General features: G+C 34.0%; 11 protein-coding genes across 18 annotated transcripts; 5 read left to right on the top strand and 6 right to left on the bottom strand.

Moving 5' to 3' along the window:
- Positions 1 to 1,137: 1,137 nt before the first annotated feature.
- Positions 1,138 to 4,760, bottom strand: FP3 (farnesylated protein 3). The gene is made up of 5 exons (XM_078300306.1): positions 4,613 to 4,760; positions 4,277 to 4,505; positions 3,132 to 3,355; positions 2,596 to 2,683; positions 1,138 to 1,897 (listed from the first exon to the last, which is right to left on the bottom strand). Exons 1-5 carry the CDS (start codon positions 4,619 to 4,621, stop codon positions 1,416 to 1,418), a joined length of 1,032 nt encoding a protein of 343 aa, XP_078156432.1. The 5' UTR covers positions 4,622 to 4,760; the 3' UTR covers positions 1,138 to 1,415.
- Positions 4,761 to 27,558: 22,798 nt separating this feature from the next.
- AS1 (myb-like HTH transcriptional regulator family protein) lies at positions 27,559 to 30,765 on the bottom strand. Its single transcript, XM_078300305.1, has 3 exons — positions 30,426 to 30,765; positions 28,379 to 29,061; positions 27,559 to 28,270 (listed from the first exon to the last, which is right to left on the bottom strand). The coding sequence occupies exons 2-3, from the start codon at positions 29,000 to 29,002 to the stop codon at positions 27,821 to 27,823; spliced, it is 1,074 nt and encodes a 357-aa protein (XP_078156431.1). The 5' UTR covers positions 29,003 to 29,061; positions 30,426 to 30,765; the 3' UTR covers positions 27,559 to 27,820.
- A 31,409-nt stretch (positions 30,766 to 62,174) lies between these two features.
- Positions 62,175 to 65,768, top strand: CSR1 (chlorsulfuron/imidazolinone resistant 1). Its single transcript, XM_078300301.1, has 2 exons — positions 62,175 to 62,745; positions 64,127 to 65,768. Exons 1-2 carry the CDS (start codon positions 62,239 to 62,241, stop codon positions 65,552 to 65,554), a joined length of 1,935 nt encoding a protein of 644 aa, XP_078156427.1. The 5' UTR covers positions 62,175 to 62,238; the 3' UTR covers positions 65,555 to 65,768.
- Positions 65,769 to 67,329: 1,561 nt separating this feature from the next.
- LOC144552175 (uncharacterized) lies at positions 67,330 to 69,546 on the top strand. Its single transcript, XM_078300304.1, has 3 exons — positions 67,330 to 67,548; positions 68,421 to 68,534; positions 69,284 to 69,546. Exons 1-3 carry the CDS (start codon positions 67,395 to 67,397, stop codon positions 69,328 to 69,330), a joined length of 315 nt encoding a protein of 104 aa, XP_078156430.1. The 5' UTR covers positions 67,330 to 67,394; the 3' UTR covers positions 69,331 to 69,546.
- A 396-nt stretch (positions 69,547 to 69,942) lies between these two features.
- LOC144552171 (uncharacterized) lies at positions 69,943 to 73,613 on the bottom strand. 2 transcript variants are annotated; one of them, XM_078300298.1, is made up of 2 exons: positions 73,410 to 73,613; positions 69,943 to 72,439 (listed from the first exon to the last, which is right to left on the bottom strand). In XM_078300298.1, exon 2 carries the CDS (start codon positions 72,377 to 72,379, stop codon positions 70,280 to 70,282), a length of 2,100 nt encoding a protein of 699 aa, XP_078156424.1. In that variant the 5' UTR covers positions 72,380 to 72,439; positions 73,410 to 73,613; the 3' UTR covers positions 69,943 to 70,279. The 2 variants fall into 2 exon arrangements, with proteins under 2 accessions (XP_078156424.1, XP_078156425.1); XM_078300299.1 differs by having other exon boundaries at positions 73,417 to 73,613.
- A 5,866-nt stretch (positions 73,614 to 79,479) lies between these two features.
- LOC144552168 (mediator of RNA polymerase II transcription subunit) lies at positions 79,480 to 82,437 on the top strand. 4 transcript variants are annotated; one of them, XM_078300292.1, is made up of 4 exons: positions 79,480 to 80,058; positions 80,517 to 80,591; positions 80,854 to 80,959; positions 82,179 to 82,437. In XM_078300292.1, exons 1-3 carry the CDS (start codon positions 79,690 to 79,692, stop codon positions 80,950 to 80,952), a joined length of 543 nt encoding a protein of 180 aa, XP_078156418.1. In that variant the 5' UTR covers positions 79,480 to 79,689; the 3' UTR covers positions 80,953 to 80,959; positions 82,179 to 82,437. The 4 variants fall into 4 exon arrangements, with proteins under 4 accessions (XP_078156418.1, XP_078156417.1, XP_078156415.1 ...); XM_078300291.1 differs by lacking the exon at positions 82,179 to 82,437 and adding an exon at positions 81,079 to 81,486; XM_078300290.1 differs by lacking the exon at positions 82,179 to 82,437 and adding an exon at positions 81,074 to 81,486 and having other exon boundaries at positions 79,484 to 80,058.
- A 1,602-nt stretch (positions 82,438 to 84,039) lies between these two features.
- On the top strand, positions 84,040 to 86,114 carry LOC144552174 (nuclear transport factor 2B-like). Its single transcript, XM_078300303.1, has 2 exons — positions 84,040 to 84,336; positions 85,746 to 86,114. The coding sequence occupies exons 1-2, from the start codon at positions 84,040 to 84,042 to the stop codon at positions 85,818 to 85,820; spliced, it is 372 nt and encodes a 123-aa protein (XP_078156429.1). The 3' UTR covers positions 85,821 to 86,114.
- A 1,301-nt stretch (positions 86,115 to 87,415) lies between these two features.
- LOC144552173 (uncharacterized) lies at positions 87,416 to 88,710 on the bottom strand. The gene is made up of 2 exons (XM_078300302.1): positions 88,408 to 88,710; positions 87,416 to 88,085 (listed from the first exon to the last, which is right to left on the bottom strand). Exons 1-2 carry the CDS (start codon positions 88,561 to 88,563, stop codon positions 87,678 to 87,680), a joined length of 564 nt encoding a protein of 187 aa, XP_078156428.1. The 5' UTR covers positions 88,564 to 88,710; the 3' UTR covers positions 87,416 to 87,677.
- Positions 88,711 to 89,808: 1,098 nt separating this feature from the next.
- On the bottom strand, positions 89,809 to 100,182 carry LOC144552169 (calmodulin-binding transcription activator 4-like). Of its 4 annotated transcripts, none has more exons than XM_078300293.1 (13): positions 100,041 to 100,182; positions 98,985 to 99,110; positions 98,517 to 98,632; positions 98,109 to 98,197; positions 97,957 to 98,002; positions 97,351 to 97,672; positions 96,693 to 96,871; positions 95,036 to 95,428; positions 93,951 to 94,543; positions 92,367 to 92,741; positions 91,185 to 91,398; positions 90,458 to 90,787; positions 89,809 to 90,162 (listed from the first exon to the last, which is right to left on the bottom strand). In XM_078300293.1, the coding sequence occupies exons 1-13, from the start codon at positions 100,048 to 100,050 to the stop codon at positions 90,076 to 90,078; spliced, it is 2,880 nt and encodes a 959-aa protein (XP_078156419.1). In that variant the 5' UTR covers positions 100,051 to 100,182; the 3' UTR covers positions 89,809 to 90,075. The 4 variants fall into 4 exon arrangements, with proteins under 4 accessions (XP_078156419.1, XP_078156420.1, XP_078156422.1 ...); XM_078300294.1 differs by having other exon boundaries at positions 95,036 to 95,416; XM_078300296.1 differs by having other exon boundaries at positions 96,720 to 96,871.
- Positions 100,183 to 110,720: 10,538 nt separating this feature from the next.
- On the bottom strand, positions 110,721 to 124,604 carry LOC144551654 (serine/threonine-protein phosphatase 7 long form homolog). Its single transcript, XM_078299716.1, has 5 exons — positions 124,530 to 124,604; positions 124,366 to 124,447; positions 123,890 to 124,145; positions 123,323 to 123,812; positions 110,721 to 110,726 (listed from the first exon to the last, which is right to left on the bottom strand). Exons 1-5 carry the CDS (start codon positions 124,602 to 124,604, stop codon positions 110,721 to 110,723), a joined length of 909 nt encoding a protein of 302 aa, XP_078155842.1.
- A 7,639-nt stretch (positions 124,605 to 132,243) lies between these two features.
- Positions 132,244 to 132,686, top strand: LOC144552166 (uncharacterized). Its single transcript, XM_078300287.1, has one exon. It carries the CDS (start codon positions 132,370 to 132,372, stop codon positions 132,580 to 132,582), a length of 213 nt encoding a protein of 70 aa, XP_078156413.1. The 5' UTR covers positions 132,244 to 132,369; the 3' UTR covers positions 132,583 to 132,686.
- The last annotated feature ends 11,493 nt before the right edge of the window (positions 132,687 to 144,179 follow it).

The raw sequence follows: 144,179 nt of genomic DNA, 5'->3' as shown, positions 1-144,179 counted from the left end.
CTGTAAACCAATCAAACCGAATCAAATTTACTTCAGTTTGAGTTTGAATAAGATTCAAATCAAACTAGTTTTTTGGCAGCCCTAGTTATACCGGTAGTTTATGCATTGGTTTTCTTCTTGCGGAATAAAATTCACACGTTTTTTTTACCTTTCATGAATTCACATTAATGGATTATGAGCTAGTTCAAGATTTACTTACCTTTTACGCTGTTGGATTGATTAAAATCACGACATGGACCTAGTCAAATGTAACTTATTATATTCGTAATTTGATACGATGTTGAAACAATAGTTATCATTATATTAACAATTTTGAGTTGTGATATAAGTTTAGTTTTTGCATTATTAAAAATTAATTGTTGAATCCATTAGTTGCGTCGGCTATTGGACGAAAGCGGATCCGATCATAGATAGAGATGAAGAAAGAGGTAATAGGGTGTTTTTTAGAGTAGATAAATATGATTAGTTGATTAGAGTAGTTTACGTGATTTCATGATAATAAATGAGTTTGGATCTAGGAAGGAAGGTCATTTGACCAGTTGTAAGTCTGTTTTTTATCAATGAAATTGTTAGTGTGCATTTAAAGTCACTAACCTTTAAAAAAAAAAGAGATTCAAACCTAAATAGTTTGCGAATCAATTTCGAACGAATTATATCCAGTTTGAGTTTGATTTGAATAAAATTTGAATCAAATTGATTTGATTCGTTTCAGAACGAACTAATTTCAAATTGAATCAAACTCAAATCAAATCACGAACTAGGAATTTTTTTGCCAATCCTACTTGGATTAACTCTAAAATAGGGTTACCTAAGCTAATTATCTCTTTTCAGTTAACTAAGCCAACAGAGACTTCCCTCTGCATTTCTTCATCCTTCATCCTTTTCCAGTCCCAGAGAGAGGTGAAAGGTTATGAACAGCTCGTAAAAGGGAAGAATGAAGAGAAAAAGACCACCCCATCATCATTTACCTAACAAATCGTTTGATAGATGGATAGACAGCTTTATAGAAAGCTGTTCAACTTAAAATTTTGAAATAGAGGTGTTTTGCTGCTCACCTGAGTCAGCTAACCGAGTTGTTTTAGTCAATAGAACCAGTCTTGCAAAAAGTATATAAATACTGTATAGTCAAGGGCAATAAGAGTAAAAGCTCACTAAAAAAACTAAAAATTTACATTTTACACAGAGCTACAAATAGCCGGTATGTCAAAATCTTTGTAAGTTGGGCTACATAGACCTCCTCCTACTGCAAGTGACAATGGGAAAGCATAGCCTATTACTCCTCAGCACAATTCTAGCAAAATCATATAAAAAAAGGGAGAAAAAGAAAATGTCATACCTTACAGCTATCACATAAGCAGTTCAGGCAAAAACGCCCATAACTGATAACTTATTCTACTTATGTTTTTCTCTTTATATTACATGACAGAACATGCATTAGGGTTTTCATCGCTGAAAATCTGCGGCGGCGGGTACTGATTATATGCGTAACCTGCTGTATACCCAGTGGCCGGTTTTGGGTAATACTGGTACAATTCATTTAGCATCCGCTCCATTTTGGCAGTCATCAGCACACTACCAGCGGGACCCTCTTCTACCAAAGCCTCGCCATCCTTTTTCTCTCCATCTTCATTTTTTTCCTCTTTCGTTTTTTCGTCCTTTTTGTCGTCATTGTCCTTCTTCTCGTCTGACGATTTGTCATCTTTCTTATCGTCTTTCGGTTTGTCGGCATCTGCAGTTGAATCTGCTGGTGGGTCCCCCGTCGGTGGGTCTATTTTCACAATGGTTGCATGTTTACCAGTACGCTTGTACACATATTCTACAAGCTTGGTAGGTGGGTCGAAAATCCCCTTCACAGCTACTTCCGATGCCTTGAGATTGGGCTCAGCTGATTGTATACCTGGTTGGATGAAGAGTTACATTACTGAATTTAGATGTATCAAAGTGTAAAAAATGTTCAAGTAGAAGAATTTCATGGGTATGGAGACAAATCTAGAAATTACAAGGGTAGGGTAGGTAGTCCTAACAATTGGAACCAATTATAAGGGTCAAACAAGAAGTTGAACTGGACTGAGACTTGAATAACAAAAAGAAATATGACACTTCAAATAGAAACATCCAGCATTTAATAAGAAAGTACTGGCAGTAAAAAGAAAATAGTACATTTTCTTGATTCAATTAATAAAGAGGTTGGAATCTGGCAGGGTACAATTAACAACACTATCTACCCATCATAAGAAGGTCACATGTGAATCATAAACAGAGATGCTCCCAGCAGGTCGGGGAATGTATTAACACACAAGAAAAATAAAAAAAAGCAAAATTAAAAACACCAAGGACATGAATTGTAAGAGAGCAGGGATTTGGATCCTCTCAATTGCAAGGCAGGAGTTTGGACAGTGTAAGGGTGTACATGTGCCATTAATTTCTGATGTTTAATCTGGAGTTCAACTAACTTGGTTAATAGTCCAAACTACTCACTATTAAATGCGCGGTAATTAGCATGATCCTAATTATCCGATCTGAATTAATCACAACAAATTGAACCCAATTATTTCTTTGTCCAATTTGAAAGAGCAAAACAGAATAAAAATTTACCTTTCATTTTTAAGATCCTCTTCTTGATCTCTTGAGCACAGGCTTCGCAATGCATGTGTACTTTCAACACCACTGTTATCACTTGGGGCTTCTCGGTATTTTTACATACAAATGAAAATATAGATAGTCAGTAAAGTGCCTAGAGTAATTACATGAATTGTTTTCACTTGCTTTGATGTACTTTCTTTTCAGCCAATAAGTTGGGTGTTTGTTCTTCCTGGGAAATATCCCTTTCAACAAAAATGTTGAGTCGGATACTAGCCCAAAAAGAGCTCACAGAATAAATGAATTTCTAAAGTTACAATAAATATATCTCCAAACTTCCAATTACATTCCCAGCAGCTTTCTAATTGTCAAATTATCTCCCTAATGTTAGTATGAATCTGTAAATAACAGTGTTATGATGTTATCTACAATTTATTATAAAAATATGAGGTCCAAAGTTTTGAGCATCATCAAATCGTGTAGTCTTAATTTAGAATGATGAAATATTTTTGAAAACAAAATATATCAAGTTCTAACTGCAATAAACCAACCTCCTTTTTCTCTTCTTGTTTTGGAGCATCATCTGCCTTCTTCTCCTCTTCTTCTTTTTTCTCTTCAGGTTTGGGCGGAGGCGGTAGTATCGGACTTAAGAGCTCCACTTTTCGACCTGTTTTCTTTTGAACCCGGTCCACTACCTTCATGGGATCTTCGGCAGCTTTCTTCCCCTTAACCACCACCTTATGTGCCTTCGAATCGGTTGTTACAGCCTCCACCCCTGTCATCGCCACCATTTCAATGTTAAAATGGAGATCTTTATTTAATTTTTTTGAGTGCAAAGTTAAAAGTTCACAGACTGCTGAGCAATAATATGTAGAAAGATCAGATCATCAGAGTATGAGGTTTATATATATCAACCATATTAGAACCCAGAAAATATGAATAGCATATTCAAGAAAAAATTTCTTTAAAAATAAAATAATAAGAGGTCAAAGTGCAAGAGATTTTAAAGAGGATTTGAATCTAAAGCGAATCCTTTGGTCAAAGCACAATATTTTTAAGAGATCCCCCGTTTTTCCCCCATCCCCCACCCAAATAAAATAATAAAAAGAAAAGGAAAAAGTGGGAAAACAGCTTTAGCATTAACCCTTATCTGGACATGAAAAGAAATGAAGATAAAAAATATTAATTAATGTAAAACAACACAAAAAAGGATCAGCTTTTGAGCTATTTATAAAATATTAGAAAACAGGGCTTTTGTGATGAAACCATGTACTTGAAAAAAGTTACCCTTTTCCCACTTTTTTCGGAGTGGATTATTATTATCAAATAACGAGAGAATCATTATAACGATATCAGAGAAAAATATCAAAAATGTGTAACTTCGCATATCCGACCCTCTTTATTTGCTAGTATCCCAACAAATAGTTTTATCCGTAAACGATAACACACACATTTCTTGCCAAAATATTTTCTGGCAATAACGTGTACAGATTCACCTGAAAAACAAAACAAATTTGAACATGACACGTCATAGGCACCACATTTTCCCTTGAGACCTTAGAAGCTAGAAGTAATATTTTGGGCAGATACCCGTACTCCGCACAAGCACCATCGCCGCCAATTGACCGGTTCTTCGGGCAGAAATGCATGCAAAAAGATACAATTTTTTTTATTAATGTTAAAATATATAGTCTACCTTCGAATCCTTTCAAGCATCGCTTGACCTTTTTAGCACATCCCTCACAATGCATGTATACTCGCATCACCACCTCCTCTGGCGGTGGAGGTGGCGCCTCCACCTTTTCCTCCGTTGCTCCGCCTTCTACATTTTTCTTCTCCGTCTCTCCTCCGCCATCCTCCTTCTTCTTTTCTTCCGGTGGCTTCTCCTCCTTGCACTTCGTGTTCTCCTCGCTCTTCTTCTCCTCCTGAGGTGAAATACGAAGAAGATTCGTAAAAAAATCTTACATTGAAATGCATTATCGAGAACGATCCTGATTGCATCAAGGTGGATTTCCTTTTATGAAGCATTTACCTCCCCCATTTCTTCTACTTCTCTCTAGCTGCGTCGTAGTTTCTCTCTCTCTCCTCTCTCTCTGTATCTCTCTCCCACAGGGTGAGTGGTGTGAGCGAAGAGACACTGGCAGAGTTGCCTGTTATGTAGCACTTTGCAACGTGTGCAAAGTCATTAGAAAATGTGCAAAGGCCTGGTTCATACTTATATACGTGGTCTAAAGAGTATTTTCCGATTTCGTACCATAATGTGTGCATTTCTCTAACTTAATCAGATATACGCAATCTTATTTTACTAAATTAGTGATAATCAGGAACGATTACATTAAATTTAATAGTGTTATTCAACATAAAATTAAATTAGGATAGTCTTAAAAATTCATTGAGTTTGCTTGATGGTGAATTACAATATTTGTAAATATTAAAAAAAAAACAGAGAGTATTTATAATCAATGAACAAATCAAGCTAGTCTTTGATAAATTTTTGCGCAGGATAATTTATAAATGGTATCGGGAATTAATGATAGACCCGAAATTTTTTTTCTTACCACTCTAATAAATTAGAATTAAATGAATATTATCCATTAATTTCAAATTCAGATTCCACCACGAATTCGGACTCAGTCCGCGCACAGATCCCAATCGGTGCGCGGATTGGATAAGCGTACCAAATTGATTTTTTTAATATATTTTTTTTGAATTTTTTACTAATCTGTCTGCATACCCAGTATGCGGACGGATTTTTTTTTTTAATTCTATTATGAATTGTTTGAAAAAAAAACATGCAATTGTTCAGGAAGTTAACAAAAAGGCCAAAGTGTAATTACGTACGGTCAAAAAGAGAAGTATGAGGAATAGCTGGAAAAGGAGCAATTGAATCATTATAACAAAATGAATCATAGACACCTGAGAAAATCAAACAGAAGTTGAGTTAAATCAGTTTTGTTTCATATAATTTGCTTGAGAAGCAAAACAAGTCATATACAGATGGTGTGTTAAGTATTCTAGACTTCTAGGCAAAACAAATACTGAGTTATACAAGCTTTCCTTGTTGATTTTAGAACTACAAAAATTTAGTAAAAAAATTTCAAATAATTCATAACAAAACTTAAAAAAAAAAAAAAAAAAATCCACCCGCATACTGGGTATGCGGACAAATTAGTAAAAAATTCAAAAAAGTATATTAAAAAAATCAATTTCGGTACACATGCCCCGAGCACCGATTGGGATCCGTGCGTGGACTGAGTCCGAGTTCGTGGTAGAATCTGAATTCGGAATTAATGAGTGGTATTCATTTAATTCTAATTTATTAGAGTGGTAAGAAAAAAAACAGACGATAGACCATGTCCACCGCGATATTTTATTTTTCTTTTTAATGGCCCCCTCGGTTTTAGCATGTACTGATTAACGTAGATGTACTAGGGATTCAGCCTACGGGGTTTTCTCAAATAAAAAAGAAAGAAATAAAAGGATTTACTAGGGATTTTACTAGTGGATTACAGTGGATCAGCAATGTAAAATTACTGTCAGAAATTTACCTACGGTAAATCCTGGCTGTACACATTATTATGGTAGTAAGTTACGAGCTGGTTTTTGCCATTTGTGGTTTGTGGGATAGAAGTATAAACGGATTCCACACTTGGATCTGACTGGACTGGACCTAATGGTCTATATATACCGCTTTGGTCGGATCGAAGGTTCTAGATAAAGATCCGGGTCTAATAGCCTGGAATCCGTTTAAAACATGCTGTTCTCTGATTGCTTGTACTACATCTTGAAATTAATGGTTAGTATTTTGCGGTGAGACAAGTGTGACAAGTTGATTCATTTATGTTTAAAAATCTCTAGCTCGCATTAAAATAAATATTTTAATTTCAAAGTGTGCAGCATTAAGAGTGCAGTACTAAGTGCTAAACTATATACTAAACATGAATGAAAATAGAAGGTAGAAAGGGTCAATCAAATAAGCCGTTTAAAACGTGACTTTTGAAATCCGAATCTCTAATACAAATTGAGTGTTCTGAATTGTTTAACCATACTACAATGATTATTTTCTCATATCATAATTTTATTCTTCTTTTTCATTTATTTAAATAGGATGGCTCATGTCTCATCAAGGTTTTAAATAGCGATTATCATATTATAGCGGAAAAGGCTAAAAAAAAAAGCTATAGCGAATAGCGTAGCTATAGCGAAAGCTATCGTACATAGTGTTTTTTGTTTAAAAAATTATATTTTATATTTCTACTAATTATCAAAATTATATAAAATCTCATAGAGCAATAAGTACCACAAAATTAATTAAGAAATTAAAATATTCATATTAAACCAATACAAAGTTCAAATTGTTATTCATAATATTACTAATAATATCATAAACTATCTATCATTTTTCATTCAAAATAATCTAAGCATCATGATATAAACTATATATTTTTCCATTCAAATAGTCTTAAGGCCCTGTTCGGCAGCCCAATAAGAAATAGGAATGAGAATGAGAATCAAAAGTTTTAACTAAAAGTTACTGTTCATGTGGGAAAAAAAAATTCAGTCCGAGTGAATTTTTTTTTCCCACGTGAACAGTAAATTTCTTTTTACTGTCAAACGGGACCTAAGACTTTATTTGGAATGGAATAGAATGAAAAGGAAGCGAACATATTTAATATCTTCGTATTTGAATAATTTATGAACAAAAGTAAATTTAATTTTCCTTTCAGTTTTATTTCTTGTTTGGTTAATTAAAATTTAGAAGGTAAATGAGAAATTTGATGGTTGTTATTTGTATGTGACAAAATAACTTTGATGAAATTATATAGGCAAGACATAAGGTTAGACATTTGTGTCATCCGTTTTGAAAATATTTGCAATAATTTTTTTTTCATCCATTATACTTCAAATTGAGAAGAAAATCGATTATATTGATTATCTTTTTGCTCCTGTAATCTTCAACTCCGATATAATTTTGTCAATTAAATAAAATTCGAGAAAAAAATATTATTTTCTTTCCATTCCATCCCTTCCTCTGCTCTCAATCCAAACAAGGTGTAAATGTACGCCTTTAAACGGTCTTAAACAATTTATCCATTCTATTAGCAATCAATGGAGAGAAACCAAAACCCCCTTCATGCTCGGAATGCTCCCAGTTAGTGTAGTGTAGATTGTACACAATTTCTGTGCCAAGCCATGAAATCTACCGATCGACGTCAACATGGTAATAATTTACTTCTACTCATTGATTCACTGTTATACTTACTCAGCAATAAATAGGAGGTTCGCCTTCGAGTCAACAACTGTCGGTCTCGTCTTAACCAGACGCAGCCCGTGCCTCTGCCTCAACTAGTTGAGACGCTGCGTCCCCGTCTCACACTCGCAGTGGCAGAACGAGATCGTGGTCCTCATAAGAGGAGCTAGATTTTCACATGTTTCACTGTGAAGAAACGGCAGATTTTTTTTTTTTAACATATATAAACTGATTTTTTTTAGGCCCTTTTGGATTTTAGGGTCCGGAGCCATCGTCCTGAGTAGGGGCCGGACCTATTTGTATGACGGTACTAATTAACATGAAGTCCAGTACTCCAATGCACTCTAACAAAGTTTTTGAATAGAGAAAACTTTCAAATATTTCCGAATTTAAGAATTGTGAAAAACAAAATAATATATATTTATGTTATTCATATTTATAGAAATTTTATTTATGTTGCGAAAATATCAATACTTTAATATAATTGTCATATTATAAATAAATTATTCCCAAATTATATCAAAATCACAAAACTTAATTAAACTATAGCAAATTATTTTTGAATCACTAACTAGTTACTTCAACTCAACGAGCAAGAGCAGTAAGATTTCCTACACGCGGTAAGAAGAAAAGGATAAAAAAAATATACTGAATGCTATTCACGCATTACCGTATAAATTAACGGAGTCCGTATTTGTTATTTTTCATCTCACAATTCCAAATTGGATCCTCTGATGATCAGTTCATTGTCAAACTTACGGCCTGATATAAAAGAGCACGACTTGTAATTTTATTAACTCCAAGTACATCACAGGGCATTCAGAAATTGGAATAACAGATTATTTCCCTGGCATTCAGGCTGAAACATGCATAAGTGGATAAGTCCTTCAAAATATACAGGATGCCGTACACAATGTTTTAAAATTGTTGCAAAAAGTTGCATACGCCGCGGTTCAGAATTCAGATCAATCAAGTGTTATACAAATACACCACACAATTCTGAACTTGACCTAAAAGTTCGAAAGCAGCTAGCGTTAAATATACACAAATAGAATAGTACATGGAGGCGGAACGGCAGATAACTGCGTCAATTATATATTTTACTCTCATTATATCTTGTTCCCCGAGCAAATTGCTAATTTGAGTATTGATTTGTGCAATAATGCTCCAGGTACCTAAGCGCTGCTGCTCTCTTGCGCTAAATTAATTAGGCTTCTCTGATACAGTAAATTATATATTAGCTAGTATAGAGTCCGTCATGAATATTTTTCTCCGGTGCGGTGCCGTGCCGACTTCAATTCTTTTTGTCAATATTAGTCAAACTTTAGGTCAACAAAGGTCGTTTTTAGAAACCGAGATTGCAATTTCACGATAGTGACAACGTTTAATAAATGCAGTTGATGAATAAAAACTACATGTTTCATTTAAGGGCTTAAATAAAACCAGGCATAGTTATTTTTGCTTCGTTCCAAGCTGGCTATATATATATATATCATCCTAGTTTGACAGAGCAAGGGGGAGGAAGAACCAATTAATATACCCCTACTTTTTTTAATAAAATTGAAGTTCTAATTAGAGAAAATGAGAGTTATGAATGGGTATGTGTCAACATACTGTTTTAAGTTTTTGTAAATAAAAGTAATTTAATGAACATCAATTTTTATACTCAAGTATTTTCAAGAGTACTTGTGACAATAAATTTCAGATATAAAATCAAACATGTATGTTTTATTTTATTTTTTTTAGTAAAATTGGAGATCAAGCCATCCAATTTTTTTTAAAATCTATAAGGGATCTCTCAATCGGGTCTGGAACTTGCGACCTTACATATAAAGAGTATCATCTTTGCCACTAAAACAAAGGCTGATTATGCATGTTTAATTTGTTGTAAATAAAAATATGTTTCATGATTTATCAAACGATATACAAGTTATAATATAGTTTTTATAAAAATGAATGAACAAGTTTAGTTTGAGCAACGCTAATAGAGCACAAGTAAATAAAAAAAAAATGATAGTCACAATTAAAATTTCTTATATCAATAGTATTTTATCGCACTTTTTTTACAAGCATTATTATCGTCAACCAAAATTAAAATTGATGTACTATAAAAATGAACATATGTCAAAACCTTGCTAATTTGACCCTTCAATTAAAAAAATGATCAAGAGGCAAAAGCTAGGGCTGCACAAAAAGTTGATAGTTCTTGATTCAATTTGAGTTCAATTTGAAAAATATTTGCAATTAATTCGATTCAAAATTAGTTCGTTTTGAAACAAATCAAACTAGTTTGGTTCAAATCTTATTCAAATCAAACTCAAACTAAGTATAATTCGTTCAAAATTGATTCGCAAACTATTTAGGTTTGAATCTCAAATAATGCAACTAATGGATTCAACCATCAATCTTTAATAATGCCGGAACCAAACTTATATCAGAGCTCAAAATTGTTAATATAATGATAACTTATAATACAAAAATGTTTCAGCAACGTAATAAATTAACATTGGAATAAGTTCCATTTGACTAGGTCCATGTCGTGGTTTTAATCAATCCAACAGCGTAAAAGGTAAGAGAATCTTGAACTGGCTCATAATCCATCAATGTGAATTCGTGAAAGGTAACAGGAAACAGTGTGAATTTTGTTCTGTGCGAAGAAAACTTATGCATAAACTACCGGTATAACTAGGGTTGTCAAAAAAATTTGTAGTTTGTAATTCAATTGACTTCTATTCGAAAAGTTTTAGTTCGCAACTAATTCGATTCAAAATTAGTTTGTTCTGAAACAAATCAAACCAATTCAATTTGAATTTATTTCAAACTCAGCTCAAACTAGAGTAAGTTTGATTCGGTTGGATTCGTTTGCAGCCCTAGCAAGAGCTATTTTATTTTAATATCTTGGAAAATTAATCCATAAAAAGGTGGTCAATATATTGCCAAAATAGCACGGGTGATTTGTCTGATACCTGCCATATTAAAATTTCTTCCACTTAAACGACAAATGTGTTCATTTGTAAAATAATCTGTTTAATTTGTATTTTTCTTTCTCTATCTTACTGCAAAATTCCAGACCCCTATGATTATTAAATTGGCTCTAGCTTGAAGGAGAACAACTTTTAAAATGCTTACATTATTATTTTATTTTTTATTTTTATTCATAGAAAGATCCAGTCCTTAGTTCCTACCGGAATGTGCGCTAATTCAATAGTAGAAATTAAAACTTCTATTTAGATTACCAAATGAATTAAACAATTTCTCGATGCATATATATTTGATTTGTTGCTTGCTTAAAAACCATATGCACATGAATATGTCAGATCAAATTTGATCTGATGGGCGATATTACCCGTCCGATCGATTTGCATTGTGATTTAGACGGTCAGGTTTAAATCCAAAAAAATCTAAATCATTTCATGAATCCAAAGTCCAAACCATCTGTACAAATCTCAACGCAACCATCAACCTCCTCCCCCCATTTTCATGACAAAATGAATATTTCTCTGATAATTCATTTCATTAAGGTACCTATACCTATACCTATGGGAGAGGGGGGCGTCCGACGTCCATCGGACCACTTTTGTATTCAATGGGTTCGCTCACCGTCAGATCTGCTTTAGGATTCGTGTGAAAGGATTTTAAAGCAGCGTGCGAAATTGCGGGCACGAATCCTAAAGCAAATCTGACGGTGAGCGAACTCATCAAACACAAAAGTGGTCCGATGGGCGTCGGACGCCCCCTCTCCCCTATACCTATACCTATACCACGGATGGAAACAAAATATTTAAGTTTGGATCAACGACCTAAAATTCGACAAAACCAATAGATTAGCACGGGTTACGAGGTAAATATGGCTCTCTAACCAAGGTTATGTTGGGGTTAAATTGCCTAATATTTGACCCATGACTTATCAGGACTACATCATATTCCTATGGGCATCCACAGGCAAGTCACATGACATTGCACGTGAACGGAGAATGTTATTTGTGCAATGCACCTGCTCTGCTAACCTTGTCTCTGCTCTGATTGTGCTTTTTATAACCAATTTGAATTCCAAATTATAACAATGTTTGATTTTATGTCCCATCTCAGAAAATACAGTTATGTTATATTAATTACAAGAGTTGTGGATAGTTTTTATAATCGGAACTAGTCATATATTGTGATCTAAACCCCAAAATGACCAACAGGTATTTTTAAATGTTTTTTTTTATTATTGTTATATATTTTTTATGCAAAAGAAAATATTATAAAACCTTTTTTTTTTAAAATATCCTATCCTTTACCAATATATCTTTTAATAAATATGCTACATGCTTTGCATGTTAGTCCCGAAATTTTTATTAATACCCTTCTAAAAAAAATCTCTAATTCTGGAAAATTCGAAAAATACTCAGGCCGCAATAACAATTGGCGGCCTCGAGAATGAAGTTGTCATTTATCGTTGTGGCCCCTATGCTATATATAGGGGCAGCTGGGGTGAGAAATTCATTATTTCTGTTCACTTTCAAATCCCTTCGAGCTCGGGTAAATTTTTTTTTCTTGTTTTCTCGGGTTATCTATTTACTTTGTTGATTATATCATTATTTCTTCGTATACAAACCACATTTCAAACAAACTATATTTTACAAACAATCGACGGACTCAGAATTTTAATCCGACAAACAAACAATATTTTAAAAATAAATGACATATTCAATAAACAATATTTAAAACAAAATAACAATTAAACATAATAACTAAACTATATAAAAATCAAACAAACAAACAAATAATACAATTTTGTTAAAAGAAAAAAAGGAGGGTCCACACTCCGCAATGACAAAATGGCAGCCCTCAAGAATAGGATCACCAATTGTCATTGCGGCCTAGGTATTTTTCGAATTCTCCATAATTAGATTTTTTTTCTAAAAGAATATTAATAAAAATTTCAGATTTTGGTCACCCATATATATTTTTATATTTTTTTATTAAAAGACTGCTATCAACATTTTTAAATGTAATTTTTAAAAATCAAACTTGAAATCCCTCTGTAAATAAACGAAGCTCGTGCCATTATATTAAGTTCGTGTATATATGTATTATTTTACATTAGAATACGGATCTGTGCTTCTATGCACTTTTTTTTTTTTTTTTGAAAAATTGGCAAAAAGCCCGTTCATTTTAATAAAAAGTCAGTTAGTAACACATTGTTGAGTAAAAACAGAAAGAAAATACAAAACTACCCCTAAAAACCCAAAGCAACAGTAGCACTAAACCTTGTGCCAAAACAGAAAAAAAAAAAAAAAAAACAATCAGTGTGCCAACAAACAAATGTACCAGCAACAATGGAATCAAGAGAACGCCCCATGTTATTACAACATAACAGTTCAAACAGACTAACAAGAGGAACAAAATAGTTTTTTAAAAGCAAGCCATGATGAATGGGCAAAAGCTGAACCCTAATTAGCAAGCAGCATTGGTACCAGTTGCATACTGGTACCACCATCAATCTCAATAGCATCAATAGGCAGGGGATTGTCTCGATTGGCACCGTATCCATATCTTCAGGGATCCAAGGACGAGTAAAACTTCCCACATGTCTCTTTTTGTTACCTAGCCAATAATCCAACAAAGAGCAAATTAGTAAAATCATTTGTCTTATGGAGGGAATGCATTTATTATCAAAGCAAATTGAATTTCTAGTGGTCCATATGCTCCATCAATGGCACTAACCATTTCCTAAAAAAAACAGATGGCGCTAACCATTTCCTAAAAAAAACAGATGGCACTAACCACCATGAGCATATCTTGTCTTTGATGGAGAGATAAAGTCATGACAAAATGTTGTATTTCTTCTAAGATTGCCACTCACAATAATTTTTTTTTTAAATTACCCACTTCTATGCACTTTGTCTTTTACATATTGATATATCATAAGAAGACCCGAGCCACCTGATTGTGTTTTTAATTTTAAACGATGTCGAATTCAAGCAAATAATGGATAGTTAATTAATTGAAGAGGAGGGTTCAAATGCACCATCATTTTAGTGCACCAATATGCTCCACGTCATTTATCTCTATTTTCAATGTCCGAACAGTCGATCCGAATCGCTCAACATGATCTTCATAATAAAATATGTTTGAAGACCAAATTTTATATTTTTTTTTAGAATTATTTTACTATTTTTTTAGATAGGTACAATATGACTTTATCGGATATTCAAAATCTCCTTAAAAAAAGTGATTTTGTATCTATTAAAAAAATAGTAAAAAAATTCTAAAAAATATAAAATTTGATCTCCAAGTATATTTTATTATGAATTGATTGTTCGAACTTTGAAAATAGAGATAAATGACATGGAACATATTAGAGCACCAAAATGATAATGCATTTGAACTCTGCTCTTAATTGAAAAGGTAACATCACTTTCATATTTGCAATTAATGGGCTGGCTCATGTATGTTGGTACTCTAATTCTATTTATGAGTTTGGGTAGTATAACATTAGTGTTATTTTAGCCTATATAACACCAACTCCAAAATCTATCGAATCGACTTTAAACGATGAAGCCAAATTGTTCAAACCGATCTACTTCATTAGTTGTGCGTTTATATGCAAAGTTTATAACTTTTCGAACTTATTTAGTATCAAGTCAAGCGGTCAAATGCGTGAGTTTTTAAGTTACTTTTAATACATTCATTTTTCAACATTTTTACCGCTTGATTTGATACTAAAATAACTCGAAAATATAAAAAAATTACGTGTAAACGCATCACTCATAAAGTAAATCGGTTTGAACGGTTTGAATTAGTCGTTTGAAGTCTATTTAATCAATTTTCAAGTTAGTGTCATATGACACCGATGTTATACTAGCCGGACTCTTTATTAATAATTGAAGCTTTCTTTTAGCCTGTTATTTATAATTTATGATAAAGCCCACTTAACACTCAAATTAGTAGATTTAAGTTCAATTAAATAAATAAATGAGAGTTCATAAGCAGTGAGCTTTAGTATTTCGTACAGAAAGTTGCTTAAATGGTAGACATAACTAACCAATTTTCCAACTAATATGTTGGAATGTAACCAAACAATTATGAGCCAGAGTGGCCGAGCGGAAGAACCAAAATAGCAACCTAATGTGTTCTATTCTCAGGTGATAATATCATTGCTAGGAGGTGACAGGTTGAGATAAAGTTGTTTACCTATAAGATGAATAATGAATGGGGCACTTAAATCTGGATAACTTTTTTTAAAGGGGGGATTTCACGTATACCCCTCAAAAACTTTAAAATTACGTATTTCCCTCTCTAAAAGTTAAAATTACATATTTCTCCCTCTAAACTTAAAAAACTTACAAATTTATCTATTTTATTGTCTTTTACATTAAAACTAATTTTACCCTTTACTGAAAGCATAAAACGTTAATCAGACAAATTTGAATCTGAAAGGTTCCTCTACTGTTCGCATTAAGATCTGTGCGTGTCCCTTCAATATTCATGTGTGTTTGCTTCAAGATTTGTGATGATGAAGCGTGCACGGATCTTAAAGCAATTCCGATCCATGCATGTCGCTTCAAGATTCGTACTGATCTTGTGCGCACTAATCTTAAAGTAGTTCGGATGAGGAACCTTTAAGTTCAAATTTGAGTATGATGGACTTTTTATGTTTTTATAAGGGGGAATTTCACGTATACCCCTCAAAAACTTCAAAATTACATATTTTCTCATCTAAATTTTAAAATTACGTATCCCCCCCTCTAAACTCCAAAAACTCACATATTTACCCATTTTATTGTCTTTTATATTACAACTCATTCTAATTTATAAAATACCTATTTTACCCTTCATTAAAACTTAAAAGTATAAAACTCCCTATTGAACTCAAATTTGAATTTGAAGGATTCCTCTATCGTTCGATCAATGCGCATCACAGTAAGATTATTGCGTGTTCGCTTTAAGAGTTGTGCTAATCTAGCAAGCACAGATCTCAAAGCAATTTTGATATGTGTGCATCGCATTAAGATCTGTGCACATTGCTTCAATATTCGTGTGTTTGCTTTAAGATTCATGTTGATCTAACGTGCACGGATCTTAAAGCAATTCAGACGGTGGGGGAACCTTCAAATTCAAATTGGAGTCAGATGGGCGTTTTATGCTTTTTAATAAAAATGTAAAATAGATATTTTATAAATTTAGAATGTATTTTAATGTAAAAGACAATAAAATGGGTAAAGACGCGAGTTTTTGAAGTTTAGAGGGGAAATATGTAATTTCAAAATTTAGAGGGGGAAATACGTAATTTTAAAGTTTTTGAGGGGCAGTATACGTGAAATTCCCTCTTTTAAAGGTTAAAATGGGTATTTTATAAATTTAGAATGAGTTCTAATATAAAAGACAATAAAATGGGTAAAATTGTGAATTGTTGAAGTTTAGAGGAAAAAATACGTCATTTAAAAGTTTAGACGAGAAAATACGTAATTTTAAAATTTTTGAACGGTATACGTGAAATTCCCTCTTTTTCAAATATATTATAGGCTCCACATGAATCACCTGAACTTTTAGAATTCAAACGTTAGTCCTTGATGCTATATATTTGTTTTTTTTTGCAAAGATAAGTACAAATTTAAAAAAAAAAAAAAAAAAAAACTTAGGTTTGGTCCATAACTTTCTCATAAATATCAATTCTTCCCTGAGATTTTTATTTACATCGACTTGAACCTTGAAATAAAATAAAATAACGAGGGGGTTCACAAGATTTCATCTTATATCAGGTCAGTTTTTTAACTTTTCAAAAAAAAGTAATCTAGTCCTTATACATCTTTAAGAGAAAAAAGAAGAAGTACTTATTCTTTGCACTCAGAAGGACCATTTTGATAATTTTAGAAGAACTTCAACAACTAACAGTCGACACTCGACAGGGACGGCTGGGAACAATCTTTTCTCCCGTGGATGTGTGAAGAGAGATGAGATAATAGGAATATATCGGAATAAAAGACGAGGGAATAACAGTAGATATAAGCGAATAGGGTGAGTTTAGATCAAGAATATAAAAGATAGATGTTTATTATATGGAATAAAGTTGAAACATATTTGAAAAATAGATCTAGATATAGAGTTTTATTCAGGAATAAAGAAGAACGAGTAGAATAGAGAAATATTATATATCTTTATGGAATAAGAGTTTTCTTTGAGTAGCTGAATAAAATGATATAAGAGGCATAATTGATGAAATAGGCGTTAGTCTTATTTCAGCATTATATTATTCCAACCCCACATAAGAAAACAAAAAAAAAAATCTATAGTAGCCAACCCCACATATTCAAAAGCAATTCAGGTAGGGATGAAAACAGTATGAATAATATCTGATCAGTATTTAAAAAAATTAGATAGGAATCTTTAATATCTGAATATCCGTTTGAATATAGATACATATATGGTTTTATGTTTCAATTATCAATATTTGAATATTAAATATAGGCTATACAGTTTAATATATATTAAGACTAAATTATATCATTCACCATTATAATATTAGATAAATATTACGAACTTTAATATTTTTTTAATAAATTTCCTATTCAATCCGTATATGTATCCGTATGTATTCGTTTAATATCCAATATGTATTCATATCTAAACAATTAAAAACAAATATAAATATAGTTTTACCACTATCCGCTCCGTATCCACTCCGTTTTTATCCCTTTATTTAGGTCTCAACATAACATGAGTATTTTTTTACCATTTACTTGAGAATCATATATATATATATGAAACGATATGTCACCGTGTTTTTTTACGGAAGAGATGAATTCGAAACTCATGTAAGACTGAAGTCCTAAATATGTGTTTTCAATGAAGTATTTTAGAAAGATCATTTTTCATTTCAGATCTAACAGTATCAATTTTTAATATATCTAGCTATATTAATAAATCAATTTGACAAATAAAGAACGGTCATACAATCATAATTAATATGAATTATACAATAAGGACTCAATTTGTTTGTCTTAAACTCTTCAATAAAATTTATAGTATTTAATTAGTATTGAAGAGAAACTATTTCCAGAGACATTCCTAAGAAACGAATTTAAACTGTAGCTATTCTATTAAATATTATATAATACTATAATTCATTACTCAATATTCATCTACTCTAAAAAACACTAAATTACCTTTTTCTCCATCTCTATCTACGACCGCATCCGCCTTCAACCAATGGCCGCTGTGCTCCGATCAAAATTGGGAGTAAAGACTCTACACTTCAAGCTCTGATGATACTGCGCTATCGACTCCGCTTGAGGAGATAGATACGAAAGAGAAGGATATTGTTATGCCGAAGAATAAATTAAGAGTGTGACAAGTGAAATGGAGAAAAGTGGAGGAAAAAGAAAACGACAACGGCTATGATTTCTTCTCTTTTTCTTCTTGGGCGAAAAGAGCGAATCCCTTTTATATATGGTGGGAGTATTTCGAAAAGAGCGAAAGGTGAAAATGGTTTGATCTTTCCATTACTCAATATTTCTAATTGCACATTGTTAGAGATACTACTTTGATCGATGTCAATAACAGTTAAGGAGTTTGCTAGAGGAAGATTTGACTATGATCAAAGGTAGTTAGCAAGATTGTTAGGTTGTTATCAAATGTATTTAGAGAATTTATTAGCCTGATTGCCTTGCCTATATTTATATAAGATCATTACTGTATATGTATTCAATATAGAAATAAGAGTGAGTCTATGGTAATATGCATATCACGGGTTGTTACCGTGCTACGACTCTATATTTAAGTTTTTAAATCCTAACGGTCGATCCGAACCGTTCATCTTGTTATCCATATTAATATGTGTTTGGAGACAAAATTTTACATTTTTTGAAATTTTTTTTTTACTATTTTTTTAGATATTTAGAAAATCACTTGATCTGAAAATTCTGGACCATCCAAAAACAGTGATTTTCAATAAATCTAAAAAAATAGTAAAAAAATTTCAAAAAATGTAAAATTTGGTCTCCAAACACATATTAATATGGAAAACAAGATGAACGGTTCGGATCGACCGTTAGGATTTGAAAACTCGAATATAGAGCCGTAGCACGGTGCCAAATCGTGATATGCATATTACCATAGACTCACTCTAGAAATAATGCAATCAATCCCTGTTTTCTCTTTGTTTTCAAATTTGCTTAAAAGAAAATAGTTGCTTAATGCCAGCATTCGTTTGATTGGTTGGGTGCGTAATCCTGTTGGCCAATGATGGTCTTTTGAAATCCTGAGTTATTATCAACAGTGTTACCTCAGATACTACTCATGAGTCATGATACTACACTCAATTGAGGCAGCAAGGGTTTTGTGCTTTTGTTTTGTTTAGGTTGCTACACTAGTACACTATGATCCTTGAATCACTTTTTAATCCTGTGTCTGTTGTTTATGAAAACCGAAAAGCAAAAGCGGTAGATTTAGTTCTTTCACATGTGATCAAACTTTTCGCATAAAGCATGCAGAGGCATTGGCGCTGTTACAAACACTCAAAATGCACCAGGAATTGCACAATCAACAAGTCAAGGACATTCATGTCTTTTCAGATTGTAAACAACTGGTACAGGTGGTTAATAACAATACAGTGGCCGATTTATTACCTTCTTGGAAAGTGCAAAGTATGAAGGACACGGATACGGTAAGACATTTTACTATCCGTATCCGACCGTTTATACTTTAAACCACAATAAATGTTATATGTGTTTTTAAATTGATTTATTAAATTGCATATTGTACGAATAATTTATTAAATTGCATATAGATATATATTTTGATGAACAATATAATACTATGACATAATTAGTGACTAATATTTTAATAATATAATAGATGCTTGTTAACTAACAAGCTAATTATGAAAAATATCCGTATCCGTAACATTTAATATCCGATCCGTATCCGTATCCGTATCCGTATTCGAAAAATTATAACGGATACGGATACAGTAAGACCACTATCCGATCCGTATCCGACCGTTTACACCCCTAGATGAAGGGGCCGCGCCAGCTAGCTAATTGGACAAGGAGAAGCCATCAAAGCAAAGCAGTGATACCACAGGTTATACAAGAAGAGATAGCAAAGCAAAGCAGTGATACCACAGGTTATACAAGAAGAGATAGCAAAGAAAAGCAGTGATAAACATCAGTACAGAACACTTCCACTTTGATAATGGGTAAGTTGAATTCTGGCAGGGCACAGGGACTGTAGATGCCTTACTGAGTCAGTGTTGCTTTTAGATAAATCTTACTTGTAATTCTTTTTTTTGAAGGTTAGCGGCATAAACCATCTTACTTGTAATTCTGCATTTGCTTGATTTATTTGGTTCAGTATTGTTATTGTAACAGACTTTTATTATTCTGGTAATGATAGACGCCCAACCCAAGGCTACAAAATCCGAATAAGAGGCAACAAAATCGAAATCCAGTGTTGGTACTGGAGATAACTTTTAGTACTCTGACCCCTATTTCCAACTAAAATGAACTTAAAAATTACAGTAAGGTAATTATTTCGTTGCACGTGTAACGTGTTTGTACCTTTTACAGTAAATTAATTCTAAGGCAGTGTACCATATATCAAATACTGAAGTTCTTTTGAAACGTATTTCCGGAGGAAACATTAACTTATTTAGAAGCTGTTCACTGTTGATCAGTATTACCTTTTGGAATTTTTTTAAAAACCATAAATAAGAAAAAAGAATTCATTAAACCAACTTGATATAAGATATTTTTTCAAAAACCATAAAAAATAATTTTTTTTCAAATCTGTTTTTCGGTAATATAAGATATTTTTTTATAGTCTGGATTTAAATTAAAAAAAATGATGGATTCGGACTGTTCCAAAAGTTGAATCGGAATAATTGATCCCAATATTTCTAAAATTATTGCAATCGTAGTACTCTTTTTATTTCTGTACAAGTTATTTTATTGATTTTTATGAATAAAAAATTCTCCATCTCTTGTGTTTTTTTTTTCAAAATATGAAATCAGTGTTTTTTCTGTTTTTCAATTTTGTTAGTAATAAAGCTAAAAAAATGAAAAATTATGTGTTATGAAAGTGTTTTAAGAACAACAAAATTAGATGTTTCAATCGAATCCTTTTAACCATTTATCTAGTTCTAATTGTATTCCATAAAACGGGTATATGTAAGATTTTTTTCGTTAACTTAATAGATATGAGTAAGGATAAGGAAAAAATCATTAGCTTATCGGATTAGAGTATGGATAAGAGCTATTTCGTATTTGTTACCTTACAGAGTAATTAATAAATATTAAATTATGAATGAATATTTTTATATTTACGCATATAACTATATAATTTTTATGTATTATTTTGAATTGATTTGTAAATTTTTTTATTGAAGAATTTAAGATAAAATTATTTATTCAATATTTTATATTGCTTCTAATACTTCTAACTCTAAAAATGATTTGAGTGGCATTTTATATGATAATGTTTGAACAATAATTAGTGATGTACTTATTAAAGATGATATGATAAAAAAAGTGCATGCCTTTTGTTACAAACATAATATTGAATATATTATTTTTATTTGTATGTCTTGTTTTTAGTTAGAGAACTTAATGAACAACTTACAAGAGAGATATTTTGTTTTGAATTTTCTTTGTTCGATAAAAAAACAATTTTAGTTGGAATTGATTGTTCGTTTATAATTATATGTTAGTAATGTAATTGCATGTGTATAAAACAAATGAGTTTTGATGGTTTATTTGTTAGTTTTATTCGTTATTTACTATCTACCATTTAATTACCCGATAATCTAAACTGTTAAAGATATAGCAAAATACAATCAATTCTTAATAAGTAAGAATAAATTATGGACAAAATAAATTCTCAACGAGTATGGATACAAAAATACTTCTATACGTACTGTATCGTACGCGTTGACACCCCTAAACAAAATGGAAACCTAATAAAGGCAGAAAATTCACAAAGTTGTATAAAATGGGGTCTTTACTATTTGCAACTTTTTGGGTGTTTAGGTGATCTTTGACAACAATAATATATTATTGAAAAAGGAACGGAGACATGGCCCACTATGGCCCAATAAAAGATTCAGTTGGGCCAGAAAATCCCAGACCACCGACCTCGGTTTTGCTATCGCACCTATTACTGATGGCACCGCCTCTCAATGCATTTCACCTCAATCTCAAATCAACGTCTCTTCAAGTCAAAATTATTGCAATAATGAAAGTCAGTACAAATTTCTTTCCCACTGGTACGGAGATTGAATGTAAAAAAGTAAAAACGGAAATTTCGGCCATTTTTTCACCGACATTTTTATTTGTATCCATTATTTAATACATTTTACTATAAATAACCAAAATTTTGAACTTTTAAAAAAATATAATCAAACTGCAAGAATTTCTTGCGATGTGGGACTTAATTTTTTTTTTTGCACTATAAAAATCCCGTTGCACTCTCTTTGAATTTTGAAAAATAATAATAATTATCATGTAAAAGACATATATTGAACAATCATAGATAATTTTAATGATCTTTGAATAATAAATGAAAACGTAATCCATTAAAAAAATAAGCAAACACACACAATAAATAGTAAATGCATTTTAAAATAACTATGTAGATAATTCTTGAATAATCTCTTAGTCTTTTGAAAAACACTAATACCAGTTCTAACCAATTTGTATGGGTGCGTCATCGATATTTTGACAGTAATAAAGTTATGGCCATTTAGAGAGCATGGGCGTGTCATCGATATTTTGGCAGTAATAAAGTTATAGCCATTGAGAGAGCATGAGTGCGTCATCGATGTTTTGGCAGTAATAAAGTTATGGCAATGAAACATCGATGCACTTCTGCTGTTATCGGTGTTTTTGCACGAAAGCATTGTTTTTTTTTTTAACTTTAAACAACCATAACTTTGGTTAGAAAAGTCGGATTTGCGCGTATGACCCCAATTCAAAAGGAGGATGAGACGGATCCGAATTTTGCTCCGGGGATCATCCCTGGGCATCTGACGGAATCAAAATTGTAAAAGAACATCGTTTAGTGTTTCAAAAATTCAGTTTAAGTTTTCTATCAATAGTAGACATACAACGACCGAGTTTAGTTTTTTTTTTCAAAATCCTAAGAGATTATTTAAGAATTATCTATATAATTATTTTAAAATGCATTTACTATTTATTGTGTGTGTTTGTTTATTTTTCAATAAATTACGGTTTCATTTATTATTCAAAGATCATTAAAAATATTTATGATTGTTCAATATATGTCATTTACACGATAATTATTATTTTTTCAAAATTTAAAGAGATATAGTGCAACGGGATTTTTATAGTGCAAAAAAAAAAAATCCCAAACCGCAAGAATTTCTTTTGGTTTGGGTATTTTTTAAAAAATTCAAAACGTTAGCTATTTGTGGAAAAATATATTAAATAATGGATATAAAAAAAAATGTCGGATTTTTTTCATCTGATAATGTAAAAAAAGAAAAAGAATTAAAATTAAATTAAAAGTTTTACATCTATGAAGTTCGCTAACAAAAAAAAATGTAAATTTCATCTTTTAGTGCTGGTGCATTTGTGTAACATTCTTTCACATTATTAGATATAAAAAGGTGAATTTTGATGAGGATCGCAAGGGAGGGGAAAATTTGGCATGAAATTTATTGCACCGCTTATTATTATTATTATTATTATTATTCCTTCAACTACAGAAATGTTCGTGCGTTACAACGGAAAGAACAAAACTAAATTCATCGAAAATGGAGATATCTTAGATAAAAAAGCATCTGAAATGATAAAGTAGTGGAATTCTAAATACGAATATCTTAAGTACTTTCATTGACACATCAGTTCTAGGTTGAGATAAAGCAAGAACAAAGAAATTGGAATTCTTTATATGATAAAGAAGTGGAGGATGGGACCAAAAAAACCCCATCAAATCTCTCTTACAAGTTATATGATACAGACGGAAAAATGGCTCTGTTGCTGTTCTTGCGATAGGTTGGAAAAATGAAAGCCTTTCCATTCGCACTCTGTATTGCTATTTAGTTTTTTCTATTATATTTTATCCTATGGTTTTTAAGTTAACTTTTAACATTCCTTATTGGTCCCAAACACCTAGGGATAGAGGATAGGGGTGAGTAAATTGTTCATAACTTGCTCATTAAAAATTCGCTTAAACTCGCTCATTTACTTAATAAGCGAGCTAAGCATGTTCCAACTCGCTCATTAAGAATTTGCCACATCTAATTCCAGTCACATTTAATCCCAAATAAATTTCTACATTACTAAATTTCTATAGTATTAAATCAATGAACTAAATTTATGCAACATTAAATCATTCTTGGGGCCTTGCCTCATTAAATCCCTATGTCATATTCATACATTCATATTTTTTGTAAAGTCGGCAGAACAAGTCAAATGCAGTTGACCCAAAACCTAAACCTAAATTTATGCAACATTCTATTTTTGTTAATTTTTGTTGGATTTTTATTCTATTTTATTTAAATTAATTATGACATTTTTGTTAAATTTGGTACTCATAACTCGTAAGCCGCTCATAACTCGCTCATTTAGTAACTCGCTTAAACTCGCTCATTTACTTAATGAGCCGAGCATGGATATACCCTAACTCGCTCATGCTCGCTCATTAATCAAGGTAGGGTGTCAATGACAGATCTGTATCCTCCCAGGTACCTGACTCAACACAATTGAAACGGACGGCTCAGATTTACTCTCATTCGGTCGAAATTCGGGATGACAGAGGGGGCAGGATTATTTGTGCTTTGAGATACATGCCAATCCATTTTTGGACCCGATTCAATTCTTCCCAGTCAGGTAACCTGAGGGGATACGGATCCATCAATGACACCCGTTTATCTGTTTACCCTACCTGTACCGTATTCGATAAGACGGATATGAGTAAGATTTTTTTTTTCGTTAGGTTATTGGATATGGGTATGGATAAGAATTTTTTCTGTTAGATAAACGGGTATGGGTATAAAACAAGATAAATTCAAATAATGAATACAAATTTCTTTTTCTAAAAATAAGGAGGAAAAAATAATTCGTTCAGCTATTATGTTCGTAAAGGTTATTTCGTACCCATTGGGTAAGGTAATTATATAAAAACTATTAGTTAGAATTAATTAGTTATAAAAAAAACTATTAATTAGAATTAATTGCAAATTATATTTTAATTTTATATTAGGAATTGTGATTGCATATATATGACATAATAAGTTTTGATAATTTATTTGTAAAAATAATAAAACTATTATATTTATATTATTTGTTATTCGTCCGCTACCGTTTCGTTATCCATTAATCTTAACAGGTATAGATAGAGTAGAGTAAGATAAATTTTTAACAGGTATGAGTAGGATATGAATATGTATATGAAAATAGTTCCACTCTATCTGTATCGTACCCATTCACTGCCACACAAACAACAATTTCATCTAAAATTCCTTCATATTTGATTTTCAATGTTTTTCTGTTAGCGCTAGTCAATTTTTGGGTCCTTGCTCTTTCTTGTCAAAACTTTCTCAAACTACAATACTGTTGTATATAGCGTGTTTCGTGTCAATATCTTTTTTGGAATGACATTGACAATCAGATTCAAACCGAGACGAAATAAATTTAGATTACGGACTGAGAAGTACAATACACAACGTGGGGTAGCTAGAAATTGAACTCAAGTTTTTTCAACCGCAAAATAAAATTTTAACCACTAAAATACAAAAACACATTGTGAACTATTAAAACAAAATCAATTAAAATTTAATATATATAATTAAAAACTTAAAAATCAAGAGATGACTGTACATTTCTAATTTGATTGTACATTCACTCCTGAAGACTCGAAGGCTAGGGACTCAGTCTTGCGAGTTTCATTTCATGTTAGTTGTTTTCAACTTTTATTTGATTTTATTTGTCTTTTTTGTTCTGGTTGTAGGTCAAATGTCGATTTTTTTTGTTATCATCAGCTAAAAAGATGAAAAAACGAAGTTTACATGATTTAAAAAAAAAAATTGAAATATACTAGGAACGTAGATTAATTTGCGTTCCTTAAAACAGCAAAGAAATGGTGGTTCCTGGTGGTTTTTTCTTAAATGGTAGCACTGATTAAATCTGTCGGCCATGGTATGTTTCATTTTTTTTTTAAACTATGTTAACATTATATATTCATTTTCATAATATGATAACAACAACAAAAATCGAGGTCAATTGAGTTTCTGCACTACTCGGGTTTCGGTTAGTAATGTTTTTATTTCTGTTGCAAGTTTACAGTATGTGTCCCTTCATATACCTGAGGTGCAATTTAAATGAATGAACAGCTCAGATTAATTCCTGTCTATTGAAACTATAGGAAGACAACTTTGAAATTTGTGTCAATTAAAAAATAAAACAGTCCGAATTTATCCCTGGCATCTCCAATGAAATCAAATCGTCTGCCCCCAGAGTCTCTGCGCGGTGGAACCGGTTACTGTTTAAGGGTTTAATTATTGTTACTGTTTTTTAATGGGGTCCCACCCGCAGAGACTCTGGAGGCAGACGATTCGGTCTCATCTCCAATACCTTAGGTGATACGGATTGGGGAAAAAAAAAACTCATATGTTTTTATCGGTAAAAAAAAAAAAAAAAAAAAAAGCTCTTGCTATTTTGTCAGACTAAAATGAGGGAAGGACACCAGCAGAAGTGCAGAACAGAGACGAAAGCTGTTGTGTTGTAAGTAGCTCTGCAGCCTGCAGGACCTTTCTGATAGTGATAGATACCGATCCGGCCCCCATTTGCGGGCACAATTAAGATTTTTGTACTGCTATTTCTTTACGATCATCTGTTTGTGTATTGGGCCTAAATCTCTATAAACGGAAGACAATTGGGCTTTAGCAATTTTCATTTCAGGTACCAATTTCAAATGGAAATTCGAATTGGGCTTTTTAGTAACTAAACTTTTTGCTCGTCTGCCATTCTTTGAAAACACATACAGCTTTAAGCAATTAAATTTCTGATGACTAAATAAGTGAAATTTGCATTTTAAACAGATAATGGCATGCTGATCGTACCGAGAAGCTCCCATTAGTAACTAAGGTCCAAATAATTTCATCCGAGGAGAGACAGAGTGTAGACCTTTTAGCCGTGTCCGCAGCTATAACTGTTATTGTTTCTGCTATAAAGAAAAATCGCAGGTATCAATTGGCAAATAAAGAAGGCCATAAACCTTAAGCATTGGCAGACCCAAAAAAATTGAAACGGACGGCCCAAATTTAATATCAGCCGGTGCATGTTCGGGATGATGGAGGTGACGGTATTATTTGTGCTTTGAGATTCGTGCCAAGCTAAAAATGCCAATCTTGGATCGTCCGATTTAATTGTACTCAGTCAGGTAACCTGAGCCCTGAGGGGATGTGAATTCGCATTGGCATGACAACTTATTGCACGGCGTGCAGAGTCCGAATCCCCTGAAGTAACTCAAATATTTAGTTTCGATCCGGACTGTTCGATCAGAATCCGGCCTAAGGTGGTTAACACCGAGATCCTTTATATTCGTGTCAAAGTAGATAAACGGTTCAACTCAAAAGGAAATCAAACAAATTTATCATAATGCATCGTATCTCATCAGAAAAGTTCAATATATATAAAAAAGAAACAGTCAATTTTTGCCACACAATACAGAAGCATCAGTGATTCAAGGGTAAAAACATATAGCGAAGCAATAGGGGCTTCTGAGTGTGAACTAACATGTAAAACAAACAATCTTAATGTTTACAAATATCATAGAAGACAGCTAAAATTCTAAGAGGCCCAGATTGGTTGCTTCCAATTCATCAAAGAAACAATTTCCAATTTTATGCTCATGGAAAGACTACCTCATCTTACGATACTAACAAAAAATACAAACATTCATTGGATCATGTAGCCGAAAAGTAAAAAATAAAAAAGAGCAGAAAAAATTGCAAACTGAGCTTCCACTAACCAAAACACATCACCGACCATTCATCTCACCATTTGGGGGGACCCACGCACGACCACCACCAGAAGCAATCTGTTCAAGAAAGCGTGCTAAGCGGGCATGTTTTGCTGCCCATTGCTCAGCCATCTTTTGTTCCTTCGACTCAGCATCCCTTCTGAGACCAAGTATCTGATCTCTGTATTCAGCATCAATCCTTTCCAGTGCGAGGCTCTGCTCCTCCCTGAGGGCCCGCATCTTGGCCTCAAACTCCTCCATTTTCTCTCTCCTCTTGCATGCCTTCTCTGACTCTAATTGGAGTTCCACCCGCTTCAGCCGCCACGATGCCTCCTTTCGGTGCGACATCCATGCATGGTGACCTTCTTCGAGTTCACGGCTGCACTCAGCCAGCTCAGCAATCACCATGTTGTCACCACGCGGGCCTGCTAACCCGAAGCTTGTCTCAGAACCTCCTGCTCTCTCACCCTGCAAAAAATTATACCAAGATGATCCATGACAAAACGTGAAACTCGATCCAAAGTTCAAATAACCTCAGAAGTGGTGCATTCATGAAAAGCAAGACACAATGCGTACCGGTAACCATGGCATAGGTGGCATACAAGAAACAGGTGGCCCAGCAGGCACGGCTGCTGATGCAAGACATAGAGTGACTGAAGGGGAAGGAGGCCTGTGCATACTAGGTGTACCAGTTGTGGTGGTAGTAGCGGTGTTGGAATTAGATAACCAAGGGGGGAGAAGAGGAGTAGCCATGAGCAGTGGGCTGACCTGCCTCTCTTTGACCAATTTCTCAGCAAAACTCTGAAGGATAATGTCGTATTTACCCTGCTCTGACGGGGTTAGAACCGACGGCTTTTGAGCCTCTTGGAGTTCTCTCTGCTGCTTATCCTTGAAGACCTCCCACCACTTGCCGAGGCGTTTTGCAGTTCGGCCGGGGACCTCAGCAGCTATGCGCTTCCACTTGTTGCCGTGCTTGGCCTGGAGGCGAATTACGAGGCGCTGCTCTTCTTCGGTGAGGGACCCTTTCTTGATGCCGGGCTTGAGGTAGTTCTTCCAACGCTCTAGACACGACTTGGCGTCACGGTTCAGACCAACATTCATGCGCTGAGACACCAGGTTCCACTCGCGGGGTCCGTACTGACGAACGTAGGCCCGTAGAATTGCGTCTTCCTCAGGCCGCCACCTCTGCCTCTCCTTCATTTGCTCTTCCTGCCGCCCTTTCCATTTCCCATCTCATGCACCTCATAATTCTCTAGAGGCTGTATATATCGAATTGAACAAACAAAAAATATATATATATTTAGGAACTTGATTACCGATTTCCCAGAAATTAACGAGTATCATGCATTGCTTTTCAATGAATCAGGTGCTTCATTTGCTGAAATTTTCACAAAACAAAACTAAAGTAACTCACCCATGCTATTACTTATTTATCTTACTTCTTAATTAAAAAACAGATTCAACAAAGGTACTGCAAGTAATAGTATAGAACAATAATCTGACACAGCACCAATAAGCCGATGCATTGTATATATCAAAATATCACTATCCAATCATGGGGCCATTAAGAATTGATTAGTTTTCTACTGTGGAGAATCATTCCGAAATAATAAGCTTATAGAAACAAATATCTTCTATGTCAGAATATAATTACATAAACCAATGCATTACTTATCTTCTATGCTATTTATTGTTTTGTACAAGTACTTTGCATAAAACCCACATGAATAAAACCAAATTTTAAATTATATACTCTATAAATAAATTCAAAATGAATGCAATTTGGTACCCTACAGTGTTTATGAGATATGGTACAAAATCGACAAGCATTAATTTGGTGCATTCATTATTTCAACAACCTCCAAATGGAGAAACGATTCATGATAGTCCTAGTTTCTATAGGGAACGACCTCTTTGCAAATATTACTTTTTTCTTAAAAGGGAAATCACAGAGAGCTATATGAACCTAAATTTAAATCCATCTTGCATAATGACGCGAAAGGGGCAGCTTCTTGTTTGAGCTACATCCCCACTTTGTCACAATTCCCCACAAAAACAAGTTTCCTTTGATCTTAGCTATTTTTCTTGATTACCGTGTGCTAGATGGTTTGTGACTTGTGTGTTTTGTCAAATCAAAACAACTTGTAATGCAGCATCCCAATTTTTCATGAAACTTCAAGAAATCGAAATAATAAATGAGAGATGGGTGATTTTTCTTTCCTTCTTCGTTCATTCACTGCGAGTGATAGATAAAAGTTGAAGGGAAGAAGAAGAGAAGAAAAAAAAAAGGCCCAGCAAAAGAGTAGTCCTTTTCGGGAGATTGTTAGTTTTCTCTGCCCGATTGAAAAAGAAAAGACGAAAAGGTACAACAACTTTCGCATTCGGATAGAAAATAAAAAACGAGGTCAAAGAAAAATAATAAAAAAAGAGGTCGTCTATAACTTACTCCATGATGGGAAATGAACTAAGAACAAGGGACTTAGTAAAATATGACCATGAACCTCGCACTTCAACTTGTATATAAATATTCAACCAAGTTACGATCTTTTGTTTACTCCAACATACAAAAAATGAAAGAAAAACGAAAGAATAAATAACAAAAGGCAGGGCAAAAGATTCTTACCACGCCCTTTTAGATCATTTTGACCCGCTGCGTCTCGTCCAGCGCAATCAGGAGAAAACAGAGCACTAAGCCACTAACACTAGTGAGATAAAGAGGGCCAGAGAGAGAAGGTAAGTCGTGTGTGTGATGAGTGGTGACTGGTGAGTAGTGAGTGGTGAGTTGCAAAAGAGAGGAATCGAGAGGAGAGAAATGAGGAGGTACTGACAATCAGCGAGAAAGAAGGGCACGTGAAAGGAAAAGACGGAGCAATGGTGGCAGTGCCATCTGTCAGGCATGGTCGGTGAGAAAAAGCACTCTAGTGTGGGTAAAAAAAGGTAAATTCCGTCATGCAAGTAAAGACGAGTTTAACGAGTAAATTCTGATTCAAGTGTGAGACTCTGAGTGTAGCGTAATGTAGAGGGTCCCTGTCATGTGGGCTCCTTCCCTCTACCAACTTTCTTATGTGGGGTCCTTCTACCAGGCGGCGATATTGTTCCTCACGCACAGACCAGTTCGCACTATAGGGACTATGGATATGATATTGAACGCCTCTTAACTTAGACTTAACTGCTTATTTTTTACGGGACAGAATTTCTGAGCACGTCCCGACTTTTACCGCGTCAACTAGTATAAGCAAAATGTTAGGTCGTTAGATCAACGTATAAACAGTTCGACTCGAGTTTTAAAAGAAGTATCTTCAAAGTTCGATATATACCATTGGATTTTGATTCGACTGATGCCATCGCCTTTTATGGCGATGAATGCGGAATGTGAGTAATGTGGCAATTATTAAGCAGGAGAACTCCCCCCACCACAAGAATAAAGAGACGAGCACAACACGGTTCACTGGAAAAATAAACCAAGAATATCAAAACCTCGCTATATTCAAATGAAAGCTGAATTCAAAAATATATGTTTTTTTTTGTCAGATTTAAAACATTATATAATCAAATGTAATATAAATTTCTAGCAGAAATTAACCTAATCATCCACCGTTTTTTTCAAGTAAAATCATTTTTTTGGCTATAATTAATTGATGCTTCGATGTGGTCCTGATAAGATGTATGCTGAAGCCCACGCCAATTGGTTCATTTCCTTCTTTTAACATTGTAAGAACTGAATCACAGAAAAAGGTGGTGATAGAACGGTCATGTCCATCATTAAATATAATTTTAAACGATAGTGCCCCATTTTATTTAAATTAAAGCTTGTATTAACTCCGACATTTATTTTATTTTAGGTCATATTTGACTGTCGAGTAAAATTAATGATGATTAATTGATCCTTATCCGATTCGTTTTCAGTTTTCACCAGGCTTCTAAATAGCTAGCTATAGCGGCGCTATAGCTTTTCCGGACCATAAACGCTAAGCTATGAGATAAAATTGCGCTAACTCAGCTACGACTGCTATAGCTATAATAGCTGACCGCTATTACCGCTATATGAGACCCGCTATAGCTACCGCTATGCTACATGATTTTTTTTTGCAATTTATATGGACTTCTGTACTTCTATTCTTATTTCTAATGCTACATGGTCTTCTACGATAAGTATACTAAACCAAACTATATGCTTCTATTTTTATTTGTGATTTATTCTATCATTCTATATCGAGAAATATTCAAATACTAATTATTTATTTTGATTACTCTTTTTATAGTATTCATTTGTAAAATTATTATCGTTCGTTTCAATTGAAAGCTGATTTTGATTATTATTATAATTATAAAATATTTAAATATGTATATTAACTTCATTTACCTTATAAAATTAATTGCTCTTTGTCTATTATAATATGTAATACTATGAAGTATAAACTATTAAATAATGTTACTTTTTAGATTTTTTTTCATTCTTATTTGCGTAATTGATAAAAAGTATAGACTTAGATTAGTTGTCATTTAGTTGTTACATCAATTCTCTAATATTGATTATGTTGATAATTAGTAGAAATATAGAATATAAAGTTTGAAAAGGAAAAATATCTATGTGTGATAGCTTCCGCTATAGCTACGCTATTCGCAATAGCTTTTTTTTTTGGTCTCCCCGCTATGCCGCTATAATCGCTATTTAGAACCTTGGTTTTCACTCATGGCCTGAGGTAGGGGTGTAAACGGATCGCATATTATCCGCATTCATCCGGATCCGAATCCGAAAAATTCTGGATTTGGATATTCGGAAACGGATCCGAATTCGGATAATTTTTTATCGGATGCGGATGCGGATACAGTTCTGGATATTGAATCGGATACGGATGTGGATACGGATAATTTTTTACCGGATGCGGATGCGGATACGGTTCTGGATATTGAATCGGATACGGATGTGGATACAGATAATTTTTTACTGGATACGGATGCGGATATGGATAATTTTTTACTGGATACGGATGCGGATATGGTTCTGGATATTGAATCGGATATGGATCCGGATACGAATAATTATCCGTACTCGACAATTTATTTAATTCGGATATCTGAATTCTCCTGTCACTAAAGTTGTTTCGTCTCTGTATACCACTCTTTCTCCATTTTGCAATGTACTGGGTATATGTATTTGTATACTGTTGTTTATAAATCAAGGACCTATGGACAATTTCAACCAAATATATATAGAGGAGGGTTCCAATGCCTCATTTTTTTTATACCTCATCATACCTCATATTTTATATCTTCATTTTCTTCATATTCAAAGTTCAAATTGTCAATCCGAACCGTTCAACAAAATATTTATACTAAAATATGGTTAGGGGTGAAATTTTATATTTTTTGGAATTTTTTTGCTATTTTTTAAGATGGGTAGAAAATCACTGTTTTTTGAACGGTTCAAAAATAGTGATTTTGTACCTATCTTAAAAAATAGCAAAAAAATAGCAAAAAATATAAAATTTCATCTCCATGCATATTTTAGTATAAATATTTCGTTGAACGGTTCGGATCGACAATTTGGACTTTGAAAACGAAAATATAAAATATGAGGTATGAAAAAAATAAAGCATTGGAACCCTCCTCATATGTATATATATATATATAAAAGGAGGGATCGAGTTACAACAAAGTGACAACATCTATTTTTTTCATTTTCAAAGTCCAAATCGTCGATCCAAACCGTTAGATATTCAATCTATATTAAAATGTACTTGGAGACCAAATTTTACATTTTTTGGAATTTTTTTGCTATTTATTAAGATGGGTACAAAATCGTTGTTTTTTAATGGTGCATAATTTTAATAAAAACAACGATTTTATACCCATCTTAATAAATAGCAAAAAAATTATAAAAAATATAAAATTTGGTCTCCAAGCACATTTTAATATAGATTGAATATCTAACGGTTTCGATCGACGATTTGGACTTTTAAAATGAAAAAAATAGATGTTGTATCTTTGTTGCAACTCAAAAGTGTTGTAACTCGATCCCTCCTCATATATATATATAGAGAGAGAGAGAGAGAGATGGGCTACGGTGAGTTGCGAAGTAAAATGCGTTTCTACTTCACAACGTATTTTTATTTTGGAAGTCCAAACGACTGATCCGAACCGTTAGATGTTTAATCCATATTAAAATGTGCTTGGAGACCAAATTTTACATTTTTTGAAATTTTTTTACTATTTATTAAGCATTTTTGAAAATTGTTGTTTTGCTGTGAAAAGTGAAAACAGTAAAATTTTCTGGACCATCAGATCAGCGACTTTCAAAATTGCTTAATAAATAGTAAAAAAAAATCCAAAAAATGTAAAATTTGGTCTCCAAACACATTTCAATATGGAGAACAAGATGAATGGTTGGGATAGACATTTTGAACTTTAAAATCACAAAATATGAGCATGAAGTAAAATAATCGCTTTACTTCACAACTCACCGTAGCCCATCTCTATATATACATGTATACTTATGATTGATTACTTTAATATTAAGGTGGCATAGCATCGATATATAATTTTGTTGAAGAAGTAGAAGCAGAAAAAGTTGATGAATTAGAAGAAGAAGAAGTCACTTGAATTGGTATTATTGATGGAGCTTTCAAGACTTTTTTGTTTTTTTGTGTATCCTATATGCTTTGAAAGAATGTTATTAAGCGCAGGTTAGTATATTTTGATGAACGGTATGACATGACTAGTGTCTATTATTTTGTTAACATTATATATATTTTGTAACCAACAAATTTCTTATGAAAAATATTAGATCTAATTTATGAATGAAAAAAGTTATATTTAAATGTTATTCTTTATTAAAATGTATATTAGTAATTTATTTTTAATTATTCGAATTATATTCATATCTGTATCCGTTTCCATCCGACATCTGATTCGTATCCATATTCGTATTCGAGACTATCCGTATTTGTATCCGTATCCGAAAAATTATAACGGATATGGATACGGTAAGGCTACTATCCAATCCGTACCAGGGGATGCGGATCCAGCATGGAGCACGTGTTTTCAGCTCTCTCTTTTTTTTTCTTTTTTTTTTTACATTTTAGATAATTAACACCGCCATACGGGGCTTGCTTTATAGCAAAACTTGTTAGGAAACAGAGGTCGAAATATTATTTGATGTTTTTTTTTTTACCAAGTTTGTACCGGAGTTCTTTTATTAAAAATTACATTCTATTCAAAGAACTTTGAACAACTTTATTTTTTTTTTTTAGGAAAATACCCGTAGGCCTATATTAATTGAAAACTAAAAATTGTCTAAAGTTACATTCTTGAAAATTGTAAATTGAGAAAGTATAAACAACACATTGGTAAAAATTGAGAATCTAAATACTGAAGTAAAAATTGCAAGTAAAAAAATAGTGATTACATAAAATGTTGAGAATTTTTTTTTAAGATGGGTAGAAAGTTATTATTTTTAAAATGGTCCAAAAACAGTAATTTTGTATTTATCTCAAAAAATAATAAAAAAAATTCAAAAAATATAAAATTTCATCTCCATGCATATTTTAGAATAAATATTATGTTGTGCGGTTTGGATCAACCGTCTGAACTTTGAAAATTAAAATATAAAATATGAGATATGAAAAGTATGAGGCATTGAAACCCTCATTTAAAATTTAACAAATTTAAGATAAGAAGAGTTCAAATGTCTCACATTTTGTTGTTGGTTTTTGGGAGCCCTCGACTTATCTGTTTGACTAGATTTGCAAAACATACATAATTGCATTTTACAGTTTTCCTCTTGAGTATCTGTGCATGTTCATGACAAGTGAAGGAATAGTAATTACACATCAATGATGAATTAATACACTGCAATATAACAACATGGATGTGATCATGAAGGCACAAGACACTGGATAGCTACAGCATTAACTCAAGATTAAGGATAACGTATATGTAAGATTGGTACAATAAGTTTGAGATTGACCTAAGTGAGGCCTACCGTTGTCACGGTCCAGTGATCGTGATAACAGAATAAATAATCCTGTACAAATCCCGTGGCGCATAAAATAGGTTTTAGCGTCACCGAACGCTAATCCTTCCAGAGGGTTTCCGTGGTGGGAACCGTTGTAACGGTCATCCGTTATCAACAGTGACCACCACTACACTCCAAACCACTCCGACTGACCTACCATTGTGACGGTCCCCTATACCGTTACAATGGTCAGCACCACTTACTTCATTTTTATCAGCTCTCTATAAATAGAAGCTATACCAAGGTTTGGGGTATCACTCTAACCGCCTCCAACTTTAATATTTCGTATTTACAGATCTAAAGAAAGCCGTTGTTGCTTGTGCACTCCAACTTCATTATACACAATCAATCTCAAGGTTATTTAATCAATCAACCAACTCCTAGAGTGATCCTGCGTGATTGAATCATGTAATACTTCGAGCCTTGTTCTCATCTTACAATTCTTGAAGTCCTTGCGACTCGGATTCTCCTGTTAGGGCTGTGTGACTTCTCAGAAGAATTGTAAGGGCTCACCGGTTCCACCTTGTACTCATTTCTCATTAGGTATAGAAAGGTGCGCCATTAAGAAGGTCGCGAGCCCCGGAGACGTAGGCGTTAATGCTGAACTGCGTAAACAACTCTCGTGCCAAGTGTCTCTAAACTCTACTATTTACTTTACTCTTAGTTTAGGACAAAATTATTCTAGTTTTCACTAAGAATAACTTATAGACACGCTAGAATATTATTACTTAGACCAAAAAGAAAAAAAATGTTCATTCACCCCCCTCTAGGTGCCTTTGGGACCAACATTTATATCTATGTTTTTCAACTCCAGTAGGTTGATTCGAACAACACAGTATAATATCTATATAAAACGTATCTGAAGACCAAAGTTTATTTTTTTAGAAATTTACTTTTTTTCGATAGGTACTGTCACACCCCGCGGCCACGGGTCGTAACAGTCCCCCGCCGTAAGCATACAATACCGTGTATGCTTACAAGGCAATTACAATTCAATCCAGACAATAAGCAATATAAAACAAGTTTCTAAATATAATCAGAGTACACGGTCTGGTAAGAGTATAATACATCAAAAGTATCTCATCCGGATACCAACCATAAGGCCCAACCTAGAACTATACAACAAAATATATATATCTAGGGTCATATAAAGGTAAACTACCAAAGGCCTACTACTCGCGTGCCTCTCCGGAATCAGTCGCACCGGAACCTGTAAAATAACCCGAAGGGTGGGGGTGAGAATAAATTCTCAGTGCGAAATTTGCCACATTTTAGATTATTGGATTTGCAATCAAATTTCATATTCAAAAATGAAATCCAAACCATAGCAATTCAAATCAATGCATATTCATAATAAAAAGAATGCAAATGCTCGATAACAATTCAACCAGCTGAATCACAATTAACGGAATTTCCAAGATGAATTTCAAACACAACACATATTTGGCTTAACTCGACTCATTAGGGCTTGTAGCAACTACAGATGTTCTTTCGAGCTGGACCCTTTATCAAACCCTCGTCTGTAGGGTTACTGACACCTACAGACGCTCCACTGAGCTGGACCCTTTATCTGACACCCATCTGTAATAGCTTGGCTTAACCGTTTATTAAGGTCTGGTGTAAATCATATAAATAAAATCCTCTTTGGAATCATTCCAATCTTCATAATATTCAATTGACCGTCCAAATGCACTAACACGTAAGAAAATGCCACCGAGCCACAGACGTTGCACATGTCACCCATGACTCCAATTCACACATCAATACAATCACTCACCCCTCGTCCCAACCGGTACTGGGAAAACTGAGGGTCGTTCACCTAAAGCACTAGAAGGATTCCGGGCTCAAAGTCAGCTTATACAGCTCAACTTTGCAAATTCGTTGGATTCAAGTGCTCAACTTCGTAAATCCATTCATTTATACATTCTCAATCAACAAGTTCGTGGTGACTCTCAATCAAAATCAGATTATAATAGATCGACACAACCGACAACCATACCAGCATGCAAATCACTCAAGTCACATCAATTCGAGTTTAATTTGATTGGGCTATGCAAATGCTTTACACAATTCAATGATGCAATCAATCAGATATTCAACATGACAAATGAATACACAATTTAATATCTGAAAATGAAATATCAAACAAGTCCAAGAATCCCGCACCTGATTATGACGAGCGTACCGCTTAATTAAGGATCGGGAGTCTCGAATTGCCTCGTAAAATCTTGCTCGACCGAGCCTACGCCTATATTACACATAAACTGGGTTTAACCTTGGTTCACGATTGGGACGTTTACTCGAGTTATATTAGGGCTTACACCTTAACTAATCTCTTGTCCTTTGGTACCAATTCATTCGATTCCTTATTTCTTACCAAAATTCTCTAAAATCACACACAACTTCATCTAGGTCATCTGGACCATATAAACTTCTTAATTTGGTAACACTTCACTTATCAGTTCACTATCTCGATTCCCACAACAATTTGATTTACCGATTAATTAGACCCTAATTTGGTCAAAACCTCAAATTATTCGTTAAATGTAATAGAAATTCAAGATCAAGAGGTAACCGTACCGATTACAAGTCTAATCGGTTGGATTAAACTAATCAATTCACAATTATGCCTAATTTCAGTTTTGGCACGAAAACCTTAAAAATTGAAATCTGAAATCGAGATGAAATCGGGAAAGAATCGGCAAATAAACGATCAAAAAGCTCAAGGAGCTAGTCTACAAGCAATTCAAACACAAATCTCGGGTTTAAAATGAAAACCCGAGCAATCAAGAAAATTCGAGGTTCCAAGAGAGAGAGAATGAGAGAAAGGAATACCGAATAGAAGGGCTAGGAGAGATCTACGACCAATTTCTCGGTTCCAACTTCGATTTCCCGCGCTTTACCGCGATTCGGAGTGACTTGGGGCTCTCTCTCTCTCTCTCTCTTTGGCTGAATACACAAGAAAAATGGGGAAATGGGCTGTGGAAAGAGAGAGAAGGTGTGATTTGAGTTTTAGGGTTAAAAACACCCCGAGTGCGGACGCACCCATCCGCAGTGCGGGTCATTTCACCCGCACTCGGCACTTAGTCGGTTTTTGAAAAATGCAATTTAACACAGAAATCTCTGAGTGCGGACGCACTCATCCGTAGTGCGGGTCACTTCACCCGCACTAGGCACTTAGTAAATTTTCGATAGAATTTCAGAAAAAATCCGAGCCTAATGCCCGCATTTGAGACGCAGTGCGGGTCAACCCATCCGCATTCAGCACTTAGACGATTTCAGGAAATTCAGTTCAACACAGAAAATCATGAGTGCGGACGCACCCACCCGCAGTGCGGGTCAACCCATCCGCACTCGCAGAAATTCAGAAAGCTAGTTAAAAAAAACAGGGGTCAGTGCGGATCAGCCATCCGCACTCACCATTAGTGCGGACGCACTGAGCCTACAAAGTGTCAGAATCTCGAATTTTCGACGCGGTTTCGATTTACACTTGACTTACTTATTTAGAGAAGTATTATTTAAGGTTTAAATTTCTATTTGGTCAGCACGATTTTCGATTCTTGCCTTTAAAACATTTAGAATTTAATTGTTAAAGTTCCGTAACGTAACAGGTACAAAATCATTTTTTTTGAATGGTTCAAAAATAGTAATTTTGTAACTATCTTAAAAAATATAAACGAATTTTAAAATATAAAATTGGTCTTTAAGAACACTTTAATATGGAGATTGCGATGAGTGGTTCTGATCGGCCCTTTAAATTTTAAAAATGAAGATATAAAATGTGAAACATGATAGGATGTGAAAAAAAAAATGAGGCATTTAAACTCTCATTTAAATTCTACGAATCTAAATTATTAGCATGAATTTTGACATATAAATCAAACGGTTTATGTCCAACGCTATATAGGACTACATCCAAAACCCTTCGAACAAGATCCCACCTCTTTTATTATTATTATTATTATTATTATTATTATTTTTGTAATTAGTAGTCGCGATGGAGCACCACTCCATACATCTCATAAAAAATCTCCCTCTCGACCTCTCCTCTTGAATGCACATCCTACGAGATATCTCAACTTTTGTGTAACCGTGACCGACGTATATGATGCCTATTCCGAGATAGTGTAGGAGTAAGTATTATTTGTGATGCCATCTGTGTGAAAATAATATTAAAGATATCTGGATTATAGTTTAGGTGATAAGATGGAACATTATTTGAACGACGGATGTATGAGCGTTTTGGAGGGAGAGAAATAAAAAATTATTTTCAGAACAAAGAAGAGTGGAGCACACTCTAGTCTCAAATATAGCACTTGATGTCCTACTTTAAACTGCCTTGTAGTTACTATTCCAACAAATAATTATTGGCGTTGTAAAAATTTAATTTAAAATTTAATTTAAACTGTTCATCTAGATTTTTGTCTGGAACTACTATTATAAACAAATGAAGGTCTTGTTATAATAAACTGCACCTTTCACTGTAGATGGTTAATATCGGGGATACAAAAATAATTGTTCTAGATTGGTTGATTCATTTTTTAGTCTGATTTGATTCAGTACCTTCTCGGCTGATGGATGACTGTTCTGGTCCGGCCAATTCAGTTTCCGGTCCAGTTTGAATTCAATGACTTTTCGGCTGTAATATGCGTACAGAAGAAACCACTACTAGATTCATATCACTCCAATCAAGAAATGATGGTCAAATTTGTGTCAACATGATACATATATCCTTGTGCGTTTTTAGTTTTATTTAGCTGTATATTTTCAGGACACTCGTTCTACTTTGTAATATTTTTTTGTCAAATCGAAGAAAAAAAAAAAAACAATAACAACACCGCTAATCTACATGTTTCCGCTTATTATTTAGGATATTAAAAGTAGCTAAAATTATACTAGAAGATGGCGCCGTAGTTTTCACTTCTTGTTTTTTTGTGGATTTACTTGATTTAAAAAGCCATCAATCCTCCGTATGGTGGAACAGGTTCATCCAAAAAGACGCGATGCAACCAACCGCTTGGCGGATAGTCTGATACCTGATGAAGTGAGAGAAAACACGTCTCCTTCACATGAACATGGTTTATATACACCGGCATTGATTGCATGGGCCCTCACCTCTTGGATTGTCTATTAGGTTGACATGGATTTGAGCCGAGTCTAAGAGGATGAAAGTAGAGCTAGCGAGAGGGGAAAAGGCAAGATGAAAATTTGTCATGTCAAATCGTGGATGCAGTTCCCGGCAAGAGCGGATGGCAGCTTCTAAAGAAATAGCATCTTCGATCTTCTCAGATCTTATATCAAGTATCAAACACGGGACATCCATTCAGCATGACGTAACGCTACGCAATCATCATCTTAGGGGGGCTGTTCGGCAGGAATCCGTATCACCCCAGGTACCTGAGGTGCAAGCTATAAATCTGCACCATTCTTTTCATATGGCACGAATCTCAAAGCAGATCCCCTACAGTCACCATAGTGACAAGATATCCGAATTATACCCGTTTAATTCTTTTTTGGGGTGATGCCGAACCGAACACCGAATTATTCGGTTGACCGAATTAAACCCGAATAATTCCTGAATTTTACAAACTTTTTCCGGATTTTACGAATTATTCACGAATTTTTCCAAGAACAATTATTTTTTTGGTTTTTTATTTTTTTGCTCCCTTGCAAGACTGAGATTTCTGATCCGGATAATTCCAAATCATTCCCGAATTATACCCAAATTATACCCGAATCACGAATTTTTGATCTCGCTAAACCGAACCCGAATAATTCATTTGTCACTATGACAGTCACCACTCACCACTAGCTCCGGATTGAGTTTGGCCCACCTGAAATTAATCTGGACCGTTCATTCCTGAGGGAATACGGACTCGTTCGGCAGGAGCTCCTTGAGTCGGTTTTTTTATTAATGGAAAGAAATTAAAATAAAATATCGGTAATGGAATACCGTTTCGTTAGATTTTGAAAAATAAGAAAAAAGTTATGGTTTATAATATCCACGACAATGTAGTTGAATGTTATAAATTATACCGTTCAGCTGATCTGATTACTAATGATTTATAATTTTTTTTTTAAAACACTGTAATTAGACGTTATGATCTATGAAATTCAGCTACAGTGTTTTTCTTTTTTTTTGTACAACAAACCATAGCGAAAAAAAAAGTTGGACTTCATAGATAATAACGTCTAGCTACAGTGTTTTTGGTTAATTAGTGATCATTAACGATCGGATTAACTGAATGTTATAGGTTATAACATCCAGTTACAGTGTCATAGACGATATAAACCATAATATTTTTTTATATTTTTCAAAATTTCACTAAAGTGTACCCCATAATTGATATTTTATTTTTATTTTTTCTATTGATAAAAAATTCGGCTCCTTGAGGGGCTAGGATTAAAATTTAATTCTCACCAAGAAATACTTGTTCATATTAAAAATAAAGACTTAATATAAATAAAATATAGATTGTAGTGTGGAAATTAAGACCTAAATATCGTTGCATATTTTACTTCTTTAATGAACTTGTACATTGACAAATCAGAAATGACAACCCTTCCCACATTCGGAGCTAAAACAATAATGTTTTGACAAAAAGCAGAAAATATGATTTATAAAGAAAACTTTTTTTCATTCATTTTTAATTCACTAAAATATTAACTTGTTAATGCATTGCTCCATTCAATTTTAGAAATTTTGACTTCTATACTAATAATCTGATCTGGTATTTTAGTAGTGCATGAAGAGTACATGTATTGGCTATGGATATTCAGCCTTTGTTTATACAAAAAATTGACTGGTACAGTTCATGAGACAATATCAACTGGTTTATATTTATCAATAAATGGCCAATTAATTTGTAATGATTTTATGAGTGACTTGACTTGTTGTGCTAGTGACTTTCATAAATTGGAACTGGTACAGTGTACTAGTACTTGATAGAGATTGATTTACAAAAGAAATTAAGAGAAATTAATAGAAAGAGGCTTAAGCTTCAAATTTGACACCTTCAAAAGAGAACTAAGTAATAACTAAAGAAAACCAGTAAAATTATTCAACAAAAGAAAACCATTAAAAACAGAGAAATAAAAAAAGGAAAAGTATTCAACTTCTTAGGTCCACGTCATCATCAAGCTCGATAGTGGCGATCGGATATAGTGATGGAGATACGAAGGCGAGAGAGGAATGAGTTTGTCGTTGTGGTAACAAAAAATCCGTTAAATGAGATCTTGATAGATAGAGCTTTATTTTTGATCTAAGAAGAGATCTTAAACCTGTCAAAGGAAATGATGTTCGACTGATTTAATAAGCTAAAAGAGTTCTAAAAAATCTAAAGTTGAGTTGCTGAACACGTAAAAAAGAAATCAAACTTAATTATTATAAATAATATTATTTACTACTTGACGAGGAAAAAATTTGTATGCTTTCTACAACTCAATAAATATTTAAAGCAATTTATGCAATTCAATTTACAAAAATAACATTAAATTTATTGGAACACTCGTAAAATACATTCTGCAACGAATTCTAACCTGCTGCTAACCAAAAAAAAAGACAAGTATTATAATAACAGATTTCAGTTAATTAATAATTCACAACAAATCACATACAAATATATAAATCAGTTTATATTCGTAATTTTCTATAATAAAAAAACACACTAGTGGAGAACTTGGAATTAGTGTCGGCTGTTTATGGGTATTAGTGTCGGACATTAGGCGACACTAATCGGGCTGATACTAATACTTTGTAAATAGCCGAGACTAAAAGTAAGGCATTAGTGTCGGCTATTTATTAAATGGCCGACACTAATACTAACTTTTAGTGTCGGCTATTTATTAAAAAGCCGACACTAATACTTATTAGTGTCGGCCATTTAATAAATAGCCGACACTAATACTTATTAGTGTCGGCTTTTTAATAAATAGCCGACACTAATGTTTTTTTTTTTTTTTTTAAATAAATTTCAAAAATTGACTATAAATCATTGAAAATTTTTGTTCTGGAATGCTCATATATTTTTGCTGAACTATATATAAAACAAAGATATCAAATAATTCATCATAATTTACAAATAACACTCACTAAATAAAATATCATCCAAATTGCTCATTTATTGTTATCATACAAACCCTAAAACAGAAAATACATAAAAGACCCTTTATTGTTATCATACAAACCCTAAAACAGAAAATACATACATAAAAGACCCTAAAAACTCTAAAATTATAAAGACTATACCAAAAGTCCATGAAGGAAGACTCGGATCGCGAATCTGAGCCCGCAAAATGGTGAAACGAATCATAGATTCGTTTCTGATCCGGTTTTGGGCTGTGGAGTTCCTGTCAAAATTTCAGCCCGATCCGACGGACGGATCAAAAGTTACGCCCATTTTCGTGAAGCATGCGCAAAAGAAGCGGCTGAGAAGATCAGATCAGAGAGAAGCGCTTTTCGTGAAGCATGCGCAGAAGAAGCGGCTCAGAAGATCAGATCGGAGAGAAGCGTGAAGCGAAGTGAATGTTTAAACCCTAGGCGTGCATTTGAAAGAGGTGCGCGGGACTTAAAATGAAATTTTTTTAGCTTTAGTGTCGGCTGTTCATAATTAAAATTCGATCGAAGAAGCACATAATTAGTGTATGCAAATTATTAATTCTTAGTGTCGGCTGTTTATAAAGAGCCGACACTAATTATTAATTCTTAGTGTCGGCTGTTTATAAAAAGGCGACACTAATACATTAGTGTCGGCTGTTTATAAAGAGCCGACACTAATCGTTAAGTATTAGTGTCGGTTGTTTATAAATAGCCGACACTAATACATTAGTGTCGGCTCTTTATAAACAACCGACACTAATTCTCAGTTATTAGTGTCGTCTACATCTAAATAGCCGACACTAATATTATTAGTGTCGGGTTTTTGTAAACGACCGATACTAAAGTATTAGTGTCGGTTTTTTAAGGCGACACTAATTGTATGTTCTCCACTAGTGACACCTAAAGGCGAAAAGCGAAATTCCTCGAAACATTGTAAAAACACTACAAAATTCGATCGAAGATGCTAGTTCTTACATCATAATTAAAAACACGTATAGAAGAAGCACATAATTAGTGTATGCAAATTATTAATTCTTACAAAAATAACAATTTTCAATAATTTTGAAAATTGATTAATTAAAGTGTGAGCACTTGTTTGGAAATGCGCCCCTTGCAATTTCACTGAATAACTTTGTATGATATTGGAAATTAAAATGGTAACGGAGATATCTGAACCGTTAGGCGTTAGTAATTAGAGATGGATATTGCACACAATTTAATGCAAAATTGACGATCCAGATCAGCTCACAAGACATTAATTCCCTTAATTAATTCACCCAGCTTAATTTACGGGCAGGAACTTGAAAAATAATTTGCGTCAAAATGTTCTTCGTTCATATGCATCTAGCTATATCTAGCTAGGCATGCACTATAAAGATCAATCTCTGAAATATATATAATGCGAGCTCATTTCATAAGATTATATATTCAAATCTATGATTTTCATAAGTGATCACGTGTGAATACAAAACGAGAGGAACAAAACAAATTAATACGATGCATGCAGGGATCTATATATACTGGCTACCAGTACTGTATTTTTTTGAGATGAACCAGTACTCCTGTAGCCGAACTGGTAAGTCGTATACGAACTTACGACTTACGACACTAGGAGCATGCATGCCAGGAATGAGATTGGAACAAGAGCTAGCTTGTAGTGTAAAACTGTTGACAGAGCGTGCATGCATGGCAGTGGTCACTCGTCACATCATCTATATATATATATATATATATATATTTTGTCTAATTAGAGGAACAGTGGCGATGCATGCGCGTTGCATAGTCGATCGACGCTTTTGTCTCTGTGTGATGTAGAATTGACAATCCCCAACTCCGTCATTGTCGCCTAACATTGTGCGCAGACGACGCTAAATCGCAGAGCAAAATATGCATGGAGGCATGGACCAAGGAATTTTTGTTTTTATCTCGAATATTAATATTGATGATAAATGATAAGTAATTAATATGAGGAGGGATCCGATTACACCATAAAATGGTGACACATCTTGATACTGTATTTTTATAAATTATTTTACAATTTGAAAATCCAAATAGACAATCCGAACCGTTCAACATGATTTCCATATTAAAATGTGCTTGGAGATCAAATTTTATATTTTTTGAAATTTTTTTAGTATTTATTAAGATGTGTACAAAATTATTATTTTTAGACAACTTTGGAACATTGAAAACAGCAATTTAAAAAAAATTAAAAAAAAAGTAAAATTTGGTCTCCAAGCCCATTTTAATATGGAAATCATGTTGAATGATTCGGATCGACTATTTAAATTTTGAAATCGCAAAAATAACTTATATAAATATGATGTCAAGATGTGTCACCATAAAATTGTGTAATTAGATGCCTCCTCAAGTAATATTACGGTTGTAAGATCGTAATAGGAGTAGAACTAAGATGTTAATTTTTAAGGAATATTGCTATATTGGTGAAGTTAGTTTTTAAATATTTTTTAAATGATTTTAAATGATGAATTTAAACCTTTGACACCGATCTATTTTACAAGTGATGCATTTACATATCAAATTTTCTAAATATTCAAATTAATTTAGTAAAGTCGAGCAGTTAAAAAAGAAGAAGATTTATGAGTTAATTTTAATATGTTTATTTTTCATTATTTTTTAATATTTAACTTGATACTAAATTAATTCAAAAATTTATAAATTTAACATGTAAACACATCCCTCGTGAAATAAATTAGTTTCAACAGTTTATCATTTGAAATCTTTTCGATAGAATTTGAAGCTAAATTTACGAAAGAGCTTAGTGAGCTTAAAAACACCTTACTTCTACTCTACATGACTAATAATTTGTCGAAATCTAAAGGAAAGAAAAAAAATGCATGATTAACATTAATATATTGCATTTTCCATTTTGAGATAAAAATGTATATACAAAAAAAAGAACTCCAGGGATATGCGTATCAATAAACAAAAGCAATTGACGGCAATTGACGAGAACCACCATAATTATAACAAATATTTTTTTGAGTAAAGATTAAAAGTCAAATCACTCAACTATTTAATATTCTTGTTATTACAATAAAAACAAAATTTATTCATATTTTGAACTCATAACTTCCACATAAAGACTGTGTGTCTTTGCTACTATATCAAATGTCAGTTCTAACTACAACTAAATTTGATATATAACATTTTGTTAAATTAAAATGATTTGAAAGATCAACATGTAAAAACAAACGGCAACCAAAATAAGTTAAGCATTGAAAAAGACAAGTCAAAACTATGTCCGTTGGCTGCTGCTTAATTTGCCCTGGATAGTAAATAATTAATGCCAAAGTTGTTCGTTTTCCTCTCTCCCTTAAAAGGATAATTTTATCAAAAATATTAAAAAGAATTCATACCATATATTTTATTTTTCTAAATTTAAAAAAATCACAAATATTCTTAATTTATTAACTTTTCTATTAAAACTCATTTTAAACTTATAAAATTCTCATTTTATTTTTTTAATTCTTATAAAAATAAAAATATACATTACGTATATTGAAAATCATTTAGTCATCTCATTTGGTTGATTTCTGAGAGCAAATAGTTTATCTTCTTTACCTGTGCACATACACGGTGAATTAGATATACAATTGTATGTGCGTCTCAAAAAAAAAAATGAATGATTTGCATTCACATCCGCCCAATTGGAAAACTGAATATTTCTCTTAAACATGCATGCTACGTCTTTTATTTTTTTCACTAAAGAGTAAAATGGAAATTTTATATGTTCAAAGTTAGTTTTAATAAAAAAGGCAATTAATAAAGTAAATTTGTGAGTTTTTAAAATTTTAAAAGATAAATATATACATATATAATATTATAGATTTTCAATGGAGAAATACGTAATTTTGACGTTTTTGAAGAATCTACAAGAAATCAACCCCCCCCCGCCCCCCCCCCCCCCCCCCCCCCCCCCCACACACACACACACACACACACTCCCCCCTCTTTAAATGATAACGAGTTGGATTAAAAAATATCTGTTTAGTGGTTAACACGCTGTAATTGAATAGGATTTAAATATACAAAAACAAAAGGAACCATAACCACTAAATCCGTTATAGCTGAATAAGTTGATATAAATATTAAAAAAAAAACCTAAATTTATGTGGTGATCCGAGTCATCAAATATTTACAACAGAGAATAACTTTACCATAAGACGATAAAAAAGTAAAAAAAAAGCTAAGTAAACATTTTTAGTTTTTTTTTTTAATTTAGCCTTTTGTGATGTGATTATAGGTATGTAATTCAATTGGAAATTTTTATACCATGTTGATGTGTGAATATTTGTTATGAGGATTTAGTAATTAGTTTTATAAAATTAAATATACACACACCACATTATTTGACTCATTAATTCTTGTAAAGATCAATTGTGATTTGTGAAACACAGTGTACAGAAAAAACGTGCCTGTTGAAAATTTGAAATATTAAGGGCGTGTTCGGATTTTACTGTTCACGTGGGAAATAAAAATTCACTTAGACTGAATTTTTTTTTTCCCACGTAAACAGTAAAATTTAGTTCAAACATTTTGCAATCCCATTCCTATTCTTATTCCTGTCCGTCTGCCGAACACGCCCTAAAGATATATCGCACAACCACCTTATTACGTACGGATCAGTATCCTCTCAGCTAACTGAACACAATTGAAATGGACGGACCAGATTTAATTTCAGCCGGTGGAGATGGGGTTAGGGGTAGTATTATTTGTGCTTTGAGATTCGTGTCAAGTTAAAAATTTCAATTTCGGACCTACCAATTTAATTGTACTCAGTCAGATATGTAACTGAACAAATTGCTGTTGTTTTTTTTTAGTTTTTACTGTGGCTAAAAATTGAGACATTTATTTACCCACTGCCAGAGGGCAAATCTGAAATTAATACCAGTATCTGAGTTTTTCTGGCAAATCTCTTTTAGCCTTGGCTAGAACAAAAAGCTAGCAATGTAGCTATACTGTACATCAACAAGTCTCTCTCTCTGTCTCTGATACAACTGATAAGACCTCCAAGTACATTTCTTTTACTGTACAACAAATATAAAAGGATTTTTCATCTTGTCTAGTTGTCTCCTCCTTCATCTCTCTATTTAATTTCTGTCATATATTTTGCTAAAAAAAATTCCATGTTCTTAATTACTTCTTCTATAATTCACTTTTCACTCCCCAGATATGTAAATTTTTATACTATACTGTGGACCACAGAAACAATGAAATTATTGCCTGAACCTGAAGTACCGTGGACCACAAAAACAAATCCGAATATTGACTGTATACCACTATACCAGAAGAGACATGCAAGGAAATTTAAAAGCTGTGTTCTGGAGTCTGGACCAATGATGTATCCATAGAACGTCACAGAGGAAATATTTGTCGTTACTGCGGTAATAATAGGAAAAATGAAGAACAAGGTTAGAAAGGTAAAGAGCGGTGAGCTTACCGGGGAGGTGACACGACCACAGTGAAGGGAGAAACAGACCTGAGCCTGAGGCCAGACTCCAGAGCAACGCAGGCTCTCTGCGTCTGATCAAACGTCGCTCGCTAAGCAAGCAGAGCATTCACCGCACTGTACGGAACAGAGATTCCCATCTATGGTATCTAACGGTGAGGGTATACTTTACTATTAATAGATCAGTAAGTGTACCAGAGAGGAGAGTATTTTAATGATTCACCAGTTAGATTCTCTGTCCGGGTAGCCAATTAGCCATAGCCCGTAGACGATCTGTACCGTCAATTCTATATCAACGGTTTGGATCTTCCACCTAACCTAGGGTTAGGTGCCCTATTTACGCATGTATCGTAGGGCCTGGCTTAGAAATGTAGACCTGTTATTTGTCGAGTTTGGAGATACGGATCGTTATTACCCGCAGAGGTATGTGTTAAAATCCGTTATTTGCTTGGATGCATGCGGTTACGAGCCATTAGAATTTAGAGGACCGATGGTCCGATGGTCTCTTGATTTTTTATTTTTTATTTTTTCCTGTTCTCTCTTGATTTTCTGCAGCAATTTTGAAAAATAATATATATGAGAATGAGACGTGCTATAGCTCGTGTTGGTTTTCGTGTTGATTATCAAACTTCAGTTTTCCATTTATAGTTATTAAGTTCTGAATTTAATCAAATAAGCAACGTCTGTAATATTTGTTTAGAAGAGTTACGGTTGTACTAATCAGATTACCGATGTAACAGGAAAGCATAATTTTTTTATTATATATTATTTCGTGTATAGCATATTAGCATCCCTAATTCTCTAGGCTATATTTGTAAGAAAATTCAAATAATGACTTGACCAATGACAATTCAGTTTACTACAGATGTCTCTCATCTCTTTTTTCTCTTCGTACCAAACTCTAACGGTAATTATAATTGCGGCGATATAGAGCAATTGTAAATTATCACGTTAATTATCACGTTAAACTCTATTAGTATTAATTTCATTGATGTAATATTAGTTATTGCAAAATCATTAAAATAAAAAAAATTTGCATGTCAGTATAAATAAAATTGTGGAGATGAAAAACAACCTTTGGTCTCGAGGTTGAAGACAATACTCTGGATGCGTTTGGATAGAGCAAGAATAGCACTATTATTTTGAGTTATTCGATTTTTGGATAGAATAAGAATAATACTAACTCACTATTTTTTTGTCTTATATGGATTAACTCACTATTCTACTAACCCAACTAAAAGTTGAGTTAGCTATTATTCTCAAACTTAGAATTAGCTCTATTATTGCTCTATTTCTCGTTTCATCCAAACGTACTCTATGTAGAAGACAAAATATTTTCAAAAACCAGGAGTTGAAGCCGTGTGGATATTAATAAGGGTCTGTTCGGCGTGATACTATTCACGTGGGAAAAAGAAAATTAACTCAGAATGAATTTTTTTTCACACGTGAACAGTAATTTTTCAATTCCTATTTCCACTGAGAACGCCAAACACGCCCTAAATATGTTACTTGACATTTCACTCTTTACTAAAAACAAAATCACGACAATATAAACATTATAAAATTACTGCGAAGAAAATTGCTAAATTATTATTAATGATGATTCCTCATAGATATTAATGACTGGGTGGTTTGGTCTCTAATATTTTACATTATAAAAATATCGTTTATTTTTGTCACAATAATATCGTTTCAATAATTATTGTGACAAATAAATTTAATTTTATAATTATATAACTGTTTATAGTTTTTATAATTATTGAAACGAAGATGCTGTAAGATGTAAATAATGAACTATAAAGACCAGAAAGGTATCCGTATCTCCCGAATTTACATCCTCTCCAATACCTGATAAGAGAATCTTTTACAATTACTAGATCTCAACCGTTCATTTTAACTTGGCATGAATCGCAAAGCACAAAAATACTGCCCCCCATTGCGATCCGAATCCTAAACCGGTTGAGATTTAATCTCAAACCGTAAAGTGAGGGTGATCCTCTGCAATACCGTAGAGGATACGGATTCCGTATCTCCCTGTACTCGCGTTACCCGGTTCAGATAGAGTTGTTGTTGTCGGCCTTAAACACCTGTTGTAATCGTAACACCTAAAGTAGCAACTTCGAGAATTTGTAACCTTATGAAAATTCTCACTTTGACCGGCCCGTAAATTAAGCAGGCCATGATGGCCCAACAAAACTGATTCATTTTGGGATTTTGAGAATTTATTCATGTTATAACACTGTAAATCATAAATAAATTGAACATGTTATGAGCTAGCTTGTCTGAGTCACGAGCGAGCTAACTTTAGAGATCCGAGCTAAAATCTCAACTTAAAATCATCACGAGCTTGACCGAGCTGACTCGTCCAGTAATAAATGAGCTATTAGCAAGCGTGTCAGGCGTGAGTTATGATCAAACTAGTTATTAGTGAATGATACATGTGTGAGTCACGATCAAACTACAAGCTACAAGTTTGTTTGCCACACCTACATAAAAAACTGAAAGCCCTTTTCGGCAAGAGCATATTTCATGAGGAACTTTTGGGCCACCTAGTTTTAGTTCTCAGTTGTATCTGTGAATATTTTTCTCCTCTTTTTAACTTACTGGTGGAAAGAAAACAATTCACTTCCGCCTATGTTTTCTTTCTTAAGAGCTGCGAAGCTCTTCGCACTTCGCTGGAGCAAGTGAGATCCGATTTGAATACAACTATTTCAAGAATCCAAGCGGAGCACGTGTGTACCAACCTATGTGATTAGGTAAAATTGGAGCAGAAGTCCAAGCGCAATATGAGTTAAAACAGTACAATAAATTAACGAGTAATGATTTCATCCCCGCGTTCCAGTCCCCTATCTGTCCCCCTGCGTCATTAACTATATATGGTAGTTAATTAATGATAATTATTAGTTAAAACTAACTGTTAACTGCTTGACTCCTCTCACTCCCGATCAACAAAAAAATAAAATCTTCACGACCTCCACCTCTTCTCTTTATAATTTTCGGTTACAATCCTTATAATATTAAATTTTGATAAATTTGTATTGTAACTGGATATAATTTTCGGTTACAATCCTTATAATATTAAATTTTGATAAATTTGTATTGTAACCGGATATAATTTTCGGTTACAATCCTTATAATATTATGAATAAGTTAGATATAAATACAATTTGTTAGATATGCATGCTTCGAATACTTCTTGGAAGAGGTGGGGGAGAGAGATGAATCTGATAATGAATTTTGAATTGTATAAATTATTTCAACATGTATGAATACTTCATAATCGTCAGTATGAATACTTCTTGGAAGAGGTGGGGTGAGAGATGAATCTGACTTTGAATTTTGAATTGTATAAATTATTTCAAACATGTATGAATATTTCGTAATCGTCAGTATGAATACTTCATTTGTTTAGATATGAATACTTCTTTATTTAGATATGAATAATATATAGATTCGCTGTAGTGGTCCCCAATCTCGGCAAATGTCGCTTTCAGACGATTGTGGTCCCCAATCCAGGCTGTCACAAGACGTCAGCGGTCCCCCTGGTCGTTACTGGTCCCCTCCAGCTTGTGTTTACATATGACGAATGGTTCTGATAATAAGTATGAATACTATAAATTCGTAGGTATGAATACTATACGTTTTGACTATTAATAAAATAGCATTAATCTTGCTCTTTGGTGGTAGTTATCACGTTTTAACTATTTTTTTTGTTTTTTAGTGCTGGGGACAGATAGAGGACTGAAGTAGGGGGACAGATAGAGGACTGAAGTAATTAAACTAAAATTCTTGCATAATCAAGCACTCAATTAATTAAATACAAAAATCAAATACAAAAATTAAAATTAATTAAACGAACATAATTTAATAATACAAAAAATAATTAAACAAATGTAATTAAACTGATCAATTTATAATGATATCACTTTGCAATGTATAGTCAATTTATTTATTTTAAATTTGATAATTAAAATTATATTAATATGAATCAGTAATTACTATCAATTTACTTAATATCGTTTAAATTTAACATTACATCTTCTAAAAAATATATATAAAAACTAATTTCATAACAAATTTTCTATACATTAAACTAACACTTATATTCTAAATTTTTCTCATGAGTTAAAATATCTTGACAATTCAAAAATTACTAGTTCTATTATCTTTTTTATCATTCTTGTTTTCAAAAAAATTCTCATTGCCAAACATATATATTGCTTTTTCTTTTCATAATCAGAAGAAAAGACGAAGATGTCAGAATATAGAATCGAAAAAATTTTGCAGGGCGAAATCTTCCTCAAAATGGAAGCATTCATTTGTTTTTCATGTCTGCTATCGTTGAGTAACTTCATCGTCGTGATAAATTTCTTGCTTACGGAGAAAAGGGTAAGAGTCTGATTAGGAAAACCTAATAGGGAGAGCTCTCTCATGGAGACTGGAGGACAATGGCGCACCATGACCCACCGGAAACCCAACACCATCATCACCAACCTTGACAGCCAAAATCGATCCCCTTTCATCCAGCCTTTCAAGCCCTTCCGCACCCAACCGTCTTACGCTGATAAGGTTCGCCAAAACATAAACTCACCACTGATCACTGAAAATACAACCCAACCTGCTAGTAATCCTATTTCCCCACGCACACCAACCAAGCTGGCTTTTTCCATCTCGCCGCATAGCAAGGCTCAACTGTGTTCCCCCCCCCCTCTCCCAAATATGCCGAGTGGAAAGGCCGTTGTTTTCAGTGTTGTAGGATGGGGCACAATGCAGCACATTGTAGAAATCCTAAACGGTGTGGCAAGTGCTGGGGATTGGGTTATGTAGGAAACCTGTGCCCTCAAGCTCTCAACCACCATGGTCCGGCCAAGGCATATCAAGGACCGAAGAGATCTGAACCTAGTTTTGAAGACATTCTACAGGGCCCCATCATTGCCAAACCAATGCCAGAGGGTCATCCACAGAAGACGTATTACTTCGTCGAACGAGATGATGAATATTTTGGTGAAGTAGCAAAGCTAGAGGGTGTTGTTGTCATGTACAACCCTAACTTAGAGATCAACCTCACTCTAGAGCAAGTAGCGTAGTATGCAATTCAAACCAAACTAGTCACAGCTGATGAGATCTCTATCGGGGTTATGACTAGATCAAGGTATATGATAATGTTGCCACATGGCCTTGCGTTAGATACTTTCATCCGGGCTGTACCACAAGAAATATGGAAAGAAGGCAATTTGTTTTATCAATGGAGTCCTCTTGAAGATGCAACAATAGCAATGCCTCATTTTAAGGTTTTGATAGATTTGGTGGGAATGCCTCTAGACATTTACAGGGAGAAGCAGGTTATACGAGCAACAAGTTCTATGGGCACTTATTTGGGAATGGTGGCTCAGAAAATGGAAGGAGATGTAGCGACATGGACGGTGGTGGTGGCAACCACCGATCTGTCATTGAAACCGCATAAGATAGGCTACATGGTGGGTGGCCTAGAACGTGAAGTAGAGTTTATACCTAAGACATGGAAGCATTGCCCATTGTACAAGGCAGATGAGATGGTTCAGCCCAAGGAGAGATAAACTAGTGTTTGACGCAATTACTACTCCTTCTACGGCATCACCTGAGAATTTGGTATGTCTCGGGGATGATGAAATGTTTCAAGTGTCACGGGCTGTACTATCTGAGCTGTGCCGAGGTAGGGACTTGACAATCTTGCCGGAGCAAATTAGAGCTACTGTAGCTGAGCAACCAATAGATAAGCTTACACAGTCTAACATATTGGAGGTGTTGGGGTGTTCTCAAGCTACTGTAGTGTTGGGATGTTCTCAAGCTTCTCTTCCTATCTCTTACTTAAGAATGCCTCTGACTTTTCAAAAACTAAATCGCCAAGCTTTCATTCCTCTGTTAGAGAATGTTCAAAGAAAAATAGAAGGGTGGCAAGGTAAATTTCTTTCAAAAGGTGGTAGAGTGTAGCTAATAAAATCGGTTCTTGCTAGTTTGCCGATTTACTAATGACATCATTTTTTGTGCCTAAATGGGTGATTGTAAGAATTGAGCAGATGTGTGGAAATTTCCTATGGGGCAAAATGGAGGGTTAAGGTATAGGGATACACTTGTTAAATTGGGAGATATGTTGCATGTCGGTTACATATGGTGGTTTGGGAATACCGAATCTTGTTGTAAGAAACACGGCATTACTGTTAAGATGGTGGTGGAAAGTGTATTCAGGGGAACAAAATTTATGGTCAGTCACTGTAGCTTGTCTAAGGGGTCTGTCTAATTCGGGTCCAAAAATTGGGATAGCTAATGGCTCTTTTTTCTGGAACTAATTGATTCAAATAAAGCAACTTTTTCATTGGAGTGCAATTTGGAAAATTGGAGTTGGTACATCTGTTTCTTATTGGTATGATTCTTGGAGTGCACCACCTATTAGATCAATTAAAGATGGTAAGCAAAAACTGCAAAATCAAGCAATATCAGTGAGAGAGATGGTAACACACTGGCCTATTATTTTATCACATCCAGTTGGGGAAACACCTGAGTTTAATCAGGATACTGATAGCTTGTGTTGGAGATGGGGCAGTTCTGGTTTGTATACATCAACCTCGATATACAAAGTGATAATAACAGGTGGTAGAATGAAATGGAAATATGCAGATTTATGGATGGCATTTGCGTCGAGTAAGGTTAAGTTCTTCACTTTTCTACTATTTCAAGAGAGGATATTTACGCATGATGTGATGATTCATCGGGGAATGAATTGTGATACTCGGTGTGTTCACAATGGAAACGGGTTTGCATCTATTTTTTGAATGTACTTATGCTAAACGGCTCTGGGATTTATCGGGTATGGTTATGCAAATGGGGGACACGATACCCGACATCTAGGATTACTCCTAGAGTAGGCAAAGACAGATAGTGTGTGAGACTAAACGGGTCTGGGCTACAAGATTTATGTCTATGCTATGGGGGCTATGGAAGCAAAGGAATGCAGTAATTTTCAGAAATCAAAGGACGCCGCCTTGACAATTAGTTCAAGAGGTCAATGAGGCAGAAATATGGCTGAGATGTTGTACAAGGAGAGGTGGTGCAGGTTTATGTCGTGAGTAATTTTTTTGTATTTTTAAAATAATTCATTTGTCACTATGCTAGCCATCCGGGACATGCTCGTGAGCAACACCCAGAACACGTATCTTTCAAACACATTAGAGGTTTCAAAATCTCATTCCAAACTCTCTTAGATTTTCTTTTTTTGGAGAGAAAATATGGAGGTATATCCTCTAATTTTCAAATTATCTTGGATACGCCCAGACATAGGTATGAATGATGGAGCCATATTTTTAAGATATGAGATTCAATCATATAAAAATTTTGTACTGCAAATAAAAATCAATTTTATAATTGTAGTAGCATTTTACTCTAAATTATATAAAAAAAAATTGTATAAACACATTTTTTTTAAAAAAACAAATGAAAGTCAATTCATCCGCATACTCTTTTTATTCAATGTATCCCTACTTTCAACATGATGACAATAGTCACTTATATCTGACCATTCATTTTAGATAACGCAGTCCGTGCAGAACAAATTTTTTTTATGATAAACATTTAAAACTTCAACGAATCGTTATTAGTTGTTTATTTGATCCTTGTCTTAGAATGGACGGTATAGATTTACCTGATACCATTCAGTCAAATTTGTACGATTGAAGATGAAACCAACTCTATTTGATCTACATGAATCTCTAAATTATCTTTGTAGTAAAATTGTAAAAATTAATCCCATGCGTTATTTTTTATTATAAAATTTGATCGGTTCAATAAAAGTGGTCCGAAATAGAAAAATCACATTATCTGCACGACATTTGGTTTGGAATTTTTTTATAAACCATAATTAAAAAAAAAAGTATTTTATAAAACCAACATAATTAATTTTTTTTTATAAAAATCATAAGAACTTTCGAAAAAATTTCTTTTTATGAGCCGAATTGGCAATTCAGTCCGAGGTGGTTTCACAGGTTTTCGGAAAAATAGATGTAGCTTTCAATATGACACCAATAGATCAAGATTCAATATTATCGGTCCAATGTTTTTTTAGTTCGGACAGAAATAAAATTTCGGTTCAATTTTTTTTTTTTAAATTTTAGGATTTGCTTAATACAAAAAATATTTTTTTTATTATTTTTGAGTTATTTTCATGAGCCATTTCCACACAGACAGAGGGCAGAGGCATTCTAACTATTTTTATTATTTTTTTTTAATTGTTGAAGATGGGACTGAAATGATATTTCGGTTAAGAGAGATTTTTGGATTTTTTGTAATCGCTGAACTGAAAACCTATAAAATTATCACATTCTGAAATGCTATCTTGGTCCCGAAAAAAAAAGTTTGGACCGTACATTTTGGTGTCATAGTTTTTCTAAAAAAAATAATCATGGTGGTTTCATAAATTTTTTTGTAGTTACGGTTTATAAAAAAAAAAAAAAATTCTTTGGTTTGGGGTGGGATAAAATCAATCCAATTTGCAAAATAAAGCTCAGCGGAAATCTTTCCCCGGATCAGATCAGGATCTAGCATCGTATTTTCTGAAAGCGACCTAATTTGTCGCGTCCATTTCCAATTTCATAAGTGGTACATTTTGTAGCCCGATCCTCTTTTCGCTATCCCAAACAAATCTACAGGAATATTGATTCCGGTGGACAGAAAATGAAAATGAAAATGATCACTTTTATCTGCTATTTATAATATATTAATACTGATAAATCAGAGGACGAAAGATGATGATTTCACTCAAAAGGAAAAATAAATAAATGAAAGATGATATTATCAGATAAATGGACATTTTTGTGGATATAAATGACTTTCATAGGAGAGAGGTCGCTCATATTTATTCCATGTGTATATTTAATTTTTATCATTGAACTTTATATTCTATTTCATTAAATCACCTTCTCAATTTTAAATTCTATTTCAGTAAATCACTTTTATTTATACCAAATTATAAACAAGCCCAAGCCCAAGCCCATGAAGATATTAAGATTTTTCTAGTGTAAGATGTAGAAATATCTACAGCAAGCTAAAATATTTTAGGTCTAGATGTTTCTTTAGCTCTTATGGAGCAAGTATAAATAGAGGGTCTTGCCATTAGTCATAAATTTTTGTAGGCCAAGCAGATAAATTCACATTTTTTTTGCAATGTTTGGTATTTCTTGATTAGTATTTTTTTTTTCAAAAACATTCATATGATAATCAAAACATACACGATTTTTTTTTTTACAGATGGCAGTTTTATAAATTCAATATTTGAAGAGCTAGTTTGCAATCTCTTAAAATCAGCAGGACCATGTGTGTCCACAGGATGGATATAATTGTCATGTGTATGTTTATTTTGTTTACAGCTGTATGCTTTCAAAGACACTCGTTGTTTAATATAATGTAATAGCTATTTTGTAACTTTTTTCAAATTAATTCAATTAAAAAAAAAAAATCAGCAGGACCAAATTAAACACTCGGCATGTCGGCTGTAGCTTTAATGGGAAATGTATATATTGGGAGCTTTACAGAATAACAAATTAGCAATCAATGAAAAATGATTATAAAACAGTAAATTAAATCATTTTAAAAGGTTACTTGGGCCAGAGGTTTCTGACTTCAATTCGTCACTGAAGTTTTGTTTCCGAGTCTTATTTTTTGTTGGAATTCAGTCAAGTGGCAAAGTGCGTTAGTATTTTCTTTTTTCTGTCTGGCGTTTCAGATTCTTTGTGGCTTAAGAGATGCTTCAGTGTATTGTATATCGCTGACAACACATAACATGTGATTGGAGAAACAGTAACAACTTTAATCCGTGAATAATTTGCGTTTTATTCGTTTTTTTGACGTTTTCAAATCGAACTCCGAATAAAATGCAAAAGAACGTATAATATGTTTTATTCGCGAATAAAACGCGAATCATGAATTATTCTCGAGAAAAATGCGAAAAAACGAAAAAAAAAAATTTTGTTATTTTATTTTATTTTATTTTAGGGTTTTTTTTTTTGCTTCTTTGTTGTACCTAATCATTCCCGAATTATATCCGATGACCTCGCCAAACCGAATCCGAACTATTCATTTGTCATTCCCTGAAAGCTTTCAGAGAATAATATTTGTATTGTATCGAGCACCTCTTTAAACTGTTTTTAAATTTGCTGAATTACACGGACAACATATTATTTATAGATATTACAAAAATATTATTTTCCATTTTATGTTATTCATTTTAAATATATTATTTTTCGAAATCACGAATTTGTAACTATCTTTATTCCTCAATGCGTAGGATCCGATATAACAAATGGCTGCATGTATGCTGCACAAATAATCATACTCTCAACCTAAGACCTCCTGTTATATTTTCCATGTTAATTTAGTGCATTTCTTTTGTGATAAGCATGACAAGTTGACAACCACATGCTCGATCGGGATGCATCCAGTGTTGCAGGGTCGGATTCGGTTAGAGCCTTGGAGATATAATCTGGAACCGTTTGGAGTTGACTGTTAAGCAATTTAATTGCCTTTTGTTACTAGATTATGAGTTTATGACATTATGTAACTTCTTTTAATTAGAGGGCAGTAGTATATTTTAATTTAATAAAAAGTTTCACCGTTTAGCAACGGAGGTTACGGAGAATCCATATTCTCTCAGTATTGCAAAGGATTACTCTCATTTTATGGTTTCAAATTAAATTTCAACTGATTTAGAATTCGGGTCACCACAGGGGACATTATTTTTTAGCTTTGAGATTCGTGCCAAGTTAAAAAGAACGGGGCAGATCTAGTAATTGTAAAAGATTCCCTTATCAGGTATTGGAGAGGATGTGAATTCGGTTACGGAGCTGTAAATTTTTTACATCTGGTTCAACGGGTCATGGTGAAAAAAAAGGGCAATAATTGTAAAATTCTTTATAGTTTATACTCATTCGGGCAGACCGGATTCGGGTTTGTTTCTATTTAGATCGATCCAACAGAATTGGAGGAGAACCGGTCCAAAAGCACAAACAAGGATCAGTCGACCAGACAAACAAACGAACAACGGGTCTGCGGGACAAAGTGTCAAGATCCTCTCTGTTCAAGGAGCATTCGGACTATCCAGTGGAACCTGAACAGCTTCGGGTACTCTGTGGATTCTCGTAATTAGCGTCAGAGGCGCGGCTTATACAAAAACTTCAAAGATTTATGGATTGTATTGTATCTGATTCATTTAGTTTAAAATACAGTAAAACTCATAAAAAAGCCAATGCATTTAGGCTATGTATAAAATGTTTAATATTTCAAATATGTTCATACCGGAGAATTATTCTCTGAATTCAGGCATTCTTATGGAGATTAATTCTCCGGTTTCAAGCATTCTCTTTCCCGAAAATAATTTTCCAAAAAAAGAGTTTTGTTTTATAAAATCTATTTTTTGGAAAAATATTTTTTGTCATTATTTTAATTTTAGGAAAATGATTTTTTAGAAAATAGATTATTTTTCATTAGTTCTATTTCCGGAAATTGATTGAAAAGGGAAGGAGACAACACAACCGCATATTGATGAAAATTGATTGTATACAAGGTCAGAGTCTCGGACACCAGACTCATCGTGAGACCATTGAGAAATGCAGCAGGTAAAATGCATATTTAATTATTTACATATACTAATTTTATTGGTTCTCTCTTTAACGAATACTAATTAATTTATATATGTTTTACTTGTAATGTAGAGAAAGCAACAAGATAAGCATAAGCAAGAACATCTTTCTCAAGAAGAGTAGCAAGGGATCTTCTTCAAACATATGCCAACGTTGATGTTTCTTAATTTTATGTTGTTGTAATTTGAATTTGTAGTAGTGACAAATTCAGTTTTTATTTAATATTTTTATTTTTTATGCCAAGGTTGGAACATTCTGCCTGCTTGAGATATTGTAAGTTTAATCTGTAGTGATATTTTAGGTTTTTATTTAGTAATTTTAACTATAATTTTTATGTTCAAATAATTTGAATTTCAATATTGTAACTTCCCATTTGGCAACATATTTGTAAAAAATAACTGTCAAATAAAATTTCACATAACTAAACAAAGCAATTAAAACTTCTAAAAAATACAATTAGAATAAATAATTTCAAGCAAATTAAAATATAATACATTCAAACCATATTAAACATGAAATTTGTTTGAATAATTGATATGCAATAGTAATAACTACAAAAACAAACAATTCAAAAGAAAATTAAAAAAAAATCTCAAGAAAAGTCTAAATCTAGAAAATTATTTTCCAGATTCGTAGAACCGGAGAATAATTCTCTGGAGAATGAATGCTTGGAATTGAAGAATTATTTTCCGGAAAGAAAGCTTGAATATGAAGAATAATTCTCCAGTTTGGGCAGATTTGTAATTTTTTTCAAAATGGGTACAAATTGTTAATTTTTTGTTTTATTTAATATTAATAAAAATTTCGGTTTAATATTTATGATTAATGGTAAATAAAAGACCGTGTTAAAATTTATGATTTTGAAGGTTGTTAATTATTGGATATCTTGTAAATTATTTTGAAGGTTGTTAATGAATTTTGATCTTATAAATGTATAATTATATAGAATAAGTAATTTATCATAACTGATGACCATCTTTCCAATCTGTACAAATAAGGGTGCCTTGCTGGTACCGCCAAGCAATTAGAATGGATGACGACTGGACACATTAAACGGAGAGAACTCTTTTTTCAGTTCATACCATTCATGGTCACCACTCACCCGCGCCGCACACCTTATAAACCCCTCAATTTTTTCCCACCCTCTCTCTATCGATCGCTGTCCTTCGTCTCCAGTCCCTGTCTATGGCTTCCTCTCTCTCCACCAGCGCCGCCACCTCCTCCATCTCCACTCCTTCCGTCCGTCGTTTCACTCCTCCCATACGCACCCCCATTTTCTTGTCCAAATACTCCAAACCCTCTCTCTCACTCCACGCCGCCAGCCCCGCTACCACCACAACCACTCTAACTGCTCCACCTCAGCGTCAGATTCGCAATCTTTCCCCAACCGATCCCCGGAAAGGTGCTGATATACTGGTCGAGGCCCTCGAGAGAGAAGGTGTGATTGATGTTTTTGCGTACCCAGGCGGGGCCTCCATGGAAATCCACCAAGCCCTGACGAGGTCTCCGGTTATAGAGAATCACCTATTGAGGCATGAACAGGGGGAGTCGTTCGCTGCCTCGGGATACGCGCGCTCCACTGGGAAGGCTGGCGTATGTGTGGCTACGTCGGGTCCAGGGGCAACAAATCTTGTGTCGGCTCTTGCAGATGCATTACTTGATTCAGTGCCTATGGTGGCAATTACTGGACAGGTCTTATTGCTTGTTTTTATTCTTTAAATTTTAACTGATTATTTGGGTGGTAAGAATCCTTTAAAAAGTTAAAATTTCAAATTGAATAGATGATTCGACAAAAAAGTCAAATTCAGAATGCACTTGGGGATATGTTTGTCCCTAAAAATTACAAGCTTTGCTGGCAATATTTCTTTCTGAGTTTTTTATTTTGCTTATATTTAGTCAAAGCAACGAAATTAATAGATGAAATCTGATTAAATCGGGGTGTTACTGGGAAACAATTTAAAAATTGAATTGAAACTTAAGGTTCAATTTTCACTAATTGTAATCTTTTGACAGAAACCTTAATATTTGCTGTGCATTTTGTTAACTGGTGTTTAAGGAAATGAAATCTGAACATATCTGGTCATGTAACTGGGTCTAATAGCAGTAAAAGTAAAGGCATAATTAAATGAATAAGGCGGGCATTTGTCATTGATTCTTTTTTATTTAAATTCTAACTTATTCTTATCAATTTCCTTTTAACCTTTGTTATTAAATTAAATATAAATAAATACACTTAAGCTTTTTTTGATTCCTTGTTACATGTGGGAATTGCTTAAAGTGGCTGTGGTCTCTGTCATTGTAAAGTTAAATGTATTCCAAAATTAGTTGCCAACTAACTATATACTATCTTCAAATGGGTGACATCCCTATATTTTGTGACTGGTACTTGTATACACTTAAATACTAGATTCAAATCTTTTACCAATATAATAAGTTTGGAAGTAGCAAAAATCTTTCTATTTTCAGGAGGCAATTCAAGTACACATTAATTCTTTAATATTCATACATAACATATGTTTCCCAAACTAATTACCTTGTTGATCATACCAACATCCATTTTTATGAGAAAAAAATCCAAGTTCAATCTGGGATGCTTTTTTTTTTTAATTTAGTTTAATTCCTCCATGTAAGAACATCAACTCACATTAGCAAAATAATACTAACTAAACGGAAAGTATTATACGGTATTAAGAAATAATTGTAACGATATATGGTTAAAAAAAGAAGGGTGATAAGGACCATAATAGATAGCCAAGGGGTCGCCAAAGTTATGTCAGATGAACCTAGGGCATAAAGCACCTTGTTGATAGAAAAATGCTGCATATAATAGTTTATCAGTAAATATTTAGATCAAAAGATGAATCAGTCAATAGAAAGAAGTTATACTATTATTAATAAGTATTTAGATCGAGAGATGAATCAGTCAACGGAAAGAAGTTATGCTATTATCAAAAGAAAAATCTAAGTATAAAGCACCTTGTTGATAGCTTGGACTTTATTGTCTTCCAGATAGTATTTCTTGGATTTGATTATATTATTATTAGTAAGTCCAGCTTCTGTGTCTCTGTTACAGGTCCCTCGTCGCATGATTGGCACAGATGCCTTCCAAGAAACCCCGATTGTTGAAGTGACTCGTTCCATAACAAAACATAACTATCTTGTACTAGATGTAGATGACATACCTCGCATCATCAAAGAGGCCTTTTTCCTGGCCACTACAGGCCGGCCGGGGCCTGTTTTGGTTGACATCCCAAAGGACATTCAACAACAGCTGGCTGTTCCAGTGTGGGACACACCAATGCGCCTCCCGGGGTACACCTCTCGCCTCCCGAAGGAACCTGCACATCACCTGCTTGATCAAATAACCCGTCTTGTTTCTGAATCAAAGCGCCCGGTTTTGTACGTTGGAGGTGGATGTGCCAACTCGGGCACAGAATTGAAACGATTTGTGGAGCTAACGGGTATACCTGTTACTACCACCTTGATGGGTCTTGGTAATTACCCGAGCAATGATGAGCTGTCCCTACGCATGTTGGGTATGCATGGCACTGTATATGCAAATTATGCAGTAGACAAAGCAGATCTGTTGTTGGCCTTTGGGGTGAGGTTTGATGATCGGGTTACTGGAAAGCTCGAGGCATTTGCTAGTCGCTCCAAGATTGTGCACATAGATATCGACCCAGCAGAAATCGGCAAGAATAAACAACCACATGTGTCGATCTGCGCAGATATCAAATCTGCTTTGCAAGGCATGAATGAAATCCTGGAGTCAACTAGGCTGCACCACAAACTGGATTTCTCTAGTTGGAGAGCCGAACTGGATGAGCAAAAGAAAGCATACCCTTTAAGCTTCAAAACTTTTGGAGAGGAGATCCCGCCTCAGTATGCCATCCGAGTACTTGATGAATTGACCAAGGGAGAGGCGATTATAAGCACAGGTGTGGGTCAGCACCAAATGTGGGCTGCACAGTATTACAACTATAATAGACCTCGTCAGTGGCTTACCAGTGCGGGTTTGGGTGCAATGGGTTTCGGGTTACCTGCAGCTGCTGGGGCTGCAGTTGGCAACCCGGGTGTTACTGTTGTGGACATAGACGGTGACGGTTCCTTTCTCATGAACATCCAAGAGCTTGCCATGATAAAGATCGAGAACCTACCCGTTAAGGCCATGATATTAAACAACCAGCACTTGGGCATGGTGGTACAATGGGAGGATCGGTTTTACAAGGCCAACCGTGCACACACCTACTTAGGCAATCCGGCTAACGAGGAGCAGATATATCCTGATTTTGTCAAGATAGCCGAGGGTTTCGGTGTGCCTGCGGCACGGGTTACAAGGAAGAGTGAGGTGCGGGAAGCCATAAGGAAAATGTTGCATACACCAGGTCCTTACCTGCTGGATGTGGTTGTGCCACACCAAGAGCATGTCTTGCCGATGATACCGAGTGGAGGGGCGTTCAAGGACATGATCCTTGACGGAGATGGCCGGACTGTGTATTAGACACTTTTAAAATTAGGGCTTTTTCTCATGTGTTGTTTATTTTTCTCCTTAGAAGGTAAGGTAATTAGCTAGCATTTCGTGGAACATTTGATGGTAGGGTTTTCGCTGTTTGATCTTTGTCTTCAGAATAATTATCTGTCGCGGCTATGTAATGTGCTAATATGTATTATGTGCTGTTTTATGTGATAGAGGTAATAATTGGTACTTGGTAGTCTTGGCATTTGAATTGCTGATCTGAAATCTAATTTTATTGTGTTGGTAGTTACCGTAATAATAAAGGAATGAAATAGACCTCGAACATGTTACCAGGTTGGTTCTGCATTCTGGTACACTCATACACTTAGCACAGCAATCATGCTGGAGCTAGGAATTGCGCCAGAATTAGACAGGAACTACTCTCTCAGATAACTGATTTAGAATTAGTTTATTGGAAGCAGAATGTAATTTAGGATTTTCCTGTCCAGTTTATTTACACTTTCTGCCTTTTACATTAGCAGCAACTGTTGTTTACATTCATTGTGTAATTGCAAACTTTGATTTCAATGAAAAGTGCCTACGGCCTACGGGCTTCTCATAAAAAAAAAAAAAGGCTTGAGAATGAGTGTTTTTGGGAGAAACAGTCCAAATAGTGCAAATAGAAACACTGCTTGGCTTACTATCACTTTTTTTTATCGTTTGATGATAAAGCTGGTTTAATCAATTTTTAAAAATATCAAACTGAGAAATAAATAGATTGAACCAGCTTGTAATACAGAAAAAAAAAAAGAATTGAGGCTCATTATTCCAGCCATTTCCACCTTAGTTCCGAGAAAAGGCCGAATTTTGTAACATTATTTATCTTAAAAGAGTTTAGGAAGTTGTGAGGTAAATGCAGCAGCCTATTTTACAAGAAACTTGCAAGTTATTATCTTCGAAATATCAAACTGTACAATATGTTTTCAGATCCATTTGCACCTGAGACGAAGTACAACGAGGAATTAAAACAAAGGAGAATTTGTAAAACGAGGGATTTGACAATCTCTGCAGTTTGTGACAGTGACAGGTTGCAACTTATTATTTTTTCCTTTTTTATTTTAATCTTTGATAATTGATAATGATAACCAGTGTTTTAAATAGCGCGCTATAGCGGCGCTATAGCGCCGCTATAGCGTTTTCCGACCAAAAAAGCTATGGCGCTATGCCCAAATAGCGCCGCTATAGCGCGCTATTCCGCGCTATAGCGCCGCTATTTGAGCATAGCGCCATAGCTTTTTTTACCCGTATGCTATTTCGCGATAAACGCTATTTAAACCATTGATGATAACTAAAGTGGGTTATATACTTAAATTAGGAATCCAAGGCGTTCATCTGCATCAAATTTGTACAACACTGGGTTTGTGGGAAATAAATCAGCTGAAATTCTGAAATCGGGTATTGTTGATCCTGAAATTCCTGCAATTCGAAATCCAGTCATTGAATTTTTTCGAGAACGCATTTCGAAACAGCTGGTTTTTCCTTGCACGTATCTCGAAACAGTTCGACGGCTGGATTCGGATTGCAGGGATTTCAGGATGAACAGTTGTGACCTCGGATTTCAGCAGATTCGGATCCGGGTTTGTGTCCCTAATCAACACCAATCCAACGCCAAAAATAAAAAAAAGGAAGAATTTGAAGAACAATCGGGTTTTCTGTCTAAACCTACCGGAGCCCCGCAATTCGCCCGACAAATGCAAGATTCCAAACGGATTGAACCAATATTATAAACCCGAATCCGAAAAAGGATCTGCAATCGACAAAAGAAACGGAATCGAGTAGCAAGTGCAAAACCCCACGCCATTTCCAACTTTAGACAGAGAGAGAAATGAGCACTGGAGGAGAGAAGGGGAGCACTGGCGGCGGAGAAAAGGGAGGCGGTGTCGGAGGCGGAGGCTCGGTGAAGACGCCGGCTGACTTCCTCAAATCGATCAGAGGTCGCCCCGTGGTCGTCAAGCTTAACTCCGGCGTCGACTATCGAGGTTTCTCCCCCTCCCCTCCCGTCTCCCTTTCTATTGCTTTGTTATTCTGCTACTGGTGTTTGGCTTTTCGCTCCAGTTATAATGAAGATTTGTATTTAGAAGAGGATTCTTTCATTTTTCTACTGAGAGTTTGTCAATTTAAGTTATGGATTCTCTTACATGTCTCAGTTTGAGCTTTGAACCATCCTTTGCGCTAGGATCTGTCTCTTGAGTAGCATTTATGCTTCTAATGCCTTGATTCATTTTTCTTTATACCGCAAAGTGGCCTTGGATCAGTTTGAATTTCTCTTCAAGTTGCTTAAATTGAAATTGAGTTGCTTAACCTTTTCTAAAAGCTTATTGCAAAGCTTTTAATTTTAATTTCTCTCTCGGTTCTTCTACTCGGTTGAGACTGTTGTTTAGACTCAGAACCACTTCAACTTTCCTCTAATCCTTGTATAGGTTGAGGTTTTCAATAGTCAATACCTTCAACCATAGAGTAACAGGTGTCAATTTACCCTTCTATGTTTCCTTGCTGAGGATGGTCATACATTGTACGAGTTATAAATATTACTTATTTGAAGGTTAATTGGACTCAATTAGGGTTGGATCAAGGCTTTAGTGCACGGCTGTGTTACTTTAGAGTCTTAACTGAACATTTGAATGTTGTTTTGGACATCTGCCAATAAACCCTAGTAGCTTGCTTGTATAAGTGTATGTTTGAAAAGAATCAAGGCTTTAGTGCATGGCTGTGTTACTTTTGAGTCTTAACTGAACATTTGAATATTGTTTTGGACATCTGCCAAGAAACCCTAGTAGCTTCCTTATATAAGTGTATGTCTGAAAAGTCATTAGTTTACCAAAAAATTGGTAGCTAACGTTTACAAATATAGGTATTTTGGCGTGTTTAGATGGATATATGAACATAGCAATGGAGCAGACAGAGGAGTATGTAAACGGCCAGCTGAAAAACAAATATGGAGATGCTTTTATCAGAGGAAACAACGGTACATTTTTTTTATTTTACAAATTACATTCCCTTATTTTATTGACAGTTGCTAATAACTGCAAAACGTCCTTTCGAATTCTGCAATTAAGATCAAACAAATTTTTAGCATTATTTGTGAATAATCCCCCCCCCCCCCCCAGTTGGGTTGGAGGGTTACATCCCACATGTTTACGAGCTAGTTTCTAGTTTCTCACAAGCATAAATTATGACTAAATAAAGCCAGGGTAATCTGGAGTTTTCTAAAAAAAATGGACTTGAAATGTTAGGTTTGGTTGGCTAGATGTGGGTAAGTTTAGGCACAATTTAGTTACTCCTGCTTTATCCATCCTTGATGTGGGCTGCGTTATAGTTGCAAAATATGTCATTGATGGTATTTACGGTTTGCTAGGAACAATGGCAATGGTCTAGTTTGCTATCAATGTAATTATCTAGTCAGGCTTGGATGATGTGCAAGTTTAATCTTCAAATTTATCCTTGCATATCAAAATATGAAATTTAGCCCTAAAAGAATGAATTCTGTGAAATTCTTGCCCTTCAGTAACCAAAGTGCACCTAATTATTCCTTGATTGTATTCCTTTTTTTCAAGAAGACTGAGACTGAGGGCATTTTGATGGAATTTGTATTTTGGAGGATTTCATAGATATTTTGTCTTTCAAAATGGTAAATTGATGATAGTTATCGTTTTAGAAGACTGTAGATTTGGTTTCTAACGCTTGCTTTCTTATGTGTTGTCTTAATGGATGCAGTTCTTTACATCAGCACATCAAAGAGGACACTTGCCGATGGTGCATGAACATGAGACAGTCTCACTTTCATAGCTTTACGATAAACCAAATTTATGTTGATCTAGCATGGTTGGATTTGGTGTTGCTGATCTCGAATTAACTGTCTGTGTTTTTCATTTTTGGATTAAGACAAATCAAATATTTGCTTGCTATTGAGGCTGAGCTTGTAATTGATAATTTTATTTTTCTGCTTCTTTACCTCTTAATGGTTTTCTAAAACAGACTAATCTTCTATGATTGATTATGATTAGTTAAGTTTTCTTGATTCAAAGGATGGTACTATGCATGTCAGATGCTAAGATTTTTTAATTGCCAAACCCAATTATATTTAACTGTTCTATTATTGATAGATAGATCATAAATTTATAACCATTCAATTATATGTGGTACATATTTAGTGGTACAGGCACATCATATCATTTGACTCTTCTGTTATTGTAAATGTTTCTTGTATGATAAAATGAAAGAAAACAAATAAAAAGAAAAAAAATAATACCAGTATGACAGTAAATGATATCAGATCAACGTTTAAAGCAGTGTACTTCAAACTGTATGAGAAAAATAAGTAGACTAAATATTTACATGCAACATTCTTAAAATAGCTAAAATCAAATAGTGCATATTACGAAGCTCATGAGAAGCCATACACAACTTAGTCCGGCTCCCAATTTTTTCAACAATACAAATTTAGTTCGCTATTGGCACATAAAAAGTTACAACAAACAGATTAAACTCTAAAAAGTAAAATAAGAAAAAACAGAAGTAAAAAAAGTAAATTGGGTTCTTAACTTTAAGATACATAAATAGAGTATAGGCTCTAGCACTAATTCTCTACTCTAAAGCCATCTCCCATATCCAATATAAAATAAAAAATAAAAATAAAAATAAAAATAAAATCACGGTTAGATAGAACCATGAGAGGTCAACCCTTACACTTTACCGAGCAACTCTTCTGCACTAATCTGCACTCTCCACTGCTACATCGTCACTGATTATTTGCAAGAGATCTACTGGTGTGGCCGCAGGATCCAACTCATGGCAACCCTTTGGTGAATTAGCTGCTTCCTCTCCGGTTAGGAGACGTGAGGGGATACCATGGGAGAAGCGAAACATTTCCTCCCTTGGAATCCTCCTGACCTCATTTGGGTCCATGTGTCGGTGAAAAACCGCCTTGAAACCTGCAACCTTAACCATAGGCACCACCTCCACACCTTTGTCCCCATCATAATCTGTCACAATCTCCACGATTTCATATTTATAAATGGCATCTTCTGGCGTTAGCTCATTCCATTCAGGAGACCAATTTTTGTACACAGCCCAAGTCTCACCTTTCCGAGGGACTATTTTGATGATTCCCCTCGGGCCCTTTTCAAACTTAACCCTGTGAGAAAAAATATTCACGGTATCGGTAACTTGGTACCGCCCAACCCGGAAATCACCACATGTTTTAGTGAAACCTGATCCAACCCAGTTAATGGGTCCCAGCTCCAAGTTTGATTTGGAGTTCAAAAAGCTCATGCGAATGGTGAAGGGCTTTTTTGTTATAATTTTCTGTACCATAGCATACAAGCGGGGCATACCATCTTCACTGTCATATGTGGCCCACACCTGGTCCCCATCAAAAGCCTTCTCAGTACGATCTTTGTCGAAATCATAAAAATCAGGATCAGGCACGTCAATTGAGAGAGGTTGCCGTACCACCTTCACCACTTTTCTTTGGTCTGTAGGGGTAACCTCGACAGCTCCATTGTTCTTTCCATCACTCGTGTCATCCTCCATACGGGTACTTTCATCATTTTCTTTCGAATTTGAGTTTGAAATTCGCCATTCCTCAAGTTTTTTCACAACCAGATTTCTTGTTTTCTCCATTAGCATCGCACGGATGTCAATTTGAGATATATCCCGAAAGTTATTCCTTCTTGCAGGCACACGCGATGAAAAGTTATAAGTATTGGGGTAATTACCCCCAGAATTGTTGTTGTTGTTGTTGCTACTGTTCTCATTTCCTGCTTGGAAAAACCCATTTGGTCTCTCAGGATCCGGGACCTGCCTCTCCGACCCATTAATTGTTTCCCCACAACTATACCGCCGCCTCTTTGGAGGCCTTCCCAGCTTCTTTGGAGGTTTCTCCTGAGTGTACACGTTTCCACTCCCACCCGAACTATAACTATAGTTATAATTATTTGTATTATTACTGTTATTATAATTATAATCATAATTAAACCCATATGTAGTTTCTTCATGCTTCCTCCTACCACGACTGGAAGTTGACTTGGGCTGCTGATTATTTTGCCACTGGAAACTGGAGCTGTTATTATTTCCATATGAATCATAGTTCCTGGAATTGGAATTGGAATTGGAATTGGAATTGGTACCAGAATAACTGAAATTGGAATTGGAGCCCGCCCCATTACACGGGAACCCAGTTTCAACGGCCATGAAAGCGTTGTGGCAATTAGGGCACAGGAGATTGTGATTCAAATAAATGCGCAAGTATTCATATTGCATGCGACACCGGTTGCATGAGGTCCAGAAAGTATCAACACCAGTACGGAGCGCCGAACCACCCGAACCCGAACTGCTAGCAGCTCTCTTTCGGGCCCTTGTGCTGGAAGAAGAACTAACCCCGTTATTAATGGTAGGAGTACTACTGCCATAGGACTTGCGCTTTTGGTCATAAATCGACTTACTGGAGGTGTCTGATAGAACAGACAAAGCTTCAGAAATGAGTTTAAATGCACCTTCTGCCCCGACTGATTTGTTTTTATCGGGATGAAGTTGTAAGGCAAGTTTTCGGTATTGTTTCTTCACAGTCTCTTCATCAGAGAAAGCAGTGAGGCCGAGCACCCCATACCAATCACTCTCCCCACCGTATCGGTTCTCTGATGCCTGGTAAACCTCTATGGTCGAGAGTAGTTGGGGGATGCCGTCAAGAGAAGGGTAGAGCTTCTCAGCCTTCAATGCAAATTTTCTCGCAGCTTTTAAATCCCGTGAGTTGAGTTTTCTCTCAGAAATTTCCTTTGCACGAAGGGCTTCATCTCGATTATTTTCATCCATTTCTCAAATTTAAATCTGAATCTCCTTTTGGTTTGGCACAAATTTTCAGCTACGATTAAACTGAAAAAAAAAAAAGAGAAAAAGACAAAGACATGCATGTCAGTGCTTTGAATCAAATTGCATAGATACACACTAAAGTTTTCTTATGATAAAATACTGTCGGAAACTTTTTAACCGAATGCCCCTTACACATTCCACATCAGGATTGTTCTAGAAGTGCAGTGTTCATGGAGTGACAAAACACTACCAAGAATGTCTGGAAACCTCGAGAGATTGGTATAAATTGCCAAATATAGTTTTTTTTTATTTTAAGAATATCATGTATCAACTATAATTTTAAAAAAGCTTACAGCTTCAGTAGTAACATCGAGGCATTAATTTAGAAGTACATCTAAAACTAAGATTTCTAATTTCGGTCATTGAAGCAGTGGTGCAAATTGTAGATTAATACAACCAAGAAACATAATTTACCATACCTAGAGCATCAGTAATATGCATCTAATATCAAACAACATGCTAAATGGAATTAGATTACATTACACTGCAGGAAATAAAGCTTCACTGAAGCTACGATACTAATTACAGTAAACGAAACTCATTCAGCTTTAATGCCTAATTTTGAAAGATCGGAGCCAATTTGGACAGGAAATGGATAATAATAGCGAGCTGAAGCAGAGATCAAGTACTAATGAGACATAAAATGCAAAAAAATAACATAGACGAGATCCACTGCTTAACTAACGAATCCAGAAAAAGAGATCCACTGCTTAAAATCACTTGGAAACCTCAAATTACCCAAAATGACAGTGCAACTCTAGAAAGTGGAACTCACTGTTAGAAATCAACAGAACGAAAGCCAATCAGGGCAAATCGAACCGATCTACAAGGTCGAGGCGTCAAAATTCCCAATTCCGAGCTCCTAGGGCTTTCAATTGAGAAACCCTAGATCTCGGCAACCAGACCCAAGTCAGTTGAAAAAAAAGCTAGTAACGGAAACAGAAAGTACTAATTAAAGTGAATAAGAGAGTACCCATTACTTGAAAATCGATCTGGAACAAGTAATTTTGGATCGAAGCACAAATCCCCAAATATTTTTTCCCCAAATATTTTTGAAATTGGGGAAATTTTTTGTTCAGCCGAGTCAAAGTCCCTCAGACCCTCCAAAAAATTAATATTCCAAAATACCAAAATGCTTGTGGAGGAAAAGGGTAGAAAAAGAGTAGGTCACAACAATGTATTGTAAATTCTTTAATTAATCATTTTTTCTTAACTTTAAGCATGCCCTTATATTTTGTTATTTGGTTATATTCTTGACTAGGGTTAATTTCATAACCAGGGGTAGGCTTGTCATTTTAGTTAAATTAGGCCATTATTAAATACTTATTAATTTTTTGAACTTTATTGCAATTAAATATTAGCCAATAGCATTTCTTTATTCCTCCTTAATAACGGAATATTCAATAAATTTTATGTGAATTAATTCCACCTATCCTTGTCACTTGGGTAACAAGTGGGGTTACCTAAAATGTTAGATTCTTATGAAGCAAGGATAAATTTGTAATTACATATTGTATGCATCAATTATGAAAATACATTTTTGTATTTGTTGGGTAGATAACAGGTACCTTTAGCAGGTCTCAAAAGGTACCCTTGACAAAAAAGAAAAAAAATATATTATCCTTGTTGTAATTTTTTTGGCCATATATATCATGTATCTCGACACTAACTATATAAACACAAAAAAAAACATAGATTTAATAACATCTTTATATCGAAAATGAAATATAATATATACATTTTCATTTTGGGATAAATTAAAAGTACATGTAGCTCTATAAAATAAAATTCATATAGTGGTAGTCATGTTTTTGTAAATTTATCCATACCATATAAAAATTAGCAAAATCGCTAGGTGGATGCATTTTACAATCTTTTTTTTTTTATGGTAAGGAGGCAACTGCCATCCCTACTGTTTTGCATTGATAAGAATTATTTACAAAACATTTTACAATCTTTGATATAAGAGAAGCATGTATTTAATTCTAGAAATTTTAAAATTGTTAATTAAAAATAACATTTTACAGTACTTATTTGAACATTAAGAAAGCGAAGATGCAATTAGAAAAGTAAAGTACCAAAAGGATTGGAGCGGTACCAGGACATATAAACAATAAGGGAAATAAATATGCTGCAATCCTTCGTGACTAAACATTGATTCTAAAATTCCTGCTTTTTCGAATCCGGCCGTCGAATTTTTTTCGTGAACGAATCTCAAAACAACTCTTTTCAAAAACTTTTCTTTACCCGCATCTCAAAGTATTTCAATAATTAAATTTAAAATAGCAGAGATTACATGTTATTGTTTTCACAATAAAGAGTACAAATTAACAAGTACCTATAGCAACACCAAAAAAGCTAACGTCTTCAATTAATGCTAATTTTGCATTTATAAAATTGTAATTTCCAAAAAAGAAAAAAAATAATAATCAGGGGCATCATCAATGTGGGTCCCACATAACTACGGTAAGAGTATGTAGCCTTTTGGGACTTTTTAACCTGGGTTAAAGTTGCATGTGAAATATAGGTGAGTGGGTTACCCACTAGGGTTAGATTAACCGAGGTACATGACTAGTAACTGCATTAACCCCCGTGGTTAGACTGAAATTACATGAATATCCTTCCAACAGAAAATAAAATAAAAAGAAAAAAGATAAAATTATTAAAAACATAAAAATTCACAACCACCACCCACAAAAAAGTGCCCTAACCCTAAATACTACAGAAGATGCCCCATGTGTAAACTTTTAACATGTGGGTCCCACCCCCAGTGATCTTTAAGGTCCTTTACACGACCATTATCATTAGTTTAAATTATGACTTCTAAGACTAAAATTATTATTAAAACAAAAAAAAAACAACATCAATTACTAACATAAGCAGTACACTTTGTATGTTAAGAATTACCATCTATAGTGTGCTTGTTCTTTTCTCAACATTATATGCACAGCTCAAAAAATATCAAACAAAAAGGTGAAACAAGAATGCACTTTAATGCTAAATAAAAGGATAAAGAGTGAAGTTTAGGTAATATAATTCTTTGTATGAGGTACTGAATTCTTCATATTTTTCTTGCAAGTCTTGTTGTGATCTTCAGTTGAGAGAGTGACATACCTATGTAAACATTATCTGCAACATATATATACACACACATACACAGAGGCGGAGACAGTAACAACATATGGGGGTCAATTGGCCTCCATTTATTTTCAAATTTTTTTTTTGTATTTATATGTAATTTTCTATATAAATTAGAGTAAAATGGTGTATGTGAATTGTAAATTGACCTCCATTTCTATCAAAAAAAAAATTATATGATTGACTCCTATTCACGATTGACCCCCATAGTTTGAAGATCTAGCTCCGCCCTTGTATATACACAACATGATTTATACCAATATATACCGATGAAAAAATTAAACATATCAATTATGAGAGAATTGTGATGACATATATCATATTAGTTTATGAAAAAGATATACACAACCTGATTTATACAAATAGATCTCAAAACAATAAAAAAAAATATTTAGATCATTTTGATATGTAGACAAACAAAACATGCACTTATATACATATTGAATCCAAAACAATCAGAGTTTTGTACATTTTATCAACAAGAAAAATTTCACTATACAAGTATTGTATCATTTACAAAACATACATCTCTTAACAATCACATATACAGACTAATGGTCTAAAAAATGCCATTGTAAAGAACTCTCTCTCTCTCTCTCTTGTCCATGGGGATGAGATCAGAGAGAGAGAGAAATCACCTTTGCAGCTAGCGTCTGTCAATGAACATCATTTATTGTATACTAATGCACAGTCTATGTTTGTATTGGCAAGGCTTTAATAGAGTCTGTGTCCCCCGGTACCGGAGGTGCAATTGAAAAAAGTGGACGGCCCAGATCAATTTCATCCATATCAAACTCAATTCGGTGTCTGTTGAGGTTGTGGGGGTCTGCTTTGAGATTCGTGCCAAGTGAAATGAACGGTCCATATTCACCACTTGCCCCTCAGGTACCTGAGGTGATACGGATTCGCTTTACTAAGCATTCCTCATCTCTGGCCACAGCCATAAATGGATGAATATTCCCTCCTAGTTCTATGCACAAGCACCAAGCTTAAACCAGCTGCAACGATACATACTGACATCATGACCATGGAGCTTGCAAAAAAGCAAGTAGGTGCCTCACATTTCAATCCATCACCCTCAAAAAATGATTCCAATTTTCTAATCTGATGTCCATGTGCTTGTTTTTCCGCCTCATAATAATACGAATTCGGATCCTTCCAGGTACCTGAGGCGCAATAATTAAATCTGAACCGTTCTTTTAGTTTACCTGGCAAGAATCTCAAAACGGGCCCCTTAGTTTCCATAGGCACGGGATTAAGTTTGGCCCGGCTGAGATGAATCTGGACCGTTCGTTGCTAATTGTTCTCAATCAGGTACCTGAGAGGATAAAGATTGTAATAATACATACTGCTTGTAATAACACCAGAGAATATCATAGGACTAGCTGGGTTGGCTATGGTTAGAAAATTGTATATTGCGCCAAAAAATTTCAAGCCGAAGAGTTCTGACACAATATAATCTCTGAATCACAGCCCAGTGGGCCCCGGCCGATGTACAATTAAAGTACCAGGCCATGTTGTGGCAAAGAGGAAATGACCAATTGCAACTTGCAAGTAGAAGTTGTGATACTGCTGTTCTGATTGGGCATGGATATATATATGCATGGTCCCTAAGTGGTACAAATGAAGGCAGAAACTCAGACAATGCTTGGCAGTTCTATTACAAAATAGGAAAAATCAGACAATGCTTGGCAGTTCTATTACAGGTACTTTTACATGTTTTGACATGGATGATCGAACTATTCTTAATTATATATGCTGCCTCGTTGAATAAAACAATATATAAAGAAAAACATATACACATGCTTGACAAAAAATTTCGAATCAGACCGATTCGCACAGATCATTACAGACTACAGAGTAGCCAAAAAATCAGATTGGTTTCTGAGTTAAACTTGGGGTTCCTTTTCTAATAAATTTATAATGAGAAGAGTAAAATATGGCTGTTGGTGAGCTAAAGGCTATAAATTAAGCGTAGCGACAACAATGATCTTTTGCGTGCAAGGTCAAGGGCTATTGATCCTGAATCAATATATTATTTATCCGTCCTTTGTATTGATAAATGATAATAAATAGTTTCTCGTTGTCCGAGTCTTGAGGGGTGCCGCATCCAGGGGTGTTCATTGGGTTTTGAACCGAACTGAATTAATTTGGACCAAATGGTTCGGTTTTTTCTCAAAGCCGATTATAATTTCGGTTTGGTTCGGTTTGAAAATTTTCAAAACTGAAATAACCGAACTAACTGAATTTTTATATATTATGAATTTGGTCCGGACTGCTCCGGTTTATTTCTTAATCAATTGCTTTAAATACTTTGATTTATTTCTTAATATACTTCGGTTTATTATAAATCAATTACTTTAAATAAAAAATTAAAATATTTCTGTTTGAACCTAAAAACTGAAATAACTTTAGATCGATTCGGTTCGATTGCAATACTAAATCGGTTTGATTCAGTTCTATTTTTTAAAACTGAATTATAATTTTGATTTACCTAGTTCGGTTCGGTTAACACCCGTAGCCACATCTTTGTGTAATTGTGTAGTAGTCACAACGTGTTTGTACGGCTCTATTCTGTAACTTGTTATGGAGGAGGTAGAGGAAGGATGGAAAGGCAAAGAAAAGAGGAGAAATAATTTTTATTTGATCAGGTCTCTGATAAAAGGGAAAAAATAAATAAAAGGGTTGACGACTAAACAATATTATGGGCCATCACTCTAGGCTCAAAATATTTACAAATGACATGGATGTACGCAATTATAATGGGCCGGATGGTCATGACCGAGCAATTTAGCCTGGCCCAAACTAAGTCTCTCTAATCCAATTTGGCCTGGCCTCTAAAATGACATAATCCTTTAATTCAGTTCTTCAAAATGTAGTGTAAAAGAAGAGTAGAGTTCAGATGCTAGGAATACGAGTGAGTATATGGTACTATGTATATCACGGGTTGTTACCGTGTTATGGCTCTATATTCGAGTTTTCAAATTCTAATGGTCAGTCCGAACCGTTCATCTTGTTCTCCATATTAATATGTATTTGGAGATCAAATTTTACATTTTTTGAAATTTTTTTACTATTCTTTTAGATATTTAGAAAATCACTTGATCTGAAAATTATGGACCATCCAAAAACAGTGATTTTCAATAAATCTAAAAAAATAGTAAAAAAATTTCAAAAAATGTAAAATTTGGTCTCCAAACACATATTAATATGGAGAACAAGATGAACGGTTCAGATTAATATAAGGTCTTTTATATCATTGTTTTAAAAATTTATTGTATAAATTTTAAATTTTGATTTAAATAGCTCAGTTAATTGATATATAATAAATTTATAAAATACTATTTTTTATTATTTTTGAATTTTTTTACTATTTTTTATAATTTATGAAAGACGATAAAAATTAGTCTAAAATATTAGTAATTTTCTTTTATTTTTTATCATCTTTTATAATTCATAAAAAAATAGTAAATAAAATCTAAAAATAATAAAAATTAATATTGTACAAATTCACTATATAACAAATTTATTGAACTACTTAGATCGAAATTTGAATTTCCTACGATAAATTTTAAGTCTTTTTCGTAAAAAAAAGTTCACATCTTCCTTTCTCTCTTCTTCCATAGCTGAGTTAAATTCTTCTAAGACTGTGCTTCATAGAGAAGTAGAAACTCCATTAAAGAGAAGGAATGGAATTGAAGGAGAAGAGGAGAGGAACGCGATCTGTCCACATCGCTCACGTGCTTCAGACGAAGATAATCAGGGAGAGAATGAGAGAAACACGCTAATGAGAAGGTGTTGTATAAAATTTCGAAATTCGTAACCTCATAATTGAAGTGTAAGTTTTACTGTAGCAGAAAGAACCACGCTCGGGTTCTTTTTTTCTCTTCCTTCTCCTTCCTCTCTGTGCAGTGTTTGTGAAGCAGAGTCTAAAGTGACTCAATTTTTGAGTTTAGATTCGGACCGTCCGATTCGAATTGGACCGTGATTAAATGGGCTCAGTTCGCCCCACCTCAGAGTCCGGATTAAAATCAGACGGTTCACCTCCATTGCCTTCCCTCTCAAACTCGGAATTAAGCAAATAGATCACTAGGGTTTTCCTCCAAAGCACGAAAATGGCGATCAAAACCAAGCAAGAGCTCGCCAGAGAAGCTCAGATCCACCTCGAAGAAACCATTAGCGCCGCCTACCACATCCTCTCCTCCATGAGCGATGAGCTCTGCGACGCCGCGCTCTGGCCTTCCTCCACTGCCTCCGTTGGATCAAACATTTCTAACCACCACCATCCCCTCCACCACGTAGCTCCTCCTCCTGCACCGCAAACAGTCGACGCGTCCGACTCCACCCATCCGGCGGAATTCGGCTCCGGCGGCAGCGGAGGGGTAAGTACCGGAGGATCTCTAGACCAGGCCAGGCATAGGTACAAGACAGCCGTTACCTCTCTTCGAACCTCAATTAACTCTCTATGCGTCATCTCCTCTCAGGTATCGGTCATTATTTTACAAACTATGTCTATGAGATCAATCTAGTAACAAGGTTTGGATGAAGATCCAACATTCATTTTCTTCATACGTAATCCTTTGGGAGGCAACTCTTGCTTCATTCCTCACTTTACTAGAAAATACCCAAATCGTCAGACTGAGTTAATATGTGATCTGTATGCTAGAAAACATTCCCTCAAACGCGCAGAAAAGCCTATTATGCTCAATTTGACCTGAATTTTTGTTAATATAACCTATTAATCACAGAACAAGCTAATAATAACAATAAAAAACAATAGGAAGGCGTAGTGACTACGGAGGTGCATATTCTTGCACCTTGCTTTATTCATGAACTATTTGATTGAACTATTATTTGCATTATTATAATAATGTGTGTTTGTGTGCATTATGTTTAAAAATGACAAGATTTGAAATTTTATTCAATTTGTTCGACGTTACAGGAAAACATACCAGTACCGAAGTCAGATATGAGTGACATAGATAGGTTGGAAGCACATGCAGCTTCTCTGAGAAAGGTAGTTCTTCGAAGATTCTCAAGAGTTGCCTTAAATTTCTACTGAATAAGCAATTTTATTTGATTTGTATATTTCTGGATATCAATTTTTGGTGTTTGAATGGAGACACAACCTTTTCTATCGTCTTACTGACACTATTGCCTAATTGTATTTGAGACTTACATCTCAATTGTCTTGATAGCTTGCAGGAATTTGTCACTTCTGTGATTGAACTTTTTTGAAGACATGTTAATCAATGTTTATGTTTATTTTGTGTCTGCAGGAAATAGAAGTAAAAAACAAGCATATCAAGCTATTAATTGATCAGCTTCGAAATCTAATAACAGATATTTCTATGTGGCAGAGCCCTTACTCTCTATGAACCCCAAGTACTAATTTAACTTATCTTCAAATCTTACTTTCTTTTTACAATTTCTCTTGAATTATATGTGGTTTCTGTTATGTGCACTTGTACTTACCCATAAACTCGCAAATTTTGTCAGTAAAGTTCAATTATGGGCATGAAAGATCATTACGGGTAAGATGTCATCATGCCATGAATTTGCAACAGATGACCACTGAATGTGCTTTTCACCCGTCATGCCCCTTTGGGACTTGTATGAATATTTTTTTTAAAATGATGGTGACCGGGGGCAGACATATCCCCTTGAGTCCAGAAGGTTATGTTATATATGCCCCTATTTTATCAAGTCTTTTCTCCGAAACATTCTTCAATAGAAACTGAGGTAGCATGTTGTATATTTGTACATTAAAAGTTGTTGAATTTTAATTTTGTAATGTGTGTAAGCAAAAAAATTTGATTTCAGTTTCAATAAGAAACCATAGTACGGACAGAGATAGCGTATACGCAATAAAAACAATAGAAATGAAATAAAAAAAATTGAAAACTCAAAAAGCTTTTCGTAATGTAACTGAATAATTCATTATTATCACATGTTACTGCATGATTTTATTCTTACGGTTCTAGGAATTAGTTATTGAGTTCTCATGCTTGTGACATCCCATTAGATATGATTTGGTGGTTGTTGAACATGCTCGTACTCTCATTATTTAACCATTAGTTGCATTATTTGAATTTTCTCTTCTACATTATACTTCTTGATGATGTTTCATGATGCAAATAAACAACTCAGATCAAGTATTTTGTGTGAGGTTCTGGTGGTGTTGAATTGGGGATTTAACATTATGTCAGTAAATCACTGTCGTGAACTTGTGATTGTACTTGTACCACACGAATGTGTGCTATTTTATAATTCTTTAACAAGTTCAAGCTGCGAAAAGCATGTTTAATTTGTTTTGTTTTCTTTTTTTTTCCATAGAAGTAAAAAGATGTGTCATTGTTTCAAATAACATGAGAATTTTTATACATCTTGAGCATCTATACTTAACCATATTATAGTCTTGGGTCAACATCTTGATATCTTCCACCGCCCTACATGCCCTAGGCCAATAACTTTGTTAAAATTTTAGAAGATTCTTTTTTTATACAAATTTCAACGGAATTCTGTATCTGATAGCTTTTGCTTGTATGGTTGACATCACGCAAAGAATCTCAATACTTTTGCTTGATTGGTTGACATCACACAGGTCATATTGCTACTTCTATGAGTGCCTCCAGGAGCCGGATAACAAACGGGGAAAAAAAGAAAAGGCAGCAGCTCATATCCGGATAACATGTAGAAAAGAAATGAAAATGCAACCTAGCGTTGAACCCACGGCAATCAGCATGTCCTACATCAGGGGATGAGATTTGATGCTGACAAATTTCTGTAGTATGATTCCTCTAATGTAGATCAGATGAACTGACAACTGCGGAAGAAAATTTATAGCTACGTAGCAATTCTTATGAAAATTGTTCCAATACACTTAAATTCTTGTTGAACGATTTATATTCATTTGATCCGGTTATGCTAAAATAAAATAAAATAATAAGATAAAATAACGTGTCTGTGATTAGTAAATAGTTTCTAACTAAAATTATTTCTAGTCTTGAAGACAAAACATTCAAAAATTAATCAAAATTTTTGTTTGTACAACAGGTAGCATATTGAATTATTCGCCAATTCTTATTGTTGCGAACTTCAAACGATAACAAGATACTATTATTACTAGATCTAACTTTCTCTGTTATTTCAGCCCATTTGCTTAATTATGATTTACTACAACTAGTTGAATTTTTTGTCACATTAAAATTTGAAACTAAATTTAGACACGCATTCAGCACTACTGTAGAGAGAAAAAAAAAGGAGCAAATCATCAACTGGTGCTTCATAAAAAAATTATGAAATAAAGTACATGCCTGTATTTTTATAACTGAAAATTCAAAACGACGATCTAGCAATCACTTTTTTGAGTTTTTTCTTTCATTCTAGAACTCTCTCTATTCATTTTTGTTTCAATTAAAGAAACTAAAATATGCGCGATTTATTTTCCCAATATTTATTCGCATAAAGCGATAATATTCTATACTACTAGAAAAGAAAATAATTAGTTAGTTTCTATAATATGTTTTTTTCACCTTTTAAGTGTTTCAACTTTCAAGTGTCCACCTTGTGGTCATTTTTAAATATATCTAATAATTATTTTGTTAAGATGTATGTTATATTGGTATGTAAAACTAAACTATTTATTTTAGCAAGATATCATTCTTTTAAATAGTTAACCTGTTTCATTTAACACTTAGTAATTATCTTTACTTATATAGTTATAATTATTAAGACGTGTTTGATGTGTTGAAATTAACTAACGTTTACGACAATGATATTTTTTTTAAAAATTAACTAGTTGAATGTTAACTTGTGAAAATTATCCCATGTTAAAAATAGGTCACATGATCGATTTTTTGCTAAATATCTGTCAAAAACAACAGTATTAAAAATAATTAATTAATTAATTATATACAGATATAATATAATTATTGAAAGCAATTAACCACAAGTTATATTCAACTGAAACACAGATCGACACTTCAAAAAATAAATTGCCCTACACCAATATTTTATTTTAGCATTGTAACAATCTTTTCTTTCATCAATAGTAATTAAGCTTATAATTTATTGTTTAATGAACACCGTGTGAAAACACAATATATCAAATCATTAAAATGTACTCTTCTCAACAAGAAAAGTTTCGGTTTCTCACTTTCTCTTACTATTTTTTTTTTTAAAACCTCGGTAGAGGGTACCTACGGTACTTTCTTATTTTATAGGATATATTTACACATTCTTAAACATGGAAGATAATATATTTAAATTTCGAGGGGCCCGACTAAAATTTACAAGAACGCATCCCTATTTCTGTTTTTCTCCATCCGCCTCCCCTCGCCGCCTCCCTCTTTAAAAACCAACCCAAATCCAAAGTGCGTGCTACCAACGCTGAAGCAGAAACCCCACCTAAAGAAAATCTCGAAAGAGAAAAAAACCCTCCGAACCGAACCGAACCGGGCTTAATGGATCCCGACGCCGTTGCTAAGGCTTTCGTCGAGCACTACTACCGCACCTTCGACTCGAACCGGGCCGCTCTAGTCTCTCTATACCAGGACGGATCGATGCTGACGTTCGAGGGAGGCAAGATCCAGGGAGCTCAGGCGATAGCTGCCAAGCTCACATCGCTGCCATTCGAACAGTGCTTGCACGCGGTCTCCACCGTTGATTGCCAACCCTCGGGCCCACAGGGAGGGATGCTCGTCTTTGTTAGCGGTCAGCTTCGACTCGCTGGCGAGGAGCACGCCCTTAAGTTCAGTCAGGTACTGGAGGTTTCCTTTCAGATTTGTTTATAGATATTTGGTAGATTTAAATTGTGGTGTTATATGTTTATGTTATATACGAAATATCATGCCTACCCGTGCAGTGTGGTGTAACTGGTGATCAATTGATCTTTTATGCGTGGTAGAAGGGACCTAGATTTTTATTGAGAAAGATCTCTCGAGTTTTGTGCATTTGCCATATAGTTTTAGGTTGTGTTTAGAGATCTGTCCTTTGTCATGTTTCTCTGCAGGATATATTTAGATTTTCTTGTTATCTGTGTTTTTTTTTTTTTTCAAGTAGACTGTTTTATTTTATTTTTCTTGAGGTCTAGGGTTTCGCATGTTTCTTCATTTTTGCAATCTATTATTAAGGTAATGTTAGACAGGGATATCTGCTTAGATCAGTAGTTCCTTTTATACCAGATTTTAGAGCATGTGGGGGTTCTCTTTTGTGATTCAGTAATTTGTATTCTATATGTCGACTTAGAAATGCTGGATATATAATAATCTCTTTCGGTCTCCATTAATTTTTTTTCATCTGTTATAAGGAGGGTGGTTTCTTAAGCAATACTAACCAATGTAAATGAAGTAGAACTAGGGTGTTCCTAAGTTCACCAAGCCTCTTTGTGAACTCAACTTAAAAACTATCGGATTGACTTTAAATGATGAATCCGAACCTTTGAAATTCATCTATCTTATGAGTGATGGATCTACATGCAAAAATTTTAAACTTTCGAGTTAATTTAGTACAGAGTCAAGCGGTCAAAATTAGAAGGTTCATAAATTAATTTTAATGCATTCATTTTTTGAATTTTTTTTTTAGCACCTTTTACAAAATTAATTCAGAATTTAAATTTTTTTGTATTTAATCGCATCACTTGTAAGGTAGACGGGTTTCAACGGTTCGGATTCGTCATTTGAAGTCAATCCAATAGATTTTAGAGTTGAGTTCACAAAGAGGCTTGGTGAACTTAGGAACACCCTAGTTCTGCTCGTGTAAATGTTCTCATATTCAATAGTGTATTTTGCATAAATAATTATATTTTGAGCTTTCTTGATTCTGTTGATGATTCCATGTTTCTCTGTGTTCTAACCTGAGGTAACATGTACAGTTTTGGTTTGGTATTTACGTGTAAATGTTCTCATATTCAATAGTGTTTTTTGCATAAATAATTATATTTTGAGCTTTCTTGATTCTGTTGATGATTCCATGTTTCTCTGTGTTCTAACCTGAGGTAACATGTACAGTTTTGGTTTGGTATTTAGTACTGCATTCCAAATATTTTTCAGGACCTCAGCAATTAACCTGATACTGCATCTTAACTTTTATTTATGCAATTGTGCAAAATATAAATTCAGTTATATTAATCCCTTATTTTCTACTGCTTTGTTTGCTATGTTGTCAACAGATGTTTCACCTGATGCCCACGCCTCAGGGGAGCTTTTATGTGCAGAATGACATATTCCGTCTCAATTATGCTTGATCATGAAATTATATGTAAGGCACTAGCAGTGTGATATTGTGGGGGTCTGTTTCTTTCTTTATTTGGTGTTTGGAGCCTCAGATAGATCTTCTTCATGCTTTGGTCGTTTCTCTTCTTCGTGAAGGTGCTTGTTTATGCTTTTTATTAAGGGCAATTTGGGTATTAAAAATGGTTGTGAGAACTCTTGGAACTGATGAGGGGCATTTGGTTAAAACTTGGTTCTTGTTGCCTGTGGCCATTCATTATGTCTATGGATTTTGAAATTTTGGTCTATTGATTAGACCCAATTTACAACTGTTTCAGGTTATTCTACTTGATATGTGATTTCCTAATTAGGTCAATTACTTTGGTGGTTGAGCAATTTATTTTTTTCTTGTCCAAATTTTCTTTGAGCTGGAATTCACTGACAATGATTAACTTATAATAAGAAGTGCTACAATGCAGAATGTTTTACCATTAAACAATGATTGAAATTTGAGTATGTACTTAACTGCCTTTCATGAAAGTATCAATAAAATAGCAATTTGATTAACAATGATTGAAATTTGAGTATGTACTTAACAAGCGTATTCCATTAAATTAGTAACATTAGTTTAGCTTACATGTTGTACTCACTAGTGAAGCACTCAAATGTATGATTAAAAAAGTATCGCCCTTTGTTGTGTATGGTATCGGAACATAAAACAATCCGTACTGGCAAAATGAATGAAAGTATCGTTTTAGGCACATGAAAACGCGGGTGTTTTTTGTTTAAAATTCATTGCTTTTTTTGTTTTCCCTTTTATGGGATAAAATGCTTTACATGTACAAGTCACACTCGGACATTATTGATGCGTGAATGTTACATTTAGACCAGGGGTAGCAAAAAAACTCGTGGCTCAAAAAAGCTAGTGGCTCAATTGTAATTTACACCTGACTCGTTTACTAACAGTTTGTTTGTTATTGGACTGAGCTGTTAATTGTTAATGAGTTCAAACTGAGATCTAGTTTACTCACCAAATTGCGAACTAGCTCAGCTAGGTATTAATTTGTAAATTTGTATGAATTTAAGTGCATTTTATATTATCTAGCTCAATCTAAAAAGTTTTTAGAATTTATTTTCTTCTTAAAATAAAATCCAACAAGATTCAGCGAGCCAGGACCTAACTCAGACCGAACCAATTTGTTGACACCCCTAATTTAGACTGAATTGTTAACTAAAACACCTCTGATCTTGCCTGACTCTATCAGTCTCTGAACCTGCGATCAATTTTAACCGAACTAAGAAATTTTGAAAGAACAAATATCAAGGCTAAAGAAAGACAGAACAAACAAAAACTAAAAAAAAGATTGCGTCCTTATCTCGTCTCCATAATTCAGGATCCAAATTGGTTCCTTGATTATCGTAAATACTAAATAGTGATGCTTTTGTACTATATGTATTTGTCAACACTCGAAAATCCTATTGGTGTACTTGGAGTACCGAAACAGAGATGTTGACATAATAATTAAGGGGAAAAAGCACTAGCTCCAGACTTTTACCAAGGTCACTAATAAATGAATCTATTTGAGCACACACAACTGGTTTCTTAATACAAGAAACAACCAAAATTGGCTAAAATTAAAAGCTCTGTTGTCATCCTGTTGCATTTTCTCGTACAAAGAATTCTCATTTATACCAGATCTTTGTCAGGGAAGACTGGAGACAAGAGATACGAAAACATGTAACAGAAAAAAAAAAATTCCAAATTTACAAATAAGACAGTTGGCTTTTCTTCATGACTTCATTTCACTGTTTCAGTCAAGGAATTGTCACTGAAACCTCTGAAAAAAAGCAAGAGAAAGACAAAATTCATAAAACCAGTTTCACAGTCTGTGTCATTTAGTTATCAACAAAGGAAAACTCGCATTAGGTTCGGGTATTCCAATCGTCGGAGGATATGCTGGGCTTTCAATCAACGATTCCTTCCCTTTCCTTGTGAAAGCATTTTTAATCATCTCCCCTACAGATTTTACTGGGTTGGTGATTTTTTGTCTCACCGCAAGGATGACAGAAACCTCGCCAAATTGCCAAATCATTGTAACTACTATCAGTGCTGAGAGGAGGTTGTGCGTAATGCGATTTTGCTTCTTTATTATCTTTAGATCTTTTGCTATCTCCTTAAAATCTGTTTCGTCTTCCTTTTTGTTCTCACTGCTTGTAGGATCTGAGCACTTTTCATGTTTATTGACTGGAATTGCTAGTGCCGAATCATTTAATTCAGAAGTGGTTTCCACTGAATCCAACTGCATGGTATATCAATATATATATCAACAAAAAACAATAATGAGCAGGTTGGGGGTAATTGAAGCATAATTTCTTCCTAAATACCAAAAGGAACTTAACAAAGTATAAACTTACTGTCAACTCTTGCATGATTAAGTGTCAACTTAAACCAATTTTGCTTCAATATACCATCAATTGTGCAATTAAAAAGTGGTCCTCTCGAGTAACCCGACTTTTTTGGAAGATCAATACCAATCAATCAGTAAGGAGGTATTATATATTTCTCTATATTAGAAAATAAAAAAAGTGAAAGAGAGAAATGGTTGAATACCAGTATGGTACCTTAGAGAGCAATCTAGAAAGGAGAAGGTCTTCCTCCATTTCAGACTCTTGATTTCCATTTGGGCTGTTAAGTTTTCTTTCCTCCATGAATTGTTGCAAGGTGTCTCGCACCATCTCCATCTTTCTCCTCTCTGTAGATCCATCTTCCTTCTCCATTTTGACCGCAAGCACAACGAGAAAAATTCTCGGCTTTTAATTTTGGAAAAAAACCTATTATTGGACTCAATTATAATTGATCCCATGGTGGAAGAATCTCTAGTTATCACAACACTGGAACCGCTCGAATTGTGGTTCCATGCCGTGGCAGCTCATGGGGAATTCGTATCCTCTGCATAAACTCAAAAGGCAATCTTTTGACTTAATGCATCTGGACCATCCGATCCGCTTTAAAATTCGTGTGCATCAGATCTCACTAATATTAAAGGGCTCCTGTGTTAAAATCAGACGGTTCGAAATGCAATAACTCAAAAGATTCTCTTCCGAGTTAATGCAGAGGATACGTGTTCGCTCAGGGGGGCATCAGTGTCGGCCCCACCGTCCCCACGTACCGTTTGCATGCTTCGTTGGGATGGACGTGGTCTTGTGGACTATTGATTAAATAAATAAATAATATCGAGAAAAAGGGGATAGAAATAATGCTCATCTCCGCATTTCCTGCGCATACGTGCAAATCTCTCTGCCAGGATGCTTAACATTTCAATATATTTCTATTATTTATCATATATTTTATATTTATCTTTTTAAACTGTCAAGGGGCGGCAACGAACTGATTCACTCCGAGCTAGGTTCTAACTCACCTTGTTAATTTTGGACCGAACTATAGCCGAACGAGCTGGACCTATGACATCCGAGCTAAAACCTCAACTTGAAATCGTGACAAGCCAGTCCGAACTAGCTCGCGAGTTGACGAGCTGACTCACTTGGTCTAATAGATCTTGTTTTAAGAAGAAAATGAATTTTACAAACCTTTTAGATTGAGTTGAACCAAATTGGATCGAACTGGACCAAACTAGACAGTATAAAGTACACACAAATTCACAAATTAATGTTTAATTGAGCTAACTTGCGATCTGACAAGCAAGCTAGATCTCAACTTGAACTCGTTAATTTTAAACAAAACTAGTGATGAATTGACTAGTTAACACCTTAACAAATGATATTAACAAGCGAGTCCGTCAGGAGTCACGAGGTTTTTTTTGCCACCCCTAATTTATGCCCGATATATGATATCGTCGCATAAGAAATTGAGTATTTTCGCAGTTGCACCCAATTCTAAAAATGAAACAGAGATGAAAAAAATAAAGATATTCGTTCTTATTCATGCTCCCCCACCTTTAATATTCCAGAAAAGATTACGCCATTGAAGCATATTTGGAATTTTGAAAGAACAACAAGTACACCACATCACAACTCTGTTTCTATATACTTAAACCTGAATTTAGTTAAAACAACATAATTACTTTTATCTATCCTTGTAATTAGGTTATCGAAATATGAAAACTAGGATTACATCACATATATACTGTACAGTAACTTCTCTTTTAACAAGCTGAAGCATTAAGAGTTCAAGGCAACAGCAGCATATTGCAATGCACTAGTAGAGCAAATCTTAACGATGATACATCTATGACTGTACAACCGTAACTCCATTATTTTACATTTTGAAGCTTAATAATACATAAAAGCATCAAGATCAGTGAATTCAATATCACATCTTTCCCTCGAGGTTGCTTCCTCTGTGTTACTCATCTCCGCCTACCAGTTTTCAATTCCATTAGTTACTATGCATGAAATATTAGCAGGTTGGATGGTAGATGCAAATACATTGAATTAAAATTTTTATAGCAGTTATCCATCACTCATTTAGTATCACTACTAGTCTATCTGTTTATTTTAAGGAGAAGTTTTATAGCAGATCTACCTTCTTACATGTTTTTGGGTGATTCTAAACCTGATTAATTGGCACCAAAATTGAAGATGGAAAGTAAAACTATGAACAGCATGCAATTCCAAAATTTTCAGGGGCTCAAATCACAAATATATGATATACCTTAGCTTCACGGTATCTTTCAATCATGCGCCGATACTGCTGTCTGGCATCTGGAGACTCGACCATGGAAAGAACCCTTGACACAGCTTCCTCAAGGGCTTCGATCTTTTGCTTCCTAAAAACTTTGGCTATATCCTCCTCTTCCTCTTCGTCTTCCTCTTCTAGCACTACTGCTGCTTCGGGCACCTGGGGTGGGTTGATTGGGTCGGCCCGAAACCCGCGTAGACCCACTCCCTTTCGGCGCCACCTAAGCACTGCCTTCTCCACCATGCTAACTGTCCAGATGAGCTCCCGGTACTTTCTTCTTGCTTGATGACCTCTTACAATAGCCTATGACAATTTGACACTGACTTTTAGCTTTTGGTACTAGGGGGCACTACACAGTACAGAATGTAACGGATAGGCCAGACTATATGTTTACTAATCCAAAGGCACATAGAATTTTTCCGAAAAAAAGTGACAGAGATGAGCTAGAACTAATGCACAAAGGCAGGAACAGAACTAGTGTGTTGGGACTGTTTGATAGTATTGTTAACTGCAGCAATATCAGCACACATTTAAATGCTAATTTTAAGACACAGAGTAAGGCTTGGATCCTACAAAATGCTCGATAATAGTACAGCAGAAGGTACAATAAAGTTGACATAGTATAGAGATATCACATCAGATTGGAAGATTCTAACAGCATTCCAGTATTTCAAAAACTTAAATTAAAACGAATCAATACCTGAAGTTTGACAATGTGTTGGCGAACAGTTAAAAAGTTCTTACGACCTTTCCATCCCCGATATTTCTTTTGGATAGAGAGAGCAGCTTTATCTCGGTTGTGCTTCGGACCATAGGGCCCGTGTATCTTTGATGCATTCGAGATCTCATTTAAGTCTTCTTGTGTCATTCCATATTCATCAACTTCTCTTAAAATTGAATTTTGATGTCTCTTTCTGGAGTAAAAAAGAGTGTGAATTAAAATCTCATTTTACCTTGTTGAATTTAAGATACAGCATTAGGCCACAGATTGGTTTGATCTAATTGAGCCCTGTTTTTCTTTTTCTTTATTTTATTGTATTTTATTTATTTATGTTTTTCCTTCCTTGATTTGTTTGTCTAAGGTCAAATAACTAAAAAATTGAGAATTAGTTCAATTATTTCGAAGGACAATTGCACAATGCGGGTTCATAATGGCCAAATTGGATTAAACTGGGTGTCATTGAAACTCAGTTGCGCTCGATTTATACTTCAACCGTTCCATTTGGGTGTCCAGACCCGGTGGTTTAACCTAAGAAGGCCAGTATGGGTCGACCTCGAGTCGGCGATTGTCACTGCTTATGGACCCGAACCTGGGTGTCTACCAATTGGTTTACTTTCCCTTATTGGCTACTCTTTATCACTTAATATGTTTCAACTTTCAAGGCCCAACTTGGAACGTATCCCCAGGTGCCTGGACTGGCGAAGATCGGGGTATAGCCCCAGAGCCTTATTTCTTCCATAGTTACAATCTCTGAATTATATCACATTCTTTTTTGAGTTATTTCCATCTATATAAAAATATGAAATCAATTGATTTGACAATGGGACTCCATATGGGCTGCTGGCTGTTGGGTCTCGTGGAAGAAGAGAAATCGGAGAAATTTTTTCAAAAGAATGCTGAGCTAGAAGCACACAAATGGATGGATACTGGTTGAATCTTTTCTTACAACCAAACAATTTGTATGATATACAATTTGCTTCTTTTCATTTCTTTCTCATTTGGTTTTCATTCTAATTGCTTGAAATATTTGTGTAAAACTTTCTTTCTTTTCAATGAAATTCTGTTGGCAATTGCCAACCAACCATCCAAAATAAAAAAAAAATTTGATTATTAGTTTTGATAGATCTGGTTTAATTTGTACAATTAATTCAAGCAGCATACCTAAAAGAGAATGCACGGAATGCACCCTGGATCCGCGCAGCTGCCTGTGAGGCATTTCTGACAGCTGCTAGAGAATCCTTCAGTGATAATTCATCCTCGGTGGCACCACGTGATTGGATGGTTTTTTGTGCTATGTTTTCCACAGCCTGCTCCGCCTCCAGCTCAGCAGACCCCTTTGACATCTCAGTCTCCTCTACGGTGAGAGATGAGAGGTGTGTTGTCAGAGCCACCTCTGACAGATAGGCCGCGAGACCTGTGTGTCCCTTCAATGAGGCAAGGAAACCAGGTGTTTTTCCTAATGGGTCTTGTGGGGTCGGATCTGTTACCACGGTTGCAGAGGCACCTTTTGCGAGCAGTGCTGCGACCATTTTTTCCCTGAATTAAAAAAAAATGAAAAAAAAATAGTTTTTCAATGTTGTTGTCTTAGATTTCTATGGTGTTAATTACGGTTAGCCTTGAAATTAAGACTGGTTTTATGCCACGCTTGTGACATCAGTAGACTATATATTCAAACCCGAACACTGCAACTTTCACTGGTCAACTCAAACTAACTGAAAATGAATTGTCCTTGCTACCACTACCCCATATAATTTTTTTTGCAATCCATAAGTTTTCTATAAGGTAGCATTTACTTGTAGAGGATGATTCTGGGATCACAACTTTTTATGCCCCAAATTGCCATAATTCACTTTTAAGCATTAATAATTCAAAATTCAAAATTCTGCTGACAAATGCGAATAGCTGGTCTTGTTCTTCTTTACAAGCTATGCATCTACGTAAAATTTGCTAAAAATTTTGAGCTCCTTTGCTATAAGATCAAAAGGATCAAGTTAGATGCACTAAAATTTGTCTACTACAGTCAACTTGTTCAGTTCATGTTATCAACCATTCATCTTCTGTAAAATTGACTCAAATGGTTATAAATTTATAGCCCATAAAGAAGAATGAGATCAATGGTTTCGATTGTTTGGGTTTTTAAATTTTGAAGTATTAACACAAAAGAGATATGATGACAACTTATGGCACTAGCATCCTCCTATTGTTTATAATAACGAGTCTACATGGAATTTGCTGTGCTTATCTCACAACAATACAGAAACAATATATGGAATGCATATATAGAAGGTAGAAGTATTACTGTTGTTGCTATCATTATGAAACTCTATATCTTCATAAGATTAAATGTCATTATCAGTAACACAATGTGTTTTTCTTTGCTAATATCTTATACAAAAACAGGGACTTTAGTAGAAAATTTTTAAATGGGGATCAACCATTTACTAATTGAGAATTGTGTAGTAACTAATTTAATACTACTTTTTATTTTATAAGTCTGGGGGGGGGGGGACCAAAAAGGAAAACTTTAACATAAATATGGGGTGGGGTGGGGGGTGGGGGGGTCAAATAGACATACATGGCAAAATCTTCTTTTTTATAATAGAAAAATCAATGCAAACTATCAAAATAAAAAAAATTTTAAATATGGAGTTCCACCCGAATACCTATGTTTAAATTTGCTATTGACAACAAAGTTAAACGGATAGAGTGAGAAATATCTACAAATAAAAGGAAAAATTAGGTCACCTCCCAAAATAAGCAGCCCAATGGAGAGCTGTCCAGCCCTTTGAGTCGCGAAAATTTATACCAACACCTGCCCCAAGAATCGGAGAAAGGGCCCACTCATAACCTAATCCTGCCACGCAATGTATCACACCTTGCTCTTGCTTTGTAAGTACAGAGCCTGTCTCATCATCTCTACGTGTCATTCTCATTTCCAACCAACCCTGAAATTTCTCCTTCAGTAATTCCTCTATAATCCAGTCGACTTCTCCAAACAAACTATCATCAACATTTGTTTTCCCAAAGAGCAGTTGTGCAAATCTTGAGAGAAGTGACAGCTCTTCGTTTGTTTTAGTATTGTTTGCAACTGGTGGTGCTATTTGAGGGTTAGCAGATGGCATTTGATTTTCCCGTATTTCAAAATCCCTCACTTCAGAGCAGGATTGTCGATTCCAGGAAGTAATGCAGAGGTTTACCTTCCCAGGGCCAAGTTTGGGAGGAGTATAGCAGCGCAGAACTCCTTCCTGAATTATGTCTACTGGTACTTCTATGTCACCAAACATTGCAGCTAGAGGCTGGTCAGATGGATTGCACAAGAAGTATCCAATTATTATAACCTGCATGGCATGCAACCTATTAATCTAGTTGCTACAACAGGAACATAGAAAATGGACGTTTATAGTTTTGGCAATTGTTGTTATTACAGCCAGTGGAGCACCACTTACTGGTCCAGTATATAGTATCATATATCAGACTATTTCAGTAAAGTGTCAGTTATGCACTTGTACACTTGAGTCTGAAAAGCTCTTAACTGTGCAATCATGTGCTGATTTAACCCAGTTCAGCCTCACTTAACTCACAATTGTGCACAAAAAGCCTTTTATCAAATGTCAGTCTCTGCAGTTTAACCAAAAATTGCATGATCGCAGAACTTTGTAATTACACAAGGAAAAACCAAGAAGAGCAATAATGAAGTGATAACAGTAACCAATTGACCAAACCATTACCACCTATATCAATAATTTTTGTAGTTCAGGGACAAATAAGCTGGTTCACTACAATATCAATATGGTATCATTCCTAGTGTAGACCATTTTACATTAACATACCTTTGTACTTGATGAATATGCCCATTCAGGAGAAATCTCGCGAATACTAAATAGTTGCCTCTGGGCTAGCGTCAGGCCCATCTCCACCCCCTGGTGGGGTTCGATAAACTGACTGTGGTCAAACCAAGAAGGGGATGAGATATTTTCCTTTTTGTCCTCATCAATGCTCAGTTTCAGGTCCTGCATCCATTCGTTGCTAGAGAATTTCCTGAGCAGGACTTGGTTTTCAGTTAGGGTTTTGTCACTGTTATAGGATGGTGAATCAATCGAGTCGGACCCCAGAAGGAACCGACGGGTGGCTGACAAACGGCGACGAAGCTCGGCCTCATCTGTTTGGTGGCTGTCAGAAGAAAGAGGCACGGTATTTGTGCTTTGCCATCCCTGCACACTTGCCTGTTCAATTAAAGGTGCATTACGACACTTAAATTATTTTTAAAAGGTCAACTTTGTAAAATTTGACCTGATTCGAAGGAATCTTGCAAATCGGAACCAGACTCAAACTTGAGAAAAAGTCAAACAACCTGAATATGACTGAGGACCTTGGAAAGCAAACTCAATGAAAACTTGACCTGACTGAAGCCAGAATCATCCAGGTTCTCAAAGTAAACCTATATGCCTGTACCTAGAGCTGGAAAGTTCTGAACTGGCACAAAGGAATGCCAAACACATACATGTCATGACCATCGCCAAAAACCTTGGACAGACAATGAGCTGATAAATTTTGAAAATTCAAAATAATGCAAATCAGGTAAACTCAAAATCTGAAAAAGGACTGGCCTGATGTTCACAACATAGTTTGACCTGGCCTGCCAATTGCCACTTCTACTAAATGTAATTTCGAATCATCAAGTCAGCCTCACTGGACTGGGATCCTCAATTGGACCAGTTTAGCCAATTTAAAATGGAGTTAATGCTTACAATTACATAAAAAATATTCAATATATGTATATATATATATAGATGTAGGGAGAGAGAGAGAGAGACAGAGTTGGGCTATGGTGAGTTGCGAAGTAAGGGTCTTGTTTTACTTCAAGCCCATATTTTCTATATTTGAAATTTCAAAGAGACGATCTGAATTGCTCAACATGATCTCCATATTGAAATGTGGCAGGAGACCAAATTTTACATTTTTTTGAAAATTGTTTACTAACTTTTTAGAATATTTCAAAATCACTATTTTTTACGGTCCAGAATCCGTCCAAAAACAGCGGTTTTCTACCTATCTAAAATTTTTCCAAAAAATGTAAAATTTAGTCTCCAAGCACATTTCAATGTGGATATCATGTTGAGCGGTTCGAATCGTCTGTTTGGTCTTTCAAAATGGAGATATGAGCATGAAGTAAAACAAGATCTTTACTTCACAACTCACCATAGCCCGTCTCTCTCTCTCTCTCTATATATATATATATATCATTATTACTATAGCAATCCAACTGGTGCTCAAGATAATTTAAAATACCGAAATTAACCCTCGTATTACGCTCAAATGTGCAATTGAACATAAACAAGCCCAGAAAATCAATGACAGAGAAGTGCTACTTGGTCGATCCAGCTGTTGGTACCATACAAGTTCATGCATATTAAAAACAGAACAAGGTATGTCCCTTCCTTAGACAAGGAATGATGGACATAATCATAATAAATATTGTGCTATTAGTTCGGTAAATTGGGATAAGTTGGGTACCATAGACTTGTCAAGTGAAGTTGAGGTTGCGGCCATATGAATACCAGAAGGTACAGAGGTTTGCTCAAACATGTCTTTCCATGAAGGAGATTCATTTGTTTCAAGTCCGAGCTGCAGTCCTTGTACCAGGCTTTGGTCCATAGCATTTTCACCTAAGTATAACTTGTGCAAATTAAAATTTGGATTTTTCTTTATTTCTCAAGAAATTCATTGAAGAAAACTTTCAGTCCATGCCTTCATGGTATGGTGTCACAGTGGTCTGGCTGGTCCTGTTTCTCCTGACTGGTTCCGGTCAATACCAGAAGGTTATTGGAATTATTGTCCTAATTGCATTAGAAGCAAGTTTCAAAATTAGACTCTTCATATTTCAGTCATACTGTTTGCAAATAAGTCCTTAATTCATATGCCATCTTATTATTGTAAATGTAATTTTCTATTTCAAAAGAAAACAATCCTAAGTGAATTTTTATTTAGTAGATAAGATGTAAGCCTTTTCTATTTTAAAAGAAAAAAAGATATATACCTTTTGGCCCCTTTTCTGATGGACCAAACTGTGAGAACATTAAATTTTCAGGGGGATGATAGTGAAAAGACATCCATTGTGCAATATCTAATAGAAGAATATAAGTACCTAGTATTTCAACTGAATCGTCAACAAAATTATGAAAATTGGCATTCACTGGGGCACTTTCTGGCAAGTTCTCTTCCAGGTATATGTAATCATCAACATCTTCTAGGCTCAGCTGCACTTCCAGCTGTCTTAGTGCTTTGTCAAACTCAGGCTGTGTATCATCCTTTTTGTTAGGGTTTTGCGTTGAGCTGACTTCTCCAGCATAAGTACTGTTATAACTCGGATTGCTGACATTTGAGTTGCTGGTCGACTGGCTCTTGCTTGAGTTGACTGCTGAAGTCTCAGCTGAGAAGTTTGATGCTTGTAATGAGATGTACCTCCCCTAAAGTACAATTATAGAATTTCATTTCAAGTTCCTTGAAGAAACTAAATCTAGGGTTCTAGTGCATATGCCAAAATCACCCACAATTAATAAAGCTTCGCAAAAATAAAAACAAGGTCAGTGATGGATGCTAGTGCCAAAAAAAAAAAAAACGGCATATGAAGAGAAGCAAGGAATAGAGACTATTCGCTGATATTTCCTTCGAAGAGTCAGATAAGAATCTCAAGATATTAACAGAAGGAAAAAAGGCCAAAAACAATATAGGAGCGTATAGGGAAAGAAACCTCGGAAACTTCTAAGTAGTGAACAAGTACAATATGCTCATAGGCCCTGCAAAAACAGGACATATTGTTTCAAGCGTAAAAACAAAGATGATACTTTTCTCAAGGTATAATTAGTGATAATCATTGCAATATCTATTGCAGGGTATACTTACGGATTCAGCATCCAAAAGCTTCTTCTCTGGAAATAAGGATTGCGGTCTCCATGCGCATAATAGCAATTTAAAGCCTCTACATTACCGACCTTCAACAAATCCATAAAATAATCAGTCATGACTCAAGAGGCAAATAAATGTAGACCTAACTAATCCTCACTAATGCTCTTTAGCTTTGTCCTCAAGGTAACTCAAATTGACCTCAATTACTCACAATGTTATAGACACCATACTCGCTAAAAAAAGGCAAAAGAGGATCAGCTTTTTGCTCAAAAAAAAGTGACTCGTGCCCGTAGCACTACCACAAATCAGTTTAATACATTGTGTTAATGTGCCCCGAAGTTATGTGTCTATCAATCCATTTCTTACACTATACCAGATGACACTTTTTCCCAGATAAGAGAGTACCTTGAGCCGCTCATGAGCTTCACCGACAGTTCTTCCGTCTTTCTTTTTGCGCCAGGAATGGCCGTCCTTGCGGAAAAACCTAAGCACCCTCCGATTGAACAGGAACAATGATCCACCTTTTTTTTACCAACATAATTAATATGAAGTTATCATTCCTAAATGCATTTATTGCCAAAAATCTAGACTAATCATTAGTAAGAGTGCCATAATAAAGTCAGATACACCCTAGCAGCACATGGTAAACACCACAGGTACGCCTACTCTCCTAAATACATTCTCATTATGTAGATAAAAAAAAATGAAAAAGGAGGTCTGGTTGGGCATCTTTTGCAATAGATAATGGAGACTACCGTGGATAGAATTTCCAATTCTTGCATGAGTATCAAAAACAGTTTTCATGAAGCAACATACATCAGATTGAGTTTTACATGAAGGAAAAATACATAAAGAAAGGTTTGAAAAAGATACTTGGTGGTTTTTGAGGAGGCTCAGAAGCGATTTGATATCTCTCATAATTTTGCAAGATGAAGAGAACTTCAGCCGGCTTCAGCCATCGTGTCAACGCTTCCTTTCTTAGCTCATTTATATCATAATCTTAAAGCGCACACAATAACTCAATGAATACATGAGAAACAAAAATCAAATATATAAACAGCAAGAAAACTAAAAAGATCCCATGATCAAGACTCAAGAGTTAAATATGGTGGGCAAATATTACTTCCAAATATGTAAATACTAAGAAAAACAAAGTCCGCAGAGTTAAGTAATACAATTGACCCATAATCAAGAGTATTATTATAATATTTGAAGTTATATGCTTTAATTAAGCTTTAATTGTCCTCAATTTAAACCAAATAAATTTAGCCCAGTTCCATAAAAGAGCACAAATATTATATTTTCCATTGAAATTGTACCATTATTGTTTCAAGTTAATATACCCTAGGCACATGGTTCGTATCATTTTCGCTGTGCACTTCTAATCATTAATGTATTGACTAGCCGACTACATCAAAATCAGTTTTCACTGATTAAAGGGTTCTGATGAAAATAGGGAATGGAAGGACCTCTTAACAAGTTCAAATAATCAATAAAAACAAATTAACGTTAGTGCCCTTGTTTACTTGTTTTGCTATACTGGCACATGTGTGGTGCCTTACTGTTAGTGTCTTTTTGTTGTTCTATAGCAAGTTTAGGGGTAATTGAGTTTATGCCTGGTCTATGATGAGATTAAATAATGCTGAAATCTTGATAATGCTCTTTGATAAGTCAGTCAAAGAGTTCAGTATCTGGTTTATGATGCTGGGTGTGATTCTGACACCTATGACAGGTATTTTTGGTTTTTTAGGGGTAGATTTGCATTTTCATTTTTCCTTCTTGTTTGATCTCTACTTTGTAAGACTTTTTATATAATGGAAAGGCGTTTATGCCTATTTTTTTCAAAAAAAAAAAAAAAAAACTGAAGACGACTTTTTCCTACATGCCACAGCTGAATGGGTGTGCGAGAGAGAGAGAGAGGTAACTTACCCTGTTGCATCTGGTTTTGTAAGATGGGGAAGTAGCAAGAGGAATTACTTGGAGCGATAGTCTATGGTTGGGACTGGAGCAGGTTCTCAGGGGAGTCTTGGGGAAGACAAGTGATCTGTACCTCCTCGCAGAAATAAAGTTTATCTCAAAGAGGAAACGTCCTCGCGGAAATAAAGTTTATCTCAAAGAGGAAACGTCGATGGTGTGGATCCCACTTGCTGTTCTCTTGGGAGTATTTTCTTTTCTTGCCAAACAAAATTACGACGAAGACACGAGATGGAGAATTTTTATTATAAACCATAATTAATAAATGAAAAATTACCGAACCAACATGACTGAATGTCCATTCAGTCTTTAAATTATCTTTTTCTTATACTGAATGGCTCATTTGGTCTCACCATTTTGGCCCATTGTTTTTTGTTTTCACAAAAATCTGTGTGGTTTCACAAAGATCCGTGTGGCCGATGGTGTAAAGATATTTTTTTCCTCCAGACCGCATTAGTCATTCAGTCTTAGGTTTTTTTTTTTTTTAAATTATAAGTTTCCGTCTGCTTTCTTCTTTTAAATCACATGTAAATAAATGTAATAAGTTGTGATTCGTAAACAACTTTTTTTAAACACTAAGAGTAATGTGTTTGAACACAACTTTGACAACTTTTTTAAATCACATATAAATAAATGTAAATTATTTACAAATAAATGTGAATTACGTCAATGTATGAACATAGATAGTTTAACAATCAGCTCTTAATGTTTGAATTACGTCAATTTAAATGAAGATCACTTTCTTTTACCTCATTTTATTTGAATTATTAATTATCTTAATTAAAACACATCTACATATGAATCAAGACAACGCTCTCCTCACCGGATCTCGACAGTGCACCACGCTCTCCTTGCCGGATCTCGACGGTGCACCACGTTCTCATCACCGGATCTCGACAGAGCACCATGATCTCCTGTGGTCAGCGATCGCAACTGGATGAGCGAAGGAGCGATGATGTGTGAGGGAACAAGATTAGAGAAGATAGCATGAGGTGGGGTGAGAGAGACGCGTTATTTTTTTGGATATGAATAAAGACGGTTAGTTAGTTAGGGAGGACTGTTAGGGGAATAATATCTACACTCTTTATTTTTATTTTCTTTTATATTAAAACATATTATAAATTTATAAAGTACCAGTTTTACCTTTTAATTAAAAAGTATAGAACGCTCACTCCAATTTGAATCTGAAGGGTTCATCTACCATCTGAATTGCTTTAAGATTCGTACACGCTATATCAGCACAAATCTTGAAGTGAACATGCACAAATATTGAAGGAACTTGCATAGATCGTAATGTAATGTGTGTTGATCAAAATTGCTTTAAGATAGTGCGCACTAGATCAGCACAAATCTTGAAGGGAACACACACATATCTTATTGTGATGCGTGTGGCATCAGACCGTAGAAGAACCATTCAGATTCAAATTTGAGTTCGATGGGGCGTTCTATATTTTTGATATAAGAATCAAATGAGTATTTTATAAATTTAGAATGAGTTTTAATATAAACGATAATAAAACGGATAAATATGTAAGTTTTTAAAGTTTAGAGGGGACGTAATTTTAAAATTTAGAGGAAAATATGTAATTTTGAAGTTTTTTAGGGGTATACGTGAAATTCTCCCTTTTTCCTGTATAGTGTATACTGTATTTATCTCGACGAGCAAGAGAGCATCAATTGAACTTCCTATTTTCACCTTAGGATATTCCCCTCAAAAAAAAAAACCTTAGGATATTCTTAAAGATTTTATGCGGCTCGGTTAAGTATCCAAAGATGTGACGAGTTAATCTAAGGAAAGATGCTGGTAAAAGACAAATCGTTTCTCGTTTATACACTAGACAGCTGCATGGGATCTGACGCGAAAAGAAAACGAGTCTGTCAACTAGACAAGTAGACAACTATGGAGTATGGGCCCAGGCGGGGCCCGTACCGTCTCTGCCAGCCAATCGGAGAAGCACTGCTGGCGGGGCTGTTGCGTTTGAATTCGTATCCTCTGAGATATCTCAAACTTTGCGTGTCTTTATGGAAAATCCCAACTGTTTAAATACGATATGCACGAATCTCAAAGCACACATCACCCCTGAATAGGCACCGGACACGTCGGTCACGCAAAAGTTGAGATATCTCAGAGGATAATCACTCGTTTCGTTTAGTGCATGTCGGGATTCTTTGTGAAATCCATTGTGCGGTTATATGTTGAAGTTACGAAGGGTTATAACTTATAACTTATAAGCACGTATAATTATTTAAATCAACTTATAACTTATAACACATTTTAATGTTTCCATGTAGAGCAGTTTCTTCATAGTTTAGAGGTCCAAACAATAAAACATCACAAAATAATATTATAGAAAAACATCAAACACGTTCAAAATATATTCAGTATTAGACTTCTTACCTAGTATTTTACAAGCTAATAGGGTGAGAGTGCCAGTTGTTCTTGCCTGGTTATCTTTCAAAAGATTGTGACCGTTGATGTTTAGTATGAGGGTGGTCCGTTGATGTTCAGTATGAGAAGTGTTCAAATACATTATGGTTTTGTGCTTTAATTATGTTTCACATTTTTATTTTTGTTTTTAAAGTTTAAACAATTGAAATGAACCACTCAATATAATCTTCATAATAAAATATGTTTGGAGACCAAATTTCATACCTTTTGGAAACCTTTTATTATTATTTTAGATAGGTACAAAATCGTCATTTTCAGAAGATCATGAATCATCCAAAAAAAATGATATTGTACCTGTCTAACAAAATAGTAAAAAAAAATTTCCAAAAATATAAAATTTGGTCTCCAAGTTTATTTTGTCATGAAGATCATGTTGAGCAGTTTAGATCAATTGTTCAAACTTTATAAATGAAATATACACGTGAAACATAATTAAAGCACAAAACTATGGTGGACTTGAACCCTTCTCGTTTAGTACATATGTAATATTAATTCTATTGTAGTAATAAATAATTTAGCTTATGAAGTCTAGTCTTTAACTTGAAATATCTTAAAAAAAAGCGAGATGAATTTCAAACACGCAACGCATGATTTAACCTATTTAATTTCAAAAAGTTAACTCCATCTACCCAGTATGCATATTTTGTTGCCTCTAACAATTTAAACATTTTGTAGCTTGAATAACTAGTGAGAGTTTTGTTTAAAAAAAAACCGTTCAAGAGGAAAAGTTCCTCTTTTTCTACGTCTCCTATCTCACATCGGTAAGTTCATAATAAAATGCTAGTTTCTAAATAACGATTATTGCATTATCTCGGAAAAGCTATAAAAACAGTTATAGTTAGCTATTTAGAACTCTATTAAAAGAAATGTGGCTGATAGCGTTAAAGGTGGATCCGCTTAAGTACATGGTAGAACAGTTACTCTGTCCTAAAAATTCAAAACTAATTTACAAGAACTGAATTTTGAATCTTTGTCTTACCATAGAAAATAAAATTGCGCTACATTGAGAGATTTGTTTCTTCAATTGAAGAGTCCATAAATAATTTGTTTTTGCCCTATGTATCCAAAACGCACAATTTGTTTTCATCTATTGGGAGAGGAGAATGTCTATTTAATGAGCATGAGAAAATCAGAGTAGGACATTAGAAAGTCTGAGATAGCATGTTTCACATGGATCATGTCTAGAGCGAGATAGGGAGAGGGATGTCATCCATTTAAATCTGACTTTCTTAAATCTCTCTAGAAATTCTCTTCCCACACTCGTCTCTATTTTTAAGTCAAATGGCCACCTCCATTTCTCCATTACTCATGTCATTTTTTATCTTCTTTTCATTTCACAAGGTATTGGATGCTTCATTTTCATGCTTCTTTCTTCTTATTTTAGGGTCCAATACCTGCTAAACCTAATTTCCAATTCACAATTCAGTTTCCTTTATTTTTTTTTCTGGTTCAGCCCATATTGTTGCTCAGTACAAGCCACATTGGCATCGTACTTCATTTTTTTCAGGCGCAACCCACTTTTAACAAAAATACGAAGAGATATAGAAAAAAAGCTCGCATTATCGACTTAAGTATCTAATATCTAGTCTTATTTTGTTGTTGTTTTTCAATATGTAAAAGGATATTAATTTTGTTATTTTCAAATATGTAAAAGGATACTGTTTTTGTTGTTTTTATATCATTTTTTATCTAGTATGCAGTTAGTTTATGGGTCGAACCCAATTAACTATTTGAATCCGATTTTTTTTTTTCTATTCTAGTGAAAATCCTGCATCCACCCCTGAATAGTACTATAGATTTTAAAATTTGAAAAAGTTTATAATGCAGATATAACTAGTTATTTAGAATTATTATAAAAATGTAACAATATTACTTTATAAAACAAATTAATAACCATCGAAGTTTATAACATTATATATAAAGTAATGAATTAAAAATAGTAATAATAATATATACTGCCGACAGCTACTCTTGAATTGTAAAAATGACATACTCTTCCGTAACTTAATATTTTTTTTAAAATGTTTCTAATATTAATTAAGAGAAATGTTTTGGTCTTCCGAACTATCATATTCGAATGCGTCTCCCAAGTAGTTTAACATAAAAACTTTCTAATATTGTCTAACTTTCATTTCCAGCGCTAATATCTAAACATTTAAAGTTATGTTTATACATTTTAAAATGTTACTCACAAGCATATAAACCTCCATCTGAAAGCATTTCTATATAGTTTTAACTCTCAACTACTTTTGTCTTCAAGCCAAAGAAGAAAAGATTATTTTTACCCACTATTTTTTATATTTTTTTCTGATCATTCTAATTTATTTTTCCAATGATTCATGATAAATTTTACAAATCTAAAAATATAAACTTTTTCTATTCGATTTTATCTTTCAAATAAGATCCATGAATAAATATTTTTGAGTAATTTTAAAGTCATTTTTTTTAAAGTAAAACTCATGAGCACTTTAAATTTTCAAGTTTTTAAATCTCAGTTTACAACCATTAAAATTTTCAAGGCTATGAGGTTTATATGCTTTGTGAATGAGCTTTATAAATGCAGTGTTATTGTTGAGGTTTATACACTTTAAAGTGTTATTGTTGAGGTTTAAATTATTTGTACATGAGATTTATAAATTTTATTCTAGAGATTTAAAGTGTTATTAATGAGGTTTATATGCTTGTAGATGAGATTTATACGAAAGATTTGAAGGCTTGTAAACAGAGTTTTAAATTATTTTGAAGCAAAAAAAAAAATGAAAGTCACATAAATTTAAAGTGGTAAAAAAATTACGACACAAATATAACTGGGAAGTTATTATTCATGGATCTCATTTGAAAGATAAAATCGGATAAAAAACGTTCGTATTTTTAGATTCGCAAAATTAATCACGGGTCGTTAGAAAAATGGATAAGAATGATCAGAGAAAAAATACAAAAAGTGGGTGAAATGAATATTTTCCTTTTTGGCTTGAAAACAAAAGTAGTTAGGAGTTAAAACTATACAGATTTAAAATTTTAATGCTTGCAAGTAGAGATTTAAATGTTTGCGAGTAGCATTGTAAAATGTTATAAACAAAACTTTAAATGTTGAAATATTAGCGCTGGAAATAAAAATTAGATAACAAAAAGTTTTTTCTGTTAAATTACTTGAGGAACGGACTTAAAAATTTTGTTTGAGTTACAATTATCAGGCTCCATTAATTAAATCTGCATTTCAAAATTAAGTTCCTCGCTGTCTGTTCTTGACTTACGTGTCTTTAGCACCACATGATATAATAATTAGCGAACAATAAATGGGCCTTTGCTGTTATATACGAGCGAGCAAAGGTGGATGACGAATTGACGATGGACATCAATTAGGCATCTGGCAAGCGCAATTCACGTTTATTCGGATATTTTGCAGGCTAACCGTATAAAATGTTTAGATCCAACCACCACCATAACCGCCTCCACCAATAACGGATCCGGATCCGGATCCTTAAAGTAACTCAAATTTTTGAGTTTGGATTCAAACTGTCTGATCAAAATTCGAGTCGATCCGATTTGAAATAAAATTCACTCAATTTTTTTTAATATTTTTATAAATTATGATCGAACAGACAAAATTCAAATATAAACTTGTCACTTTGCGAATCTGAATTCCACCAACCACACCCCCACCTCCAAGAGTCCGCATCTTTGCATTAACTCAAAAGAAAATCTTTTAAGTTTAATACATCTCAGCTGTCTGATCAGAATCATAGTCAATTAGGTCTACGTCTATGACGCACGTGACTTTTTAATATTAGTGCGGACTCAATCGGATGGTCCAAATCTATTAACAGACGTTCCGTTAATGCAGAGGATACAAATTCCACCTCCAGACACTCAAAATCTATGTTGCATGAATACAGGTACGGGTATCGTGTTGGATACGACACGGGTACGTTGATACGGCAATTCTCAAAAATAGAGAATACGGTACGGCTATTATATATTTATTATTTTAATTATTTTATTAATTCAACACTCATGTTATAAGTAAAAAAAAAAATTTGCCATGTAATATGCACACACTTCATAACTGCATCTATGATTTTGAGATAGTATGAAAACTGAATAGTGAAAACATACGAAACTAATTTCATCACAAGTTCATAACATCACTTATAAAGTTCAAAGTCCATAAAATTAAACTTAATGTCATAACAAGGTCATAACAAACTAAGCTAATTAAAGATCCAACAAAACAAGTGAAAGACTAAATCGCCAAAATAAATTCATACTTCATCTCAAAGTAGACTGCATGATGTTACCTATTTAATAAATAGAAATCAATTATTAGAAAATGCAATCAGAAACGTTAGAATATAGTTAATCTATTTAACAACTAACTAATTTTACTAACTAATATATTGAAGTGTTATAAAAGCTAAAGATGTTCATAAACGAATAACGAAGTAGACAGACTTATATAAAAGTGAATGACACATATTTCCCATCTAACAATCCAACTAGGCAGCCAAACTTAAAATAAGTAATGACATACGACTAGGGGTGTAAACGGAGCCGGATTATCCGACGGATATCCGCTCCGTATCCGTTAATAATTCGAATCCATTTGAAACGGATTCGGATAATTTCGGAAACGGATCAGGATATTTATTGGGTAACTAATTTATTGGGTAAGTACAGTACCAGGATACGGATACGGATTTAGTCAGGGATGTTAAAACGGAACGGATATCCGCATATATCCGGATCCGCTAATGCTAGGGCTCCAATTTTATAAATATTACTTGGAGTCCGCAATTTCTTGATTCTCTACTGAAGTAGAATGGTTATATACCGATAGGCACGTGTTTCAATACGAATTGTGGGACTAAAGAAACTACATGACGACATATACAGCTGTCTCCGGAACGATTTGATTTTTTTTTAAGTTCTCCGCACATGCAGCTGTCTTCCACGATGAAATTATTTTGAAAATTTATATTTCACACTAATAGTTCTGACAATCTGACACCAAATTCTTTTCATTTGTTGCCAATTACCACACACCAAGAGTCATCTAGTAGAGAGAAGAAAGTTTTTAAAATTACCCTTACTTTTGTAACAAATTACATAATCAATATTTAATTAAAAAATTTATAAGACTTAATTTATATAACTAGCAAATTATATATTTTATAGGTTTTCTTTACCAATTTCAAATATGTCTAATAATTAGTATTTTGTATCTTAGAAGTTCATATATCTTAATTATCCGACCATTATTTGTTTTATATCCGTATTCGAATCCGTATCCGTGGACTATCCGTTCCGTATCTGTATCCGTTTAAGGCGGATTTGGTTTTGAATTTTGATATCCGTTTACTATCCGTATCCGTATCCGTATTCGTATCCGCTCATTATCCGACGGATGCGGATATAGTATCAGCGTTATCCGCTCCGTTTTCACCCCTACATACGACACAAAATAGTCACAGATTATTCATTAATTTACTGCATACGCAAAGGTATACAGATCAATTTGAAACCTCAGAATCAAAGAAACTGATTAAATAACTTCACCTAATTTTGTGATTAAATAGCTTCTAAAATCAAAGAAACTGATTTTAGAACAGTAATAAACTGAAATTTGAAACCTCAGAATCAGAAAAATTAACCGGTATTCAAAATCAGAAACGTGCCACAGCCTCAACTATTAACCGGTATTCAAAATCAGAACAATTGGTCAATTCGGTGGTTAAACCACTTACCCAGCAGTAGAGAGGAGAGAGATGGTGGAAGAGAGATGGTCAGAGGCGGAGAGAGAGGAGACGGAGAGGAGGAGTGACGGAGACGGAGAGGATCAGTAGAGAGGAGAGCTGTCGGTGGAGAGGAAAGAACTTTCTTTTTTTTTTTCCTGTTTTTTTTTGCTGCGTAGCGCTGCAAACAGAGAAGAAAACCCCTATGTTGCCGTGTCCCGCCCGTATCATAATTTTCAAGCCGTATCGGCAGGGGTCAACCAAGTGTCGGAGACCGTATCAGAAAGATAGGGACACGCCAGCTGGCATGTCTGATACGTATCGTACGCATGTCAGAGGCGTGTCGATGTCGGATACGTGTCGGATGCAGGTACGATCTATGTTTATATCTACATATCAAGTTTTGATAATAGTCATTCCAAATACACGTGCAAGTGTTGATACCCACGTGCCTATGTAAGTGTTGATATATTACACATCAAGTGTTTATATCTACATATCAAGTTTTTCTAAAAATTGGATATATCAACTCTTTATGAAAAATGAACAACGGATGCTAGTTGGACTTTAAATTGAATTGAAATCTTTCATAAATGTTTTATATCAAAAATAGAACTAATTAGTGTAAAATATTAACAAATTCATTGATTTTAAATTTTTTACTGTATCCAAAGAAATATCAAGTATTTATACATAATATATAAGGTAATATATAAATAGCATATCAAGTATTTATATCTAACATATAAAGTATTTATACCTATATACTTAAAGCTTTCAAGTATGTATACCTAGCATATTAAGTTTTTATATATTACATATCAAGAAGAAGAAGAAAAATATCAAAGCTAATAGAACCCAAAAATACTTCAATATAGATTTCGCTTGAAAGAGAAAATCAATCAAAGATGTTCTTAGTTTAAATTCATAAAATTCTTCACAAAATGTCAAAAATATGAGCGAGATTGTACAGAGGAAAAAAATTCATCCTCTGAAAATGCATAAAAGATGAGTGGATGATAAGAGAGAAAATAATAAATTTTCTATTTGTAATATAAGTGTTGATATATAACATATTAAGTGAGTATAGACAAAAAAAAATAAAAGTTGAATTTGATAAAAGAAAAACAGTTACAAAAATAAAAAAAAATGGGATGGAGAATTTTTGAGGGACTGAAGACAAGGAACTATATAATTTTTCTAAAAAATGGCTTACAGATATTTTTAATCAGAACAAGTCAGCAAATATTTCTCATTAATCTTAATTTTTGAAGAACAAAATTTACATAGATTAAATTTTAAAATATGACGAATCAGCTTTAAATAACAAATTTAAATAATTAAATCGATCATATTTTATAAATGATGCGTTTAATATTATAATTTTTGGGTCATTTAGTATAAAATCAGTTAATAAAGAAAATGATACGTTCTTCGTTTACAATATCACAAAAGAAGTTGAAACAATTTGATTTGGACTATTTACACACCAAAAATAAATATTTTTTAAAGTAGAGCTTTAGTATTATTTTTTAATTACTGACAAGCTATGGAGTATAGATATGAGATTCAAATCTGTCTTTCATCAAAAGGCATACACTGTGCATCATAATATTTACCACATCTATTACATTGTAAAACCACATAATTTTCAGTTTTGAACCACAAATAGATAATATATAACCTTCAGTCGAATAAAATGCTCTAACATCATTGAGTAGATCTTTGTGAGTTTCATACTTGAAACCGAGTACTTCAAATTTTTTAATCTCTTGTTCAAATAAAATTGCCGACTCATCAATATCCATATATTAAACAAAATAATATGTAAATAAATAAAGTAAATCTCATATGGCCTCTTAAAATAAAAGTTCCGTCACATTGAGATGATAAACTGATCTTAACACCCCCTTTAAAATAAAATTGATAAGTATATTAAATTACCTTAGATTTGAGAATTGAATAGCAAGTGCATGGTCGAAGAAGAGAGAAATATTGCACAACTCAAAGCAGCAATTTGTTTTCTCACATCAACCTTTTTGTTCCGCCAAAAAAAGCAACAAGAATTGGCTGCTAATTAAAAAAAGAATTATATATCAATTGATTATACTCAATCAATGAAGTATTTATTAAAGAAGTGGTCATTTTTAAAAGTTTCTCTCACCTCTTCGCTGCTTTGAGCCAAAATTTCACTTTTAAAATCTACACCCATCTCATTCTCTGCTGCTTTTGAAAAGAAAAATAAAGAGAAAAAGAGAAGAAGAGAAGAGGATTCTTCTATTCTAAAAATAAAAAAAGATTTAGATCCATAAATATGAAAACAAAATGTCTTAAACTGACATTTTTCTCTTTAACAAAAGTGAAATATTCTCACTAATGATTACAACTTTACAAGCCTTGTCCTAATCAACAACAAACAACTACACATCCAACCCCATTTCTACATTTTAAATCTTATCCCTGAGAAAAACAAAAATTGCAAAAGTCTCAAAAGTCTCAAAAGCAAAAGATACATATTACATTATTTTTATTCAATTTTATTGGAAAACAAATGTCAATGTCATGTCAAACGGATATGTCACGACTCTATAAATGTGTTTTATACACATCTCAGAATCAATAGCCCGCAGTATGATTACCAACTAGCAGATTAGAGCAGCGATAAAACTTGAAGTGACATGTAATCTTATATTTTATTGATAAATTAAAAATACGATACAATTAAAAGAGTCCAAAAATAAGAAATTGCTCAATGAGCATTGAGCAAAGATAAAATAAAAATTATATCTCTTGTACCACTTGACTAATCAACTGAAAAATAGAACAACAATTGTCTCTAAAGATTCAATTGTATCGCTTTCTCTATAATATGAAGATGACAATTTTGAAGACTTTTCTCAACTGCATAGGGTACTTATTTTGAAATCATTTTTTTGGGCCCCTTCTCAGCTTGTTTTATTATACTTTTGACTTGCTCGGGGTTAAATTTGAAATCGTTTTTTGGGACCCGCTTAAACTCGATACATAATTATGCTATTTGATTTAGAGAATGACCATCATATAATATGTTAATTTTTTTTAGATATAGATATATTTTTTTTTCCAAATTTTATTATAAAATCAACAAAACATTAATAGGAAATAATCGTTGAACATAAATTGTTTCACATGTTAAATATTTAAAATGAAAATAAATACAAGAGGTTACAATAATTAAGCTGGTGCAAAATGAGCTTGATTGGACTTGGAATTAATCTGAGTTCAAATTTGACAATAGGTTTGGGTTAAAATGGTAAACTGCGAAAGTAGGAGCTCAAATTAATTTGAATATAGTTTGATGCATAAAAGTGAATAAAGTACTTATCTTAGAATAGTACCTCCTCAATTATGACAACTCAAATATTAAAAAAAAAAAACTAGAATAACATAATTAAGGTATTTCGGTGTAGAGTGGAGTAGGTTCTACGGTGCACTCCTTTTTAATATTTGTTAATGACATCAGAATCAATTTAACGTGATTTTCATATGAAAATATACTAGAATATCAAATTTTATATATATTATTTTATATTTTTACACTACTTTTGTAGGTAAAAATAATTGCTTTTGAATGGTTTAAAATGTTTAGATAAAGTGATTTTCTACTTATTTAAAAAAAAATTAAAATATAAAATTGTCTCCAAGTACATTTTCAATGGAGATCATGTTGAACGATTCAGATTGGCTGCTTGTATTTTGAAAATAAAGATATGGATCTATAACATGGACTAACCCATGCTTTACAAAGTACCATAGCCTCACTCTTTTTAATTATTAAATAATAATAATAATAATAATAATAATAATAATAATAAAGATGATATTAATGATAATGAAAAATAATTATTATATGACGATGATAAGTATATTAATGATAATGACAATAATATTACAATTAACTGCGGAGGTTCCCAATTTTGATTTTGATTAACGCCCCCTGTCCGGCCATTTTTATTAATAACCCAAAAAAAAAAGTTTTTTACAAAAATAACCTCAAAATCTAATTTTTTTCAAATATAACCAAACCGCCAGGGTTGCTGGCGGTCCACTTCTATAGCGGACCGCCACTATTCCTGGCGGTCCACTTTTTTTTTTTTTTTTTTTTTTTTTTTTTTTTTTAGAGAGATCTGATTTTTTTTCTTAATATTTTCATTTGTGAAGTTTTAGTTTTTTTTTGTTTAGGGTATTTGTCAAAAAATTAAAGACTTGGCCTTTATTAAAATTTTAAATTTCAAGTTCTGACAGCTTGTTGGTCTTTTTTTTTTTCGGTTTTTATAATATATGTATAATATATACATATATACAAACATACATACATACATACATACATACATACATATATACATACATACATATACACATACACATACACATACATATATACATATACAGTTTTTTTATGATGTATTTATTATGATTGCAGTTTTTTTATGATGTATTTTGGACTGTAGTTCTTTATTATGATTGCAGTTTTATTTTATATTTCATGTTGGTTTTTATGTTTTTTCTGCTTTACATCGAAATGGTCTTCTGAAATTACAACGTATCTTTCACGACGTCGGAATAATAAGTTCACAAATACAATTAAAGTTCAACGATACAACTGAAGTTCACAAATATTCATAACTTAGTTCACCTAAGCAAAATAATAAGTTCATCTTTCACGACGTCGGAATAGACCCAATAGACGAGAAGATTTTCTGGTGTCAGCTGCAGGAGCAGCAGTACTTGTAGACCCTTAGCTACTAGATGATTGGGTCGCAAGAGGTGGTTGTGTTCTACCAGTTGCTTCAGCAACAACTCTCGCATTTTCTCTTTCATTGTGTTCGTTTATGGCATCTGAACATAACAACAGAATTCAGTTATTAATATAATAAAATCATAAATTAATTCCGAAAAATGCTACATACCTGCCCTGCGCCTATCAGAAACGGAACGTCGAGCCTGATTTCCCGATGGCCTCCTACCACCCATCTCGTCCATGGTCATTATAGCACGTTTGTGTCTCCTCCTCCCCTTCCTTATCCATCCTTCTGAAGGGAGTATTCTATCACCGACATACGCAGGCCACTCATGCTGGTTAGGATAAGAATGGAAAGATCCACCCCAAGTAGAAGCAAGGTAATCGGTACGATACATGTCAGCGATACATGCTGGTTAGGATAAGAATGGAAAGATCCACCCCAACTTAATGTCTGCCTCAATTGCATCGGCAATTAGTGATGCTGTCAGGTTTGAATGGTCTGTCCTTGTGGACGCAGACTTGCATGTATGAGGTGGTTCACACTTTTTAATTATCCATGCTTCCCCCGAACCCGCAGGGGTTGCATAAAGGCGAAACTCGCAACAAGGGGCATTTTTGCATATCACAACCAATCTTTTTGATTCCCTTTTTTCTAATATACATTCCCAGTTGCCGTGAACGTGAGTCTCGTGAATTTTCTTTACAAGTTCATCTATGTTGGTATAGACTTGCCCTGGGGCAAGTTCACGATTGTATACAACACGAGGACCAAAGAAACTAATGTCAGCCTCTTCAAAAGCTGTGGTATCGTTGAATGTGGCGACAGGATGCCTATTCCCCCGACCCCTGATTGGGAATTTTTCTTCCCTGGACAAACCTGGTACATTTGCATCACCATCTGATAAGTCATCAGATTCCCAAATTCCTTGGTATTCATCTCCAGTTTCCATTTCTCTTTCCGGTATGGCATCAATAGCATCAACATCAATATTAGTATCATTTCGATTAACGGATAACTGTATCGGTACTGACTCTGGTATAGCTGGAAATGTAGGGATTATGGGTGCTTGTCTGGGTGGTGGTGGTGGTGGTACAACTTCAGTAAACTCACAGGAGTTTTGGTACCCCGGGTTGTCATAACAGGGACTGTGGTACCCCTGGTTGTCATGAGGGGAGTGGTGGTACCCCTGACTGTCATGAGGGGAGTGGTGGTACCCCTGGCTGTCATAAGCCGAATTGTCATAACCTGAAGGTCCAACAGGGGGAGCCCTAGAAGGTCCAGCCCCAGCCGCACTAAAAGGTCTAGCCCCGGCCTGGGGAACCCTCCTGGAATATAAGTCTATCATCGCGACCCCCCTAGACTCAAATTGTTGGTACACAGCCTTCCACAACTCCTCATCTGTTATAGGAAAACTCACAAAGTAAGGTTTACCCGCCCCAGCCCGTTGTGTGTCAATTCGGGTAGCCAATTCTAAGTCATACCGGTTGGGGTTTACACCAGTCTTTTCGTATACTAGTTGCTTAAGTTCAATAAATGTGGTTCTTTCATTAACCTGCAAGCCGAATGAGGCATCTTTCGAGTAATACACGCCCTCTACACCCTTAGTTAGCTTACCGCCCACGTACAGTGCAACCAGCATTTTTTCCTTAACAAACTACATTTAAAAAAAAAATTCATAAGAATTACAGTATAATAGATTCATTATTTTTTGCAATTTAAAAGTTAATTATAATATTAATTAAAGACTAATTTATAGTATTTACATACTGCGGGTATAATAATTATTAATTAAAAATTAAACAGAAAATAATTAAATAAAAAATAAAATACCTGTAGCAATCGCCTCTAAATCGCCTAAAATCGCTTCAAAATCGCCAAAATCGCTCTCTCTTTCTTCTCTGTGGTTTAACAAATGAGACTGTGTGCTGGAGAGAGAGAGAAAGCGTGCTTATAAGACAGCTAGCGGACCGCCAGGGATACTGGCGGTCTGGTCCCTAGTGGACCGCCCAAGCTGTCAGAACTTGAAATTTAAAATTTTAATAAATGCCAAGTCCTTAATTTTTTGACAAATACCCTAAACAAAAAAAAACTAAAACTTCACAAATGAAAATATTAAGAAAAAAAATCAGATCTCTAAAAAAAAAAAAAAAAAAAAAAAAGTGGACCGCCAGGAATAGTGGCGGTCTGCTATAGAAGTGGACCGCCAGCAACCCTGGCGGTTTGGTTATATTTGAAAAAAATTAGATTTTGAGGTTATTTTTGTAAAAAACTTTTTTTTGTGGGTTATTAATAAAAATGGCCGCCCCCTGTCTAACTACATATTTAAAATACGACATCCCTTTAATAAGCACGTGTTTTGCTTAATATAAGGAACTAGGAAGACACCCACATTATGTTAAAACAGTATACTAAATAGATATGACTTATGAGGATATAATATTGAAGCAAATGTTTGGATTCAAATTGACTTCCAACAGTTTGTACAAAAATCAATTAGTGCAACCAAAGATTCTTTTTGTCCAACTGCCCTTAGGCTTGATTTTTTTTATAAACCATAATTAAATTTTTTTTATGAAACTAACATGATTACTTTTTTTTTTTTACAAAAACCATAAAAATTGAAATGTCATTTTGGTCCGAAACTTTTTTTTTTCAGGACTGAAATGACAATTCAGTCCGAGGTATTTTCACAAGTTTTACAAAATTATTTTTTTCACAAGGTGTTTGGTGAGCTTAACTCCAAAATATATTATATTAGTTTCAAATGACAAATCAAAGCCGTTGAAATCCATCTACTTCACAAGTGATGAATTTACATGTAAAGATTTTAAGTTTTCGAATTATTTTAGTATAAAGTCAAGCGGTCAAAATTAGAAGGTTTATAAATTAATTTTAGTGCATTCATTTTTTAACACTTTTTGATCACTTGAATTTATACACAATTAATTCAAAATTCTAAAAACTTTACATCTAAATTTATCACTAGTGAAGTAAATTAGTTTCAACAGTTTGAATTTATTGTTTGAAGTTAATCTAATAGATTTTGGAGTTAAGCTCACCAAACACCTCGGTGAGCTCAAGAACACCCTAGTTCTACTCCAATATAAAATCTGCACATGTTTTAGGCCCAATTCTATCATAACTTGATGAACGGTCACATTAAATCTGATCTGCAGCAGATTTACCTTAAATTTTAATTTTGAAAATTGTAGTTCTGAATCTAGAAATTTGATCAATCAAAGTAAATTCATTAAAGCCTACACTTCTTGTTCTCAAATGTATTATTCATGTAAGTTGGAAATACATCTGATGTTATTCACCTGTTATTCCTACATGAAAAAATTTAAATGGTTGGGATCAGAAAAGAGGTTCTTGTTTTTCCTTTGGAATAACACTAGATTTATTTCCATGTAAGTTAGGCAGCTCTTTAGTTAGATCTGATAATTGACAGAATCTGTCAAGGTTCATAAATAAGCTTCATAACTCAAATCTGAAATAATCTCTAGATTTGGATAAAAAAAAATGCCAACCTTTAAATAAATATTATATTAGAATAATAACAGCCAAATCACATACATGCCAGTTAACCATCTTGAGTATTGAACTATGATATTTATATTGGCAAAAAACTTTAGTTTCTTCGTCTTTTTATTTCCTCTGAAGAGTGAAGAGTGCTATCCCTTTGCCATGTATAATTAATTCGTGACAGAAGAATATAAAATTTTGTGATTGGACGTGTTTAGCGTAGAATCCGAGTATTTCTGATCGCTCGTAATTCGTCGCAACAAATTAAAAATTTAGCAAGCATTAGGCCCAATTTGAGAATTGAGGCCTCTAATGGCTGAAATAATTGGGCCGAGTCTTAAGGTATATTTCATCAGGTTGTGAAAGTAAACTAAAATCCAAGAACATAATATGTTGTATTACCCAGTGTTTTAAAATGCGACTGCATGGACCGCATATGCGGCTGCATATGTTTATGCAGTCGGCAGCCGTGCTTAGAATGCCATGCAGTTTTGAGCATGCGGCTGCATATGCAGTTCTAATATGAGGATATGCAGATTAAAAACGTAATATGCAGCGCATATAATTAAAAGTTCATATGTATTATACGGAGTTTTACTATCTCGTCCCAAATTTCAAATTACTGTATTTTTTTATATACAATAAGACACTTTATATTAGTTATGTGAAAATATATAAATATAAATATATATATACGTAAATTTTTATTTTAAAATCCGCATATACATCTGCATATTGCTTATGTGGTATACAGTGGCCTTCCGCATGCATTTTAAAACATTGGTATTACCAATATGCGGTCATAAGGAGGATATGTCATAATATGATCTTTTTGTTTAGCCAACATGCTAGTGACTAAATATTCGTTCAATAATATAGGTGGCAAATTCAGATTGGAACTTGATATCTGATGTTTGAAAAGTCAAATTGATTCAAATTAGAAAGGCCAATTTGATTCCAATTAGAGTATTAGCATTACAGCACTCAAATGAACTTTTTTTTTACTTTTTAGAAATTAAAGTCTTTAAACTTTCTAACTTTCACATTTCTAAAATTAATATTAGAATTTCTATTAAACTACATTAGCAACAAATTAAAAAGAAGAAATAATTTAAACTAATCAATTAACCAGCATGAAATTTATAAACAGTTTCTTAATAAATAACTTTATTGCATAGTTTCTAAATAACAAACTCTTTCATATCTCAGAAACTGGATTAGAAACTGTCACATCATATTAGAAACTATAATAATATTTCTGAAATTCAACTGAGTTTCTAAATAACTGTTAACCACTTTTTAGAAATTAAGGTATCTAATAAAGTTTCTAACTTTCTCATTCTTAAAATTAATTTTAGAGTTTCTATTAGGTCACGTCAGCAACAAATTAAAAAAGAGAAATAATTTGAACCAATCATTTGGTCAGCATTGAGATTATAAATAGTTTCTTAATAATAAACTTTATTGTATAGTTGCTAAATAAGAAACTCTCTCACATCCCTCAAACTGAATTAGAAATTGCCACATCATATTAGAAACTCTAATAGTTTGAGGGATGTAGATGCTCTTAGATTTGATTTAAATTTGAAACAAGGTGAATCTGAAAGAACCTAAATTCAAATAACTTAAAATCCAAAATTGACCAGAATCCGAAATAACCCAGACTTAATCCGACCAAATTTGCTTTCAAATGTAGGAAAAAGAAAACAGACAAAAGAAACAATAATGAGAGGTACAGAGAAGGAATTTTTATTTATTTCAAATGAACGCAAATGGAATTTAGGCTGCATGATCGATCATTTGTAATTGTTCAATTTTAAATGTTTGATATCTAGACCGTCGCTTTCACTACTTTCCATTGCGATTTTGAAACCCCAACTACTTTCAACATTTCAAATTATTAGGAAGAACAAGACAGAGAGAAAAACAAAATGAGAAGAATAAAAATCTGAAAAAAAATAAAACTATATCCTCTTTTATAGACGGAAGAAAGACCAAATTGATGACATTATTAATTATAGTAAAATAAAATTTTGTTATAAGAAATATAAAGAAAATAGAAGGACCAAATTTCTGAAGGATATAGTTTAACGAATGACAGGCTGACAGCTGTGAAATCTTTTAAATTTAAATTTAAGATTACACTGAATTGATGATATTTTTAAAGATCATTAATTCGCAGATTCACCCAATCAATTTAAAATTTGTAAAAAAATGTTTTGCTCATGAGAATAATTATGTCTAGGTTTTGTCAACATCAACCACCGGTAATGATAGTGATTGGTTATTTTTTTTGTATAGCTAAACTCTGTATCAAGTATGAATCATATAAGAAAAAAGTAAAATAATTTAGAAGGTAATATTAATTTATTAGTGCAAACCAACCACTGACAAGATGAGCAGTTGATGCCGACGAATGAAGTCTATATAACAACGCATTATTGATTGACTATTAATTGAGCCAAAGTAAAAACACCATGATTATAATTAATAGTCCTTAATTATTAAATATGAATTGGACGGAAATTAAGGATTACAAATTTATGATTTAGTTTGAAGGACGGACATTAGGGATTACAAGTTTATGATTTAGTTTGAAGTTACTATGATATAATATTGAAGAGCAAAGTTAGGGTGTGATGTGTTCACTAAGAGAGTTTGGTAAGCACAACTTCAAAAGTATATTGGATCGGCTTCAAATAACAAATTCAAACCGTTGAAATTCATGTACTTCATGAGAGATGCATGTACATGCAAAATTTTCAAAGTTTCGAATTGATTTGCTACTAAGTTAATCGGTCAAATAAATGATGAAAAAATAAATATATAAAACAACTTATAAAATTAACTTATAAAATATTCATGTCTTTGACCGCTTGACCTTGTAGCAAATGAATTCGAAACTTTTAAATTTTACATGTACCTGCATCACTCATAAAGTACATGAATTTCAACGGTTTGAATTTATCGTTTGAAGCCAATCCGATATACTTTTGGAGTTGTGCTCACCAAACCTTTTTGGTGAGCACATCACACGCTAGCTTTGCTCTACCGTTGAAACGTTACTATTTTAAATAGTAATGAATTTCATTAAGTCAATGTCATTGTCATCATAATATGACATGTAACATATTATATCTTTGATTATTGATATTTGTACTGCTTTAAGATTTTGTCGCATATTATAATCTTGTACTAAATAAAAAAATATTACAATTTTTTTTTTATAGAATATTCTATTAATTATTTGGATTTATTAGATAATAGTCAATTTTGTTGCATATTATTTCGTTGTTTTGTTATTGAATATGAGTTAACAGTGACCTTGAGTGTTTGTAATGTGACGAAGATATCTTGGATGGCTGAAACTGTTGGGACTATTATATTAAATTTGATTGTGTAGTATACTTCTATTTATGTTGATGAGGTATTCACCCGATTTTTTTATTTCTATCCAAAATTTAAATTGAATTTCAAAAATCAACCGAACCGCATTTCAAATTTTAAAACTACCCAAACCGCTAAACGGTTAACCGGACCCTAGGTTCGGTTAGCGGTTTAGCGAACCCTCGGTTCGGTTAACCGTTTAGCGAACCCTCGGTTCGGTTAACCGTTTAGCGAACCCTCGGTTCGGTTAACCGTTTAGCGGACCAAGGCTTTGGGTTCGGTTAACCATTTAGCGGACCAAGGCTTTGGGTTCGGTTAACCGTTTAGCGGACCAAGGGTTCGGTTAACGGTTTAGCGGACCAACAGTATGGGTTCGGCTCTATAAATATCAGTCCGACGGAGAGATGAAACCAAAAAAAAAATTGTTGTTTGAGAGACGAACGGAAGAAAAGGAAAAAAAAAATTGTTGTTTGAGAGACGAACGGAAGAAAAAAAACCGCTGTTTGAGATACGAACCGAAGAAAAGAAGAAAAAAGAAGGTAATTTATTTTTATAATTAATTTGTAAATTATATAAGTTAATTTTTTAACTATCGATTTTTGAAATTTCGTCTGCTGGAGAAGAAGAAATTAAAATATCCAACGAAAATACAACATATTATAACCGTAATATTTGCATATATTATTGTTATTCAATATGTACCACAATTTTTTTTTTTGATCAACTTGTGATAAATAAAATAAATTGGCAAATTGTTCATTATTGTTATAAAAAATATAAATCAAAAGTAATGGAGAAAGAATGTTACTTATTATTTAATTCATTATTTAATTTAATAACAAATTACGGATTCTTTTTTTTTGAAAACTTGGTAGTAGCTACCAAGGTTCCAAAATAGTTTAGAATATGACAAAAAAATTCTAAAATGATTTAGAATTGTTTTAGGAATCCTTACGGAGCTCTGACTGTCTGATCAACCGGCTCTTCGATTCAGGTATTTTTTGTTTTTTATTTATTTTAATTGATAATATAATTAATTAGTTCATTTTAAACGGTTCAGAATATTGTCGAAATAATTTAGAATTTTTTAGAACATTCCAAAACGGTGTAGAATAATTTAGGAATATCCAAAATGGTTTAGAATAATTTAGAAAAATATAAAATGATATAGAATAATTTTTAGAGGTCCAGACAAGTTTTAATTACTTATATGTTGTTATTTTATAAATTGCCAGACCAATCGAAACTAAAAATGACAACCATTTGTGCGAAAATTTTTATTGGAGGGGAAATCCAATACAATGATGACGGGGTCCTTTACAGTACCCGAGCTAAATACTCAGTACCGCTAACCGTGAACCACAATTTTGATTATCTTCAGAATGAGATTTATAAATTTGTTGGGTACAATGCTAGTCAAGCAAATCTGGAAATTCAAGCCAGGTTTAATATGTCCACCGATGGACAACGTGACTATCAATTAGTACCGGTAATGGACCAACAATCGTTCGAATTCATGTTAGGAGTTGTGTCGTCTTTTTCACAAAGGTTACCAATTCTGGAGTTATATGTAGAATTGGAACCGAACTGTACCAGTCAGATTCCTGAACCTCGATCCCGACCCAGTACAAGTCGAAATCCTGTGGATCCTGACCCAATGCCAGTTAGATCCCGACCCAGTACCGGTCGCCACTCTGTGGATGTACCAATGAGACACCGACCCAGTATCGTTAGCAACTCTGTGGATCAACCAGTTATACCCGGACTCAGTACCAGTCGAAACTCTGTGGATTTACCAGTTAGACCCCGACCCAATACCAGTCGGGTCCGTAGACAGGTACGTGATTATTCGCATGTACCTGTGGATGCAATTGATTCTGACAGTTTGGAAAGTGGAGATGAGATGCTCTCAGATGAGTCATTGGGTTCCGACGATGATATTGAACCACTCAGCCAGTCGCAATCAAAGTCTCGTCAAACACAATCCCGTCAATCACAGTACCCGATAACTGGTCGAGAAAATATGACACATCCGGTTGATAGTTTCAATGACATATCCGGTTTTCGGCCTGCGGATGTCGATTTTTTCGGCAGCTCAAAAAAAACATTCGATAATCCGTTGGCTAAGGGCGTAGTATATGAGTCAAAAACGGCTCTAAGGATAGCAATCAATGAGTTCCATCTCGATAAGAACTGTGAGTGCAAGGTTCTTAGAAGTGAACCCAGACGTTACGAGGTGGCGTGTAGAGATGTTTTTGTAAATTTAAGTTATGCGCCAAGCAAAACGGTGTTTCAGAATCTTGGATTATTACCAAACAAGCGTATCCTCATACGTGCAGAGTATCAGCAACACGTACTGATCATTGTCAGCTGACAGCAGAGATGGTTGCCCTTGCAATTGATAAGACTATTAGAAGGGATGTGTGCTCTCCTATAAATCATATCCGAGATATCGTCATGCAGAAATATAATAAGGTAACCCCCAAGTACAATAAATTATGGAGAGGCCGTGAGCTTGCTATTGCAAATCTGTTTGGGAGTTGGGAGAACTCGTACAACTTGCTTATTCCACTATTAGAAGTCATCAAAAGAAACAATCCAGGAACCAAGTATTGTGTGATCTCGACCCCGATTAATGGAGAAACTGACAGGCTTTTCCACAGAGCGGCATGGGCATTTGGAGCTTGTATTGCAACGATACCGTTCCTCAGACCAGTGATTAGTATCGATGCATGTTTCATGTCGGGACGGTACCAAGGAAGGCTGCTGATGGCATGTATGTACGATGCCGAAAACCAATTACTTCCAGTGGCTTTTGCAATTGTGGAGAAAGAAAGTGCTGACAACTGGGGTTTTTTTATGAGATGGTTGAGGCTGGAAGTAATTGGAGATAATCGATTCTTTTGTGTCATATCGGATAGACATTTGGGAATTAAATCCGTGTTCCAGGATCCAAATCTCGGGTGGGATGAGACTACAGATCAATGTGTGCACCGGTATTGCTCTCAACATGTTGCCGAAAATCTCTACAAGCACGTAGGGCGTAAGAGAGAGGTTAGCGATAGGTTCATAGCTGGAGTGAACAAATGCAAACCTAGGAGGTTGCAGGAGATGTTACAAGACTTTGAAATTGGTTGTCCGAAGGCTATCGACTACCTTAACAAGGTGGGTAAGAGGAACCCTACTTGAAACAATCCGAATTGGCGCATGCAGCGATCCGGATAGGTATGCTCAACGATCCAATAAAATAACAGTGGACCGCGATACAAGTAGTAGGGCTGATAAATTTATCAAGAATGTGAGTTATAATTTATAAATACGGTAACACATAACTAAATAAATAACTAGATTGAAACATACCCTTCCCTGCTGGGTCACTGTCGGAAGCTTGCTGTAGACCGTCCCATACGGCTCCCAATTCACATGATCCTCCGTCAAACTCTGAAACTGGCCCCGCGGGATACGTGCACCCTGGGTCTTGTAGTGGGAGGATGACACGTATTTGTGCGGACAACACCATTTGTACGCAAAAGATGCGCATGTATCAAGCGATGGAGCGCCCCAGGTAGGTTCCCAATTTTTAGTTTGCGGCTCAGGCCGGAGAACTGGAAAGCGGGTCCATGACCAGTGCTGCAGAAGCATCACCGGACCATACATAGAACCTCTCCCGGGCTCGGTAGCGAGACATAGATGCCGATACAGATATGCAAGAACTGCTCCACCCCAATTGTACTGTACCGGCGTGTCCAAATCCACAATTAGATCGAGATACCACAATGGTATCCCGTCCCCGCCACTGTCTGGGTACAAACTGGATGACATCAGGTCCAAGATATATGCACGGACATACCTAGCAAAATTCAAGACAAGGTGAGTACATTATTGATAGGCTAAAGAACAGATAAATTGATATATATATATACTTACCACTTCAGCGTATCCTCGTCGCGTTCTACTGGTAGATTCTCAAATCGTTCACGAAACTTAGATTTGAGGAAAGTCAACTCCATGTTTTTTTCATTTCTCTCAGACCCCTGTTTTTTCAAAAGATCACTCTGCTCATGCTCTTTGATTCCTAACAATTCGAAGAGCCTGCCTTTTGTATTCCTCCCGTCTGTAGTCCCCGTCACTGGGACTCCCGTAATGGGCAAACCCCATAAACAGCTGACGTCCTCCAAAGTAACTGTAATTTATCAAATTAAAAAATATAAATTTCTTCATTTGAATTGTCAGTAAATTATCACAAAGAACAGATTTATTTGAAATGGTTTCGAAGTTAATACCTGTCATCTCTCCGAAGGGAAGATGAAAGGTGTGTGTCTCGGGACGCCACCGCTCCACAAGTCCGTGTATCAGCGCCGCATCGATTTTTTTGTGAGGCATGCATGCGATCTGGTATAAACCCAATCGAATCAAGAATGGCGCGTATGCAGCGTGGTACGCGGTCATGCAACAGTAGTGCTTCACGTTTATAACCTCCTTTTTCTACATTACCGAAAATAAAAATTAGAAATTAAAACAAGATGATATTTCTGAACAAGTCAGAAAAAAAAAAGTAATTGCTTACCTCCTCAGAAGCCTGACACACCCTGTGACTGGTATGCGATATCCACAACAGATCACTAAAAGTATCCCGCGCCATAGGTACTTCATCATTGATTTCGTCTGTCATGCTACAAAATTAATTCAAAGTTAATTCATTATTTTCAAAAATTTTAAACTAATCTAAACCGTTTTGGATGTTTCTAATTATTTCTAAACCAATTTGGATTACCTAAATTTTCTAAACTATTTTACACTATTTTAAAATTTTCTAAATTATTCTAGACCGTTTTTGAACTTTTCTAAATTATTATCGACTATTTTGGAACTTTCTAAATTATTCAATTTAATTTTTGGATATAAATAAAAAAATCGGAAGGAGATGTAATTTTTTTTTTTAAATCCTCTGGGAAATTCATTACTTTGTATATAAATTAATATCTTTGATTGCTGTATGATTACTGGTTCTACTAATTAATAAATTAATTAGTCCTAATTAATCCTCATGTACAAAAGAAAAACTATCCAGAGTGACGGGGACTTAGGATAGAGTTTCTCAATGTTTACATTTTGAAAATTACACTCAAATATTATAATTTTGTTGGATGATTTATAATATTCATTTGATCAGATAATTGTACTATACGTTATTGATGTTTCTTAATTAATCAAATACAAAAATATTTAAAACTAATTTATATACTTCATATTTATAGCTAAATATTGTTTTCTAAAATTTCCAAAAAGTCTTAAAAATAAAATAAACATTCTTTACTCACTCTTGTAGTCTTGTTTAATTTGATGGTAAAACTTAATTATTATTTTTCTCTCAAATACGTGGTGGAGTACTGAAGCATTGCTTTTTTATATTTTGTTTTTCTGCATGTTGGATGGAATTAAAAAAGCAAAGTAAAAACTACATAAAATAAAAAACATAATGAGTATGAGAAATTCCGATTTTTTTTTTTTATCCAAAAATTAAATTGAATTTTAAAAATTAACCGAACCGGCTGTCAAATTTTAAATCTACCCAAACAGGTTAACCGTTAATATTCAAAACAATCTAATCAATATCATAAACTATTCTAATTAATATCATAAATTATTTTAATATTAAAAAAAAAAAAAACCTGATTTCTGCCGATTTCTCTCTGGCCTCCTCTTCTCTGCTCTGCTTCTCTTCTCTTCTCTGCTTCCCGCACCAAACGGAAAAAAAACCCAAACATTTGCCTATTTCAGCAGCCACGGGTCTACAGTGGAAATGCCACGTGTCGACACCCCAGCGACATGACCCCCACGTGTTTAAAAAAAAAAAAAAAAAGGGCCGGTCCGCTTAACGGTTCACCGAACCGTTCTCAGTCTGCCACGTGTCGACACCCCAGCGGCATGACCCCCACGCGTTTTAAAAAAAAAAAATTAATAAAAGCGGTCCGGTTAACGGCTCACCGAACTGGTCTTTCCGTTACGCAGTTAACCGAACCGAGGAATCCGGTACGTAGTTAACCGAACCCAAAGCCTTGGTCCGCTAAACGGTTAACCGAACCGAGGGTTCGCTAAACCGCTAACCGAACCTAGGGTCCGGTTAACCGTTTAGCGGTTTGGGTAGTTTTAAAATTTGAAATGCGGTTCGGTTGATTTTTGAAATTCAATTTAAATTTTGGATAGAAATAAAAAAATCGGGGTATTCACTTACAACATTTCAAAGTTACAATATTTTACAACAATTTGATTTTGCGATTTTTAAAGTTCAAATAGTCAATTCAAACCATTCAACATGATATTTTTACGAAAATGTACATGGAGATCAAATTTTTTTTTTTTTTTAAATTTTTTTGAATTTTTTTTTCTATTTATTAAGTATTTTACAAAACTATTATTTTTCAATGGTCTAGAATTGTCTAATAACAACGATTTTGTAAAATACTTGATAAATAGTAAAAAGATTAAAAAAAAATGTAAAATTTGAGCTTCAAGCGCATTTTAATATAGAGATTATGTTTAACGGTTTGGATCGACTGTTTGAATTTTGAAAATCACAAAATCGAATTGTTGTAAGATGTTGTAACTTTGAAATGTTGTAAGTGGATTCCTCCTCATTTACGTTTGTTTAAATTATATTTTTGTATGGAACTCTTTCAGTTATTAAGCTGAGCTCCTTATGATTAATTCAAAATACAAATTAATAGTTTTGGTCCAGTGACAAATACAATATGTTTCACGTGAGAAGTCGCAAGTTTGAAATCTAGATAGTTATTACTCAAATCAATCCAATAAATTTAGAAATTATGTTTGAGAACTGCTTGATGAAATTGAGTTCATGTAACTTGTGCTTATTTAACCATGACGAGAGGGAGATAGCTTTGCGTGCAGTGATGCAGATGCCAGCTGAATTCAGATCCAGTGAAGTAATCCAATTTTTGTGCTTTAGATTAGGACTGTCCGATTCAAATTTGCGACAATCCATCCGAATGGAGCACACATATTCTGAGCAACGAATTCGAATTCCAAGATGATCTCGACTCTCGAGCGACGGATTCGAATCAGACAGTCCCGATCCAAAACTCAAAAGTTGGATTACTTTAGAGGATCCGGACCCGATGCAGCTTAGGTATAGAATCCATATCCTACAGCCTATGAATTTGTATCCTCTACATTAATTTAAAAGGGAATCTCTTGAGTTAATGAATCTCAATCGTCCAATCTGTTTTAAGATTCATACAAATTAGATTAAAAAAACTCTTTATGTTATAGGCAGGCGACGGGCCGGCTTCGTTCAAAACATTAACTCAAAAGAGAATCTTTTAAGTTAACGTAGAAGATACACATTCATGACCCCATGTTTGGTTGTGGTCTAAAGCTAAGGAGGCCTAAATTGGTTATTCCAACTTAGGTCAGTCTAAATTATTCATGCTTGGTAGAGGCCTAAAGTTAAATCATAGCTTAAACTATTCCTTGTTTAGTTAGAGTTGGTGGAGGACTAAAGTTTTGAAAACCTAAATTGGTTAATTATTTATAATAAGATACTAATTATATAATATTAATATATTAATAATAACTGTAATATATTATATATTATTATAAAATTTATTTAATATATTAATAATATAAAATATTAATTATAAATTAATAATAATTATTAACAATAAAATACTAATTATATAATTATAAATTAATAATAATTATTAATAATAAAATACTAATTATATAATTATAAATTAATAATAATTATTAATAAAAAGATACTAATTATATAATCTTATTAAAATAATTATCTAATATATTAACAATATAAAATATTAATTATATAATTATATATTAATAATAAGATACTAATTATATAATATTAATATATCAATAAAAACTATAATATATTATAATATTATTATAATAATGATTTACTGTATTAAGAATATTAATTACTAATTATATAATTATAAATTAATAATAATTATTAAGAATAAGATACTAATTATATAATATTAATATATTAATAACAACTATAATATATTGTAATATTATTATAATAATTATTTAATATATTAACAATATAAGATATTAATTATATAATTATATACTAATAATAATTATTAATAGAGGAGAGTTCAAATGCCTCCATTTTTTGTGCCTCTATCATGCCTTCATTTTTTGAAACTTTAATAACTCAAGATTTAAAACTTAAAAGTCAAAATAAAACCGTTAGATGTGGTCTATGTTATTTTCTCTATGTGCTCATAAAAAATTATCACATTTTAATTTTATTTTTATGTGAATCAATAAGTTCAAAAATCAACGTCTAGAAATCATCCAAATTAGTGCATTTTTTACAAGCTCTTGATGACAATCAAAATAAAATTGAAATGTCATAATTTTTTACATGTGCAGAGATAAAATGATGTAGATCATATCCAACAGTTTTATTTTGATTTTTAAGTTTTAAATTTTGAATTATTAAAGTTTTAAAAAATGGAGGCATGGTGGAGGCACAAAAAATGGAGGCATTTGAACCCTCCTCTTATTAATAATAATATACTAATTGTATACAAATAAAATATTATTATAATCATTCAAGTTAGACCACGAGGTGGAATAAAAATTAAACCATCATGTGAGGTGGTTTAATTTAGACCGGCTTAAAGATTAACTTATGTCATCTTAATTCGGCTCAATTAAAACACATTTGATAAAATAACGAGACTCAAACTTCTTATTTCGCCACAACTAAACATAGTTTCCTGTAACCTAAAAAAATAGCTGTACAGTTTTGGCCTTAGCAAAGGGCAATGATGGATGAGATGGAGCGGGGGTCCGGTAGATAGAGGATGTGACTTATGGAGAGAGCAACACGTACGAGGGAATTGAAGTGTATGTGGCTAGCAAAGCAGCACATATACTGTTGAGGATCACTGCGAGGTGGGCTCAATTGTTACATATGATTTATGGGTAAAGATTTTAACAGAACAGGTTTAGCTTCATGCAGTGCAGTAACCATGTAGTACTGTTTTGATTCTATAGACATTGTACTGCATGTAGCCAAAACAAGTCTGTTAAAATCTTTTCTTTGATTTTATAATGTCAGGGATAAGATACTATGTGACAGTTAAGAAATGCCACAATAAATCTGGACTGCAAATGAAATTGGTGCACCCACACTCCCACAGTGTCCTATCAGGCATTCACACTGTGTCTGGATCCAACCCCTGACCTACCCATCATTTTCCATCCCTAGCCCTTTAGCCTGAGACAAAGGCAACAATTCAATGCTGTTTGTCCTCTCAATTCTCTTTTGAGAAAGCAGTGATAGAAGAACTAAAATAGTGGTGCCCGAGGATTTTTTTTATAAATCATAATTCGAAAAAAAGATTTTTATGAAACCAATATTATTATTATTTTTTAACAAAAATTATAAAAAATCAAAATGTCTTCGTTTTTTTGCGACCGAAATTGTTTTTTTTTTTATAAACCATAATTAGAAAAAAGATTTTTATGAAATCAAGATGATTACTTTTTTTTTTAACAAAAATCATAAAAATCAAAATGTCATTTCGGTCTCAGCTGTTTTCACAGATTTCGAGAAAAATATACGTTGATTTTTTTTTTATTTAGATAGATTCCGATCTAAAATGCAAGAATTGTCATTTCGGTCCAAAAAAAAAAATCGGAACCAAAATGACATTACGGTTCTTATAAATTTTGGAAAAAATAAAAATAAATAATCATGTTGGTTTCATAAAAATCTTTTTCTAATTATGGTTTATAAAAAAAATTCGTGCCTGAGCATCATCTGGTCTTTTGGGGTGAATATAAACTTCTTAAACAATATATAGTTACATCTTGTTTAGTTCTGTATTTAAGCTCACTATTTTTTTTTAAATTTAATTTTAAAATTTATAAGAATATTTATTGAAGTTAATTTACTTTATAAGTCACGCATTTAATTTTAAAATTTATAAGAATATTTATTGAAGTTAATTTACTTTATAAGTCACGCATTTAATTTTAAAATTTATAAGAATAACTTCAAATAATGAATTCAAATTATTGAAATTAATTTACTTTATAAGTGACGCATTTACATGTCAAAATTTTGACTTAATTTAGTATAAAATCGAATTGTAAAAAAAAAGTTTATAAGTTAATTTTAATATTTCTATTTTTCATTGTTATTTTACCATTTGACTTTATACTAAATTAATTCAAAAATATTTAAAATTGATATATAAACACATCACTTATAAAGGAGATTAGTTTTAACATTTTAAATTTGTCGTTTAAAGTCAATATGATAGATTTCGAAATTAAACTAAAGTAGAGCTTGGTAAGCTTACGAATATCCTAATTCTATTTCAATATTTGTCTTCTTCACAATAAAGATTCTTTAGTAATAAAAATTAATTGGAAATTTTAATATTATTTTGTCAAACATATAAAAACAAAATTTGAAAAAAAAAATGTTAATCGACGTGTTGTTTGTGTAGATTGCCTTTCTATCAGATTTTATACAATTCAATCATGGTTTAATAATGCATCAAATTTACTCATTTTAAATAAATATAAATGCATGACAAAAAACATTTTTAACTTAAAACTGAATTCCTTACGCAAAACAAAATAAAGTAAAACTTAAAACTGAATTCAAATTCACAACTTCCTAACAAAAGGCAATAATTTAATCATGAGACAAGAAGTGAGTTAATTTCATGGATCATATTTAAATTTTATTAATGATGATCGCGATCATAATGAGGGGCAGATCCAGTGTAGTTCAGGGAGAAGTTATTCTCCCTGAATTTTGAAGTTTTATACAAATTTATAGGTTCGGTTCGGTTCGACTTTGTCTCCCTCTGGACTTTTGATTTGTAATTAATGTTAAATTTAGAGTTAAAATTATGATAAATATCTTGAATTCTAATTGGTAGTTAGAATTAGAAGTCAGAGTATTGAAAATTAAAAGTCTAAACATTAAAAATTAGAAACTAAAACATTGTTTTTTTTATAAAATATCTAATTAGCTAATGAATTTGAATCCAATTAACTATTTAAATCGGATTCATTATTTTTGTGTCCCTCTCTAACAAAAAAAAAAATTATGAATCTGCACCTGATAATCATGTCAGAAAATATCAACACATCCTAATCATTGACAACATACCTAACGGCCGGTAATTCGATCACGGTCAGATTAGGTCACACTGTACAAAATGAGCCTAGCTAGTTAAGCTACTAAAGCTAACATAGTAATGAGTTAGGCTACTATGACATTGGTGTTATTTGAAATTAAATAACACCAACTTTTAAATCCTTAGATCTGCCTTGAGATTCGTAATATCCGCTTTTACTGTTCAAGCACTTTATTTTGTACGAATCTCAAGGCAGATCTAAGGATTTAAAAGTTGGTGTTATTTAATTTCAAATAACACCAATGTCATAGTAGCCTAGCCCCATAGTAATATAACGGTACTATTTGGATGTCCCACTGTTTGCAAGTTATATCTTACCAGTCGACTTTTGACTTAGAACGATATTTTGGCAAACCTTAATTTTATTGTATCGCTGAGAGTTCACGTTCAAATCGTCCCTTTTTTAGATTTCATACGAATTTCCAAAATCCTTCCTAAAATTAAGAACATATTGAGTCGTCGGATTCTGAATGATACAAGTTACTCTGTCAGTGTAGATATCACAGAGCATTTGTGTGTCCTAGTAGGCTAGTACTGATGTTAATTATCAGTATCACAAGTTCACAACTATGGTATTAAATATATGAACTCGCATGGATACATTGCATGATTTTATATATATATATATATAAAAAAGGCTTTCTTGTACTTCTCATAACATAATATATGGAATTTAATGGTTCGTTTGAATTATTGAATACCAAAAAAAAAATCCGAGGTCAATCACTACACCATTTTTATGGCCGGCCAATCAAATTTTTGGTTGCAATATATATAAATTGGTTGTAATAAAATAATTTTGAAACGGACAAAATTAGTTGCCAGTAGTTGCAATATATCCGCAACCAATTTTTTATTGCAATTATGTTTGTTGTTTATTATTTCTTTTAGTTTGAACATAATCAATAGAGTATTGAAAAAGCTATTATCTATGCAGGTCTTTATCTTACTATTAACGTCTAGTCCATAAAATAAAAAATAAAATAAAAATTGTTTAAAGAGAAGTCTCAAGTGCAACCTCATATCCCTTACCTCAAACGACTCTATCCCTCTATATATATATGTACACATACATAAGGCCATATGTTTCACTTATCATTCACATAATTCTTTCAAGAGATAAGCTAAAGAGGCAGAGAGGGCAAAAAAAAAAAGGCAACATCAATAAAGTAAAATTTGATATTGAAGATGTCGGACTGGGGCCCGGTGTTCATAGCATTTGTGCTCTTTATCCTTCTCTCGCCGGGACTTTTGTTTCAGATCCCCGGGAAGTGTCGCCTTATTGAATTCGGCAATTTCCAGACAAGCGGCATCTCGATTCTCATTCATGCCGTCATCTTCTTCGCTATCACCGCCATCTTGCTAGTAGCTGTAGGCGTTCATATGTATATTGGAGATTAACTAAGCTCTTGATGCTTTGTTAGTTTCTTTTTTCTCTTTTATGTTACTTGTTTATGAAAGTGTTTGATTATAGCTTATAAGATTTAATTTCCTTTTGATCTGAATTAAAGTTTACATACTTTAAATTTCGACGTTGAGTAACATATATAATTGCTTGTGAAAGTAGCAGTGAGGTGACTGGTGCTGCTTATATGTGATGCGATTATTTTAATTTCAAACTATAAATCAAATTTGTTTCGAGTTAGTAGTCAAATACTGTACATATACTTTTCCAAATTGAACCAATACTTTTTAGATTTGTAAGAATAAGGTGTAAGTAATGGAATAACAACACAGTCACTGACTACTACCAATTCTAGTACAGACTCAAGCTGTAGTTAGTTAGAGTTTAACAATAAGTTGTTAGCAATGTAACAGTGGCTGTTAGGATATTAAGCAATAGTTAGATAAGCAGTTACAACTCTGATTAAAAGTATTAACTGTAGTTAAACCTTGTACCAGTTAATACTTTTAATCAGAGTTGTAACTGCCTATTTCTTATCAGAGAATTATAGTATAGACTATTGTACTGGTTTCATTTTACAATTAATGAAAAGATTGAAATCTTAGAATTCTCTGTCCCAATTTACCAATTTCCAGCTGGTAATGCATCAATTTATATCAGCTTCTTTATTTTGTCTTTGTTTTGTTTGAAACCACTAAGAAAACATCACCGAGATTTGTTTAAAAGAACTGTTATGTTCCTTTTTAAATTTTAGTTCTTCTTCCTTGACCAACGTACCAGATGTTTTGTCCAACCACTCCCCGTATATATGTGCAGCGAAAATTCAGTAACCGATGTTATTTTGTTTTCTATCCACAACTTACGAAATGTACGTAATAATGTGCCAAGTTCAGTATTGGTTTGAATTCTGTAACGCGCGCAGTAACAACGGTTTGCCAATTCAACGTTGATTGTGCCAGTAGATACATGGCTGCTGCTGCGATTAGAAATTCAAACTCGGTTTTACAAGTTCTTCTGAACTGCACATGCTAAGGCTCTTCCTTGATAATAATGCACAGTTGAAATTTTTAATCTCAGCAGGCAATCCTCCATATTATATATTTACTATTATTTTTCTTCAATGCAATAGTGTACACGCGCTTTCCTTTTGTATTGACTATAGCTCCTGTATACTGAGCCTGAGGTATAATTTTAATGAAATTTTGAGGCATTTCAAGATTTCAACCGCTTTACTTGCTTTATTACCTTCCCCATGTATGATATATATATCACCTACATGGACCATATATAATTTCAATGCAGAAACATGTTACATTGGCGGTGTTGTCATCGCCTATTTTTGGCATTTGAATGGAAGTCTCACAAAATCAAACCGTAAAGTAATGACTGAGGGTGGAATTTGAACTTAAAATGTTGCCAAAACCAACCGTCAGCATCGATTAATTGTCTGAGTACTGTTAGTTTAAGTGTCACAATAACATTACGAGGGAGAGAATTGCAAAACTTGGATATCAAAATGACAGTCAGGATTGATTAGTCAGTGCTACCTACATAATTGCCCCTGTCAAATAATGATAGGATTGCCTGATTGGTCAATGGTAAAGTTTTAGTGTTCTTTCGTTTTCCTTAATTGCCATTATTAGTTATTTCTTTTTTTAGGATTGATTAGTCAGTGCTACCTACATAATTGTCAAACTTTATCAGTATAATGGAAGTGCCAATCAGGACTGTCTTAATCTGGTCCCTGAATGCCAGTGGTAGTGTGCTGGACCATTGGATTTGGAGTTTTGGACCCTCCAAATCTCATCCGTAGAATAGATAAGTTTCATGTCTTTCATCTGATATTAAAAGGACTGAATTGATGTGGGCTTCTCTTTTTCTGAGCCCATTTAAAAAGGGTCCGAAATCCGAACCAAGCTTTTACGAGCCCGCGTAATGCTTTTTTTTTCTCAATCTTTCTTTCCTTTTTGATGTTTACCCAACCCTCACCTGACAGAGTGCGTATCAGATATCTCATATTTTGCGTGACCGACGTGTCCGATGTCTATTCGGGGGTGACGTAGGGGGCCAGTATTATTTGAGCTTTGAAATTCGCGCAGAACGTATTGCAACGGTTGAGATTTTCCAAAAAGTCACGCAAAATATGAGATATCTCAGAAGATGCGAATTCCAACTGATAAGCGATTACATCAACCGATCAACGTCTCTTTTTCTGTTTTTTATTTTTTTATACAAGCGATGATAACACCAGGGTAATAGCGTTATTGGAAGCATCAACACGTGCCCAACAGCGCAACACGTGTCCCCATGCACCGCATTAATTTTCAAAGAACTGTTGCGTATCCAGTGAAGTAACCCAAAAGTTGGGTTTTATATCTGGACCGTCCGATTCGAATCCGTGATAATCTATTCGAAGTGGAGTGCACACATCTCGAGCAATGAATCCGAATCCTGATGTAATCTCAAACGACGAATTCAAAACTCAAAAGTTGGATTACTTTAGGGGATCCGGATCCACCTCACTCTGGGTCGGGGCAATATTAACTTCAAGGAGGGCGAACAGCGAATCAATTATTAATGCCGTCAATATATAGGGTTTTCTGTGATGATATCTTTAATTGTTAAGTACTTTTAATTATAGTGATATTTTATGAAAGGAGAGATAGTATAATTGGTTTGGAAAAAGTTCTAGAATTATTGTACTCAAAGATTGAGAGTTCGATATCCCCTCACGACTTTGCAGTTTCTGTGAAGATTTTCAAAAAAAAAATTTATAGTGGCATTTCAATAGTTCTGATTCGATTCAGTTGAGTCAAAAATTTATAATTCGAGAATAATTCAAGTATAATTCAAAAATAATTCGGTACTACAAAGAAGCAAAAAGAAACACATATTTTTACGAATAATTTGTGATTTGCATTTTATTCGAGTTTATTTGTAAATAAAATATATAATACGTTTTTTGTATTTTATTCGGTATTAAAACATAAAAAAAATTATAAACAAATTATTCTCGAGTTATATTTCAAACTTTTAATAAACGACACTGTACCCGTTTCATAAAAAAAGGACCTGAACTTTATCTTGGTTTACGTAAGAATACCGTTCGGTACTTGCAAACAATGTTATCATAATCGAACCGGACATTGAACTGCTAAAGTTCTGGTTCAATGGTTTACTGGTCAGACCGATGGTTTTATCAGGTCAATTGCTGATTTTTTTTAAATATATATAACTTATTATGATATTATCTAAATGGTGACTAATTGATATGCTTTTTTACTACATCATATGATGGTGACTATCAGATATTTCATTAAAATATCATCTTATTGTTATCAGTGTATACCAGGTTGACCGATTTTTTTATTTATATCCAAAAATTAAATTAAATTTCAAAAACTAACCGAACCGGCTGTCAAATTTTAAATCTACCCAAACCGGTTAACTGTTAACCGGACCAAATTTCCGGTTAACGGTTAACCGGACCCTTTGAAATGGTTCGGTTAACCGTTAACCGGACCCAAACCATGGGTCCGGTCAACGGTTAACCGGATTCGTTGGTTCGCTGAACCGTTAACCGAACCCAATTTATTTATTTATTTATTTTTTTTTACTTTTTTTTAAAACAGAAAATTTTAATTTTTTTTATTTTTCTATTGAAAATATACATGAAAATTCGTATTTAGATTTATCAAATTTACACCAAAAATTTTTGTAAATCAAATATGAAATTTAAAATTATAGAAAAATACACATACACATACACATACACCCGATTTTTTTTATTTATATCCAAAAAATAAATTAAATTTTTAAAATTAACCGAACCGGCTCCTAAATTTGAAATCTACCCAAACCGGTTAACCGTTAACCGGACCAAATTTCCGGTTAACGGTTAACCGGACCCTTTAAAAGAGTCCGGTTAACAGTTAACCGGATTCGTTGGTTCGCTTAACCGTTAACCGAACCCATTTTTTTTTTTTTTATTACTTTTTTTAGGTTTTTTTAAAACAGAAATTTTTTTTTTTCTATTGAAAATATACATGAAAATTCGTATTTAGATTTATCAAATTTACACCAAAATTTTTTGTAAATCAAATATGAAATTTAAAATTATAGAAAAATACACATACACATACACATACACATACACATACACATATACATATACATATACATAAATAATATACGGTTACCAATTTTTTTTTTTTTTTTTTTACTCTTTTTACTTTTTTTTAAAACAGAAAATTTTAATTTTTTTTATTTTTCTATTGAAAATATACATGAAAATTCTTATTTAGATTTATCAAATTTACACCAAAAAAATTTGTAAATCAAATATGAAATTTAAAATTATAGAAAAATACACATACACATACACATACACATACACATACACATACACATACACATATACATGTACATATACATATACATATACATATTGTATATGAAATTTAAAATAATATGTATATGTATATTTATATGTATATGTGTATGTGTATGTGTATTTTTCTATAATTTTAAATTTCATATTTGATTTACAAATTTTTTTGGTGTAAATTTGATAAATCTAAATACGAATTTTCATGTATATTTTCAATAGAAAAATAAAAAAAATTAAAATTTACTGTTTTAAAAAAAATTAAAAAGAGTAAAAAAAAAAATTGGTAACCGTATATTGTATATGTATATGTATATGTGTATGTGTATGTGTATGTGTATGTGTATGTGTATGTGTATGTGTATGTGTATGTGTATGTGTATGTGTATGTGTATGTGTATGTGTATGTGTATTTTTCTATAATTTTAAATTTCATATTTGATTTACAAAATTTTTTGGTGTAAATTTGATAAATCTAAATACGAATTTTCATGTATATTTTCAATAGAAAAATAAAAAAAATTAAAATTTTCTGTTTTAAAAAAAAGTAAAAAAAAAAAAAAAAAATTTGGGTTAGGTTAACGGTTAAGCGAACCAACGAATCCAGTTAACCGTTAACCGGACTCTTTTAAAGGGTCCGGTTAACGGTTAACCGGTTTGGGTAGATTTCAAATTTAGGAGCCGGTTCGGTTAATTTTTAAAATTTAATTTATTTTTTGGATATAAATAAAAAAATCGGCACATACCCATATACATATACATATACATATACATAAATAATATATGGTTACCAATTTTTTTTTTTTTTTTTTACTTTTTTTTAAAACAGAAAATTTTAAATTTTTTTATTTTTCTATTGAAAATATACATGAAAATTCGTATTTAGATTTATCAAATTTACACCAAAAATTTTTGTAAATCAAATATGAAATTTAAAATTATAGAAAAATACACATACACATACACATACACATACACATATACATATACATATACATATACATATACATATACATATACATATACATAAATAATATACGGTTACCAATTTTTTTTTTTTTTTTTTTACTTTTTTAAAAAAAAATTTTAAAAGAGAAAATTTTAATAAATCTAAATACGAATTTTCATGTATATTTTCAATAGAAAAATAAAAAATATTAAAATTTTCTGTTTTAAAAAAAAGTAAAAAAAAAAAAAAATTGGTAACCGTATATTATTTATGTATATGTGTATGTATATGTGTATGTGTATGTGTATGTGTATTTTTCTATAATTTTAAATTTCATATTTGATTTACAAAAATTTTTGGTGTAAATTTGATAAATCTAAATACTAATTTTCATGTATATTTTCAATAGAAAAATAAAAAAATTTAAAATTTTCTGTTTTAAAAAAAAGTAAAAAAAAAAAAAAATTGTTAACCGTATATTATTTATGTATATGTATATGTGTATGTGTATGTGTATTTTTCTATAATTTTAAATTTCATATTTGATTTACAAAAATTTTTGGTGTAAATTTGATAAATCTAAATACGAATTTTCATGTATATTTTTGATAAGCCACAATGATATATGTTGAAACATAGGGTTTGTTGTGTAAATTAAACCGAGTTTTGTTGAAATTAGAATTTAATTAGGTTATAAATGTTTAAAAGTTCAAGTTACTGCCCTAGTTGTGTTTATTTTGTAGGCAATCAAGTGCTTGGAGCTTAACGAAGGAAGACGAGCTATCTGGAGCAAGAAAGCACAAATCTGGCGAATTTTCACTTTTATTGCGGGCCGCAATTATTTTATTGCGGGCCGCAACCAACTAGTCAGAGCCGATTTGCAGAACAGAAAAATTTGTATTATTATTGCGGCCCGCAATGGAAGTTATTGCGGCCCGCAATAAACAGTTCCAGAAGCGATTTTTGCTATAATTAGTTGTTTTTAATTCTGGATGGGATATAACTGTTTGAGGAACGAATTTTAGACATTAGAAAGAGAGAAAAGCACAGGAGAATAAGGAGAAAAAGGAGAGACAAAAGAAGGAAGAAGAAGATAGCGAATTCTTCGAGCGGTTACATTGATTTCTTTTCTTTTAGAACTCTTTTACTTGTTATTTCTCTTGTGTGCTGCAGCCATGATTGGCTAAGGCTATTTCTAGGGTTGATTAGGGTTAGAACTTGAAACTTATGTCATGGATTAGTTGATTTTATATTATATTTACTTGTTCCTTGGTATGATCTTTTCTTTATATTACTTGTTTGTGATGACTTAAGCGAAATTGCATGAAACCCTAGGATTCGGTATTTACAATTGAGAAATTGAATATTTAGTCCTGACCATAAAGAAAAGAGTATTTGATAGGCTAAGTACCGAGAGGAGACGCTCATCTTATACGGGCTTAACCCGATAGGTTAGAAAATTGTACCAAGTACCGAGAGGTGACGAATAACTTTCTATACCAATTGGGACAGTTAAAGACTTAATAACTTTGGGTTAGTGTAACCAAGTACCGAGAGGTGACATTTATACTAATTTAAAGACGGTATTAACATAGAAATATCACTTTATACCGATAACATTAGACTGTGCCTTCATATTTATAAGAACAACCTTAATAAATCAATTAATCGTGACATTAGTGGATAGGAACCCGAAGAGACCCTAATTTCTCATTCTTGTTTAAAACCACATTTAGACCTAGAATTTAGTTAATTCAATTTGATCAGCAACAAACCAAACCATCATAGAAAACAAACAAATTCCTTTATTTCCTTTTACTAAATTAAATTAGTTAGGTTAGGTTTAATATTCCGAATTGTCCCTGTGGAGACGATCCCTAAATACTACTTGACAAGGTTGTACACTTGCAACCGAATTGAGGGTAAATTAGGATTTATTACTTGTGTAGTAGTAAAATTCACATCAAGTTTTTGGCGCCGTTGCCGGGGACAACGGTGAATTTTAGATCAAACCTAAGTAATTTAGTTAGTAATTATTTTTAATTTTCTTTTATTTCTTTTCTCTTTTGATTTAGGTTGAAATCTGGCAGAGGAACCTCCTACTCCGGACGCCACAGATTTGGTAGAGTGGTTTTCAAGGAGAGGATCGACTCATCTCTTTTACCAGAGAAGAAACAAGCACCCGACAAGGGGACCTTTCTTTCCCTTGAATCCACGCCGGTTAGACATGTCGTCCGGCAATGATGATGCTAGGTTTCAAAACCTCCAAAGAGAAAGAGATCGGATGGCAAATGAACTTCAACGTTGAGAGACTTCACCGCGCCAACCGCCCTTTGAGAGAGAGAATCTTGAAGCAGCCGATGCCAACCGCCCTTTGAGAGACTTCACCGCGCCTAGGGCTGAGGAAATCCATCTTGGGTACACTGCACCTACTATCAATGCTGAGGAATACCAAATTCCTCCTGCATGGGTTAGCATGGTGCAGCGTAATCTCTTCCATGGCCTGCCTCACGAAGATGCCACACAACACTTAGCCAATTTCGAAGAAATCTGCAGTACAATTAAGGTACAAACTGTTTCTCCTGATGATCTTAAAGTGATGGCTTTCACTTTTTCTCTTGCAGACAAGGCTAAGGGTTGGATAAGGGGACAACGGCCCGAGAACATGAACACTTGGCCCAAGGTGGCGAATGCTTTCCTCAACAAGTTCTTTCCACCATCCAAAACTAACTCCTTGCGCCATCAAATCCACAATTTCCGACAAAGAGGGGATGAAACCATGAGCGAAGCATGGGAGAGGTTCCAAGAGCTGCAGAGGTGCTGCCCTCACCATGGCATTGAAGGATGGAACCTGCTGCAAATCTTCTACAACAGTCTTCTGCCACAAGACAAGGGTATGCTAGACGCAGCCGCTGGAGGTAGTCTCATGAACAAAGGGGCTGTTGACGGATACAAGTTGGTTGATGACATGGCTCTCAACCAAAGCCAATGGCACAACCCTAGAGAGACCCCGGTCATCCTGCAACGGGGAATGAAGGAGGTGAACTCGAATTCAAGCATGGCCGCAGAAATTGCCGCTTTAAATCGCAAGATTGATCAAATGAGCGTAAAATCGGTAAATTATCCTTCTCTTCCTTGTTCAATTTGTGGTGGGACCGATCATTTAGCACTAAATTGTGGTATAGGTAATGAGGTTAGTCATGAGGAAGTGAATGCCATAAACCAAGGCAATTTCAAACCAAATAACAATCCTTACTCCAATACTTACAACCCCGGTTGGAGGAATCACCCAAACTTTTCGTGGAGACAAAATGACCAAAATACCCAAGGTAATTCAAACTTTAATAGACCAAATCAAGGTTATGGTAACCAAGGGTATAGTTCTAATGCACCACCAAAGTCCAATCTCGAATTAATGATGGAGACTTTCATGGCAAGTCAAAATCAAAAATTCGATGAATTGACCAAAAAGGTAGACATGTTGGCAACCCAAAACAAAATGCTTGAAAACCAAGTTGCACAACAAGCTACGCAATCTTCCCGCCAACCGGGTTCCCTTCCACCAAAACCTGAGAACAATCCCAGGGATGTCAAGGCGGTTGGACACATGCTTCGCAGCGGTACGCAATATGAGGATCCACCCATGCCAAAGCATGCCTATGAGCAGCCGCAAAGTGAAGAGACAAGGACCAATGATGAGCACATCTCCACACACGAGGACTCCGCCTCAAAGGAAGATACACCAATTGCACCAAGCGACCCTGCTTTTCAAGCGAATCCATCTCAAGATGAGCCACCAAAGGTAAGTGCACAGGTACCTCTCTACATACCCCCTCATAAATTTGCACCTTTTCCTGGTAGGCTTAAGAATGAGAGAACTGATAGGCAGTTTGCTAAATTCCTTGAATTGGTGAAACAATTGCATGTAAACCTACCATTGACTGAGGTAATGACCCAAATGCCGGTTTACACCAAATTTTTCAAGGATATCCTTTCAAATAGGCGTAAACTTGAAGAAGTCCAAATGGTGTCCCTAGATTCAAATGGTAGTGCCATGGTAATGAATGAATTGCCCAAAAAGTTGGATGATCCGGGTAAATTTTCCATACCATGTTCGATAGGAAATGTCCAATTCAAACGAGCACTATGTGATCTAGGGGCTAGTGTAAGTCTTATGCCAAAGTCGGTTTATGATAGGTTGGGTGTAGGGGAACTTAAGCCAACTAGAATTTCTCTCCAATTGGCCGACCAATCGGTCAAGTTACCCCTAGGGGTGGTAGAGGACTTGCCAATTCAAATTGGTAAATTCTTTGTACCAATCGACTTTGTTGTGGTAGACATGGATGAGGATATCCATACGCCACTTTTGTTGGGTAGACCATTTCTCAATACGGCAAAAGCTGTGATTTATGTTCATGATGGAATTATTACAATGAACATTGGTGAAGAAAAATTAACATTTGACATCAAACGATCAATGAAATATCCATCTAATGATCAAAGTGTTTGTAGTGTTGAGATTCTTGACAGGTTGATAGATGAGGAACTCATAAACAGCTTGGAGAAGGGTTCCTTTGAATGTTGGATGGATCAGGAGTGCGAAAAATCTGACCAAACGAATGCTGTGGACCTTATTGCGGCCCGCAATAAAATTTATTGCGGCCCGCAACCAATCCAGACAGAGACTTTGCAAATTCCAGAAGTTATTGCGGCCCGCAATAACCTTATTGCGGCCCGCAATAACCCTTCCCAGATTGACAAAAAGCCTATTCTGAGCCCAATTCTTCAGGTTTCAACTACCGAAACTCTCCCCAACTTTGCCGAACCCTCGAAGGACGCACCCAAGGTTGAACTTAAGCCATTACCTTCAACCCTTCGATACGAATACCTCGGTCCAAACCAAACCTATCCCGTTATTGTCAACGCATCCCTAAACCAAGACCAAACCTCACAACTTCTACAAATCTTGAGGATGCACCGAAAAGCCATTGGATACACCATTGATGACCTCAAAGGAATCAACCCTTCCATCTGCATGCACCGCATTCTAATGGAGGAAGGACACAAACCAACCATTGAAGGACAGCGAAGATTGAACCCGAACCTTAGCGAGGTGGTGCGAAAGGAGATTCAGAAACTTCTTGATGCTGGCATCATCTATTCAATTTCCGACAGCAAATGGGTGAGCCCAATCCATGTGGTGCCAAAGAAGGGAGGGACAACCGTGATAGAAGGGGAGAATGGCGAACCGATTGCAACAAGACTCGTGACGGGATGGCGCATGTGCATCGATTATCGAAAGCTCAACACCGGCACGCGCAAGGATCATTTCCCTCTTCCTTTCATTGATCAATTGCTTGAACGGTTAGCTAAGCACTCTTTCTTTTGTTATCTTGATGGTTATAGTGGATTCTTTCAAATACCAATTCACCCTGATGACCAAGAAAAGACCACTTTCACTTGTCCATACGGTACCTTTGCATACCGTAGGATGCCCTTTGGTTTGTGCAATGCACCTGCAACATTTCAAAGGGCTATGATGGGTATATTTTCTGACCTAATTGAGAAGTCTATGGAAGTTTTCATGGATGACTTCTCGGTTTATGGTACCACTTTTGATAAATGTTTGTTAAACCTATCTAAAGTCCTGCAAAGATGTGAAGAGGTAAACCTTGTTTTGAATTGGGAGAAATGTCATTTTATGGTACAAGAGGGTGTTGTTTTAGGTCATGTGATTTCTGCTAAGGGTTTAGAGGTTGACCGTGCAAAGATTGAGGTAATTGAAAAATTACCTCCACCAACAAATGTTAAAGGGGTTAGAAGTATTTTAGGACACGCTGGGTTTTATAGAAGGTTTATCAAGGACTTTTCTAAAATAGCCAAGCCCTTGACCAATCTTTTGTTAAAAGATGCTCCATTTGATTTTACCCAAGAGTGTCTAGATGCTTTTAATAAGTTGAAGGAAGCATTGATCTCCGCTCCCATCCTGCAACCACCAAATTGGAGCGAATCTTTCGAGATCATGTGCGATGCAAGTGATTACGCCATTGGAGCGGTGCTAGGGCAACGAATTGACAAAAAGCCGTGCGCCATCTACTATGCAAGCAAAGTTCTAGATGAGGCTCAAGTCAACTACACCACTACCGAAAAGGAGCTACTCGCGGTGGTCTTCGCCATCAACAAGTTTAGACCTTACCTAGTTGGTTCCAAGGTGATAGTCTACACGGATCATGCCGCGGTTCGCTATCTCCTCACGA

Source organism: Carex rostrata, chromosome 3 (assembly GCF_964058835.1).
Source record: "Carex rostrata chromosome 3, lpCarRost1.2, whole genome shotgun sequence".
Classification (NCBI taxonomy): Eukaryota; Viridiplantae; Streptophyta; class Magnoliopsida; order Poales; family Cyperaceae; genus Carex; species Carex rostrata.
This window is presented reverse-complemented; position numbering and strand designations above follow the sequence as displayed.

Bases quoted from the DNA above. Each gene is read 5' to 3' on its own strand.
- LOC144552168 (XM_078300292.1), top strand. From the start codon at position 79,690: ATGGCGATCAAAACCAAGCAAGAGCTCGCCAGAGAAGCTCAGATCCAC. The intron at 80,059-80,516 runs GTATCGGTCATT...TCGACGTTACAG, and splicing joins TATGCGTCATCTCCTCTCAG to GAAAACATACCAGTACCGAA. The intron at 80,592-80,853 runs GTAGTTCTTCGA...TTGTGTCTGCAG, and splicing joins ATGCAGCTTCTCTGAGAAAG to GAAATAGAAGTAAAAAACAA.
- LOC144552169 (XM_078300293.1), bottom strand. The intron at 97,673-97,956 runs GTTTCTTTCCCT...ATTGTACTTTAG, and splicing joins ACTACTTAGAAGTTTCCGAG to GGGAGGTACATCTCATTACA. The intron at 94,544-95,035 runs GTATGTTAATGT...CATGCCATGCAG, and splicing joins CATATTCATCAAGTACAAAG to GTTATAATAATTGGATACTT.
- FP3 (XM_078300306.1), bottom strand. The intron at 2,684-3,131 runs GTTGGTTTATTG...AATACCGAGAAG, and splicing joins AACAAGAAGAGAAAAAGGAG to CCCCAAGTGATAACAGTGGT. The intron at 1,898-2,595 runs GTAAATTTTTAT...TCATCCAACCAG, and splicing joins GAGGATCTTAAAAATGAAAG to GTATACAATCAGCTGAGCCC.
- LOC144552173 (XM_078300302.1), bottom strand. From the start codon at position 88,563: ATGGAGAAGGAAGATGGATCTACAGAGAGGAGAAAGATGGAGATGGTG. The intron at 88,086-88,407 runs GTACCATACTGG...TATACCATGCAG, and splicing joins TTTCTAGATTGCTCTCTAAG to TTGGATTCAGTGGAAACCAC.
- LOC144551654 (XM_078299716.1), bottom strand. From the start codon at position 124,604: ATGGCGCGGGATACTTTTAGTGATCTGTTGTGGATATCGCATACCAGT. The intron at 124,448-124,529 runs GTAAGCAATTAC...TCGGTAATGTAG, and splicing joins TGTGTCAGGCTTCTGAGGAG to AAAAAGGAGGTTATAAACGT. The intron at 124,146-124,365 runs GTTTATACCAGA...GATAAATTACAG, and splicing joins GCCATTCTTGATTCGATTGG to TTACTTTGGAGGACGTCAGC.
- LOC144552171 (XM_078300298.1), bottom strand. From the start codon at position 72,379: ATGGATGAAAATAATCGAGATGAAGCCCTTCGTGCAAAGGAAATTTCT.
- LOC144552175 (XM_078300304.1), top strand. From the start codon at position 67,395: ATGAGCACTGGAGGAGAGAAGGGGAGCACTGGCGGCGGAGAAAAGGGA. The intron at 67,549-68,420 runs GTTTCTCCCCCT...TTACAAATATAG, and splicing joins CTCCGGCGTCGACTATCGAG to GTATTTTGGCGTGTTTAGAT. The intron at 68,535-69,283 runs GTACATTTTTTT...TAATGGATGCAG, and splicing joins TTTTATCAGAGGAAACAACG to TTCTTTACATCAGCACATCA.
- CSR1 (XM_078300301.1), top strand. From the start codon at position 62,239: ATGGCTTCCTCTCTCTCCACCAGCGCCGCCACCTCCTCCATCTCCACT. The intron at 62,746-64,126 runs GTCTTATTGCTT...TCTCTGTTACAG, and splicing joins TGGTGGCAATTACTGGACAG to GTCCCTCGTCGCATGATTGG.
- AS1 (XM_078300305.1), bottom strand. From the start codon at position 29,002: ATGAAGGAGAGGCAGAGGTGGCGGCCTGAGGAAGACGCAATTCTACGG. The intron at 28,271-28,378 runs GTACGCATTGTG...AATTTTTTGCAG, and splicing joins CACCTATGCCATGGTTACCG to GGTGAGAGAGCAGGAGGTTC.
- LOC144552166 (XM_078300287.1), top strand. From the start codon at position 132,370: ATGTCGGACTGGGGCCCGGTGTTCATAGCATTTGTGCTCTTTATCCTT.
- LOC144552174 (XM_078300303.1), top strand. From the start codon at position 84,040: ATGGATCCCGACGCCGTTGCTAAGGCTTTCGTCGAGCACTACTACCGC. The intron at 84,337-85,745 runs GTACTGGAGGTT...TGTTGTCAACAG, and splicing joins ACGCCCTTAAGTTCAGTCAG to ATGTTTCACCTGATGCCCAC.